Here is a 142,710-nt window from a genome sequence, read left to right on the forward strand (position 1 = left end):
ACCCACAAAACTTTATTCAGGGTATGAGGTCTTGTGGGCAGGCAGGCTTCCTCAGTGGGTTCAAGTGCTTGGGTTCTAGACCAACTCAAGCCCTGAACTCTCTCTAGAAGCGAAAATGACTCAACTGAGGCTACTGGACTTTGGTCCCATTAGGAGAAGACGGGTCCCTGGAAAGGACCACAATACTAGGAAAAACTGAAGGCAGCAAAAAAAGAGGAAGGGCCAACCAGTGTTCCCTCTAAGCTGAGTTAGTGTGAGCTAACCGCCCCCCACCCCACCCCTTAGTGGTCTCTTCTCTAAAATGAAAAGTCCCAGACTCTTCAGCCTTTCCTTTCATAGGGAAGGTGCTCCAACCCAGGGGTCATTTTGCAGAAAATAGGTGGTAGAGCTCATAACTCATTAGCATACACTGCCCTCCCCCAGCCAAAAACAACCCAACACAAGGAAGGAGAGCCCCGGGTGAGCGAGGCCTGCTTGGGCTGACTAGAGATCCAGCCAGCCTCGCTCACCTGGGGCTCTCCTGGGCCGCCACCCTCCTCCAGTCAAAAGGCCAGCGAGCCACCCACCACCCAAAATCACATAAGAAGTGGTGGCGTGGGCTTCTCCGGGGGTTAATGAGGGCTGCTGGGGGCGTGGCAAAGCCCCTGGTGGCTGGCTGGCTGGCTGCTCGCCTAATTCAGAGATTGTTATGCAGCTGCACCTCCTATTCAATGGACAAGGTGGGGAGGAGGAGGGGGAACCCTCAGAAAGGTTCAGGAGCTGCACTCCTATGAGTTGAATCGGCCTGCTCCAACCCATCGTCATTTTGGTTGCCTTCCTCTGCACTTCTTCCAGCTCTGCAATTTCCTTTTGGAGAAACCAGAACTCTCCACAATATCCAAAGGAGGCCGCTCCATCGATCTACACAGGATGTGAGGCCTGCTGCCTGCTCCTTTTATTCACCTGGAGAGGCCGGGGATTGAACCTGGGACTCTCTGCATGCTGAGCGGAGGCGCTTCCCCTGAGCTACGCCGCCTCCCTCGACCTTCTTCCTTGTGACCTCCCCTCTTTGTAGGTTGCCTTAACAGTACCTGCGCAGAATTATGTGTTCCACATGAGGTGGGGTGGGAGGGGGGGGACACATGTATTTATGAGCTTACATGGAAAGCTTCACCCCTTTTAATTAAAACGGATGTTTGCGAGGACTGATTGTTATTTGCCCGGCATGTGGCGATCATCAAACCTGATTGCTGTTTATTTATAACGTGTTCCCCATCTTTGATTAAAAACTTAGCGGGGGGAGGAAAGGGAGGCCGTCTTGCGGCAAATCCCTTCTCCCGCCAGGCGAGGAACTTAAAACAATAATTATCCTTCCAATATGAAAGTGGTGGTGGGGGGGGAATTTGCATGGAAGTATCCGTTTGTGGAAGACATAGAGTTTTCTGAACCCGCCCCTCGATTAACCTTCCGGTTTTTCTTGCGCTCAGATGTCTGCTCTTTAATTCCAGTCTTGGGTGGGTATTTGGGGGGGGTGGGGGAGTCAGCAGACTGATCAAACTGGTACAGACAGATGCGTTTTTGGCATCATTGACCAAGGAAACACCTGGAAATCAGGGGCGGAGTCCAGGGAAGGTGGGATCTGCATTGGGGTAGAATGCCCTACAGTCCATTTTCCGAAGTAGCCATTTTCTCTAGGCAGGTTTGCAGAAATTGCTGTAGATTTGGGGGGGGGTGGAGCCTAGGGAGGCGGGGGGAGGGACATCAGCCAGCTATAATGCCATCAAGACCAAATTCCTAGAATGCAGGAATGGCCAAACTTGCTTCACCTAAGAGCCACATAGAATAAGCGTCAGATGTTTGAGTGTGGTAAGACGTGAATGTCAGATATCTGAGACCCTCGACACAGAAAGGAAGGAGGAAAGGAAGCAAATAGGTGGAGGGAGAGGTGGAAAGAAAGCAACTTTGATTTTAAATGCATTCTGACAGGGTGTTGGGGGCGAGAGCCACACAAAATGTGTGAAAGCCGCATTTTGACCACCCCTGCTGTAATGTCATCAAGACCAAATTCCAAAGCAGCTATTTTCTCCAGGAGAGCTGATTTTTGTTGGCTGGAAACCAGTTGCAATTCTGGGAGGTCTCCAGCTCCCACCTGGAGGCTGGCAACCCTAACTGGGCCACCAGGCAAGACACTTGACAGTCATCGCTAAATCCTGTGGCAGTGAGTTCCATAAGTTAATGAGGGGAAGGGTGAAGAAATTTCTCTCAGTTCTCATCCTTGTTCGTTAAGCCCAATTACGAGGGAGAAAATGTTTTCCTGACCCCGGCTGTCTGGTTTTAATTGTTTTGCCTTACTATGTAAAGTACATCAGAACACACGTCACTTCCTCCAGCTTAGCAATTCTGCCTGTGATGCTTCCATGGCCGGTCCTTATACTGGCCTGTGCAAATTAGACCATCGGATGCGGATCTGGGAGTCCCAGGTTCGAATCTCCAGCTCTGTCTTGGAAGCTTGGACCAGTCACACTCTCTGAGCCCAGCCTACCTTGCAGGGGTATTGTGAGGCCAGAATGCAGGAGAGGACAATGATGGAAGCTGCCTTGTGACTCTAATTCAAGGAAAGGTCCCCTGTGCAAGCACCAGTCGTTTTCAACTCTGGGGTGACGTTGCTTTCACGTTTTCACGACAGACTTTTTACAGGGTGGTTTGCCATTGCCTTCCCCAGTCATCTACGCTTCCCCCCCAGCAAGCTGGGGACTCATTTGACCGACCTCGGAAGGATGGAAGGCTGAGTCAACCTCGAGCCGGCTACCTGAAAACCCAGCTTCCACCAGGGATCGAACTCAAGCCATGAGCAGAGCTTAGGACTGCAGTACTGCAGCTGTACCACTCTGCGCCACGGGGCTCTTTAATTCAAGTAACCTGATAGTTAAAATTTCAGAGCCTTCTCATACGGTTGCCAGCCTCCAGGGGGCAGCTGGAGATCTTCCACCATTACAACTGATCTCCAGGGGACAGAGATCAGTTCACCTGGAGAAAACGGCCACTTTAGAAGGTGGACCCCACAGAAGCCCCTGCCCCTCCCCAGACTCTACCACCCTGGCTTTCAACGGGTGCACCCCTGATACAATACTGCCTGCCAGGGCTTTTCTTTGTAGAAAAAGCTCAGCAGGAACACATTTGCATATTAAGCCACACCCCCTGATGTCACCATTCTTTCCCACAGGGCTTTTTTGTAGGAAAAGCCCAGAAGGAGCTCCTTTGCATATTAGGCCGCACCCCCTGACACCAAGCCAGCTTGAATTGCGTTCCTGCTCAAAACCCCGTTGCTGCCTGCCCGTATTTGCTGGCAGCGAAGGCATTAAACGTTCGCTTGTTGGCTAGCTTGCTGGATCTCAGAGCCCCGAGTTCGAATCACCGCTTCTGCCAGGGAATTCCACTGAGTGACCACCGGCCACGCCTTCTCCAGCCCCGCCTCCTTCCCAGGGCAGTTGTGGGGGGGAGAAAACGGAGGGCGATTTTTTCCACGTCTCTTGGGGGGGGGGAGGCCGTTTGGCACCAGCCCTCCTGCAAAGTTTGCGCCCAGCCTGCTGGGGCCAGCGGGGCGGGTTCCTCGCGAGCCGGCGGCGGCAGGCAGGGTCTCCGGGCGAGGAGGCAGACGGGCTTCCTCGGGAGGCGGCGGCGGGGCGGAGCTGATCCCGCCCTGGGCGGGGGAAGCCCACGGGGCGGCGTCAGCGAGAGCAAGAGCGGAGAGGCGAGGCTGCGTGGAGCGGAGGGGAGCGGGGCCAGGCAGCGGGATGTGCGCGGCGGCGGCTTCGGCGGGCGCTGGGCCCCCCCATGGGATGTAGCCCCGGCGGGAGCCCCCGGGGCGGGCTGCGGCGCCCCCAGCCCCGCGCCCCGCTGCTGCTCAGCATGCTGCTGCTCTGCACCTACTTCCTCTACTGCCTCACCGGGCCCTGCCAGCCCCTGCCGCTGGGGGGCGCCGCCGCCCCGGCCCCTCGACGGCCCCGGCGCCAGGAAGAGCGCCCGCTGCCCGCCCAGCCCCGCGGAGCCCTGCCCGTGGCCAGCGGCTTCGGCACCAAGAAGCTCCCGCAGGCCATCATCGTGGGCGTCAAGAAGGGCGGCACCCGCGCCCTCCTCGAGTTCCTCCGCGTCCACCCCGACGTCCGCGCCGTCGGCGCCGAGCCCCACTTCTTCGACCGCTGCTACGACAAGGGCCTCCTCTGGTACAGGTAAGGGCCGCTCGCCCGACCGCCCGCCCACCTGCGCCGCCCGGGAGGGATGCACATCAAAGGCGCCGCCGCCGCCTCGCGCGCTTCCCAGGCAGCCGTCGGGTGGGACGCTGCGCGGGGTGAGTTGTCCGGCTGGAGGAGCCTCGGGGCGGAGACCTAGCGCCTCGGATCTGCGCCCGGGCTCCGCCGCCGGCCCTCCTGGAGAGTTACGCTCGAGCATGCGGGTCTCATGACGGTTAATGACCCGTGCGTAATGATATTAAACAGGAGGCCGGCTTCCTTCCCCTCTCTCCCTGGTTTCATTGCACCCCCCCCATCTCACCCAAGTGTTTCCCCCTTCTAGTGTGACTTCCTCCCTCCCTCTTCCTTCCTTCCTTCCTTCCTTCCTTCCTTCCTTCCTTCCTTCCTTCCTTCCTTCCTTCCTTCCTTCCTTCCTTCCTTCCTTCCTTCCTTCCTTCCTTCCTTCCTTCCTTCCTTCCTTCCTTCCCAATCTCACCCATTGCACACACCCCCCCCCCCCCCAATCTCATCTTTTCCCCCTCTAGTGTGATTTCCTTCCTTCCTCCCTCTGTTTCCTGCCTCCACTCCGAAGTTCGTCTTGTGTTTTCTTTTCAAGCTTTCGGGTTTTTGCCCCGGGGCTGGGGGGGGAGTGTTAATTCAATGTTTAGCTGCCAATCTAATCCGGGGCCTGGACCGGCGAGGGTTATTTCACTATGGGGTTGTGCCTTTGTCCATAAATAAACCTGAGATGTAAATGCGGGAACAGGGAGTCCTCCCAGTTAATCTGTCCTCACCTAGTTTTAACCTTCTGGGGGTTTTTGCCAGAGCTTTGGGAGGGGAAGGGTTGGGGTAGAAATTCAGAATAACCCAGGTTTGCCTTTTCAGTTTCTGCTCTGGCTGCTTTGTATGTTGCAGTTAGAGGCGTAAACTTAATAGGGGAAGAGATCCTAACAGACACAAGATATTTCCAGCTTTTTAAGTCTGTCAGTAAGCTTTTGAATTAACATCACGCATCTAATAACTTTGATGTGCTTTAATCAATTATGTGCTCTGTTCTCTGCCTGGTTTTTAACTATTTGGGTCTCTTTCCCTGGGCTGTATTCTGATTTTTTTTTAAAAAAGCTCATTTTCCAAAGACTTCCAGCAATATGGACTCTAAAAGTTTCTTCCAAGAGATATGCGTGATCGTCGCAGCCAGCGTGCAGGCCACAGACATAACTGCGCGCTGCGTTGTCGTGAGCAGTCCTCAGGCAAAACCTTTATGCATGTTTCCTTTCCCCATTCCTCCCCACCCCCCTTCCCCTCCCTTCTTGCTCCTTTATGAAACTTTCTATTATGGGATAAGATAAGAAAGGCTCTCTTAACTTTCCCAGTTGAAAGCTGTCTTCGTTTGAAGTCAGTGGCAAAACCTTTTGGTGACTTCAAAGGAGGTCTAGATTTCACAAAGACAAGGTAACAAAAGCCCAGAGGCTCTTGAAAACTTCTTTTTTTTAAAAAAAATCCCAAAGGCTATTGATTCTAGTTCAGGTTGCGCTCCACACACCACAGAGCTCTAATGGGCCAAAGGGACTTGTCTTTTTGAAACTCTGGTTAGTGTTGCTGGCCTTCCTAGACCTCAGTTCGATCCAGGATACCCGTCCAACTCCCAAACATTACAGCGTGTCTTTAGAAACTCTCTGTGTGCTTGTCAAAAGTTGCATCTGTTTACTCTAAGCAATTTCACAATGTTGAAAGCACATTAGGTCACTGCCTTCGCACTCAGGTCCTTCGGAATATCCCCCTTCCCCCGCCCCACACACACACAAACAACACCATTTCTCTGTCTTATGTGCTTTACCTCTTCGAAGCCTTCCAGTGAAAGCTACAGTGCTGTTTGGAACCCCGGTTGAAGTGAAACTGAATTTCCTTTCCCCTTCTGAGCTAAGCGAGAGGTAATCTTTTTGAAATTTGGAAATGTGTTTCCTAATAAATTAGAAGTAGCAGTCCCGTTTCCCCTGTAACACTGCAATAGGTATCTTTGGGCAGAGGAAGATATATTGGGGTGCTACAATCTTTCATGACACCCGTCGTCTTAGACACCCCCCCCTCCCCCCTTGTGTCCAGCAACGCAGCTTGAAAATGAATGCTGTAATTCAAACACTGTAGCCTTGAAGATTGTGTGTGCTTATCTGTGTCCAAGGCCTTTGGTGTTTTGTTTAGCTGTCTGCTTGGGGAAATCGTGGGGGGGGGGGGGCAGGAGTCCAGATGGGTACATAGCACTTGTGGGTTGGAGGTCGGAGAACACAGAGACTTTAAAAGAAACACTGGAGGAATTAAAAATGTGTCGAGATCTCACTTGTGAGGCTCTAAAAGACTGCAGATTTCTCGTTTCTTTCAATACAAACAGGGCTTCTTGTCAGGAATACCTGAATGTTAGGAAGGGTGGCTTTCTCTGCGTGTCCCCGAGCCACGCAGAGTTGATTCCATATGCTCCCAGGGCTTCATATGTGGCAGATGCATGACAGACAGACGGAAGCACAGAAAAGTTAGATCCCTCTCCCTCCGAGATTGCACCCTAACGTTTGGCAAGGTTTGGCAGAAACAAGAAAAGGTGGAATGAGACCAGCGTGATGAGCGCGAGACATGAGCCGGTGCCGTGAACATCCCTTGTGCTTCGTTTCAGTTGGGAATGGCCTGATGTCAGCGATGAAGCTGATGGGGGAGGGTGCAGGTGATAGAGAGATGGAGTTTGTAGCAGCAGGGTCGCAGAAATCCTGTTTTATAGGTGAGTCAGCTTCTTACATACTGCATTTGTCGCAGAGAAAAGTACTAAAAGACGACAGAGATAAACCAGGAACCCTGTGGTTGAAGGCGATCTCTCAGATGATCTCTCAGACGATTTCTCAGATTCCAGGTTCCTTTGTGGGAGTTACTTCAAACAGGTTTTTGTCTGTTGGGAAGGAAATGGGGATTGAAGTCTTTTTGCATCAGTAACTTGGAAGGGGTTTCCCCCCCCCCCAAGTGTCTCAATTTCTGCTTCAGCTGGAGAGTGGGTAGCAGAGAACCCATGGGTTGTACTTCCCCTGTTGGCGAAAGACCCTCAGCCGTGGCTCTCTAGTCGTTTCTCCAGGGCTTTTGAAGGCAATCTTCCTGTCAGGTTTTTCCGGAGAGCTCAAGCAAAAATTGAGCAATTTGGGGTAGGAATCTGAAGTTTTAACTTCTGCCAGCTTCTAAAGACCTATTAAAAACCAACATCTTTTCAGCTTCACTGAGGGGGAAAGTTCAGAAAGCATCGCAAAGGGGGCCTCTAACATAAGACAATACCATGTTGTAGCATTTCGAAAGGCATTCATCCACCCACCAGAATGCTTTAGGCGGTCCTCTTAACGTATGCTGAAGTTCCTTGAGAGCTTGTTGGGCCTTTGCTGTTGTTCAGTCCCACAGTCGAGTCCGACTCTTTGCGACCCCGTGGACCAAGTCACGCCAGGCCCTCCTGTCTTCCACCATCCTCCGAAGTCTACTCAAATTCGTGTTAGTTACGTCAGTAACACTGCCCAGCCATCTCATCTCATGGTGGGCCTACTTGTGAGTAAAAAAAACAACCTCTGGAAGGGCAACTATCTGGGACGATTGCAAGATCTTCAGGGAATGCAGGGGACTCTGAGAGTCTTGTTAGGAAGAAATCCCAAAAGCTCCAGTAGGGGGGTGCTTTTGTGGCGACCGACCAAATCATAATGTGGGAGTCGTCAATGTGGAAGTTTTAGAAGGTTCAGTAAGTTATCTGACAAGCAAAACTATCCCTTCTTCCCCTTCCCCGGTCACAAGCATTAATATTACATCCTATGTGTTGCTCATGTTTATTGCAAATATCATTAATGTAGTGTGCATGTAATAAAAAGTGTCTAAATGCTCGTGAAAGCTTTATTTCAGGTGGCTCTCCGTGTTCGTCTGAAGCAAAAGAACGACGTTTGAGTCTAGTGGTACCTTAGAGACCAACATAGTTCAATTCTGGGTATAAGCTTTTGAGTGCGCCCACACAAAAACTTATACCCGGAATGCAACTTTGTTGGTCAGACTTTGCCGTATGAAAAGCTAACAACGCTTTGCACTTTATTTATGGTGTTTAGATGCCAACTTCAAAAGGCTCAGAGCAGCTGTCTGATTAGAAATACAGTATAGCATGCTATCAGAAAAGTCGAAAGAACAATCACAGGTTGTAAACCCAACTTTCTTTCTTTCTTGGTTTTTTCATCCCTCTTTTTTGGGGGGGGGAGGGGAGAGAAGTATTCCAGGGGCAGATTTTGAACCGACTGAACATTTTGGCGGAAAGGCGAAGGAGAGAAAAGAGTGGGAGAGGCTGGGCAAAATTGGATTTTGAGTCGAATTTTTGCTTTGTTTTTGAGATGGCGTTGCAACGAGACGGAACCAATCCAAGGGATTTTGTGTACTTCTGGTGCAAAATGCTCTTTAGGTGGGCCGGGCTACAAGAAGGTCTAGCTACTGTACATATGCTACATATTAATCCTTTGCGTATAGGCCAAATGGGGAAATGTCTGGAGCAGATTTATCGCTGCTTTAGAAGTCCATGAATGTATCCGGTACGTTAATCTTGGAAGAGGGGAAAAGGAGGGGAGGGAAGAATTCATAATGGCCATTTTCAAATGGCTTAAAACCATGAACGAGTTCCCCTCCTGTCTCCTTTCGAGCAGATCCTAACAGCGGCTCCGATCCAGAAGTAAAGTTAGCCAGAGTGAAACTTCATTGAGAAGAATTCAACAAGTTTAGGCACGCTGGACATTAAGGGCATCGCTTTCCATGGATGGGTAGCCCAGAACCCACCCACATTTTCTCAGAGGTTAATCTCACCCCATTTCACTGGGACTGGTTCCCAAATAATCATGCTTGGGGTTGCAGAAGACCTTAAACGCGTAAGAAATTCTGTGGTATTCTGGATTCATGGCTTCTTCTTTTTTGCATAGGAGCAGAGCCTTTTAGCCGGCTCAAAGTCAGTGTGTTTTTGGTGGCATGTCTCAGTTTGGGGGTGGGCAACTTGGAAGGGGGTGGCAGTTGCTTTGAGGGGCCTTTCAGGTGAATGCTGATTTAATAACTTCCACTCCGGTTGTAAAACATGCTGAAAATCAGTTGCCTTAACTAAATTTAATGTCACCCTACCGTTGGGAAGAGGCAAGTAAGGGTACCTTCGCCTTGCTCAAAATACTAAGATTATTTCATGGAAGTTCTTATTGTGATATTTTAAGACGTGTTTCTTTTTTCATTTTTTTTTAAATAAAAACAGCGGAACATCACAACTGTAATTTATAATCGCACGCCTCGGATTTGTATGTACCTGCAGTTCTTTGAAAATAGGGCTATTAAAAAAAACTATTAAGTGAACGCAACGGGCTTGCTCACTCGTCGTGATAACATTTAATTTAAAAAAATGTTGAGATGCTGGCATCCTTGCTGGACTGCTTGACGGGGCTGTAATTAAGGGGGGAAGTTTGCCTTCTTGGTGCATTTGTCTGTTCCTTGGGAATTCTGGGGCAATCTTGGCAGGCGGGTGTTCTCTTCCCCCGCGCCCCCCCCCTTAAAATATTTTTGTCCACGGCAGGTCTCCAGACATGCAAGCCGGAGAGGTGGATTGACAAGTCGTAACCAGTTGCGTTTTCTTTCTGATGTAAGAGATAAAAGTCCACCATTCGACTGCAGTTAGTTATTCCTAGGCGTCCATCTCTGGGAATAAGCCTCTTGAACCTAGTGTCCGTATACAAGGCTAGGTTGGGAATGCGAATCCTGTAATCTTGATAGCAAAGATTTCGAGCCCGTGCTGTCGACTGTCCTGCTGAAATCAGCGTAGGACACTGGCCGATTGGACTTTACGGGGATGTGTGAACAGTTAGGCCCAGGCCTTTTAAGGAAAAATAAGCAAAGATATCCATCCATATTAAACTTCTGTTTGTCTTCCTTTTTCCCTCATTTCTCTCTCCCCTTTTTTTGGCAGGAGATTGTTCTTTAATTTGGGTGTATTCAGGATCATGTGTGGTTGCAGGTGCCTGCAGTATTTAAAGAGGGGCGTGTGAGAGTATCTCGGGAGGCAAGAACAAAAGTCAAGCTCTCTTTGGCTCCCGGGGATCTTTCCAAAGTCGTGTCAACATTTCTGAAATGCTTAAATAAGCCGCACAGACCCGAATCGTGCCAAAAGCTTTTAACTGCCAACATGTCAGCCCCCCCCACCCCCGCACCTGTGCGGTTGTTGATCATCTTCAGCGCATTATTTAAAAGAGAGAAATATGTAAAGCCGTAAACTCCCTCTTTCGCAAGCGAACCCTTTTTGTATTTTCCAGGGCCGGTTTAATCCCGATCGGGAGTTCTGTAGCTACAATTGAAGAACGTCACGGGCGGTTCCTTCTCTGACTGGCATTTGGCTGCCTTTGAATTGGGAATCGCTTCCCTTTGCAAACATACAAACACAACACAAGTGAGCATCTTTTTGTGGGCTGGTTTTGGTTTTGCTTCTTTTTTCCTTCTTTTGTCGTACCTTTTCTGGAAAGGCCCTCTTTTGATAGCCACAAAAGGCCGCTGCCGTTTTGGAAAAAACCCGCTCTAATTCTTCAGGGGGCGAAACCTTCCACTCCCCAAGACGAGGAGCAGAAGAAAGAGCAGCCCGGCTTGGCATTCAAGAGGGTAACCTGAATAGCTGAACTGGGAGTCCAAGAATGAGGAGAATTTTTATCCCCGTGAAAACGACACCTCCGCTATTTGGAGCTGCGATTCTAAAGCGTTAAGTGGGCGAGCGGAGGTGGGAACTTAGGCCATTTGGATATCTGTGAACAGGATGTCTTGAGAGACATTTTTGCATGTGTTAAAACCTTCCTGCATTGACAATGTAGCTGTTTCAGTTTTGGGAAAGGTCTGAGCAGGGCTTTTTTTGTAGCAGGAACTCCGTTGCATATTAGGTCACACACCCCTGATGTAGCCAATCCCAATCCTCCAAGTTTATAGGGCTTTTAGCACAGGGCCTACTGGTACTTGCACAGGGGACTGCCTTTACCTACTGTGAGAGCACCATGGTGCAGGGTGGTAAAGCTGCAGTACTGCAGTCAGAGCCCTCTGCTCACGACCTGAGTTCGATCCCAGCGGAAGCTGGTTCAGGTAGCCAGCTCCAGGTTGACTCAGCCTTGCATCCTTCCGAGGTCGGTCAAATGAGTACCCAGCTTACTGGGGGGAAAGTGTAGATGACTGGGGAAGGCAATGGCAAACCACCCTGTAAAAAGTCTGCCATGAAAACGTGAAAAAAAGTCACCCCAGAGTCGAAAACGACTGGTGCTTGCACAAGAACCCTAACCTTTACCTTTACCTATTGTAAGCTCCAGGAGGATTGGGTACATCAGGGGCGTGGCCTAATATGCAAAAGAGTTCCTGCTGCAGAAAAAGCCCTGGGTCTGAGCATTCTAAATTGGCCCGCAAACCTCTGTGCAGATCAGAGAATCTGTTGGTACTGGAAAGGCTTCATGTGGCTTCGACTTCCATGGACCAAAGTCTGCTGCGTCGTACGTATGGAATATAATCCTTCATATGGCGGATGATAGTCTCTGATCCAGAAGAAAGGCGAAGCCATGCTAAACCAGAATCCTATCACATAGCACTGTTCTCTCAGCCACTGCACCGCACCATCCCCCAGGGACTGGCCATGTGATTCTTCTTTTTGAAGGAATCATAATTCCTGGCACTTATACAGGGCGACTCTGCCGTTCAGAGAGTTGCCTCATCGACTCTGCTAAGAATCGCATATGCCAGGCCCTGTGTTGTGCCCATTCTACAGACAGAGGAGGGGAAGGACTGAGGCACTGGGGGAGAGAGGCGTGCCCAAGGGGACATAATCATTCTGTGGCTGAAACGGAATCCAGGACATTAGGCACCATGAAGCTATGTTGCTTAACCAGATGCTTTCCAGTCTAGTTTTGGGGTCTGGAGTTTTCACTGAGGTTCTGAAACACATCGGGGAAAATCCGCTCCCTCCCCATCCTGCTTCCCGGCCTGGAAATTACAACCCCAGGTGCCCCTAGGAATGCCTGCCTCTAGGTGGGACCTGCGGACCCCCCAGAATTATAGCTCATCTCCAGACTACAGACATCAGCTCCCCTGGAGAAAATGGTTGCTTTGGAGGGGGGACATTGTGGCATTATACGCCACTGGGGAGGGATGGTGGCTCAGTGGTAGAGCATCTGCTTGATAAGCAGAAGGTCCCAGGTTCAATCCCCGGCATCTCCAACTCAAAAAGGTCCAGGCAAGTAAGTAGGCATGAAAAACCTCCGCTTGAGACCCTGGAGAGCTGCTGCCAGTCTGAATAGACAATACTGACTTTGATGGACCGAGGGGGGTCTGATTCAGTAGAAGGCAGCTTCATAAGTGTTAGGGAGGGACGGTGGCACAGTGGTAGAGCATCTGCTTGGTAAGCAGAAGGTCCCAGGTTCAATCCCCAGCATCTCCAACTAAAAAAGATCCAGGCAAGTAAGCATGAAAAACCTCCGCTTGAGTCCCTGGAGAGCTGCTGCCAGTCTGAGTAGACAATACTGACTTTGATGGACCAAAGAGGGTCTGATTCAGTAGAAGGCAGCTTCATATGTTCACTGAGGTCCATGACCACCCCAGGCTCCATCCCCAAATCTCCAGGAGTTTCCTAACCTGGATCTGGCAGCCGTACCCGTCCCGTCCTCAGCCAATGGCTGGAGGGAACATGGCCGGCCTCACCTGTCGCTGTGAGATAAATTTAGCCAGCTGGCAAACAAATGGAGGTCCCTGTTCCGGAACGGTCTCGCAGGTGTGTGTCTCTGAACCAGCTCGGAACAATCAGTTTGTGGGGCCCAAACTTGAAAGAGCAGATGAGGTGGGAGTTGGTCTTTGCTGATAGAGTCGTTGATGTACCAACCAGAAGTCTTTGGCAGACCACAAGAGGAGTTAGTATCCCCCCACACCTTTAATACATCTGAACAATCCATAACTGGGGGGCAGGGGAGAAGACTCATGCAGTTCAAAGGGAATGAGTTGCTTGATGATTTTTTTGCGTTTTTTTTATAAGTCCTCAATTAGCTTTATAGTTTGTCCCGAGCATGCCACTGTTTGCTTATTTCTCTGAAGCCCCGTGATGTCACTGTGTTTCCAACACCCTCCTTCGTTTGTGATGTTCCCCATCAAAAGCAATTAGCAGAGGATGAAAGGCGAGGACTTGTAAAGGGGTGTGTGTGTGGAAACCAAACAGGTGTCTTTTATCTGAAACAATTATACCTCCCTCACCTTTGAGTTTTGATTCGTGGGCTTGTGAAAGTGGAGCCGGGGGGGGGGCATTTTCCCTTGCCTCATTGGACATGGGATCAGACTGCTTCATGCCTGCCTTAAAGGTCTGCAGTGCAGAGAGTTGTGTGCGAGTTCTGGTCAAATAGGATCAAAGGTCAAGACCGGCACCTTGAATTGGACCCAGAAGCAGCCTGAGAGCCAGCTTGGGCGATGTGACATGCGCCATTTACTAAGCCCCACCCAGAATTCTACCTGCATAGTTCTGAACCCAGTGAAGTTTACAAACAGCCTTTGAGGGCTGCCCCATGAGGAGTACACTGTAGTAGTCTAGTCTGGCTCTCACCAAGCTATGGGACCCTTCTCAAGTCTGTTTAAATCGTGAGAATCTGTGTATCTCCTGCTGGGAAATACAGGATAGAGCTGGCTGGAACTCCCTCAACTTCTGCGGCACGGTGGGGACTTGGACAAGCAGATTTGGAACAGCTGATGCTTTGAGCAGAGCAGGGTCTTATCACAGTTTTGCAGGAGGGAAAGTTGCACCTTGGATCTGTGAAACCGTGACGGCAAAACCATATTCTTTTGTGGAATTGCCTGCCAGGCGGCTCAATCGCAAAACCCATCAGAAGCATAAAGTGTTTGATTCAACTGTTTGTTTGTTTATTTGGGGGATGTACGAAGGAAAGATGCTTTGAAACATGTAATTCGGGGCTCTCCCAATTTGGTGCCTGGGGACGCCGTGGCTCCCACTTTCTTTTCCGGTATCCACCATGTGTTTTTAGGAAGTAGGTGGGGCCAGGCAGGGTTTCTGCCCAATCAGACTTCTAATTGCCCGTTTGAGATCCGATTGGCTGTGCAGATTCAAATAATATTTGACCACTTTGGAGTCAGTTGGCAGTTTTTCTCCAGGCCAGATTGGCAACGGATCCTGGAGGTTTTTTGCCATCTTCTGGGCATGGAGCAGGGCTCACTGGGGATGTGTGTTTGTGTGGGGGGGGGAGGTATTTGTGAATTTCTTGCACTGTGCAGGGGGTTGGACTAGATGACCCTGGCGGTCCCTTCCAACTCCAGGATTCTCGGAACATTTCCGCAACAGCTGACGGTATAGTTTGCACCACAAACAAAATGTGGAAACAGCCACTCCATACACTATGGTGTATGGATGAGAGCACTGGAGTAAGATCTGGGGCACCCAGGTTCGAATCCCTGCTTTGGCCATAGAAGCTCACTGGGTGACTTTGGGCCAGTCACACACTTTCCACCTAACCTACCTCCCAGGGTTGTTGTGAGGAGAGGAGCATGACGCAAGCCACTTTGGATCCCCAGTGGAAAGGAAAGTGGGGGATAAATGAATTAATTGAATAAATCCAGCTGGCACTAGGGTGCGAAAAACATTTGAGTGGCCCGCCTCTTCAGTTTGCATTGCGTTCAAGTTTGCATTGCTGCCCTGCCTCGAAGAAGGGCTTTTTGCAGTCCCGCAATGATCTCTCTAAGCCGCAAAGTCTTGTGAGCAAAAATCCTACTTTGTGAGCTGCTGGCATTCAAGTTGTGAGCTCCTGCATAAATTAGTTTGCTCTGGGGCCAATTTTTCCTGAGCTAAGACAAAAATGTGTGAGCTGGAGGCTAAAAATCTGTGAGCTAGCTCACACTAACTCTGCTTAGAGGGACCACTGGTCCCAAGGCCCATTTTGAAGCCGCTTCTGTCCCAGCTTTTATTTGTTTGTGTTCTTTTCTGCAAAATGAAAACTCGAAAGACGATTTGTGGACGGGAGCCCAGGGACTGAGTCTCTGCGTTGGCCAGGGCGTGGGCGTCGTCCCTTTCTCGAACGCATTTCTCAAGTTAATCTGTGGCTCGTCTAACATGAGGGCTGCAGCGGTTCCCTTTGCCGCTGACAGGGTCCAAAGATCTGCTGCATTTTGTGTTTCCAAAGGAAGGATCTCCCTGACGGCTCTTCTCTGGCGTGTCTCATTTCTAACAGGATTAGCCTGCAAAAAAGTTTTCTGCGACGTTGACGCAGATCTCGGGTTGCTCTCAGCACTGCTGTTGATCAAAAACTTTGGTTTTGCCACCCAGTGCTCTTCAAGCAAACTTTCCAAGCGACTCCGAGGGGTTCTTTCTGTCCTGTTGCATTTTTATGCTTCCTCTGAGCCGTTCAGAGAGGGATCCAAGCTTTTGTGCACCCTGTACAATCACTGCAGTAATGCAGAGAGGTTACACTGGTGGAGGGGGAGTATGTGGGGTTGCCAGCCTCCAGGTGGGTCCTGGAGGCCTCCCAGTGTTAGTTGATCTCTGGACAAAGGGGATCTCTTCCTTGGAGCAAATGGTTGCTTTGGAGGCTGGACTTTGTTGCAGTATTCCCTACTGAAGTCCCCCCTTTCCCCAAATCTCACCCCCCCCCAAAAAAAATTTCCCAAGTATTTCCCAACCTAGAACTGGCCACTTTAGGAGTGAGAGACTTGCCCTAGGTCAAGCAGCCAGCTTTGTGGCTGACTGGGGATTAGAACCGCCGAGTCTTTCCGTTCGTAGCCTATATCCCACACTGACTTTCTCACCCTCTCACCGCTGGGATCTGAACTGGCTGTCCAGAATGGGGTTGAGTTAGGAACAAGCGGGGGGGGGGGGGGTTGAGCAAGAACACACAGGAATGCAGTTCCGGCTGGCTTGGTGTCAGGGGTGTGGCCTAATATGCAAAGGAGCGCCTGCTGGGCTTTGTCTACAAAAAGCCCCCGGGAAACAATGGTGACATCAGGGGGTGTGGCCTAATATGCAAATGAGCTCCTGGGCTTTTTCCACAAAAAAAGGCCCTGGGAGCAAGAATTGCAAAACCAGCAACGACCCCTGAATGGAAGAATCGTCCTGCATCTTTCTTAATCTTACACATCCCATAGGGACGTTGGGGTGTTTGCCCCCAGCGGGCATATGGTAGAAAAAGAGGTGCCGCAGCTCATTAGCACAACTCATTTGCATAGCTCATTTGCATACACCCCTGACATCGCCGGAAGGTGTGCTAAATTATATCAGCTCAGCGTCTACCTTAAAATGCTGCTCGAATTGTCACCGTCAAACCTGACTCCCATCATACTTTTTAAATTACTTTCTCCTGTGTGGTCACACTGGCATGATGAAGATTTCCATCTGTCTGCTTCAGGGGTCGCTTTGTAGAAAAAGAGGTGGTGGAGCTCATCCAGGGATCGTTCTGCAGCTGCACCTACTATTCAGTGGACAAGGTGGGGAGGAGGAGGCGGAACCCTCAGAAAGGTTCAGGAGCTGCGCTCCTGTGAACTCCTGCGGAATCCGAGGCCTGGTCTGTTTGATACGTTTTGGTTTTTTTCCCATTTTAATTTAATTTTGATGGATATCCCGCAAAAATATTACGGGGGGAAATGTTAGAAAGTTTTGTAAAATCTTAAGAGTTCAGCAAAATTCTCACAAGGCGGTTTGAACGATGGAGCCCAGAAGCAAGTACTTTTGGGGGGGATCGAGGGGGTAAGAAAGAGCACAATCAAATTTAGAGGTTCTAGAGCTCCGCTCCTGTGAGTTCAGCAAATCTGTTCTCAGAAGCTCAGTTGATTTGTATCGGGCTCTGTGCCTGGGAAGGAAAGGCCCGGTCCTCTGTGCTGCTCACACCATGTGCTTGCTCCCTGCTGAAAAACAGATGTGTCTTTTAGCACTTTACCCCCAAATGGGTGCACGATTCTCACTCCCCCCCCCCTTCCTGGCAGCTTTTAAATGATGACTGGGAAGCAAGGGCTGAGACGCTTAATGGGGTGAGCTTCAGGCATTTGTCCTTCAGCTGTTACTTAAATCTGCGTTCCAAGATTCTCTCTGTGTGTTTTCCCTTCTCTCTCTCTCTTTCTTTAAAAAAAATAATAATTACAATTGCTCAGAGCAGGAAGTGGGCAAAGGAGGAAGTTTGGAGAGGGAAGCACAAAAGTTAATTGGAGAGGGGGCTTAAAAGCTTATTACTGACCTTTTAAAAAAGGGGGTGGAGAGAAGAGAACTCTTCCCCCCCCCCTCCCTGCCGCCACTGTATTAAGCTTGGGTGGGGACAGAGGAGTTGGCTAATGAAAGGTTTGCTTTAATACTAGGATTTGCGCTCCTAAATGGCTTTTCAAAGGAGACCAGCGAGCACCTATCTGTGGTTTGCTTCCTTGGCAAAAACAGCAGCTGTTCTCCAAAGCTCATGTCTGGAAAACATCTTCCTAAAGTTGCCAGATCAGGGTTCAGAAATTCCTGGTGATTTTTTTTGGGGGGAGCGGGTGGAACCTGGGGAGGGCAAGATTTAGGGAAGGGCGGAGAGCCTCAATGGAAAATGAATTTAAAGTTTAAGTTGCTTTCTTTCAACCTTTCCCTCTCTCTTCCTTCCCCCATCTATTTCCCTTCCCTTCCCCTCCCTTCCCTCCTTCCTTCCTTCCATTTTAAGTTAAAGTTTTAAGTTGTTAAAGCATTTTAAGTTAAAGTTGCTTTCTTTCCACTTCTCTCACTTCATCTTTCTTCCTTCCTCCCTTTCCTTCCCCTCCCTCCCTCCCTCCCTCCCTCCCTTCCTTCCTTCCTTCCTTCCTTCCTTCCTTCCTTCCTTCCTTCCTTCCTTCCTTCCTTCCTTCCTTCCTTCCTTCCTTCCTTCCTTCCTTCCTTCCTTCCTTCCTTCCTTCCTTCCTTCCTTCCTTCCCTTCTCTGAAACATCTGAAGCTTATTCTATGTGGCTCTTACGTTAAGCAAGTTTGGCCACCCTTGTTATAGACTTGTTGCAGTTGTCCAGCACCTGGGCGAATAGAAATGAAGCAAGTCAATACATGTACAAGAGCTAAATACCCCTGAGAAGCTCTCAGCGGGGCACGGTCATGACTGTCCTACCCTTTGGATTGCCCCAGTCATCTTGTCCTTGCAGGTAGACTGCCTCTGCAGGTGGAAGCTCCACCATTGTAAGTTTTTTCATTGCAGCGAGAGGCCCCGTTCTCTGTGAGCCCGTCCAATCCTGTGTGAAAGCTCTCTTAATGCAGTAGTCTTTCCCAGTTAGAATCTGTAAGTGAATTGTGTACAGTGAGATCATTCATGCGACTCTTTGTGGAGCGTTGTGCACTAGTGAGTGTTCTTTTTCCTTGTTCCCAGCGTTCGATTCCCACCCCCAGAATTTCCTTCTTGCCTGAATGACAAAACAGAAGTTTTTAAAGTATACAGCACAATAGACCACAAAAACCAGTTGACGTTTAACTAAATAAAACCTATTCAGCTGTTATAACATGAATTGTCTGCTTGTGTTTTGTGTTGTTATGTTCTTCCAAAGATTTACAATATAATGTTGGGTTTTTTAAGGGGACGTATTCCCACTTGTTGGGGGGCCATAAATCTTGAAATCTTGAAAAGGGGTTGGGTTCAGACAGGTTGATGTTTCTTAGTGAGTGGTGGGGAAACCCACTCTGCACAGGTTAAAGAACTTGGCTCAGATATCGAGCACGGGAATAGCCCCCAGCTTAAAATAAGCTTTTGAGAGTTAAAGCTGCCTTTGGTTCTCGAAAGCTTATACCCACAAAATCTCGTCGGTTTGGATTGTTGTTGCTGCTAGACTCGGTCTGATTGTACTAACGTGGACCAAGACAGCTAACTTCTGAAACGAGCTCCAACGAAGACTCTGCCAAACATTTCAGAAACATCTCGTTCCACATGGAGAGCTGTGGAAGAATGCCGTGTGTGAGTTTCTCTGGCCAAATTGGACGCCTTTGGGGACAACCCCTCGCTTCCCTCCTCTATCCAGAATAGCCGTGACTCTTTTTACGAGAGCAAATTGATTACAAGCAGAAGAGAATTACGTTAATATACTCGCTTGTCACTCGGACCGTATTAGTAATCTCTTCTCATTAATCTGCGGAGAATACAGAGGTGACCTTGTTAATCATCCCTGCAGAAGGGGGAAGTCTGACCCAGCCGCTATTGATTTACTACCAGGAGACCCATAAATGCCCTCTTGGCCCGCCCGCCTGCGTTCCATCTGCAGTCGAGAACACTTGCTGTTCGAAGGAGACCGAGCCAGGTTTTAACTTGCCCGTTCTCAAGTTGGAACTCGGCAACGATTTTCATCTACAGATGTGTTTTTGGATAGGCCAGGTATCTCAGGAGAGAGCTGATCCCGAAAAGCCAATTTTTTTACGCCTTCTTCAACCCAGGCATGATTCTGGCATGCTGTTGGTGGGGCAATGATCTTGAGGCTGCCTTTGCCCACCTAGGCTGTGACGTCCGTGGGGAGAAGTGGAGTTTGGCCCAAGGGCTGGGCATGAGCCAGGGCTCGTGTAGGACTGAACTGCAGGATGGCAGAAAGTGGGAGCAGAATTCTGGTTCCTTGCGTACGTACAGTATGCCCAGCTCGGCCAGAGGCCCCGTCTGTGCTTGCCCATTGCAGGGAGCCAAAGTTAGCTCATCTTTTCTTCTCCACTTGGCAGACTGGTCTTTGCTTGGCCCCACTTCACTTTACTTACAAACCTTTTGTTGAAATGAAAACAACATGGAGGTTCCTGAGTATTGGTGATGCCAGACCGTGTCTTTGGCAAGGTCGAGTGGGCACTTTGTGTGGCATGGCTCGTTTTAAAGCGTTTGGCTTTGACCGAACAGCTCAGAACCAGAGGGCCTCAGAGAAAGGGAAGGGAAAAAGGCATGTTTGATGCCAATGGAAGAAAATGGCATGGGCACAATTTTTGGACAACATTCTGCTTTTATAAAAATATCTCCTTCCCAAACCATATTCAAATAAACTAGAGCTGGGGACGAGTAAACTTCTGGTGGTCTGAATGTTTTGCTCACTTGAGTAGAGCTTGCACATGTAAGAATATTATGGAGGCCCAGCTGGGTCAAACCAGTGGTCCGTCAACCCCCCATTTCCAATTGTGGCCAGAACAGATGCAACACGGATGCCAGCAATCAGCACCTGCTGGCTGTAGTTCTCCCCGCCGAGTGTTAGAGACATTCGTCCTCTGAATCTAGGAGAGCAGACATGGCAAATGGCAAACTCGTTCATTATAAATGTCTCCATCCCCTTTTTATATCCATCAAGGCCAGTGGCTCTCACCCCATCTTTGGGCCCTGGTTTCACAGGATGGCTACTCGTTGTGTGAAGCAGGACTTCCTTTGCTCTGCTGTTGAATCTGCTGCACAGCCACACGGGAAGTGCTGACGGGCTGTACCAGGTCTCTATTCTGCCACCTTTAAGGGTGCCCCAGATTTGCCACACCAGTTCCAACCTCTCCCTCCACCATCACCCTTCCTCATCCCCTGTCATGACCGCTGTGGATTTGTCTTGCCGCAGCCGCTCTCAGTTGTGCTGCATAGCAGGCTCAGTCTTACACGATAGGTTGAAAGTTTAGGTTTTTTTCCCCTTTAAAAATGATCTATCCAGCTCGGATTTCTAGCCTCTCTGTCTCGTTACCCTTTTGCATTTAATTTGCACTGTAACTCGGACTGACAAGTTGTCTTGGTCAGCGTCTTGACAGGGTGAACGTCAATAGCATTGAAAATGAAATGAAAACCCCCCAATTACCGCCCGGCAAGGGGCAGGGTGGAGCTCGCCATCTGGGGATATTACGAGGGCTCGATAAACGGCATTGATCCGGTAGTTGATGAGGAGGCTCTCTGGAGTGTGTCAGTGCACAAGTCCCCTCATTACTTACACTTGTCAATAGCTTGCGGCTCGGATGAGGGGCATTGGCAGCCAATTGAGTCCCATGCCGATAGCATGGCTGTTCATCGGCACAGCTCACTCGATGGGAAATGGCACGCCAGGGCCCTGTGAGTTATTGAAGGCTCGGAGTATCTGGTAGCCTGGGAGGCAAAACTCTGCATATCTTTCCTGAAGCGCTTGAAATCTTCCTTCATCTAAGATAAGTTCCCGGTTGAAATCTCTCTTAATCTAAGATCAGATCCCTGGTTGAGATCTCTCTTCATCCAAGATCAGCTCCCCGGTTGAAATCTCTCTTCATCTAAGATCGGATCCCCAAGATCAGCTGCCGCGTCGCCTTGATACAGCTTCCTCCATCAACAGACCGTTGGGTCAGGTGTGGCTTGCCCTCTTGGTTAGAGCCAGCAGGTGAGGTTGCTAACCTCCAGGTAGAGCTCAGAGATCTCCCAGAATTACAGCAGGTCTCCACAACATAGAGATCAGTTCCCCTAGAGCAGGGGTGTCAAACATGTGGCCCAGAGGGCTCCTATCAGGCCCCTGAGCAACTAGCTCTTGTCTGCTTCCTTCTGCATCTCAGCTTGCTTTGCAAGGCTTGCTCAATCGCACAGGAGCGATACAGAGCAAAACTTCAGTGTTCTCCATTGGTTGAGGCTCCTCACTTTCCTGCTCCCCTCCTTTCTTTGCCCAGTCCCCTGGATCCCATGGGAGAATTTTTTTTCTTTAAAAAAAAGCACCTTTAAGACTAACGAGTGCTAATGTTTGAAGTATATTTTAGTTGTGTTTGTCTGTGTCCTTTAAAAAGTTTATATCTTATGTTTTAAGTATACTTAAGTGCTAATGTTTTAAGTATACTTTAGTTGTGTTTGTGTTAAAAAAAAAAAGTTTATATCTCTGCTACCTAATCTTAAATAGGTACACGCCTGGCCCGGCCTGAAATGGCCCGGCCCAACAAGGTCTCATTTATGACAGATCTGGCCCTCATAACAAGTGAGTTTGACACCCTTACCCTAGAAAGAACGACTGTTTTGGAGAATGGACTCTATGATATTATACTATGCTGAGGTCCTTTTCCTCCTGGAAGCATGCTCTTCCCAGGCCCCTTTCCCAAATCTCCAGGAATTTCCCAACCCAGAGTTCAGCTTTGCAAGTAGATATGGTTTTGTGGTGGGTTGGACTAGATTCTTGGAGACCTCTGTTCACATGAGCCTTGCTGGGTGACCCTGGGACATTTGCACCCTCTTTCTTGTCTGATTACACAGGATATGGTGGAGGAAGGGAGAGCTGTGTGCCTCACCTTGAAATCTGGGATACAAAAATGTACTAGGTAGATAGGCGGGGATCACAGCAGCTGTTGTTGTTCCGAGGGCTGGGCTGGTGGCCTTTCTTGCCCACAGGGATGGAATGTGATATGGAGATTTTTGAGGCACCTGACATTTAAGGGTTGGTTCTGTAATACAGTAACCCCAGAATTCAGGGATCCTAGACCCCCTACCCTGACCACATAACCAAGTTAGAACTTGGCCGTGGGATTTAAAAACTCGTTGCAACTGAGAAATAAGAAGTTTTCCAGCTGCCAGTTCCTGAAAAGGTGATTTTTTTTTCTGAGTAGCAGTTAAAATTGGACAGAGCCAGTCCGCAGAAGACCCTCTGGTTCAGTATCGAAAGGGAAGAAATAAGAGAATTGTGGTTAAACTCGGTCTGTGAGGGTGTCTTGCTCTTGAACGTCTGGAAGACGGGGGAGCTGCTTCTGCAGAACAACACAAACAGACACTGCTTCTTTAAGCAACATGCAAAGGTGGCTGAAGGGTGGAACAAGGAGTGGTTAAGAATGGCTGGGTTTTGCTTTAACCTTTGTTTTGTACAGACGGGTAGCCTCAGTCATCTGCAGTAGAACAACTATAAATTTGAGTCCACTGATACCTTAGAGACCAACACAGTTTTGGGGGTTATAAACTTCCAAGAGTCAAAACCCGCTTCATCATAGAATCGTAGAGTTGGAAGGGACCTCCAGGGTCATCTAGTCCAAACCCCCTGCACAATGCAGGAAATTCACAAATTCCTCCCCCTAAATTCACAGGATCTTCATTGCTGTCAGATGGCCACCTAGCCTCTGTTTAAAAACTTCCAAGGAAGGAGAGCCCACCACCTCCCGAGGAAGGAAGCCTGTTCCGCTGAGGAATCGTTCTAATGGTCAGGAAGTTCTTCCTAATCTTCTTCTTCTTCTTCTTGTAGGAGTTGTCCTTGAAAGGACAACTCCTGTGAGAGCCCTCTTTGAGAGCCCTCTCAACCCCTAATGTCTTTGAGAGCCCTCTCAGCCCCACTGACCTCACAGGGTGCCTGTGTGGGGGAGGAAGGGAAAGGAGATTGTGAGCCGCTCTGAGACTCTTTGGAGTGGAGGGCGGGATATAAATCCAATATCATCATCTTCTTCTTCTTCTTCTTGTAGGAGTTGTCCTTGAAAGGACAACTCCTGTGAGAGCCCTCTTTGAGAGCCCTCTCAGCCCCACTGACCTCACAGGGTGTCTGTTGTGGGGGAGGAAGGGAAAGGAGATTGTGAGCCGCTCTGAGACTCTGAAATAAAGAGTGGAGGGCAGGATTTAAATCCAGTGTCTTCTTCCTATTATTATTATTATTATATTATTGCTACATTGTAATATATAATGAAATAATTATACAACTCATGGCCCGGTTGCTAACAGGCCACAAACCGGTACCGGTCCAGGGACCCCTGTTTTAAATGATTATCTTGCTTACAAACATTTTATCTTCAGTCATACAATGAAGACCCTTGTGCTGTGGCAGCGGCTGTTCCTGAAGCGATTAAAAAAAGAAAGAAAACTGCACGGTCCCCAGCTTGCTGGGGGTAAAGTGTAGATGACAGGGGAAGGCAATGGCAAACCACCCCGTCAAAATTCTGCCAAGAAAACCTCAGGTGGCGACATCACCTCATGGGTCGGTAACAACTCGGTGCTTGCACAGGGGATTACTTTGACCTTTCTACAGCCAATCAGAAGCCTCACCTGGCTCTGCCCACTTTCTAAAATACCTACCAGTTGGCAGGCATCGCTGCACCCACGTCGGGGACCCTCGCCTTAGTACCTTATTATCCTTCCCTTCCTCCAAGGAGCTCAGAGTTCTCTTCCCTTCTTCCATTTTTATCCTTGCAGCAAACTTACATGAGGAAGGCTTGATTGGTCGCCCAACCAACTTAGTAGTGTAGTGGGGGATTTGAACTCGCGTCTCCCAGATCCTAATCAGACATTCCAACCGACTCCCCACTCCTCCTCCACATGCAGCCAGCTGGGTGACTTTGGGCCAGCCACAGTTCTCTCAGCTCCACCTACCTCACATGGTGTCTGTTATGGGGAGAGGAAGGGGGGAGGCAATTGTAAGCCGCTTTGAGACTCCTTCGGGTAGGGAAGGGCGGGGGATAGAGCCTCTTTGGTGTAGTGGTTAAGTGTACAGACTCTTATCTGGGAGAACCGGGTTTGATTCCCCACTCCTCCACTTGCAGCTGCTGGAGTGACCTTGAATCAGTCACAAGTTCTCTCAAAGCTGTTCTGCTCAAGGGCAGTTCTGGGAGTGCTCTCTCAGTGCCACCTACCTCAAAGGGTGTCTGTTGTGGGGAGGGGAAGGGAAAAGAGACTGTAAGTCGCTCTGAGACTCCTTCGGGTAGTAAAGGGGCGTGGTATAAATCCAGTCTCTTCCACCTCCTCTCCCCTTCCTCCTCCTCTTCCTCCTCCTCTCCTCCTCATCTTCCTCCTCCTCTTCTGTGCTATTTGACTGCATGGAGCTGTTGTAAGAGTTACAAACGCATCACGTGTGTGTATGAAGTGTTTTTGAAAACTGAAAATAATCCAGGAGCACTAAAATTATTGTTCCACTAGGTACCATAAAGGAGATTCGTATTTAAAGATGGTAATCGTCCCCTTTCTTGTATCGGTGACTTCTCTTCCCCACACTCCGTCCTGTAGCACCCCATCTGGCGCGCATTAAGCGTTCGACGGAGATGGGAGTTTCCTTCTTTTTTCTCATGTGCAATCTCAGGCATGTTTTTTCCCCCAAGCCCCCCCACCAATGAGGGGACAGTCCTTTGTCCTTGCAAGCCCCACGCAGTGGCAGAGGAAAGGGAGCTCTGCACGGAAACCTCGGATAGGCAGTTCCTCCCCTCTGAGAAGCAGCGATGATTTATGGGGCGATTAAAAGGTCATGGAAAGAGAGGAGAGGAGATTTGTAACATCTGTATCTCAAACTCTGGCTCTTGTGCCTGAGGAGCTTGCGCCCCCCCCCCCTCCTGGCCGACACTTGAGCGGGGCAGATGTGGCTTCGGCAGGCTCTCCCCCGCCATGCGCTAATGTTTCTCTGACACTTCGGGCTGCCAAAGGAACACTGTTTTCTCTCAATCTGGGCTCTTTGGGGCGCTTCTCCATTTCTCTTTTTTTGCTGAATATCCTCCAGAAGGTGGAAAGATCGCCAGCTCCATCCAGATATTGAGAAACAGGCGAGGGGCCGTTTTGTTCCCGTCCAGCAAGGACTCCCTTTTACTTGGAACTTCCACCTCTGGTGAGAATATGGAGTTAGCACCAGATGGCAGTTTTCTGTTCCAACATGTGTGTGTTAACAGGGAAGGGGAGGCTGTGGCTGAGCGGCAGCCGCTTAGCATGCGGAAGGTCCCTGGTTCAGTCCTGCCCCCCCCCCCTCCCGGCATCTCTGCTGAAAACGACAGGGTGATGGGAAAGACCTCTGCGCCTGGAGAATTGCCACCAGTCAGAAGAGACGGTACAGACCAGGGGTGGCCAAACTGCGGCTCAGGAGCTACCTGTGGCTCTTTCACACATTTCACGTGGCTCTTGAAGCCCCCGTTGCACCCATCAGCCAGCTTGGAGAAAGCGTTTATCTCTTTAAATCGTTTCTCCAAGCAAGCAAGTTGGCGGCTAGGAAAATGCATTTTTTAAGTTAAAGTTGCTTTCTTTCCACCTCTCTCCCTCCCTCCCTCCCTCCCTCCCTCCCTTCCTTCCTTCCTTCCTTCCTTCCTTCCTTCCTTCCTTCCTTCCTTCCTTCCTTCCTTCCTTCCTTCCTTCCTTCCTTCCTTCCTTCCTTCCTTCCCTCCCTCAACCATCTGACGTTCCTGTCGTGTGGCTCTCAAACATCTGAAGTTTATTCTGTGTGACTCTTATATTAAGCAAGTCTGTTCACCCTTGGTACAGACCTTAGCTGACTGAGTCTTTGATTCAGCTTAAGGTAGCTCCACGTAAGGTCACTAAGGTCTATAAAGGTAGAGTTTGCAACTGGAGAGCGCCGTTGAATTGCCCCGGTGCGGGGATCCCGAACCAGCAGCGGCGACCATCTATTCCTTTTCTTCCTCTCCAGCCGCACCTAAAACTAGTTCCCCATTCTCAGCCTCGTGCCATATTCCAGACCAGACGACGCATCCCAGGACACCAGTGTGTTTTGAGGGAGGCGGTGGGTTCAAATCTTCACGTGGCCATGAAGCTCATGGGTTGGACTTGGGCCTATTGTTGGCTGCTGTTTTTGTCTTAAGACAACTGTGACTGCTACCCTGGCTTGGTGCAGTGGTTAAGTGTGCGGACTCTTATCTGGGAGAACCGGGTTGGATTCCCCACTCCTCCACTTGCAGCTGCTGGAATGGCCTTGGGTCAGCCATAGTGGTTAAGTGTGCGGACTCTTATCTGGGAGAATCAGGTTGGATTCCCCACTCCTCCACTTGCAGCTGCTGGAATGGCCTTGGGTCAGCCATAGTGGTTAAGTGTGCAAACTCTTATCTGGGAGAACCGGGTTGGATTCCCCATTCCTCCACTTGCAGCTGCTGTAATGGCCTTGGGTCAGCCATAGTGGTTAAGTGTGCGAACTCTTATCTGGGAGAACCGAGTTGGATTCCCCACTCCTCCACTTGCAGCTGCTGGAATGGCCTTGGGTCAGCCAGAGCTCTGGCAGAGGTTGTCCCTGAAAGGGCAGCTGCTCTGAGAGCCCTCTCAGCCCCACCTACCTCACAGGGTAGTTAATTGTGTGGACTCTTATCTGGGAGAACTGGGTTTGATTCCCCACTCCTCCATTTGCAGCTGCTGGAATGGCCTTGGGTCAGCCAGAGCTTTCACAGGAGTTGTCCTTGAAAGGGCAGCTGCTGTAAAAAACTCTCTCAGCCCCACCTACCTCACAGGGGGTCTGTTGTGGGGGAGGAAGATAGAGGAGATTGTGAGCTGCTCTGAGACTCTGAGATTTGGAGTGGAGGGCAGGATATAGATCCAATATCATCATAATCGTATGGAAGAAGGACGGGACAAGAACGTTAAATAACAGCAGGGTTTTGATGATGATGATGATGATGATGATGATGATGATATTGGATTTATATCCCGCCCTCCACTCCGAAGAGTCTCAGAGCGGCTCACAATCTCCTTTACCTTCATCCCCCACAACAGGCACCCTGTGAGGTAGATGAAGATATTGGATTTATATCCTGCCCACCACTCCGAAGAGTCTCAGAGCGGCTCACAATCTCCTTTATCTTCCTCCTCCGCAGAAGACACCCTGTGAGGTGGGTGGGGCTGAGAGAGCTCTCCCAGAAGCTGCCCTTTCAAGGACAGGGTCTCAGAGCAGCTCACAATCTCCTTTAGCTTCTTCCCCCACAACAGACACCCTGTGAGGTGGGTGGGGCTGAAAGGGCTCTCAGAGCAGCTGCCCTTTCAAGGACAACCTCTGCCAGAGCTATGGCTGACCCAAGGCCATGCCAGCAGGTGCAAGTGGAGGAGTGGGGGATCAAGGCAAGAGATTTTCAGAAGTGGTTTGCCATCTTCTGCAGCAGCCCTGGATGTCTCTGGTGGTTTCCCATCTAAATATTAACCAGCACCAATTTTGCTTAGCTTTTGAGATCTGACCAGAAAGGGCTAGAGTGGGTCAAGACATCTCAATTCTAGAAGTCTTTAATACAAAAAATTGCAAAGTATTCAGTGACATGCATGCATGTGTATTTTAGTTCCTTTTCTATAGAGCCACCTAAAAATACAATTTCTGCCTTGGTTCATGGAAAAGAGGAGAGAAAGACATTTTGACCCAGAGGTCCAAAACCACAAGGAGACGCCAGGGAGAGCCAACTTTGACGGAATTTATTTCATCTGGAAACGTCGACTCAGAACATACGATCCCCCTTCCAAGTCGGCAGGTCGTCGGCCACTCTGGAGGTGATGTGGTCGGGTTTCACGAGCCGTGTGGGACGTGGGCCTGGCCCCATAACTGGGCTAAGAAAACCCAGCTTAGGCAGAGAAGAAATGTCTTTGCTCCGGTGAACTTTCACTTGCTTTTAAAAGTAGGAACTTTTAACACAGTTCGTTCCAAGACGTTTCTACATCCTATGGAAAAACAGACCTAATCCAGGCAGTGAAAAAGGCTATTCTTGGGAAATGTACCCAAGCAGGAAGTAAAAATGTTTTTTAAAAAAAAAAAAAAGTTCTACCCAAACTGAGCTGTGAGTTTTCAAATTTCCATTACGGGCTTTAATAGATGTATTTTAGGCAAGGATTGTATCTTGGGTGAACTTCAGTAATATTTAATAGGCGGGTGACCAAATTTTGTGAGAACGGCGGTTCGCATCAAAAGGAACCATTACGGTTTTCTCCAAACTTATGATGCAATGGTGCCTCTTGGTTGTATGAAACAAGGCCTAATTATACAATCCCCCCCCGCCCCCCAATGCTCCAAAATGTTCTCAACTGTGTCCAAAAACTGATGGTGGAAAGTGTCTTTTAAGTTGCAGCCAACTTACGGAGACCTTGTAGGGCTTTCAAGGCAAGAGATGTTCACAGGCGGTTTGCCCTTGCCTACTCCTACATAGCGACCCTGGGAGCCAGTTTGGTGTAGTGGTTAAGTGTGTGGACTCTTATCTGGGAGAACCGGGTTTGATTCCCCACTCCTCCACTTGCACCTGCTAGCATGGCCTTGGGTCAGCCATAGCTCCCGTAGGAGTTGTCCTTGAAAGGGCAGCTTCTGGGAGAGCTCTCTCAGCCCCACCCACCTCACAGGGTGTCTTCTGCGGAGGAGGAAGATAAAGGAGATTGTGAGCCGCTCTGAGACTCTTCGGAGTGGAGGGCGGGATATAAATCCAATATCTTCATCTACCTCACAGGGTGTCTGTTGTGGGGGAGGAAGGGAAAGGAGATTGTGAGCCGCTCTGAGACTCTTTGGAGTGGAGGGCGGGATATAAATCCAATATCTTCCTCCTCCTCTTTTTTCTCCTCTTCTTCCTCCTCTTCTTCCTCCTCTTCTTCTTCCTCTTCTTTTTCTTCTTCCTCCTCCCCTTCTTCTTCCTCTCCTTCTTTTTCCTCTTCTTCCTCCTCTTCTTCCTCTTCTTCCTCCTCCTCCGTGGTTTCCCATTTCTGACCCTGCTTAGTTTCTGAGATCTGAGAAGAGCAGGGTAGCCTGAGCCATCCCGGGCAGGGTTCATCTGCAAATTAAGAGACCAGGAAAAAATACGGGGCTGCCCTAACCTTAAAGGGTGCCCCATTTTTCTCCCCAGTGTTGGGGGGGGGGGACCCAGTGTTGCTTATATCGCTCTCCTCTCCTCCATTTAATTCTCGCAACAACCCTGCAAGGCGGTTAGGCAGAGATGTGTGAGTGGCCCAAGAAGCTTCCAGTGTGGTTTATGTTGTTCTCCTTTTCCTCCATTTTATCTGCTCAATAACCCTACAAGGTAGGTTAGGCGGAGAGAGTGCGGGACGGGACCAAGGTCACCTGGCGAGCTTTCATGGCACGAGCGGTGATTCGAACTGGGTCTCCCAGACCCTGGTCCGAAACTTTAACCACCACACCACGCTGGTTCTCGTGAGAGGCTGTTTTGCTTCGCTGTGGGAAACGGTCACTTTTTGAGGTACAAGACACTGATGCACGAAACCCTTTTGGGCTGCCTTCAAAATGGAAGGCCGGGACTGCGGCAGTCTTCGCAGGAGAGGGCGCTTCTTGCGTAAGTTTGCTGAATAAGTAACTTTTATTCTGCAAATGAATGCATGCTTGTCCTATCATCAGCTCTGGGGGGGAGCCAGGGGTGTGGAAATCCACAGGCTCATCTTTTGGGAGATGGGAGGAAGGGTGTTTGTAGCAGGGCCTGGCAAAGCGGACTGGAGACCCGCAGTTCAGCAGAGCGCATGCATAGGAAGCTACAAGCCTTGGTGGCCTGCCGATAGGAGAGCTGGGAAGAGGTGGCTCGGGAAGGGAAAGCAGGCCGTGTTAGTTCTGGGTGGGAATCGGGTTAGGGTGTTCTTTTTGGTTTTCACCCCGGGGGAGATAAAAGCAAGCGAGCGGCCCACCAGTCGTGCAGGCCAGAAGGGGAGCTAGAGGAACCGGAATTTCGGCACAAACCGCAGCTGGATTCCAGATGTCGCCACAAGCGGGGGTGGCAAATTGAGGAATTCGAGAGGGGATACCAGGGCACCCGGAAGAAGGCCGGAGCCAGGATAGGCACAGATGATGGTTCTCCTGGGTTTTTGAAATCCAGCCTAGGGAGACTTTGACTTGCTTGGGGAGGGGGGGGATAAACACGCCTAGCAGACCCCCTTCCCATCTTCTTGTCCAACTGGAATGGGCGGCTAGGAGAAGCAATCAGCTTAATTTCAATTAGGCACTTCTCCATCCAAGAATATGGGTTTCCAGGGAGTTGGAAATGGAGACACTTTTCAGCGTCTGCCGGTAACAAACGTAAACCGTGGCCACTTAGACATATTCGGGAGCTGTTTCTGATTAATTTCTGTTGCTTTTGACAGTTTCCGCTTGGCCTCTCCTTCGTCTCAGAAAAGGAAAGGGTTTCTTTTCCCCCCTTGACCGCCCCCTTCTTTGGGTAATGCATCTTGGATTGCAGGGAGACTAAAATAATTTATCTTTTTTCTTTTTTCTACAAAAAGTAACACAAAAAGGAAAAAGGGGGAGGGAAAAAGCCCCCTTCGAATGAATAATAAGTCCCCGTGACCCTGAAAGATCCGATTGCCAGAAGGGATTGCAAGCGAATACTTTAAATGACTTTGGGATGAAGCTGTCAAAACTGACAGGGAGGAGAAAGTGCCTTAGCCCAGACCGTTTTGGGCTGAAATGTCCCCCCCACCCCAAACTGAATAGCTATAAAAACAGAAACCTTGAGAAGGAAAGGCGGAGAAGATGCAGAATTATTGTTTGCAAGCTGATCAAAGCTGCATCTTTCTCTGAGGTTTGCAGTCTAGTGGAAGGGGGGGGTTTTTGCTCAAACCGCACTCCCCTGGATGTGCCACTTGTGACAAAATTCAGAGAGCACCTTGACACACACACACCACTTCCCTGGGATCTTGCCCACTTTTCCTACAGCACAAGGAGTTGCTTTGCCAGCCGCGGATTCTCACTCAGGACTCTGAGAGGGAAATGAAACCAGCGCTGTTTCTCCATCCGTCAATCCAAGTAGCTTTTGAGGGAACTACTGTGAAACTGTGTGGGCCAGTTTGCTGGCAAAAATATGGAAGGCTCCATCATGGTGTTCATCGGGAAAGTGTGCAAAGCTCTTGTTTTTTAACTGTGGAGGTCTTTTGTTTGGGGGAGTCTGAATTAATTGAGGGCAGCTTCAGAAATTTGAGTTTGGGAACCAGTTTGCCACCATATCTTAATTGCCGGTGGTGGAAATTGCCATCAAGTCACAGCTTATAGCGACCCCATTCAGAGATGGTTTTGCTGTTGCCTGCCTCTGAGTCCCAGTCCTGGTATTCCTTGGAGGTCTCCCATCCAAACACTAGCCAGGGGTGACTCTGCTTAGCTTCTGAGATCTAACAAAATCGGGCTAGCCTGGGCTACCAAGGTCAAGATTGATGACTCGATTGTTAGCTGTTCTTCATTTTCTGCACTTTTATTTGGTTTGTCTGCCCTTTTTCACTGCGTAGCAACCATGAATCTTTGGAGAAAGGCAGTGCATAAATAACAGGATGAATGAAAATTGCCCTAATACTTCCTCTGCCCCCAATGATATTCCTTTTTTATTTTTATTTTTTGAAAATCCAAGATCTTTCCCTCACTTTCTGCTCTGCTTCCTTCTGTGTGCTTCTGACATTCCCATCAATATTTTTAACTCCTGGGTTTGGAGGGTGGTGCTTTAACTTACCAGGGAAGCAATTAATTGGGGGAAATTAGTTTAGCCAGAAGCGAGTGATTTTGGGAATCTCCACCTGTGTATACCAGGATTTTTCCTCGGAGAATTCTCGAATAAACTAGGCAGATGTTCAGCTGGAAGTATTTTTATTGAAAAATAATAACAGAGCTAAAGGGCAAAAATAGATGCACAAAACACACTATAAATCACACAAGCTAACTAAGAGAAAATAAAGGGAATAGCGAGGGAGATTGATTGTAGGAAGGGCGATATTTGCCAAATCTTTTAGAGGAAAGCCTACAGAGAGAGCAAAACTTGGCCTGCATTTCACAGAGAAGAGAGAATGGGCCCACCGAGTAGGTGTATATGGTAGTGCTGAACAAACACAGAGATCCATAGTTGAGTGCTACCTTTATACTTAAAAGTGGTACCTAGAGATGTGCCTTCACGTCTGGTCCTAAAAACAATGACCAAATGGCTTTTCCGGGGATACCTTTGACATGTTGGTAGGAAAGCTTTGATGTGAGGTTGGAAGCCCTTTTAGGAGTGATCTAAAAGCGGGTGAATGTTTATTGTTGACCTCTGAGTGCAGGATGAGATGTTATCATTTGGGCGAAAGGCGTTAAGATCTGCAGGTTTGCTTCCCTGGGAAACCCATTGTCCCGACGATTCGTCTCCCTTTGAAGTTGGCAGGAGGACATCAGGCGATCAGCCGGGATAATTTGCCTTCCAAAACAGCCCCCCCCCCCCTGCTTCTTGCTTGGCCGCATCCATTTTGTGTGTTTCAGAACCATTTTGATTCCATTCTCTAGGCTAGTCAATGCCTTCTACTACTGATTTTGGGGTGATGTTTAGATGAAGGGTATCTGGTCATGTTTTCTCTCTGGATACCAAATTACCCATCTGTGGGACTAATGATAGCCCCCAGGGGGAGGGTACTTCCCAGCAGTTGGCTACCAATCAGGAACAAGCTCATCCAGTTGGCAGTTTGGTGTAGTGGTGAAGTGCGTAGACTTTTATCTGGGAGAACCGGGTTTGATTCCCCACTCCTCCACTTGCAGCTACTGGAATGGCCTTGGGTCAGCCATCGCTCTCGCAGGAGTTGTCCTTGAAAGGGCAGCTTCTGCCAGAGCTCTCTGAACCCCACCCATCTCACAGCGTGTCTGTGGGGTGGGGGGAGAAGGTAAAGGAGATTGTGACCGCTCTGAGATTCAGAGTATAGGGCGGGATATAAATCCAATATCATCTTCTTCATCATCACTGAAGAAGATGCCAGGTGGATCGCTTAAGCTCCACTTTCTCCAGGATTCTTCTTTTTCTTTTTGTATTTGCGTGTGTGTCTGGTGACTCACCTCTGGTGACTGACTCCTACCGGGGGCCAAGGCTGCCTCTAAGATGTGGAGTCGTGTGAGCAAAAATTCTACTTGCTGAGCTACTGGCATTAAAGTGGTGAGCTACTGCAGAAATTAGTTTGCTCTGGGGCCATTTTTCCAGAGTTAAGACAAAAATGTGTGAGCCGGAGGCTAAAAAACAGAGGCAGCTCACACTGATTCAGCTCAGAGAGAACACAGCTGGGGACCTGGGGGGTATTCTGGTTTTCCAATGAGGTCTCCCATTCAACTGCTTGCCTTGCTTAGTTTCCGAGATCTGATGAGATCCGGCTTGCCTGGGCTATCCAAGTCTGGGTTCCCCAGGACTGTTTTCGAGCCCCTGCATTTGTCCCATGCAAATCTTCTTTTAAAAGATCTGCGATATGCAGTCTTTGACTCCTTCCCCCCAGAACATGTTGAGCTATCCCCAGGGCTGATACGATCATGCCATTGGTTTCGGGACAGGCCTCTTAAGAGGCCGCAAAGGACTTCACAAGGAAGGTTTGTGAATTTGAGCTGAACGAAATCTAGGAACGGGCCGGAAGCTGAAAGGGGGCTTTCAGAAGGGGAAACGGGGTGGTTAGGGTAATGGGAGAGGTGATCGGTTTTTGGGACAGGAGAAAGCTGAGGGGATAGAGCCGTAGCATCCAGAGAAAAGGAGGTTGTAGCACTCCGTGACTGGAGCGTTGCCGATTGGTGTGTTTATGAACGGTTGCACGGGGAGAAGCGACAGGCCCTGGCGCCAGAGAAATGCCTCAAATCTCCGGAGTTTTCTTCTCTGAAGGAAAGCAAATATATGGAAACTGTTCCGAACGGCTGAAAACATCCTGGAGGGGTTGCCGGTGGGCGGGGAGAGAAACTCCACCTTATGTGAATTGTGGGCCTATCGTATGTTTGTGGGTTGGGGGGACGACAGCTACTGGAAATCTTTCTCATCAGACTTTTGTGAGGTTCTGCCCCCTCTACCCGCCCCGCTGTCCCTGACTCTGTAAAACCTGCTTTCGACTGGCTTCGATTAGAAAAGAGGCGTTTTTAATATTTCTCTGGAACCCTTTTCTGTGAGCCGTTCTCAGACTCTGACAAAGAACAGCGGGTTTCTCTCCCCCCCCCCCCCCGTCAAAACGGTCCGGGCCACATTGAAATAATTTCCTTCGGCTGGGCCTCTGTTGCGAGCCAAGTGGAAATGCTGAACTTGTGCGCTTCTGGCTCGTGGCTCCGGCAACATCTTTTAATGACTGTGCTCTCCAAGTTGGCAGAAATATCTTCTGGACGGGGGTGGTGGGAGAAGATGGGTGGCCAAATCCAACACTGGTTCGGGAGCAGTTGCAACTGGGGGACCTGCCCAGATCAGGATGGGAGTGGGATTATGAAGATGTCTCTGGCAACATGGGCGTTGGGGTAGGGGAAATAACCTCTTAGGATCCAGAAGATAAAATCCAGTGACGTTAGATCTGCTGATAACCATTAAGGGAGGGGATGTGGAGGACTGGAAGTGAGATGTAAGAATTTGGGACAGAGTCTGCATTTCTCTCCTTCATTGCTCTGACTTCAGGTCTCCTCTCCTCAAACCCTTCCTAGGGCTCAACCTTCTTGCCATGCCTTCTAAGGTTCTCCAGAACTTTGCACCACCTACTTTTGCTTTTATTTCCTACTTATTCCACGACCATTGCTTCTCTTGCTCACCAGGAGGGCCTTCATCTCTCCGAAAGACCTCCTTCCATCCTCTGTCTGGGCCCCTGATGCTTGGCACCTTCTCAACAAACACCTGTCCATGGCATCCTTTTTCCCCTTCAAGTCCTGATGGTGGCTCAGTGGTAGAACATCTGCTTGGTAAGCAGAAGGTCCCAGGTTCAATCCCCGGCATCTCCAACTAAAAAGGGTCCAGGCAGGTAGGCGTGAAAAACCTCAGCTTGAGACCCTGGAAAGCCGCTGCCAGTCTGAGAAGACAATACTGATTTTGATGGACCGAGGGTCTGATTCAGTAGAAGGCAGCTTCATATGTTCACATGTTCAAGATTCAGTTCTTCCTTTTTTGCAACGCCTCTTCGAAATCCAACTCTTAGTCCTCATCTTCAACCAAAACTTGGTTTAAATGTTGCGAGCATTAGCTTGGCCGTTCCTCACCTCTCCGCATGTGGAGAGCTACAAAGGTTGGGCAGCGTTCCATTTATCTGTTTATTTATTTAGATTTTTATCCCTCCCCCTCCCCTGTACGTGGGGCTCAGAGTGGCTTACAACAAACGATAAGACAAATAAAACCCTTTAAAAGCGCCCTTATCGGCTAAATTATACAACAATAATAAATAAGTCAGCGTACCAGATGGCAAACAGGCCTAAGCGCATTGTGCTCCAAGAAGATCTCTACAAAGGTGTGCCCGTAATGAACCAGCTGGGCGGTGGGCAATCGCCACCAGCAATCTCTGATCAGATATCATACCGGGACACAGCAGGGTAAAGCGGGGGAAGCCAAGATAATGGGACACCTGGCGCCTCAACCAAAGGCTTGGCGAACGTCTCCATTTTACAGGCCCTGAGGAACTAAAGCAGATATGGCAGGGCACTGACCTCACTCTGGAGAATGTTCTACCAGGCCGGAGCCAGAACCGAGAAAGCTCTGGTGCGGGTCGAGGCTAAGCAGATGTCCTTTGGGCTAGGGACCGTCAGCAGATGTTGATCCGAGGGGCGCAGCCTCTTTGAGGGACAGAGCGGGAGAGGCGGTCCTGCAGATGTGTTGGACCCAGACTGCGCAAGGCCTTAAAGGTTCATACCGTTGTGTATGCCAGTTTGGTGTAGTGGTTAAGTGTGCGGACTCTTATCTGGGAGAACCGGGTTTGATTCCCCACTCCTCCACTTGCACCTGCTGGAATGGCCTTGGGTCAGCCATTGCTCTGGCAGAGGTTGTCCTTGAAAGGGCAGCTGCTGTGAGAGCCCTCTCAGCCCCACACACCTCACAGGGTGTCTGTTGTGGGGGAGGAAGGGAAAGGAGATTATGAGCCGCTCTGAGACTCTTCAGGGTGGAGGGTGGGATATAAATCGCCGCCTCTGGTCGCCGCACCTCAAAAAGGATATTATAGCTTTAGAGAAGGTGCAGAGAAGGGCAACTAGAATGATTAAAGGGCTGGAGCACTTTCCCTATGAAGAAAGGTTGAAACGCTTGGGACTCTTTAGCTTGGAGAAACGTCGACTGCGGGGTGACATGATAGAGGTTTACAAGATAATGCATGGAATGGAGAAAGTAGAGAAAGAAGTACTTTTCTCCCTTTCTCACAATACAAGAACTCGTGGGCATTCGATGAAATTGCTGAGCAGACAGGTTAAGACGGATAAAAGGAAGTACTTCTTCACCCAAAGGGTGATTAACATGTGGAATTCACTGCCACAGGAGGTGGTGGCGGCCACAAGTATAGCCACCTTCAAGAGGGGTTTAGATAAAAATATGGAGCACAGGTCCATCAGTGGCTATTAGCCACAGTGTATGGAGCACAGGTCCATCAGTGGCTATTAGCCACAGTGTATGGAGCACAGGTCCATCAGTGGCTATTAGCCACAGTGTATGTGTGTATATAACATTTTTTGCCACTGTGTGACACAGAGTGTTGGACTTGATGGGCCGTTGGCCTGATCCAACATGGCTTCTCTTATGTTCTTATAAATCCAATGTCTTCATCTACCTTACAGGGTGCCTGTTGTGGGGGAGGAAGGGAAAGGAGATTATGAGCCGCTCTGAGACTCTTCAGGGTGGAGGGTGGGATATAAATCCAATGTCTTCATCTACCTCACAGGGTGTCTATTGTGGGGGAGGAAGGGAAAGGAGATTATGAGCCGCTCTGAGACTCTTCAGGGTGGAGGGTGGGATATAAATCCAATATCTTCATCTACCTCACAGGGTGCCTGTTGTGGGGGAGGAAGGGAAAGGAGATTATGAGCCGCTCTGAGACTCTTCAGGGTGGAGGGTGGGATATAAATCCAATATCTTCATCTACCTCACAGGGTGCCTGTTGTGGGGGAGGAAGGTAAAGGAGATTGTGAGCCACTCTGAGACTCTTCAGGGTGGAGGGTGGGATATAAATCCAATATCTTCATCTACCTCACAGGGTGTCTGTTGTGGGGGAGGAAGGTAAAGGAGATTGTGAGCCGCTCTGAGACTCTTCGGAGTGGAGGGTGGGATATAAATCCAATATCTTCATCTACCTCACAGGGTGCCTGTTGTGGGGGAGGAAGGGAAAGGAGATTATGAGCCGCTCTGAGACTCTTCAGGGTGGAGGGTGGGATATAAATCCAATATCTTCATCTACCTCACAGGGTGCCTGTTGTGGGGGAGGAAGGTAAAGGAGATTGTGAGCCGCTCTGAGACTCTTCGGAGTGGAGGGTGGGATATAAATCCAATATCTTCATCTACCTCACAGGGTGTCTGTTGTGGGGGAGGAAGGTAAAGGAGATTGTGAGCCGCTCTGAAACTCTTCGGAGTGGAGGGTGGGATATAAATCCAATATCTTCATCTACCTCACGGGGTGCCTGTTGTGGGGGAGGAAGGGAAAGGAGATTGTGAGCCGCTCTGAGACTCTTCGGAGTGGAGGGCGGGATATAAATCCAATATCTTTTTCTATGCGGACCAAAGTGAAGACTGTATAGGGCAAGGGTGGCCAACGGTAGCTGTCTAGATGTTTTTTTTGCCTACAGCTCCCATCAACCCCAGCCAGCGTGGCCAATGGCTGGGGCTGATGGGAGTTGTAGGCAAAAAAACATCTGGAGAGCTACCGTTGGCCACCCCTGGTATCATTGGAGCCATAAGAACGGAGCTTGGGGGACTCGGGAACAATCGGCGGGAGGATCCAAATCCCTGCTGCCCTGCACCAATCACAGGCCCCCTGCTGGTTTGAATGACCCAATAGCATGCTTGCGTGGGAACCCTGGGTTGTATATATGAACATATGAAGCTACCCTATACTGAATCAGACCCTTGGTCCATCAAAGTCAGCACTATCCACCCAGACTGGCAGCGGCTCTCTGGGGTCCCAAGCCGAGGCCTCCCATGCCCACTCGCCCGGACCCCTCGGTTGGAGATGTCGGGGATTGAACCCGAGACCCTCTGCCCACCAAGCAGACGCTCCGCCACTGAGGCACCGTCCCTCCCTTAGTGGGAGTCTTCTAGCATGCTTCAACCACACCTGCAAGAAAGGCCTGGTGCTTCCTAGAGATGCCAGGTGCAACCCAGGAAACACCTGGGGACTTTGGGGGTGGAGCCAGGAGCAAGGCGGTGACAAGCACGACTGAACTCCAAAGGCGTGCTAGTCATCAAACTCAAAGGGACTGTGCTCCTTTTAAATGCCTTTCCTCCATTCTACTTGGCCCCGTTGGCCCAGTTCCTCAGTCTTGAAGTACAGCCTACCTCTTCAGTGCATCGAACCCACTATATTTTAAATACCATAACCTTGAACTTGATTTGGAACTCCCTTGGAAGCGGATGAAGGAGTGCTGGGTAGTGGCTCTCCAGGGTCGCACCCCAAGGTCCTTGAAAGCGACAAAGCCTTGGACCTTGCGTGGGCAAAGACCAGTTAGTGTGGGATAGCGGTTAGAGTAAAGTTGGTGTCCAGTGGCACCTTTAGGACCAACAAGGTTTTATTCAGAATGACAGCTTTCGTGTGCAGGCACACTTAATCAGGCGATGAAATGGGGTATAATGAGCAGTGCGGCATATCGCTGGGCAGTGGTTAAGCGTGCAAAGTGGTACCGAGTTAGAATCCAATAGGAAAAACGTTGAAATGAACAAATGGGAAGAGTACCATTTGCGTGGGAAAACAACATGGGCGGGAAACGGCAAAGGAACACGGCTGCCCACCTGGATCTCCCATAGTGGCCAGAGTGTCGTCTTAGGACCCAGGTTCAAATCCCCATTTGGCTTTCACCACCTCTGGGTGCTTGGACCAGTCCCTCAGCGGAAACTACTTCACGGGGTTGTGAGAACCATCCAAGGAGGACCACGTCCATCAGTGTGAGCTCAAAGTCAACCCCAATTTAATGCCAAGTGTGTTTTGTGGGTTGGAGCTCTCCATGTACCTGGTGGCTCTTGGTGATAGAAAGCGCCGTTAACACACAGCTGACTTATGGTGACTCCGCAGAGCAGGGATGTCAAATGTTTCTTATGAGGGCTGGATATGACATAAATGAGACCTTGTTGGGCCAGGCTACGTCGAGCCAGGCCATGTGTGTACCTATTTAAGATTAGGTAGCAGAGATATAAACTTTATAAAAGACACAAACACAATTAAAGACTTTTAAAAAACTTAAAACATGCTTAAAACATTTATCACTTTTTGGTCTTAAAGGTGCTTTCTTCGTATTTCTCCCATGGGATCCAGGGGAATGGGGCAAAGGAAGCTGTGGCTCTTTCCTTCCTTCCCTAGGGGATGGAGGAGCCTCAGCCAATAGAAGGAAGAGAGACTTGGCTTAGTTACTCTGTGCGGTTGAGAGAGCCTGGAAAAAACAAGTTCTGCCTTTCCCCCTTCCTCCCCAAGGGAGGAGCCTCAGCCAATTGAGAAAATAGAGGTTTGCTCTGTAGCCGTGTGACTGAGCAAGCCTTGCAAAGCAAGCTGTGACGCAGAAGGAAGCGAGAGAGAGGGAGAAGGAAGCAGATGACAGGCAGTTGCTCGGGGGCCTGATAGGAGCCCCCTGCGGGCCTGATTTGGCCCCCGGGCCACGTGTTTGACATCCCTGCATAGGATTTTTAAGGGATGATGGATGTTCATTATCTGCCAAGGTATTCCTTGGAGGTCTCTGATCCAAATACTAGCCAGGGTTGACCCTGTTTAACTTCTGAGATCTGACAAGATTGGGCTTGCCTGGGCTATCCAAGTAAGGGTGTTGATGGCTTGTAGTGAATTAGTAGTAACTTTTGTATAGATGGTATGAACTCAGGCAATGTGTCAGAGTTTCCTTTCCCCCTGGATATCATTGGCCCAGGATGAAGTGCTCTTTTGGGGTGCGCTCACTGATCCGCCTCCTCTCCCCTCCGGCTGCAGTTTTGGTTCCGCATATCACGCAGTAGGCTAAGAACCATTTCAAACGGGATTGGCCACGCTCTGCCCTGCATGCCAGGGAAGTTGGCAGCGGGCCCAACGGTTGATTTAATTCTCTTTTCATTTTGTCTCCCAAGTTTTCTGCGCTACTCTAATGGAAGCGACTCTCCAACTATAATCGCTTCACGTTCTTGGTCTCTTGCCACGGTTCTCTTTGGTCACGATCCAGGGTCAAGATTAGGATGGTTAAAGCTGAGGAAATGGGGAGAAGTATACGTGCTGCCAGCGGGATTGTCCCGTCTGCAAACATCTGTGCTGAAATCGGCCTCCCCTGTGCGAAATGGGCCTCTTTAGAGTGGCTGTTTCCTTATGCATGCTGATCTCTGTGGCAAAATGTGTATGCGTTAATTAAAACGCCACAGAAGGCAGCCTGGAGGGGGTTGTATCTACAAAGATCCTTGCATGGAGAGCCTTTTTATCTTGCATATTATCACACAGGAATCCGTATGCGCATCGGACGCTGCACAGAATGAACCTTTTCTGCCGTTGCATGTTCAATCACATCCATTTGTTAGCAGGGTTTTATCGAGATGCACAAGGGCAGAAGAAGCAAAGAAATAATGGAAAGGGACTAAAAACTCTGGGGAAAGGTGGATGCTCTAAACCCAGAACTAATTTTTGAAATTTTTCCCAGGGAGTCTGGAAATAAAAGACAAAGATGTTGATAAGGTTCAATTGGGTGGTTTTGTTGCTCTGCAGCAGAACAGACAGATTTGAGTCCAAAGCAGGAGTCAAGTTGCACCTTTAAGACCAACCAGGTTTTATTGAGAACGTAAGCTTTCATGTTCTCTCTAAGCGCACTTCATCTGACGAGGGGATCAGGTATTGTGGGCTGAAATACATGCAGTTTGTTGATTAAGAGGGCAAATTGGCTGATCACGTGGTAAAACAGTGTGGCTCGGCCATTTGGCCTGGGTAGCCATAAAAGGTAATAAATTTTTCAGCCCACAATACCTGATCCCCTCGTCTGATGAAGAGCACACGAGAGCTTACGTTCTAAATAAAACTTGGTTGGTCTTAAAGGTGAAACTTGACTCCTGCTTTGTTCAGCTGCTTCAGACCAACACGGCTGCCCACTCAGATTTGAGTCCAGTAGACTCTAAAGACCAACAAAGTTTTTTCCAAGGTATAAGCTTTCTTTTTCTAACTTTTTTTTTGTATTTTTATGTGCGTGCGCGCGTGAACATGTGCACCTGGAAGTCATGGCAACCTCTGGTGATTGACTCCTACTTGGGTACCTGGAGGATATTCAGGGAGGTGGTTGAATAAAGCCTGCCCCTGCCTCCCAGCTCTGGTATTCCAAGGAGGTCTCCCCATTCAAGTACTTGCCAGAGTCGACCCGAGATTGGCTGAGATCGGCCTTGCCTGGGTTTATATACGGGTCAGGGCTCAGGGTGTAAACTTTCGAGAGCCGAAGTTCCCTATGTAAGGATATGTTGAAGAGATACAAGAGTCGAAGATAAATGTTTTGAAGAAACACAAGCGTTGAACCAAGGCTGAAAAAAACTGTGGAGGGAGAGAGGGAGTTGGTGACGTTGCGGGTGCTAGCCAACTAGGTTGAATCCTAGGTTGAATCCTAACAAGTTTACTACCATTGAAAAAGGGAGGGGGAGCCCCTTTTGGCCACAGACCAGTGGCGTGCTGGGACTCTCACGGGCAAGTGCCATGTGCTAGTTTGGGGGGCTCCAGTGCAGAGGAGAACAAGATGAGACGAAGTGGAGAAACCCTGTAGGATCCAATGGGAAGTGGCTACACCTGAACTGTCCACCCAAATTTGGATGCAGGACAGTGAGAGGGAGCGGGATATGCTGATGTTAAATATTGCATGAACGTTGAAAAGAACACCAGAACCTACAGCGTGAAGCCTTTTGCAGCTGATTTCAGAACCGGTGGGGTGGTGGTGTTGGAGATTCCCGAGAGTACAATTTCCCTTCTTCTCTTCTGATGTGGGGGGCTGGTTTTGGCCTCTTTGCCCCCGTTGCTAATTTGAGTGGCGGAGGATTGGCAGAGAGCTGTTTCAGGTTGTGCCGTTCCAGACGGCACGTCCAAGATTGTGGGCCTGGAAGCGCTTTTCCTGCCTTGAGAGCTATCATTAAGCTTGTTCGTAGGGAAGCCACTGACCGCTGGGGCTTCTCTGCCAGAAGGAAAGTTCAGACCCTCCAGAGGTCGGAGCACTGTGACATAAGCCGGGGGAGATTCCCCTGCTCCCTCTTTTGGGGGAGAAGGAATGTTTGCTTTGAAAAGCGAAGTGAAGTTTTCATGCTGGTCTATGTTATACGCTATAGAACACAGGAACATCAAACCAACTCTGATCAATCATACCAGTGGTCCATGCGTTTTTGGATGGGAGGTATAGGGCCAACTAGGAGATTTTGTGAAGCTCAGTTCTCATAGGAACATCAGAAGAGCCCTGATGGGTCAGACCGATGAGGGTCCATCCAATCCAGCCTCCTGTCTCACATAGTGGCCAACCAGTTCCTCTGGAGGGCCAGAAACAGGTCAGAGAGGCCGAGGCCTTCCCCTGAGAAGAACCTCAGAAGAGCCCTGCTGGGTCAGACCAGGGAGGGTCCATCTAGTCCAGCCTCCTCTCTCACATAGTGACCAAGCAGTTCTTCTGGAGGGCCAACAACAGGGCAGAGAGGCCGAGGCCTTCCCCTGAGAAGAACCTCAGAAGAGCCCTGCTGGATCAGACCAGGGAGGGTCCATCCAGTCCAGCCTCCTGTCCCACATAGTGGCCAGCCAGTTCCTCTGGAGGGCCAGCAACAGGGCAGAGAGGCTGAGGCCTTCCCCTGAGAAGAACCTCAGAAGAGCCCTGTTGGATCAGGCCAGTGGTCCATCCAGTGCAGCCTCCTGTCTCACACAGTGGCCAGCCTGGAGGCCAAGAGGGCTCAGAGGCTGAGTCTATTCCCTGTTGTCACTCCCTGGCAGTGGGATTCCCTGTGTCTGAATGTGGAAGTTCCGAAAGAAGGCTGCTGAGAGAGCATGTGGGCAGCATTTGAACTTGGAGCTCTCTGGTTCACTCTTTCTCTCTCTAATGCTCTGCTTGTCTGCGCTGGCAGTCAGCTAGGACATTTGCTCCCCCCCCCCCCCGGGTTGCAGATCGTGGGCGAGGTGGCACCATTAATCGGAGTTTAGCATCTGAGCCTGAGGTAAACAGTCAAATATTGAATTTGATGATACGTTGGATATAATATATCCCCAAAGAAACCTGGGGGGGGCAGCTCTTGACGGACTGAACTGGCTCATCTAGGCGGGTGTTGCCTCTCAAGGTCAAGAACGATTCCCACCCCTGCGTGCTGGGAGCTAGTCTGGAACGTTCTATGTACTTTTAGCTGCACTGACATACTCAAATGATATTGGCTGTTTATCTCGTTACATACGCTAAACCCATCTTCCACTATGTTGTAATGTATTTTTTTCTTCTAATGGCAAACCATGTCACATGTTAACAAGTATATTCATTTGGATGGGAAAAACTGAGAAAGAAACGCCCCCATTTTGGCCTAGGCTCATAAGCAATAGGGTGATTAGTGGACATTCTCATATGTTGGCTGGTTACTGTTTGATTGGTTTCTCACGCTCGTTCTACTCAGCTCAAAGGCTTGCTCAGTTTGTTAATTTTACTGTTCTGTCGCTGGATTTTAAATTTGCACCACTGCCTACCAGCTCGATGTAGCTCTGCTCACTGTGCCTGATTCCTCGTCTGAAGAAGTGTCCTTAGAGCACACGAAAGCTTGCATTCTGAATAAAACTTTGTTGGTCTTTAAGGTGCCACTTGACTCCTCCTTTGTTTCTATGTACGAAGCAGGCGTTCTGCCACAGCTTGTTCAGCCGGCGGCTCTCCCTAGTCGCCCCACGCTCTAGATTGGGGATCCCCAATATGGTGGCCAGGTACCCCAGGGTTCCTTCAGCACCTTCTTGGTGCCCACCAAGTATTTTGGAAATTGGGTGGGGTTTTTACCCAGCAAGGCTTCGAATTGGCCATTGGAAATTTGACTATTACTGCAGATTTTTAAAAACGTTGCTTCGGCAGCCAACTGTCCATGTAGCACAAGGTTCTTTACTGGGTATTTGAAGGTAAGCTGGAGCGTCTGTTTTGCGGCTGGCTCTGCCTACTGGGGCAGCCATTTTACGACTGGACCGCCACTCTGGGCCAGAATTCCAAAGGTGGCTGCAGGCTCAAAAATTACAAGGACCCCTCTGGTCTAGACGAAACCTAGCTAAACCTGAGCCCTGGTGCGTGCAAATAAAGTGACCCATCGCTGAGCTATAACCCTCCTCTGGAAGACTGGGGAATGCCACCTTGCCAAGATACCCCAGATGTTTGCAGTGGTAGATTTAAAAAAAAGGTAAAGGTAGTCCCCCGTGCAAGCACCAGTCGTTTCTGACTCTGGGGTGACGTGGCAACATTTTCACGGCAGACTTTTTACAGGGTGGTTTGCCCTTGCCTTCCCCAGTCGTCTACACTTTCCCTGCAGCAAGCTGGGCCCTCATTTGACCAACCTCGGAAGGATGGAAGGCTGAGTCAACCTTGAGCCGGCTACCTGAACCCAGCTTCCGCCGGGATTGAACTCAGGTTGTGAGCAGAAGGCTTAAACTGCAGCTTTACCACTCTGGGCCACGGGGCAGGGACTAAATCTGGGTGGGCCATGCCAGCCAAGGATTCCAACACCACCTCTTCCCTTTTTCAGTTATCAGATGTCAAGTACTTAAATATGAAATGACACATTTGGGAACGAAGTCCATCCGACCCAGTTCTTGAATATTCCACTCGTGCTTGGCAGCTTTTTGAGTATTCAAAACCAGCTCTAGGTTTGCAGAGAGGAGGCGGGGAGCTGTTGAGAGAAGCTCCGGCCTACATCTAGGGTTGCCAATCCCCAGGTGGGGGCAGGGGATCCCCCAGTTTGGAGGCCCTCCCCCTGCTTCAGGGTCGTCAGAAAGCGGGGGGAGGGGAGGGAAATGTCTGCTGTGAACTCTTTTATTCCCTAGGGAGATTTATTCCCATAGAAAATAATAGAGAATTGATCCGCGGGTATCTGAGGCTCTGGGGGGCTGTTTTTTTGAGATAGAGGTACCAAATTTTCAGTATACCATCTAGTGCCTCTCCCCAAAATACCCCCCATGTTTCAAAAAGATTGGACGAGGGGGTCCAATTCTATGAGCCCCGAAAGAAGGTGCCCCTATCCTTGGTTATTTCCTATGTAAGGGAGGCATTGAAAAGGTGTGCTGTCCCTTTAAATGTGATGGCCAGAACTCCCTTTGGAGGTCAATTATGCTTGTCACAGCCTTGATCTTGGCTCCACCCCCAAAGTCTCCTGGCTCCACCCCCAAAGTCTCCTGGCTCCACCCCCAAAGTCCCCAGATATTTCTTAAATTGGACTTGGCAACCCTACCGACATCTTTTAATGTTTGTTTGTTTGTTTGTGTGGAAGGGAGACACAGTCTGACATGGAGGTTGCAGGGATGCATCGCTCGGACTTGCAGGGCTGTGGCTCGGTGGCAGAGCCTCTGCTCGGCATTCAGAAGGTCCCAGGTTCAATCCCCACATCTCCGGCTAAAAGGACCAGGCGGTACGTGAAGTGAAAGAGCTCTGCCTTCATCTGCTAAAGAGCGGCTGCCTGTCTGAGTAGACAATACTGACCTCAGCGGACTGACGGTCTGAGTCAGGTATGAGGCAGTGCGGTGTCTCCATGGGCGAGAGACTGCCCTACGTGCAGCAGCTGCTTTTCGGCTGGGGATCTCCTCCAAGCCACAGACGTGCCCGGCCAGCCACAGTGACCTGCCTGTTCTCTCCAGGCCTTGTGACGCATCTGTGCTCCCCGCAAGCCCTCGTGCTGAGGCTGTAGGTGTGGCGTTGCGGCTGCCGGGCCCAGACAAGACGCGACCTGTTGCCGTACAGTTCTGGCATCCAGCAGTGCAGCCTGAACTCCACCTTGGCATGCTTCCACCCCCCCCCCCTCCGCACACAAACCAGAACTGGATGTACCCATCCTAAATTGAAAGAACAGATTCTTGTATTCTGTGGAGGCTCCGTTCAATCATTCGTAGGTGACTGCGTCTGAAAATCTTTGCGTTGGAGACCAAGTCAGATCTTGGCTTTACATGCCAGAGTTCTTCTTGGCACAGCGAGTGATTGAAATGTGGAATTCGCTTGCAGGGGATGTAGTGATGGACACAGACATAAACAGCTTTAAAAAGCAATTAGATAGACTCATGGAGAAGTCTGCCGGTGGCTACTAGCCCCGGCAACTAAATGGGAATCAGTCAGTCTCTGAATCCCAGAGCCAGGAGGCAACATCAGGGGAAGGCCTCAGCCTCTGTGCCGTTGCTGGAGGAACTGGGTGGCCACTGTGTGAGATTGGATGGATCCTCACTGGTCTGATCCAGCAGGGCTCTTCTGATGCTCTTAGGGTGGCCCCAGACTCTCTGCCCTGTTCTTGGCCCTTCAGAGGAACTGGTTGGCCACTGTGTGAGACAGGAGACTGGACTAGATGGACCCTCACTGGTCTGACCCAGCAGGGCTCTTCTGACGTTCTTCTCAGGGGAAGGCCTCAACCTCTCTGCCCTGTTGTTGGTCCTCCAGAGGAACTGGTTGCCCACTGTGCGAGACAGGAGGCTGGACTCAATGGACCCTCACTGGTCTGACCCAGCAGGGCTCTTCTGATGTTCTTCTCAGGGGAAGGCCTCAGCCTCTCTGCCCTGTTGTTGGCCCTCCAGAGGAACTGGTTGGCCTCTGTGTGAGAAGACAGGATGATGGACTAGGTGGACCCTCACTGGTCTGATCCAGCAGGGCTCTTCTGATGTTCTTCTCAGGGGAAAGCCTCTGCATTTCTCTGCCCTCTTGTTGGCCCTCCAGAGGAACTGGCTGGCCTCTGTGTGAGACAGGAGGCTGGACTCAATGGACCCTCACTGGTCTGACCTGGCAGGGCTCTTCTAATGTTCTTCTCAGGGGAAGGCCTCAGCCTCTATGCCCTGTTCTTGGACCTCCAGAGGAACTGGTTGGTCCCTGTGTGAGACAGGAGGCTGGACTAGATGGACCCTCACTGGTCTCATCCGGCTGGACTCTTCTGATATTTTACAGGAGCTGTAAGATGTCGAGAGCAGCTTCTTATGGAACTTTGCTGTCATTTTGGAAGGAAAAAAGGATCGAGTCTGTGGTCCTTATGGTTCAGAAGATGTGCTTGAAAGTGAGGGAATGACGCCCGCTTTAAATCCTAGAAGCCAGAGGACTATTCCTAGTGGACTGTGGGGTGGTGGTGGTATGACTTGCATAGTTATAACCCCCTCACACACAAGCAAGAAAAAAAACACCCTTGGGTAAATAGCGAAATCGCTTAAACAGGAGAAATTGTGCAGGTGGGCTTTGATCTGCGTCTTCGTTTGGGCTGCAAAAATCGTTCTTTCTTCCTGCAGGGACTGGGATCACTCAGTGCTGAAAGTCCCCCCCTCCCTGCAGAAACCTCGAGTGTGGTCTAGTAGACGGTGCCTTCTCTCTGCATTTTGGATTCCTTGCTTCAAGGCTCTCTTGGGCCAGTGGCTCCTCTGTGTCTCTGTCTTAGGGCGTAATGTCTCGCTTCAAAATTTTAAAGTAGCCGGAGGGAGCCAGATTTGGGTTTGGCTGTGGCAGGATGGGTGTGGAACATTTTTTTTTTTCTTGCAGAGTATCCTTGCTGAGTTGCTGTTTGCCCCGCTAGGGAAGGAGACGGTTCTAATGTGCTACCGGTAGATCAGTCAGTGGGCTGGGGTACGAGCCAGGGGTTCTGGGTTCAAATAACTGCTCTGCTTTGAAGCTTTATTGGGTGACTTTGTGCCAGTCACGCATGCCCGACTGAGCCTGCCTCGCAGGGGTGGCGTGAGGATGAAATCGGCGAAACGAGGGGAATGGAGATCTGTGTGTGCTAACTGGAACTTCTTGGAAGAGTAAAAATGTACTGGGCATTGAGGCCTACATTTTTCCATGAGAGGCATGGGAGGCTGGCACTGCAAAAATGTCTTTTTTTCTTTTCTTTTTTTTGGGGGGACTGAGCAAAGTCTGTTCTAATTCTGGATCTCTCTTTGGCTCCTGCCGTTTCTGCCTGCTCCTTTGGTGTGCTCGGAGGAATGGCGGCAGGGCCTTTCCCGCTCTCTCTTGGCCGCCCCGTCTGTCTGGAGTGATGTTTCTTCCTGAGCCCGGCCCGCAGTCTGGAACTCTGAGCGGGGTCCAAACCGCAAAACAGCATCCCCGAATCACCAGCTCTAATTTACTCGCTGAGGTTTTTAATTCTCCCTCCTCCCCTCCCCCTGTCCATGCCATACTTGCGAGACAGAGCACGGCTGCCAACACATGGAAGCGTTTTGGATGCTGACAAATTTAGGACAGTGAATGACATTTTGCAACTGCTCAGAGAGGCTGCAGAAGGGGGGAAAATGACCTGTTTGTTTCCCCCACCCCCTGGGAATGAGGAAACGTTTCTTTACACCGAGCTAAGCTTTCTGGGGTTGTCTTTGCCGGACGTTTGACGGTGGAAGTCGTTAATGTTATTGAGGGGAGCTGCGGGCCTCTGGAGCCCAAGAGCTGGCTGGCTGCTTTGGAATTGCTGACTTTCCCTTTGCATCCCTTTCTGCAAACACTTTGGGGGCAGAGACCCATCTCCAGACACTGTGGGGGGGAGCTTTTCATTTGTTTTTCCTGCCAAAGGGGCCCTTCATCCTCCTCCGGTTCTCCCAGCTTCCACCTGGTTTTCAGCCAACCTCGGCAGTTAGGATACTTGGGAACATTCAGGGGGTTCCTGTGCCAGTGGGTGGAATGCATTATGGGAATTGCAGGGACTAGCTGGCCAGATTCTTTGGCTAACCTGTATTATGCTTTCGGTGCTTCTGCGCAGCCTCGAAGTCTGCAGACCTCATGGACTTTGAGCAACATGCAGGGTTGAAGTCCCAACATTTTGTGGATTGTTGTTCTTCGAAGGCCGCATGCCCTATAAACCTTGTGGGTTATACCCGCTGGTTTTTTGCGTTTGGAGGGCAAGCAAATATTCCCCTTCTGGCTCGTCCGGGGTGGTCTTGGCAAAAGCAATGTGGTCTCCCATGAGCTCCTTCCGGAACAAAAAATAAGGCGATGGTTTTTACAAGGAGTAAGGATTGACAGATTTCTAAGTGTTGGAGCAGTTGCATGAACAAATCCAAATTTCTCGTTCTGCATCGAAATAGGGATGAAACTGGAAGTGAGGGAGAAGGACTGGGACAATAGTTTAGAGCTAGCAAAAGGAATTCTTTGCATCAGTTAGGGAATATGTTGTCGACGGCTTTCACGTCCAGAGTCCATTGGTTGTTGTAGATTTTCCAGGCTGTGTGGCTGTGGTCTTGGCATTGTGAGACCTGACCTTTTGCCAGCAACTGTGACTGGCATCCTCAGAGGTGTAACCCAGAATACTGAAGTTCTCTCTGAGTCAAAGTGAGAAGAAAATGGTAGGCAGGTAATTTCTATCTACGCAGGCAGGTGGGGTGGGGCTGAGTCATTATCTTGTGGGAGCTTCTTGGACTGTGACATGCTAATAGAGGAGCTTACCTGAGGGGGTTCTTTTGTGTTTTTTAGGACTAAAATGTCCTACAGCTTACAACAGCACTACAGATAAGATTAGAATTTCTGTAGCCAATCCATATACAAAAGAACCCCCTCAGGTAAACTCATCCATTAGCATTTCACAGCCCAGGAAGCTCCCACAAGATAATGACTCAGCCCTACCCCACCTGCCTCAGTAGATATAAATTACCTGCCTACCGACTTCTTTTCAATTTGACCCAGAGGGAATTCCAGTTTTCTGGGTTGCATCTATGAGAATGCCAGTCACAGTTGCTGGCAAAACGTCAGGTCTCACAATGCCAAGACCACAGCCACACAGCCCGGAAAATCTACAACAACCATTTAGGGAATGTCCAAAATGATTAGATACAAATCCAGACTAATGAGAATTTTGGGGTATAAGCTTGCGAGAGTAAAAGCTTTCTTCATCAGTTATCCTTTAGGGAGTTATCCCTTTATCAGTTTTCTGCCTTGGTCAATTATCAAGAGTCAACACTTCCTTTGTCATAGAGATTGTTGGCTCTCGAAAGCTTATATCCCAAAACTCTTGTGATATAAGATATCTGGCAAAGGAAGCCTTGTCTCTTGAAGGTTTGTTTCTAAGGTGCTGTTGTTTTCAAATCTAGCTCTTCCACAGCAGAAGGTAGTTTCTGTCCTCTGAAACTATCACGAATGACTATTTTTCTAGCCTCGTCAGTGAACCTGAAGAACTTAAGCCAAATGTTGGGACTCTTCCCTGAAGAGCGTAGAATTTAAATAGCAAAGGCAGCAAGAGTATGCCAACTTGGGAGGAGAAGATGGAAGTTGGTGAAATATGGTTACGGTTGACTGGTCTTTCTTTCAGTTGGAATTGAGGACAAAGGGGGGAGACCCAGTTTGGTGTAGTGGTTAAGAGCAACAGAGTCTAATCTGGACAACTGGGTCTCCTCCTCCACATTCAGCCAGCTGGGTGACCTTGGGTCAGTCATAGTTCTCTCTGAGCCCTCACAGCCCCACTGACCTCACAGGGTGTCTGTTGTGGGCAGAGATAGGGGAGGCGATTTTAAGCCATTCTGAGACTCTGAGCAAAGGGTGGGATATAAATCCAGTTTCTTCTTCTTTGTCCATCTCTCTCCTTTTTAGCTCACTGTTCCGTAAATGGTTCCCAGTTTACTGTCACAACGACCCTGCGAAGAAGGTTAAGTTAGGAGAAAGTGACTAGCCCAAGCTCAACAAGTGAGTTTCATCACCGAGCAGAGATATGAACCTGGATCACCGAGATCCTAGCCTGACGGTATAACCACTGCACATCACCGTTAGTTGCCCAGATTGTGGTCACTACAGACCTGGTGACTTTTAAATTCAAGGATTAGCTGTGCTGGCTACAATGGAACCTCCATGTTCAGAGGCAGTAAACTTCTGTTTACTGCACCGTTGGCGCACACAGTTGTGAGGAAAAGCAATGCCCATTGAATCTTGCCTACATACGTTGAATGGTGCTGTCAGAGATGGTGCTGGGCCAGACATACCTCTTGTGTGATCACAGAGAAGCGCTTTTTTTGTAGCAGGAACTCCTTCGCATATTAGGCTATACCCCCCTGATGTAGCCAGTCTTCGAAGAGCTTACAGTAGGTCCTGTAAGAAGAGCCCTGTAAGCTCTTGGAGGATTGGCTACATAAGGGGGGGTGTAGCCTAATATGCAAAGGAGTTCCTGCTACAAAAAAAGCCCTTCACAGAGCCATCCAGACAGCACTGACCTAAATCAGATGTTATTGGGCAGGTGCTGCGGCAGCCCGCCAGAGGTGAAATGCTAGTGCGGGCGTCTTTGACTGCAGCATTTTAAAATAAAATCTTTCTTCTGAGTGGGCTGCAAAATTGATGGCTGGAAACGGAAAGGTAAATGGAGGGATGGTTTTTATTCGTGCTCGGTTAGCCAGAGAATGCTGAACTGCATTAAACCCTGTGCCTTTATTCCATGCTTTGGATCAGCGGAAACCAAAGTCACTTTGTGGGCCTGATGGTGTGAAAAGCTCTCGCTTCAGAATCTCTGCCAGGCTGCAACTTTGGGAAGTTCAGAGTCTACCTGGAGTGTTGCGGGAACAGCTCAGGGTAAAGGTCAGCTAAGAATTAGTTTCTCTTTCCTTCGAGAGCCAGTTTGGTGTAGTGGTTAAGTGCACGAACTGTTATCCAGGAGAACTGGGTTTGATTCCCCAATCCTCCACTTGCAGCTGCTGGAATGGCCTTGGGTCAGCCATAGCTCTTGCAGAGTTGCCCTTGAAAGGGCAGCTGCTGGGAGAGCTCTCTCACCCACCTAACAGGGTGTCTGTTGTCAGGGAGGAAGGTAAAGAAGATTGTAAGGCATGCCGATTTTGCACTAGGGCTTGTTCCGAGTGGAGAGTCCTTTTGATCCCGGCGCTTCTCTCTGTTTTCGCACAAGTTGCACAGAGTTGCGAGTTGGCGCGCCATTCTCTCACGGCAAGCACAAACTGCTTGGAAGAGGATCCTGCTTGCTGCGGAAGAGCACCGTGCCAATTCGCAGCTCCAGGGCAATTTGTGCGAAAATGGAGAGAAGCCCCGGGAGCAAAAGGGCTCTCCACCTGGAACAAGCCTCATGCAAAATCGGTCCCACTCTGAGACTGAGATTCAGAGTGAAGGGCAGGCTATAGATCCAATTTCTTCTTCTTCTTCTTCAGCTTCAAGGGCTGAAATGCCCACTGGTGGTTTTTCCAGTTTACTGGAGAAGGAGGAAGAAACGGGGATTAAACTTTTCATAGGTTTGGGAATGAAGTTTTATTTTTGTTTAATCCAGGCAAAGTTCGATTCTCCCAGATCCACAGGCAGCTGAAAGTTTTTCAGTTTCCATTAATAGTCTACCTGTGATCCAGTCAAGAAACCTCCCCTTTAAGAAGGCGGAGCTCAAAGACTTAAAGGGGAAGCATGGGATGAAATCAGGCTTTGTTCCTGGTGTGTTCCTTCCCCTGTGCTTCACACTTGTGACAAAGCAAAATCAATACAAAGCTCGAGACAATGCAAGGAAACAGCAGCGCTAGATATTAAAAGGTAAAGGTAGTCCCCTGTGCAAGCACCGAGTCATTACCGATAAATATTAGCAGTAAAAGAAATTTAGGAAATATCTGCAGTGACCTCCAGACTCATAGCTGCACAGATGGATGAGCCTGACATCCATTAAGAACTTTTTTATCATGTGGAAAATGGAGAAAGCCTTCCTCAGCCCCGTAACAAAAATATCAGAATCACCAGCAATAGATAACAGGGCTCTTTTTATAGCAGAAGCAACTCTGCATATTAGGCCACGCCCCCTGATGTAGCCAATCCTCCTGGAGCTTACAGTAGGCTCTATACTAAGAGCCCTCTAAACTCTTGGAGGATTGGCTACATCAGGGGGCATGGCCTAATATGCCGAGGAGCTCCTGCTAGAAAGAACACACTGAAAACTACATTTAGCTGTTTGGCAATGTGTGGATCATATGGAACCAGTCCAGCCCCAGTATGGTCGAGGTTCAAGAGGGGAGATTTGGGCAGAACACTAGCAGAGAACTCCTAGGGATGGGGAAAACTCAGCAGCGTAAGCAGATACAATGGGAGATGGATGTGATAGTGTTCCTTCTAAGCTGAGTTAGCGTAAGCTAGCTCACCGTTTTTTTAGCATCCAGCGCACATGTTTTTTGTCTTAGCTCCGGAAGGATGGCCCCAGAGCAAACTAATTAATGCAGTAGCTCATAACTTTAATGTCAGTAGCTCACAAAGTAGAATTTTTGCTCACAAGACTCCACGACTTCGGGGGAGTGCGGGATGTGAACCGTCCCTCTGGAGAAGTGTTCAAGCAGAGGCTGGACAAGAGTGATCCAGCTCGGGAAGAAGGTGGACCCAACAGCCCCAAAGGGCGCATTCCAATTCTATCACTCTCCGTGAGACGGAAGTTCTACCTGTGATGTGAAGACCTGCAGTGGCTCATTCACAGAGAGGCAAATGGCCAGGTGTGACTGGACATCCCTCCTCTAATTCCAGCAGCTCTTTGGCAGCCTGTTCAATTAGGCGCCTGGTTGCTCGGTTGCCGGATCTCTTCCCTGAATGCCGAACTCTGCACGCGTACATTCCGTTGATGCGCTGAGGGCAGCAATTTGGCGGGACCCACTTCAAACGGATGAAAAGGACGCCAAGCAGAAAAAACCCACAGGGCTCCCGTCGTCCGTTTGCAAGCCCAGATGAGAGAGCCCTAGCACTGTGACTTCAGAAAGGGGAGCCCTTTGAACTGGGCACTGATTCATCCCCTGGCACTCAGGGTGGGGTCTGGAGCCGCACGGGGGTTCAAAGAAGAAGCAGAGCAGGAGACGCAGCTGTTGCCAGGGATGGTGACGCCGGTGGGCGATTGAAGTGGCTGGGTACATGGGGGGCAGAAGGAATGGGGGGGGGGGTGCCTTGTTTGAACTGCTGACTAAGTGACACATTGTCAAAAATAGAATCCTTGCCCTGACCTGGATAGCTCAGGCAAGCCTGATCTCCTCAGATCTCGGAAGCGAAACAGGGTCGACTCTGGCAAGTGCTTGAACGGGAGGCCTCCTTGGAATACCAGGAGTTGGGAGGCAGGGGCAGGCTTTATTCAGCCCCCTCCTTGAATATCCTCCAGGCCCCCAGTAGGGGTCAGTCACCAGACGTCATGACATCCAGGTGCACACACACAAAAATAGAACATACATAAAATAAAATCCTTGAATTCTGGGACCAGGGGTGATTTTGTATTGCTTGAAAGGATTGAGTAACATTCTGGACTTAGTTTCAGAGGGCAGCCATGTTGTTCTGCAGTAGAAGAGCAGGATTCAAATCCGGAAGCATCTAAGAGACCAACGAGATTTTGGGAGTATAAGCTTTTACCCTTACACTGTTGTTGATCTCTAAGGTGCTACGGGATTTGAATCTACCTGTTCTGGACCTAGAATGAATTTGTATCCAGGGGCACCTTTGACGTTTCCACCTGAGTATAAGGAAGCTTATATCCAGAATTAAACTTCATTGGTCTTAAAGGAGGCACTGGATTCAAATCTTATTGTTTCAGACCTACCTGTCTGCCAACCCGACTCTGTGTTCTGGACCTAGATCAAGATAAGTAGCTATGTTAGTCTCTCTGTAGAAGCAAAAAAGAGACCAATTCCGCACGAGCCTTGATCCGGGTGGAGAGCCCTTTTGCTCCTGGGGCTTCTCTCCGTTTCCACACAAGTTGCCCAGGAGATGCGAGTTGGCACAGCGCTCTTCTGCAGCAAATAGAATCCTCTTCCAAGCGGTTTCTGCTTGCCACAGGAGAACGGCACGCCAACTCGCAGCTCTGGGGCAACTTGTTCGAAAACGGAGAGAAGTGCCGAGATCAAAAGGGCTTTCCACTCGAAACAAGCCCTAGTGCAAAATCGCTGTAAGATTCCAGAAGTACTTTAAGGACTAACAAAATTGTTTCAGGGGAGGAGCTTTCACTGCTCACCGGCTGGGGAATCCCTTCCAGGTGAGCTAAGCCAAGGATCCGGCATTTGGCCCCCGCTCCATTTAAAATTCCTCAAAAAACTATTCAGCTCGGAGCTTTGAGTTCCCCATTTAAGTTTTAGCAAAACAACCCCACAGTTGTCCCTCGTCAACAACTTGTATTCCGAGGTACATTGCCCCGAACATGGGAGTTCCATTCAGGCTCATGGATGGTCCTGTCATGCGTAAATTTGTCTTCAGGAACTCTGCCTGACACCCCATGATAGCTCCTCATAACAATTTTGGGCTTGCTTTTGATTCAGTTCATGCTGTGCCTACCGCCGCAGGTGGTTATTACGGGATATTAAAGAGGGAATCCACCAAATTTTTGCTTTTGGAGAGTGATTTTTTTTGTATTTGCTGCCTTCGTCAACTGTTGGAAAAGCCAAATGTGCTCTGATCCACAGGCTCAAGGGGCATCCCCTTTCAGACATTTGCTGCCAAATATCAACTCCGCCGCGGTTCTTGTTTTCCTCTCATGGGGGACTGATAGAAGGCAGATGGGGGCTTCTCTTGTCTGTCTTGAATTACGGGCTGTTTCCTTCAAAGGCGGGGGAGAGCGCTCTTCTCCCTCCCCCCCCCCCAGTCTTTTTGCTTCTGAAGCCGTCTGGTTGCAGAGACCGTTTAATGTGGCACAGAAGTGCAGAACAATAAAAAATGGTCAAGGGGTGTGCTTAAAACGATCACCAGTTCTTTTAATATGTTCCATATCCTTAGCGCCAAGGGGAGACGCTGGTTACCTCTTCTAGAGGAAGGCTTCCTCAGAGCGAGTCAGAGGGCATACCGATTCACAAGACGGTTGTTCTGTCTGCTTTAAAAATCTTCTTCCAGTTGCAAGTTAACACGGGCATGTGCAGAGAGTGCCGTGGAGAGACCACAGGAATTTTTTCTTTTAAACTTAGATCAAAATATTTAAGATCGCATGTCATGTGCCATTCCCCTCTAGCAGGAAGCCGCCTCAGAGAAGGAAGGTCACGACAGCGTGCGAGTAAAGTAGTCAAGCTGAATGTACTTTTTTTTCCCCTTCCTGGTTTTGTCTCTTCCTGTTCTTACCATTGTTCACCATAGGTTAACCTTACGGAGCTGTCCTCCTTTCTGGTTTCAGCTGATCTAGATTTCACCTTTAAAGCCCTTTATGGCCGAGGACCTGCCTACCTTAGGGACCGCCTCTCCCCATATGTTCCCCAGAGAGCACTGAGATCTAGTTCTCAAAATCTTTTAAAAATCCCTGGTCCAAGGGAGGCTAGATTGAAAACAACGAGGGAGCAAGCCTTCTCAGTAATGGCCCCCCGATGGTGGAATCAACTTCCAGAGGTGGTGCGAGCCCTGCAGGACCTGAACCAGTTCCGCAGGGCTTGCAAATCCACCCTCTTTCAGCTCGCTTTCAAGATAGAACCCGACTAAACTGACCTCTAGCCATCTAACCATCTTATATATGACTGTGAATTGTAGCACCTTAATTATTAATTATTAACATATAACAGCTGTTTTATCTAATTTTATCCTAACTTATAATGGTAATTTAATTGTATTTTAATTTGTCTTATTGTATTGTATTGATTGTATTTTATAGAAATCATGGTTGTTCCATGTCTGTGAGCCGCCCTGAGCCTGCCTTTGGCGGGGGAGGGCGGGATACAAAAATAAATTTACCTTACCTTACCTTACCTTAGATGGAAACACATTTCGGTAATTGCTTGGTTGGGCTACTGCCGTATGTGAGGCTGCCCTTGAAGATACAGAACCTACGGTTAATGCAAAACACCACAGCCCATTTACTCACTGGGGTGGGCCTCGGTGAGTGCATCTTGCCCGTTATGAAATCACTTTCTTAACTTCCTGTAGTCAAGGTGCCAGTTCTTCCCTGCAAAGACCTTTTCAACCCAGGGTGCATGACACTAGAAAGGCTGCCTCCTCTTGTGTAAGTCCACACATCTCTTTAGGACCTTGAAACAACTTCTGAATGTGCCCAGCAGGTGCCGGCTTGAGAATACTTTTTGTTGTAGCCTCTGGTCTTAAGAAACGGCGTTTTAGAGCAGATATCCTTTTTGCTGTGTCTTTGGAAGATTCTCCTTCTTTCAAGGCCATTTGAGTCTAATCCGTAAAGTACATGCAAGGTCATGCAGTTTCCATTAACTACATTTTAACCTTGTCCTTCCTCCAAGGAGTACATTATTCGCCTCGCCTCCATTTTACCTTAACAACAATCCTGCAAGGTAGGTTTGACTGCGAGAGCATCGAGTGCCCCAAAATCGCGCCGCAAGCTCCATGGCAGAGGAGGGGTTTGAACCGGAGATCTCCAGTTCCTCGTCAAGCACCCCCAACTGCTACCCCTGCTTTCTGAAGTGTGAGAAGTTCTGGCTATGTTGTATTTAATTACTTAAGTCCTTCTGTTTCACTACAGCATTTGTTGGCTGCCTCAAATCAACATGTGGAGAGGCGAACTATAAGTTTTATATAGATCATGTAAGATAGGCCAAGAAGATAGCATTCTAGTCAGGTGGCTTCCAAATGTGTGGTTGGTGTGAGGGAATGTTGAGGGGTGGGAATGTTGTGGGATGGGAATGTTGAGGGATGGGAATCAGCCCCTGGCCTGTGGAGGAGGAACCCAACATTGAAGCGCTGTGGCAGCTGAGGGGATGTGTATCTGGACACAGGGACCCTGGAAACTTCGACAAACAAAAGCTGGGGAGTACCAGATGAACAAATGCATTGATTAAATGAAATGTTTTGGAATTGGCATGTACCATCACGGCAGGCCATCCACAGAACACCAGGTGATTCTTATTTTCCACGGGGCTGGTGGAAGTCACCCTATGTGGGTGACAACTTTTGCGTTCTACAGATTATCCCAGGCAAGCACAATGGATTCTGTCCCTCTTGGGCTGGGGACTACAGTTCTCCATCTGCCCCTTTTGAAAGTTGTTAACAGAGGCGGGGATCGACGGTTGCATTTCACCAGCATGGCAGTCCCCCAGCCTCTTCCCAAAGACCAAGATATTGTAAAGATTTCTTCTGATGAAGCTCCCACCACCGCTAGGTCAAAAACTCTTGCATCTCAGTCCTGAAATTTCACCTGTGGCTGATAATGCATTACTGTCTCGATTGTCTGTTGACCCTTTCTCTTGGTGTAATATTTTGAGTTTAAGGTTCTGTTTATGCCATTGGTTGCTGGGATTGTTGTCACAGAGTTCTGGAAGTCAGACCTCCAGGGTATGTGAGCTGGCTAAAGGCCCATTTGATTCCAACTTCCTGGAGGGTTGATGTTAAAGCCCACCCCCGCCCACCTCCGACAGTGGCTGTGCTCTGTTCTTGCTAGACAAAATGGCTGTTCTGTACAGATTTGATGACACCATAAACAATATACCAGAGTCATATTCTGGTTCGAAAACCAGACAAGGGCTGATGAGAACTGATCGGCGGCGATGAGGAGATGCTGGCGGACACGAGAGAGAGTCCAAGTTGGCAGGTTGTAAAGGCCCCAAACACTATGTGGACCTCAGCCTAGCGTGCCTTAACATCCAGTCCTCAAACAGAGTTCTTGTGTGGGCTGACCACTGAATAACTGTTCTCGAGGCCTCGGTAGGAAGTAGCGTGTGACTGGTGTTGCTGTATCCGGAATTTGTATTCTGTATCCGGAATGCTGTATTTATCAAGTATATTTTTAAAAACACGACTGAATGAAGTTTTGAACCCCAGTCTGCCAGAATCTGATTAGAAACTCCTAACGACTCCAGTGTGCCCGGCAAGACGAGAAAAATGTTTTCATTTAATCTGGCCCCCAGCATTCTATAAATTCTTTTGTAACATCATGCCCTCGTTTTTAATTTCATTTAAGTGTCATTTGTTTCTTTTCATCTTGCTGATTGTGATTCTCAACATGCCTTTTTGTGCGCTGGTTTGTGCATCTGGTATCTTTTATCCTGGTCTGTTTTTATTCTTCGGGATGGGGTGGTGTGGGGGGTTGTGGCTTTAGTAAATTGGGGGGTATTGTGTCACTGCTCTTTGGTATTCTGGAACCTCTCTGGGTTTATAGTTTGCAGGGGAAGAAGCGAGCGAGGTTGTGGATATTGCAAGTGACAGGGATGTTATCCAACCAGCAGTGTTATGCCAGTCACATCACCAAAAGGATGGTGTTCATAGGTCTCCATGCAGGGTTTCTTCTGGATATTACAGGAAGATTCTGGATACTTCTGAGCAGGCCTGGAACAGCTTTTTGGATTCTTTGCAAGTACCAACAATATCCACCTCTGTTGTGTGCTTTTGCGAGCGCTACTTTTATATATTATTGAGGGGTTTGCTTCCCTGCTGAAGCTCACAGTTTTGTGTTGGCAGGTTCCTGCTTTGGAGATCCCAGGTGTCTTTGCCTTTCTGGAAGGGTGTGTGTAAAACGCCATTCATTTCTCACTCAGTAATGCTACCTTTTGGAATTGCAGTGAGTCTCCCGGCCTCCATTAGCATCCGGTTCGTTTTCTCTGATTTGCATGAAATTTCGGCAAGGAGCAAAACCTTTGTGAATTTTTGGCAAGGAGCAAAAACCGTCCAAGTTAAAAAGGGATGTTTCCCCGTTGAAGCTGTTAATGAAAATAAAGCAAGCTGGGGAGGGGTGGGGTTGTTTAAAAAAGGAAAGAGATGGGAATCCAATACGGTTTATTGTGCACTCCCTTGAGGACGAGTTCTGCTTTTAGAAGCTGATTTTGCAAGACTTTCAGAAAGGGCCCTGAGGGTTTTGGACAAGACTGTGTGTGTGTGTGTTTGCTATTGTTTTCCTGGGGGTAGGGGCAAACAAGCTGGCCTCCCCCAGCCGCGAGCAGTCCCTTTTAATTGTGTGCAACGAAGTCGGCCAGTGGCCGGTCGCTGGGCCTTTAAAAGGGGGCTCCTGAACCTTTAATTCCCGAATACATCATTCTCAGGCGGCTGCGCCTTCATCTGCAAGCTGTTTCAGATGCTCTGCAGAGCCTTTGATGGAAAGGGTCACCGGGAGATCACAGCCCTCGATTGACCCAGGTCACAGGCATGACACCTGTCACTGAGCTGCCCCCCCTACATTTTCTCCCTTCCCTTCCCCCCCCCCTCCATGCAAGGACAACACGGACTTGTGAATCAAAGGGGCTCCGGGGAGGAGGTATCAATAAAAGCATTTCTAATTGCTGCCTTTTGCAGACACATTTCAAGGGGGGGGGGAGGCGTGGAGGGGAAGGAGAAGAGGGTACAGGGTTGGGGTTGTCCCTATTCTTCCTTCCTCCTCTCCCTACCCCCCGGTATAAATAATTCTTTTCAGCATCTGGGGCTTGGAACCGTCCTTATTAAAAGATAGAAACCCCGGGTGGGGTGGGAGGTTGATAGAAAGGCACTGCCTTTGTTTGGAGAGGTCAGGCTCTTTGGTGGAAAAGAATCCAGGGGCTGGAAAAGCGTGGATTTGCAAAGCATGTATTCCACCAATGCACCCCCACGTAACCCCCATATCAGAGAAAGGAATACTGTAGGGATCTGTGCAAAAATAGAGATGGAGCACAGGATTATTGGATATGAGTGCCCCATTGGAAGAAGATGATCATATTGGATTTATATCCCACCCTCCATGCTGAATCACAAAGTCTCAGAGCAGCTCACAATCTCCTTTACTTTCCTCCCCCACAACAGACACCCTGTGAGGTAGGTGGGGCTGAGAGAGCTCTGACAGAAGCTGCCCTTTCAAGGACAACTCTGCAAGAGCTATTGCTGACCCAAGGCCATTCCAGCAGCTGCAAGTGGAGGAGTGGGGGAATCAAACCCAGTTCTCCCAGATAAGAGTCGGCACACTTCACCACTACACCAAACTGACTTTCATATGTATCTGAATGAGTTGGCTATGCCAACTATGGGTTGGAAAATTCTTGGAGACTTTGGGGGCAGAGCCTGAGGAGGTTAGGATTTGAGGAAGCGTGGGACCTCAGGAGGGTACAATGTTGTAGAGACTACCCTCCCAAGAAGTCATTATCTCCAGGGGAACTTACCTTAGTCATTTGGAGATCAGTTGTACCAGCAGGAGTTCTCCAGGTGCCGCATGGAAGTTGGGAACCGTAATGCATGAGGGGTTAAGCGCTGGAAGCTTGAAAAGACCCAGTTTCATTTTCTTCCCCGCAACAAATTCTCCATGCGGCCTTAGGCAACCGCTTCTCTCTCTGTGCTCATCAACATGGGAGAAAGAGCGTCCATCCTACCTTGCAGGGCTGTTGTGTGGTCTGCTGGGGGAATGGAGGTCACACGCTTTAAGGGAAACAACATCTCCCTGTTAGGGACTTCCTCTGCTCAGTCTAATCTGTAAAGCATGATCCTTCCCCCATTCTGAGAATAGCTCTTTGGAGATTTAACATAAAAATGTTCAAAATAAAGGCACACATCTGGGAACTTTAGGGGATTCCTGGTGCAAGATACAGAGCTGCCCACTCTAGGTTGGGAAATAACTGGAAAATTGGGGGGTGGAACCTGGGGAAGGTGTGGTTTGGGGAAGGGAGGGGGCCTCAGCAGGACATAAAGCCATAGAGTCAATCTTCCAAAGCAGCCATTTTCCTCAGGGGAACTGAGTTCTCTAGTTTGGAGATTGGTTGTAATATTGGGAGATCTCCAGGTGCCACCTGGAGGCTTAGGCAACCAACAGAGAATCACTGAAAAATGGAGCGGGAAATAGGCACAAATCTCTGTGAAAAACCAGCCTCAAAAGTAGTTACAAATAGTACAAGTGATTTATAAATAAATATAAAGTAACAATATAGAGTGAAATCAATCATACAATGACCACAACCGCACTCAAGTTTCTCAGTAAACGAACCGACGCTGTGATCATGTGATCTGTTCATAGCTTACATCGTTGCTTAAGAATTCTGAAGCTCTACACCTTTGTAAAATGTATTAACGTTCTTAGGAACTTGTAGAAGCTTTGTTGTGAAACAGGGGATCAAGTACAGCCCTGTGGCGTTCTGTGTGCCTTGCTGCACTGAATTATCTTACTGAAATATTGTTGACGAGACCTTGGAGCGCTGGATTCCTTAGAAGAACCTACCTTCAGCACAACCTGAACTGTATTTCTGGACCTCTCACCGCCACCTTGAGGCTGGCAACCCTGCCAACATAGCCCAGGGGTTCTGAGTTGGTAGGGAAGGACTCTTCAATCGGTTTGTTCATTGTGCCATTTTTCCAGACCATTTAGTTAGTTTGTACAATAAGGCTTTTATTCTCCGGGCTTCTATCCTTTGGGGTTTTCAGAGCGGCTTAACAACCCGTTTTCTCTTCCCGGGGGAGGTGGGGGGAAGGCTGTGTAAAATCCCAATAAAATTTAAAAATGCAGAAACCACCCAAAAACTGACCTTCTGCTCAACCTCATAAGAGCACTGTTTAAAAAAAAATCACTTCCCCAAGGAAACCAGAATATAAACAAGAGAAGATGAAGAAGTCAGAAGCCAGTGGCTTTGAATTGAGTCCAGAAACTCATTAGCAGCTGGGGCAGATGAGACAGAAGAAGTACGATATACTTATTGTGACCGCCCCGCTAGCTGTCTGCAATGCTTCCAAAAGTCAGGTTCCAAAGAGTCTTCAAGGGGAAGCCCCATTCAGAGCACATTGCAGTAGTCTAGTTGGGACACCATTGTGGCATGATTAAGTGTGGCCAGATTCTTCGTGGTCCAGGGAGGGATGCGTCGAAGTCTGGCTACAGTTTAGGCCCAACAATCTCATGCATGACTTTGCTCAGCCGTCTTGGGGTAGTCGGATATCTGGCGGTATGCCCAAGTTGCAGATGGGAAAACTTTAACGACTTTAGAAAGTTCATAATGAAGCATTTGTGACCATTTGTAGATTTCCCAATCAGACTTGGTGGCTGTTTTTTTTTTTTTTTAAGGCACTGAATTTCAGTTCTGGACGGGTCTGGGTTCCTTCTGTCTTGGCCTCACTGTTCCAGGCAGGAACTTGCTAGTACCGTTTTAACTAATGTGCCTATTACCTTAATTATTTGAGCATTAGCACACTGTGCTCCAGTCAGAGACGACGAGTCAGAAGCTGGCTTTGCGTCCTCCCAGTCTGTCTTTCTGCACGAAGCGCTCCTTCCTCTGTGAACGATATATCTCCGAAATTATGGTTTTATAATCTGTTCGCCGCTCGGTCGATCCTGCTGACAAAGAGTTAATTGCCGACACTTCCTGAAGCTCGGCTTTTGGGAGGGTGAAGCTATCAAAGAGCCCCTTTGCGTGGGACCGGCCCCGGCTCCAAAGCCGGGAAGCCAATTAACTCCTAACCTTTCTTGAACAGATGCCTTCATTTTTTAAAATAACTGTTTCCACTAATGGGGGAACCCACAGCCTCCCGCGAGTCCCCTAGCCATTTCCTTTGCTTGCCCAAATATTTTTACGTGCCTTTAAAAAAAAAAAAAAGTATTTATTAACCCCCCAAATTTTGCTCCGCTGGGATAATTAAAGGCGATCCTTTTGTGGTTCGTCAGAATAACATCTGCTTCGTATGTCATTGACAAGCAGCAAGGGGGCCTTAGAGTAAACTACATTTTTAAAAAAATTCAAGGGGGGCCTTTTGCCATCTGTTACGGCTATTCGGCACACCACATTTTCGTTTTTTCACCAAACATGGGTGGGTGAGTTTTTAAAGTTTAGGCCTAACAATCTCATGCACGACTTTGTGTATCGGGCAAGTAGACGCTTGAACGAGCCAAGGCATCTCCGCATTTAAGAATTTTCTGCATTGCGAGCCTGCAATTGATGTTACAGACAGGCCCTTTAATCGTGGCTCCAGCCAGGGGAAATTATGCAGAAGCAGTGATAAGATAAGCGGGAAGTTAAAGCTGGAAGCTGAAAGGAAGGGGAAATAAAACAGGACAGGGGGTTTCCGAGTTAGGAGCATCCTCCATTCTGGTACCAGCAACCGGATGGGAAAATCTGGTTGATGTGGGACAGGATCCAGTCGCAAAGCTGCAGGATAGTATAAGCAGATGGGTTTCACTGAATCCCCATAGGGCAGCCAGATCTCTGCGCAAGAAATCACTGAGGGCATGCTTTTCTACCGCTGCGGTAGGGTAATAATGATGCATTGAGCCCCAGTTGCAGATTAGTGGAGTGCTTGGGAAATCCTTCTCTTCTCTCAGGTCGAACTTGGGGGATGGGAGGGAATGCTGTGATTTTAGAAGCAGAAGCCAGTGGGGTGTGGCGTCGATTGGCTAGTGCCCGTCTAGTCATCGAGAAGCCATTCCTGCTGTCCATGCCAATACCACTTTTTAAGTTTTCTTTCAGTAAAAATGTTTAACAGGGGATGAAGGAATGTATAAGTTCTTGAACTGAATAAAACTGGAAAGGCAAGCAAGAGAGCTGATGCTGGGGCTGCCAACCTCCAGGTGGGACCTGGGGATCCCCCGGAAATACAGAGCTGAGGTCCCCTAGAGGAAATGGCTGCTTTGGGGTGCTGAACTCAATGGCATTGTAGCCCACTGAGTCTTCCCCAGTCTCCATCCCCAAATCTCCAGGAGTTTCCCAACCTGGAGCTGGCAACTTTACCCCCCACCAGTGACCAAGGGGGACCTGGGAACTCTAGCTGAAGCGGGGAAGTGAGAGAATTAATGGCTGATCCTGTTTCTCTGTGGCTGGTTTCAAATTCCGCTTTGGCACTGCCACTCCTCTCTAGGCATGAATCGAGAGCCAGTTTGGTGTAGTGGCTAAGTGCGCAGACTCTTATCTGGGAGAACCGGGTTTGATTCCCCACTCCTCTACTTGCAGCTGCTGGAATGGCCGTGGGTCAGCCATAGCTCTCTTATCTGGGAGAACCAGGTTTGATTCCCCACTCCTCCACTTGCACCTGCTGGAATGCCCTTGGGTCAGCCATAGCTCTTGCAGGAGTTGTCCTTGAAAGGGCAGCTTCTGGGAGAACTCTCTCAGCCCCACTCACCTCACAGGGTGTCTGTTGGGGGGGGGAGATAAAGGAGATTGTGAGCCACTCTGAGATTCAGAGTATAGGGCGGGATATAAATCCAATATATCCTTCTTCCTCCTCCTCCTTCTTCCTCTTCTTCTTCCTCTCCTTCTTTCTCTTCTTCTTCTTCCTCATCTTCTTCCTCCTCTTCTTCTTCCTCCTCCTCCACTTGCCAGGTTCTCGGGGATCCTTATGCCATCTCTTCTTTCAAGTCTCTCTCTCTCTCCATATACTCTCTGCAATGGCCTCTGCTCTTGATGATGCCACAGAGATCCAGCATGCATAATTTGGAGCTCTAGAAAGAAAAAACATCCTAATTTGCCCCGAAGGACCACTGCCATTGCCTCAATCGACCTGGGGCCAGAGCCCCCTGGGACCACTTGGTGAGATTTCATGCCCCGCATTGGGGACGGCTGCGCTTTTCTTGTTTGCAGGAGCGGAGATTAAGAGAGAGCACCCGGAGGGCTTCAGCGCAAAGGCTCGGGGCACTCAGAGCAAAAGGAAATCAATGTCTTCGATCGGGGGGAGAGGGATTTTGCATTTTTTGAAAATTTATTTCTGCAAAGCCTCTGGTTCGATAAGGGAAGCCGTGTGTGAGTCAAGTCTCAAGCGAACGTTCGGCTTTGCAATTCGGCTCATAGACATTTCTGAACTGAAAGTTCTGGAGCAATACTGTTTCTCTGAAATTTTGGTACAGATGCCCATCCGTTCTTAGTAGGGTTGCCAGCTCCAGTTAGGGAAATACCTGGAGATTTGGGGGGGGGGTGGATCCTGAGGAGGGAAGGATTTGGCAAGGGGAAGGCCTTTAGTGGGATATAATGTCTTTCCAAAGTGGCTATTTTCACCAAGTGAAAAGTGGGAGGGCTTCTAGAATTCTGGTCCCGCTGGTGGATTTCCTGATGGCCCCTGGGTTTTGGCCACTGTGTGACACAGAGTGTTGGACTGGATGGGCCATTGGCCTGACCCAGGAGGGCTTCTCTTATGTCTGGAGCAATGTTGCTCCATCTTCTTGGTGCTTGGGAGGCCACAGTGGGAGGACTTCTGGAATTCTGGTCCCACTGGTGGACCTCCTGATGGCCCCTGAGTTTGGGCCACTGTATGACACAAGTGTTGGACTGAATGGCCATTAGCCTGACACAACAGAGCTTCTCTTATGGTTGGAGCAGTGATGCTCTGACTTCTTGGTGCTTGGGGGGCCAACAGTGGGGGGGGGGCTTCTGGAGTTCAGTCACTGCTGGTGGACCTCCCGATGGCACCTGGTTTTTGGCCACTGTGTGACACAGACTGGATGGGCCATGGACCTGATCCAAGTTGGCTTCTCTTATGTTCAGATCTCTCCAGCATGCCAGCATTTGATGCCCATTAACTTTTCTGTTCCCCTCCCCCAACATGCGGGAATTTGACTCCCTTCTTATCTTGGGTTAATGACCCTTTGGTGACCAAAACAATTGAAGGGACTCCAAGCTGAAAATTGTGGTAGCTACGAGTCAGGATGGGGGGGGGGGGCGCTCGTCTGTCTGCGGCTCCAAATCCCTCCAGATCTTTAAAGCAAATAGATGGGAGAGAATTTCCAATTTTTCCGGCCTGGCCCGTGGGCTTCACCTCTGCTGACGGCCTCTTGCAGTTGTGATTAGCTGTTTCCAGGTTGTGACCTCTGCCACCGGAGATCATCGACTCTCAGGGATTTCAGATTGTTTTAACTTGGTTGGCTTTGATTGGCGCTGATGTAAGCGAACGCCGGCTCTTTGGGAGTTGCGCCTGTGCCACGTTTCAGAGTGCCTGTGCTAGAATTTGCACACGAGGTTGCCAGCCTCCAGGTAAGACCTGGAGATCCCCCACTATGACAGTGCATCTCAAGAGAATACAGATCAGTCCCCCTGGAGGAAATGGCTGCTTTGGAGGATGGACTGTATGGCATTAGACCCAACTGAGGTCCCGTCCCTCCCCAAACCCCGCCCTCCCTGGCTCCACCTCTTCCAAGTCTCCAGATGTTAGGGTTGCCACCTCTGGGTTGGGAAAAACCTGGAGAGTTGGGGGTGGAGCCTGAGGAGGGTGTGGTTTGGGAAAAGGAGGGGCTTCAGGGGCAGGGGTGGCATTCTAACAGGAGCTCCTTTGCATATTAGGCCACACCCCCTTGATGTAACCAATCTTCCAAGAGCATACAAGACTCTTTTTTGTAAGCTCTTGGAGGATTGGCTACATCAGGGGTGTGTGGCCTAATATCCAAAAGAGCTCCTGCTAGAATTCTGCCCCTGTTCCTGGGTGGACAAATAATGGACAAATGAGGCTGCCTCCTCCTGAAACCATCACAGTCAGTGCTGTCTGCGTAGATTGGAAGTGGATCTCATGGGTCTCAGGTTGAGATCTTTCACATTTCCTGGTCTTTTTAAACTGGAGATGCCGGGGATTGAACCTGGGACCTTCTGCATGCCAAGCAGAGACTCCACCACTGAGCCACAGTCCCTCCCCTAAGAAAGGAGGAGGATTGTAGGACTTTGAAGCTCCAGCCATCAAAAGTCTTCTGACCAGCTCTGACCTGGTAGCCCCAGACAATGATGATATTGAATTTATATCCCGCCCTCCACTCCGAATCTCAGAGTCTCTGGAGCGGCTCACATTCTCCTTTCTCTTCCTCCCCCACAACAGACACCCTGTGAGGTGGGTGGGGCTGAGAGGGCTTTCCCAGAAGATGCCCTTTCAAGGACAACCTCTGCCACTGCTATGGCTGACCCCAGGCCATTCCAGTAGGTGCAAGTGGAGGAGTGGGGAATCAAACCCGGTTCTCCCAGATAAGAGAGCTCTGGCTGACGCAAGGCCATTCCAGCAGCTGCAAGTGGAGGAGGGGGGAATCAAACCCGGTTCTCCCAGATAAGAGAGCTCTGGCTGACCCAAGGCCATTCCAGCAGGTGCAAGTGGAGGAGTGGGGAATCAAACCCGGTTCTCCCAGATAAGAGAGCTATGGCTGACCCAAGGCCATTCCAGCAGCTGCAAGTGGAGGAGGGGGGAATCAAACCCGGTTCTCCCAGATAAGAGAGCTCTGGCTGAGCCAAGGCCATTCCAGCAACTGCAAATGGAGGAGTGGGGAATCAAACCCGGTTCTCCCAGATAAGAGAGCTCTGGCTGACCCAAGGCCATTCCAGCAACTGCAAATGGAGGAGTGGGGAATCCAACCCGGTTCTCCCAGATAAGAAAGCTCTGGCTGACCCAAGACCATTCCAGCAGCTGCAAGTGGAGGAGGGGGGAATCAAACCCGGTTCTCCCAGATAAGAGAGCTCTGGCTGACCCAAGGCCGTTCCAGCAGGTGCGAGTGGAGGAGTGGGGAATCAAACCTGGTTCTCCCAGATAAGAGAGCTCTGGCTGACCCAAGGCCGTTCCAGCAGGTGCGAGTGGAGGAGGGGGGAATCCAACCCGGTTCTCCCAGATAAGAGAGCTCTGGCTGACCCAAGGCCATTCCAGCAGGTGCGAGTGGAGGAGGGGGGAATCAAACCCGGTTCTCCCAGATAAGAGAGCTCTGGCTGACCCAAGGCCATTCCAGCAGCTGCAAGTGGAGGAGTGGGGAATCAAACCCGGTTCTCCCAGATAAGCATCTGCACACTTCACCACTACACCAAAATGGGTCTCACTACACCAGACTACACCCCAGGATCCTGACCTTGTCGGATCTCAGAAGCTAAGCAGAGGTCGACAGTGGTTAGTATTTGGATGGGAGATTGTCGCTGAAATACCCAGTCAGGGGGTCTTTCAGGTGGAAATCCAGGGCCTCGGCTTTTTTTGTGTGTTTTGAATTTTCTCCCGCTGCACCAATGAGAGGACACTGCCTTGTTGCAGGATAAGTGGGGTGGCCGCCTCCTCGTTAGGAAACTCCTGGCAGTTTGGGGGAGAGGCCGTGCCAGATTAAACCCTGCGGAGGCTAGGGTTGCCAAGTCCAACTCAAAAAATATCTGGAGACTTCGGGGGTGGAGCCAGGGACAAGAGTGTAACAAGCATGACCGAGCTCCAAAGGGAGTTCTGTGCATCGCATTGAAAGGGACCACACACCTTTTAAATGCCTTCCTTCCATAGGAAATAATGAAGGATAGGGGCACCTTCTTTTGGGGCTCATAGAATTGGACCCCCTGCTCAAATCCTTTGAGTATTCTGGGGAGAGGCACTGGATGCTATACTGAAAATGTGGTGCCTCTACCTCAACCCCCCCCCCCGAGCCCCAGATACCCGCAAATCAATTCTCCATTATTACCTATGGGAATAAGTCTCCATAAGGAATAATAGAGTTCCCAGCAGACATTTCCCTCCTCCTCCCCGCTTTCTGATGACCCTGAATTGGGGGGAGAGCCTCCAAACCGGGGGATCCCCTGCCCCCACCTGGGGATTGGCAACCCTAGTGGAGGCCCCTAGGCAGTCGATATCTCAGCCCCCCCCCTCCCCCGCAAATTATCTCCTAATATCTTCTTCAGGCACCTTCTCAAAGGCCCCTTTGACAAAGCTGCAAGGGAAAGGCAGAGAGAGGCAAACCGGCCCAAGGCCCCTAAAGGTGTAGGGGCTCCTAGGCCGGTGCCTGCTTTGCCTATTTGTTAATCCAGCCCTGAACAGGGGAGGAACTCAGGAGGGTATAATGCTGTAGAACTCACTCTCCAAAACAGCCATTTGTCTCCAGGGGAACTGACCTTCCCTGCCTGGAAGTTGGCAACCCTCAGATTAAGGGAGCTTTGGTTCAATTAATTTAAGAATTGATTCAGCTCTCTGGGGACCTATCAGGAAAACTTGGGACAAATAGAAACCGGGGGAAATGCAATTGTTTTTCCCAGAGGGGCAGGACGTTCTCCGGACAGCTGTTAAGGGGTCAGTTCCCTTGAAGGGAAATAATAGGGAAGATCTATAGTCTGTGTTTGCTTTTGGGGGAGGGAGAGATCTGTAGCAGCCCCCCCCCCGCCCCACAGCCGAGTGAGATGAGGGCTGAGTTTGGGCCTCCCTTCCTGTTCCAGATTTTTAAGCCTGGTCGTGGTGAGCGGCACGAGCCATTTGCCCTGTGCCAAAGGGAGAGAGGCGAAGCACGTTTGGTCCTTCAGCTACAGCTGTTGAGTGAGCACCACCAGTTTGTCTAGGGCGGGAGTGGCCGAGCTTGCTTAATGTAAGAGCCACAAAGAATAAACGCCAGGTGTTTGAGAACTGCAAGACATGAACATCAGATGTTTGAGAGCCGCAAGACAGGGAGGGAGAGAGGAAGGAAGGGAGGAAAATTGATGGAGGAGGAGGAGGGCAGAGGGAGGAAGAGGTGGAAAGAAAGCAACTTTAACTTCGGTGGGGTAGGGCGCTTTGGTGGGGTAGGGCGGGATATAAATCGAATGAAATAAATAAATAAAATAAACTTTAAATGCATTCTCCAAGCCACCAGCTGGCTTGACTTGGAGAAATGATTTAAAGACACAAATGCCTTCTCCAAGCTGGCTGACAGGGTGGTGGGGGCTTCAAGAGCCACACAAGATGTGTGAAAGAGCCACATGTGGCTTCCAAGCCACAGTTTGGCCAGCCCAGAAGTTGGAGTTAAGTTGTACATTTCTCCCCACTTTGAGTGTGGGGGAATATTGCGATCAATTGATTTCTGATATCTGGGATTTTTTACATTTATTTTAAAAATAATCATATATTACCTAAATATATAAACAACAATAATTGTGTATGGAACAATTAATATGCTACCCTGACAAATACAATTTTAAGCCAAAACTGCTAACATAATACTAAGCACTACAAACAACTGAAGTATACTTGCGCAGTTGTCCATAACGGAACATATGCATTAATGGTAACTGTAGTTCAATAAAATACATAGATAAAGTTCCAGTGAACACCGGAGTCAATCTTACTGAATTCATGGTCTAATCAAAATATGCTGCCTTATAAAGCAGACGTAGCTTCTTTACTTTTAACAGCTGCCTAGATCCTAATAGCGTGAAACTAGAAATCTGCAAAAACTCCTAGAATACAAAAATGTTTCTTAAAAATCTGGGACATAATCGTAATGGATAAGATTGCTACGCAAATTGTACATTCAGAGGTACTGTCGATACCAAATAATTTCTTAGAAAAAAAGAGACCCTTTTTTTGAGCATGTACAATCCGATAATAAGGAACACTGTAAACGGCCTCGAAACTGTATGTTTCTGATAACTGTTTATCAGAGTAGATAGATCCAAGCGGGCAACCGTGTTGGTCTGAAGTAGTAGAACAGAATAGGAGTCAATTGCACCTTTAAGACCAACTTAAGTTTTATTCAGAACGTAAGCTTTCATGTGCTCTTAAGCACGCTTCATCAGACGAGGAATCCCGCACAGTGAGCAGAGCCACACATAGCTGATAGGCAATGGCTCAGAACATAAAGTGGTACCACATTTTACATACATTTGTACATACGTTTTATGTACCGAGCCATTGTCTTAAGTTGGCCTTAAAGGTGCAATTGACTCCTATTTTATCAGAGTTTTCTTCCACTTTGCTGGCTCCAGTCCGGCTCCCAAACCAAATTCCTCCTCTCCCCGCCCCAACCAGATGGGGCCGCCGTTGCCAGATCCCAGAACTTGTAGCTGCCATCCATCGAGGCCATTGATAGTCACTTAAGGGAACGCATTCTAGCCACTGGTGCCAATTAGAGCATCTTTGCGGAGCTGTTAGCGAGACAAAAGACCAGAGATCCTTATCGCTTGGCAAGAGGGCCGCGGAATAGCTTTCCTGTTAGGGAAGTGCATTCGGATAGGGTCAGGTCAGATAACAGGAAGTGTTCCATCTCGGCCGAGCCGCAGAGAAGGAGCGCCCCTTATCTCCCCAGATTTTAAGATGTGATGCAAACGAAATCCTCAGCTGGCCTCTCAGGGCTTGCAAAGCGTGATGAGAAATTATTAGGGTTTGTAGAATCTTTCGGGCTCAAGTGCCGTGTTCTACTGGAGAAAGTTTTCCTTCCAGACGTTTCGTTCTCAGCTGCGGAGAACATCCTCAGTGGCGTTGCAGCCGGAGCAGGCACTCTGACCTTCTTGGCTGCTGTGCATTGAGTGGGGGCGTGATGCGAAACTCGGTCGGTCTGGATTTTCTGTGAACTTGATAACGCAGGCCGGTGATAAGGCGGAATGTTTGTTTCCCCCTACGTGGTGTAGGATTCCGTTCGCTGGTCCCTCTGGGACTTGAGCCACAATCTTGCACTGGCTCTTGGTACATTCACACGGTGCTGGCCTGTGTTCAAATCATGCACTACTGATGAAACAGTTCTGTGGCTCAATTATCGGGCGCTGGACAGAGTGTGCATAGAACTCATTCTGCAGTTGCTTCTCTGGCTGGTCCATCAGTTACCAGACTCGATTTAAGGTATTAGCCATTATATACAAGGCCCTTCATGGCCTCGTGTCCTACCAGATCACCTCTCACACTGTTCTCTGCCACAACAGCTTCAATGATCTGAGCAGAGCCTTCTGCAAGTGCCAGCCTTACATATGGGCAGAGTAACAAGTGCCCATGCAGGAACCTTCTCCTTGGTGGCCCCCACCTTGTCTTACAGGCTGCCTGAGGAGGTCAGGATGGCTTCCGTTCTTCTGGTTTTCTGCAAACTATGCAAAATGGAATTCTTCAAGTGGTTTTTCTATGCAGGCAGTAGAATTGTGCTTACTAAATGGTCCACAAAGTTCCTTGGATAAAATGATTAGGGACTGGGGTTTATACTACCGTGAGCTTGCCAAAACTAGGATCCTATGATGTAATTTTTGCATTATTTAATGTGTCACATTAAAACAGATGCTTTGCTTCAGTTCTGGTTTTTAGACTTCCTGTTTGATTCAGCAGCCCTATTTTATTGGATCATGTGGGTTGCTGTGTTGGTCTGAAGCAACAGAACGAAGTTTGGGTCCAGTGGCACCTTGAGAAGAAGAGAAGAGATTGGATTTATATCCTGACCTTCACGATCCGAAGGAGTCTCAGAGCGGCTTACAACCTCCTTTCCCTTCCCCTCAACACAACAGACACCCTGTGAGGCAGCTGGGACTGAGAGAGCTCTCTGAGACTGCTCTTGAGGAACAGTTCTGAGAGTTATGACTGACCCAAGGTCACTCCAGCAGCTGCAAGTGAAGGAGTGGGGAAATCAAACCCAGTTCTCCCAGAATAGAGCCTGTGCACTTAAACACCACACCAAACTGGCTCTCAACATGCAGAGTATAAGCTTTTTTGTGCATGTACACTAATTCAGATACATGCCTGATATACCCCACCCTTTTCAGTGTCCACCCTCAAAAACTCCAGGTATTTCCCAAGTACCCCAAATACTTATAGTTGGTCTGGTTTTCACTTCTATTTAGTGGATGATCTGTTTTGCAGAAAGTTAGAGGGGCGATAAAGAGTCAAATAAACAAATAATGGCCTTTGTTGAGACACGCTCAGTCTTGTGGGAGCTGGCCTGGCCCTTAGTGTGCAGGGAAAGCACTCTGCGCATGCTCAGAGGCACTCTGTGTGAATCAGTTTGGAAATGCAGAGCCTCTCTCCATTCTGGGGCTGGGCTTAACCTCCCTGACTTCCACTGCTAGCTGGCCTGTGTCCAACACAGGAAGCGGCAGGCGTGGCTGGTCCGGGTTCCCTCCTACCTCCGGGGTGTTTTCTTCTTGTATCAAACTCTAATTAGCTGCAAAGGGCCCAGTACGGACTTGGCAAAGGGGAGGGCCGGGGACATTAATAAATTATTCCCCTTGTTGTTAATTGACATGTCTCAAAAGGAGGTTGAGGAACCAGGCGGAGCCAAGAGGGGGGGGGGGATCATGGCCTCATTTTGGCCCTATTAGCGTATTCCGGTTCAGCCTCTTCCAGCCAATTAGCCCAGAGGCTGCACTCAATTTGAAAGGCCAGCGGCTTCATCTCCCAGTTTGAGTCCTTGGGAAGAATTCCCCTGCAGGGGCTTGAGGGCTGCCGTTCGAGCAGCTCACGGGGGCCTTAATCTGCTCACGGGGACCTTGCTGCTTTTGCGAGTGGCTAAGGGGAGGAGGAGGAGTGGAGCCAGTGAGGGATGGAGACAACCTGAAGGGGAAATAATGAGGAGGGAAATTTCCTGCAGCGCAAACGTTGAAGTGGGTGGCGTACGTCCCGGCAGGGGCACGGAGCAGGGATCCCCGCCCTTTTTGGGCCTGCAGGCAGGTGTGGAGCCCTGACACAGCGCGGTGGGCACAGCTACAAAATGGCTGCCACTGGAGGCAGAGCCAGCCCCAAAATGGTTGCTGTGGCTTCCCTTCAGCCACACAGTAAAGATCTTTGAGCTGTGCTGCCAAAGAAATCTGCACAGCTAGTTAAACTTCTGGGAGCCAATCAGAAGCCTTGTTTAACAAAGGCCCCACTCACTTTCTGAAAGCACTTGGCAGGCACCCGGAAAGGTGTCAGTAGACACCAGTGCCTGTGGGCACCACGTAGCGGACCCCGGGTATACCGGCTCCATCACCTGCACGCCCCTGACTTGACCTCCCTGCTGCTGAAGGCATCTGCTCCCACCTCGGGAGATGGTCCAGGACAAGCTGGGGCAATTTTGACATTCTCGGAGAAAAAGGGGGATAGGAGCCCCCTTTGCAGAAACATCATTACTTGGGTCCGTATCTGAAGAAGTGAGCAGCGACTCACGAAAACTCCTGCCCTGCCACAGATTTTGTTAGTCTTTGGGGTGCTCCTGGACTCCAGCTCTTTTCTACAGCTTTTGTTGTTGTTGTTCAGTCGCACAGTCGAGTCCGACTCTTTGCGACCCCATGGACTGAGTCACGCCAGGCCCTCCTGTCTTCCACCATCCTCCGAAGTCTGCTCAAATTCATGTTTGTTCCATCAGTAACGCTGTCCAGCCGTCTCATCTTTTGCCGTCCCCTTCTTCTTTTGCCTTCTGTCTTTTCCAGCATCAGAATCTTCTCCAGGGAGTGCTCCCTTCTCATTGGGTGGCCAAAGTATTTGAGCTTCAGCTTCAGCATCTGGCCTTCCAGGGAACAGTCTGGGTTGATCTCCCTTCGGACTGACTGGATTTTCTTGCAGTCCAAGGAACTCTCAAGATTCCTCTCCATCACCACATATCAAAAGCATCTATTCTTCTGCGCTCGGCCTTCCTTATGGTCCAGCTCTCACAGCCATACATCACTACTGGGAATACCATCGCTTTGACAATTATACGGACTTTTGTTGGCAGGGTGATATTTGATTCCCCACTTCTCCACTTGCACCTGCTAGCATGGCCTTGGGTCATCATAGCCCTGGCAGAGGTTGTCCTTGAAAGGGCAGCTGCTGTGAGAGCCCTCTCCAGCCTCACCCTCCTCACAGGGTGTCTGTTGTGGGGGAGGAAGGTAAAGGAGATTGTGAGCCGCTCTGAGACTTTTTGGAGTGGAGGGCGGGATATAAATCCAATATCTTCATTTACCTCACAGGTTGTCTGTTGTGGGGGAGGAAGGTAAAGGGGATTGTGAGGCGCTCTGAGACTCTTCAAAGTGGAGGGCGGGATATAAATCCAATTTCTTCTTCTTCTTTTTATTATTTTAAACACGGTGACCCTGCTTAAAGACAGCCAGTGAAGAGGAGTTCACCATTTCCAGAGATAGCTGATTCCACTGCTGGACAACTCTTACTGTAAAAAGGGTTTTCCTAATATCGAGCCGGTACCTTCCCGCCCTTAATTTAAACCCATTCTTGTGAGTCCTCTCCTCTGCTGCCAACAGAAACAGATTTCTGCCCTCCTCTAAGGGACAGCCCTTCAAAGACTTCAAGAGGGCAGTCCTGTCCCCCCTCCCCCTCCTTTTCTCCAGACTGAACCTTCCCAAGTCCCTCAGCCTTTCTTCCTAGGGCTGCTTGGTCTCCAGGCCTCTGATCATCCTCATCGCTCTCCTCTACACCCGCTCCATTCTGCCCACATCCTTTTTGAAGTGAGGCCTCCAGAACTGCACACAAGGCTCCAGGTGTGACCTGACCAAGGCAGTGTACAGCAGGACTAGGACCTCTTGTAATTTGGATGTTATGCCTCTGTGGATACACCCCAAGGTGGCATTACCCATTTTGATCTATCTATTTGGGTCAGGTGCTTATTCCATCTTTCCTGGCAGGTTAGGGGGTCGGGGTTCTAAATCAATGGGACTGTGAGAGAAAGGGGAGGAGGCCGCAAGCCCATTCCCCAGGGAACATTTATATTGAATTGGAATGGCCTTTGGCTTTATTCCTGTGATCTGCATTGGAAGCCAATTTTGGCCAAAAAGGAAGATGAAAGTTACAAGGAATAAATATATCTCTAACCCTGCTCTCCTTCCTACACAACTGATTGCGATAACTATTGCTGATCCTATGCTATTTTCACACGTTATTTGCCCCCGTTTCAATGCTAGACCCACCCACATGATGCCCATTTCCCCTTCCTCTTTACTTGTGCTGTCAGTTCTTCTCGCCTTTAGCCACCATGACAAGTTTTCTGTTTTATTTAAAAAATCAGCTAATGGATATCATTATATTGATCCAATATTATAATCATCTGTGTTACCATTTTCTGTGAATTCCCGGCTTCCATTTTTCAAAGTAAGTTTCTGTCCCTTTTCATCGCCTTTCCCCTTCTATCTCTGCAAGAAAAAGGGCAAGCCACTTCCATTTTTAAAGAAAACAAATGAGAGCTGGGAATTCACAGATAATGGTACCCAGATTGGTATTTATTTTTTTTTATTCGATTTATATCCCGCCCTACCCCACCGAGGCGGGCTCATATGTTATATCGATATAATTATCTTCATTTGTCAGCTTTAAAAAAAAAACCTGGAAAAGGCCTTCTGGCAGGGGGGCAGGAATTGGTTGCTGGCGGGCGGCTGGAACAGGGAAACTATGGAGAAACCAGCCATGGGGAGGACTCAGTGCCATGTTGGCACCAGAGAATCTGCTAAAGCTCTTCCCTATGTGGAAAACACCAAGCGAGCGAGCCAACAGCACTGTTTTTGGTACAGTGCGATTCCATGTGTCATCAGTGGTTTCGAGCAGCCTCGTGCATCTGTTCGCTGCCATTAAATTGTTTATACAAAAATAACATTGAAAAAATCGTTCATGTTAACAGAGGAAATTGGCCCGAGAAGAACGTGAAAAACGTGCTGATTTGTGTCTAGCAAAGGGAGGAGCAAAATTGACATCTGCCTGGAGTTGGCAAGCTGGTGGAACTCGTCTGATCTCACAGTCCGCGTGTGCGTGCGAGGCCTGAATTGTGCTCCGAGCTGGGTACCCGTGCGTGCCTGCGAGTCGCCCATTTGCAAGGCCGGAGTGCTCGTGGGGCCCCGTAAACGGAAACTGCGGTGTTAACGGAAACTGCGGTGTTCATGGCTAGCTGAACTATATAAGGCATGAAACAGCAGTTTGAGGGCAGGTAGGGGAAAATGCACTTTCCCTGCCTTAGCCACGGCAGCAGGGGTGGGGACAGGCTTTTGCAGTCTCTCCCACCACCACCACCACCACCGCTAAGCCATGCAGCCATCTGGAAAAGAGGCAGTGGAAACGGCTTTGGCGTGCTGGCTTGCCCCTTCCACAAAGGGATCCTTGTTCCATCGTGGGGGCTTTTACACTTCAGATAGGCCCGTATCTTGCAATTGATATGTAGATCCAGGAGGTTCTATATTTTCAAGGCGAGGGGATAAATCTACATGCATCTCTGGAGTCTCCCCCCCCCCACTCAATAAAACCCTGCTTCTCTTCCTTTCCGCCCCCCACCCTCCCACCTTGGTCCTAGTCTGTTTTACATTTTTAGACAAAAAAGAGTCTGTCCCCTTTAATCTGCGTTCCGGGGGCAGCCTGTCACGCTCCTTTTTGAAAAGAGGGCCGCGTCCGGACTTCATTCATGGCGTAACCCTGGCCTCCGAAAGGGCTGACCGTGTGAATTGCCGAGGGTGAGGATGAGAGAGACCCCCAAAAAGGAGACAGAAGTTAATCTACGTTTCCTTGCTGTGGGTTCGCCCCTTCCTTCTCTGAAGTTATCCAAGCTTTCAGGGGTGACTCTTGAGTACTCCAAGATAGTTCTTTTGTCAAGATCAGCGTCTGCAGATTTGCGTGTTCTTTAAGAAAAAAACAAGCTTTTCTTGTAGGAATTTCAAGATAAGGTGGGTCTAGCCGAAGGTTTCTCATGAAGTTTTGCCGAAGGGTAAGAATATCTTTTGCACGCCTGATGATAACTTCTCTGATTTCCAGCCCTCAGATTTCATTGAGCGTCATGCTCTTTGCAAACGGTTTGGAAAGCTGAAACTGGATAGACTCGGTTGGGGAAAACGGTCTCATTTGTTTCTAATTAGGTCGCTTACCAAATTTTTTTATCTGCAAGTTGAGCGCAGAAAAGAATGAAGCAATTCCACATTCACAGAATCCAAACAGCGGTCTTTTTGGGGGGGGGAACGTTTTTATTCCAGTTAGCAAAATGTCTCCCTATGGCTTGCTTGCCCGAGCTATCCTAAGCAGAGAGCCAGTGGGGTGGAGTGGATAGTGTGTTGGACCAGGGAGACATGAGTTCAGATTTCCATTCTTGGCCTAATGTGATCTTGGCCTAATGACCTTTTCAGCCTAGCCTACCTTGCAGGGTTGTTTTGATAGCATTGCCAGTCTCCAGGTGGGGGCAGGGGATCCCCGGGTATGGAGGAGAAAGGTGGGATATTGATAAAGCAAATATATAGATTATTGATTTCATTTGTAATCCACCATTGATTGTTTAATTGATTTCATCTGTATCCTCTTGTTTCCTTCTGCATCACAGCTTGCTTGCCAGGCTTGCTCAATCAAACAGGAGCTACAGATCGAAGCCTCTATTTTCTCCATTGGCTGAGGCTCCTCGCTTGGGGAGGAAGGGGGGAGAGAGCTTGCTTAGTCAGGCTTTCCAAATGGCACAGCAGAGCTCGTGAGCCAAGCCTCTTTTCCTTCTATTGGCTGAGGCTCCATCCCATCCCTGCCCTGGGGAGGGAGGGAAAGAGCCAGAGCTTCCTTTGCCCAGTTCCCTGGATCACACTGGAGATAGACAAAATCTTTCATTGTGTTTGTCTGTCCTTTATAAAGTTTATATCTCTGTTACCTGGCGTTACATTTTAACGCATATGGCCCGGCCCAACGAGGTCTCATTTTTGTCAGATCCGGCCCTCATAACGAATGAGTTTGACACACCTACACTACCCCATTCTGGCTTTCCTGCTGAGATGAGTAAAAGTAAAAGAAAAGAATAATATAGAGGAAACCGATGAAATTGCAGATTGAGGTGCCCTGGGGGAAGATAAAGCAGCCATGTATGATTGTAGAACAATGCAGCGAAGTGTTTTACATCCAGGGAAAACAGAGTTATAAAGCTGAATGACAAAATTAAAGGACTTTAAAGCACGCACACACACAAAACCCCAGCGTAACCTACACAGTGGAGATGGATTTATATTTGCACCACGCTTTTTTGGTTTTCATTCCCTGATTTGTTTGGGTTCTTTCAAAGGCCATTCATAAACATGAGGAATAAATACATCGTAAGGCAGTGGGAATAAATAGATCGTAAGGCAAGTGGGGAATTTTACAGCAAGCGTCATCCAGTTTATTCAGAACCACCTGGCCCAAGGGGGAAGAAGAGGACATGAAGCCACCCAGTCTTTCTTGGCCTCCTTTGCCCAGTTTGGGAAACGAATAGGCGCGGGAGCTTAGTCTTGCTCAGAAGCCAGGCCTCAGTCATGGCGATGGGCAGGGCTTTTTTTGTAGCAAGAACTCCTTTGCATACTAGGCCACACACCCCTGATGTAGCCAATCCTCCAAGAGCTTACAGGGCTTTTCGTACAGGGTCTAGTGTAAGCTCCAGGAGGATTGGCTGGGGGGTGTGTGGCCTAATATGCAAAGGAGTTCCTGCTACAAAAAAAAGCCCTGGTCATGGGATTTAGAATGGAGGGCCAAGGCTAGCTCGATCTCACCAGAACTTGGTAGATATACAAGGTTAGCCCTGGTTAGTTTTGGGCTGGGAGGCCTGATCAGATTAGATCAGATCTCGGAAGCTAAACAGGATTGGCCCCGGTTAGTACTTGAGAGAGAGACCGCCAAGGGAATCCAGGGTCGCTGCGCAGAGGGAGGCAAGGGCAAACCGCCTCTGAACACCACTTGCCTTGACTTGCATGGCCCAGGATAGCCTTTTTCTTGCTATCAACTTGGGGATGACTTAGAGTAACCTCATTGGGTTTTTCAAGGCAAGAGACATTCATAGGTGATTCGGCATTGCCTTCCTCTGGACTTCCTGGGTGGTCTCCCATCCAAGTAGAAGCCAAGGCTGACCCTGCTAGCTTCTGAGATCTGGAGATAGGTTGAAGGAGCTGCAGATGTTTAGCCTGGAGAGGAGGCGGCTGAGAGGTGAAAGGATCACCATCTTCAAGTACTTCAAGGGCTGTCCTATAGAGCATGGTGTGGAATTGTTTTCTGTGGCCCCAGAAGGTAGGACCAGAACCAAGGGGTTGAAATTAAATCAATGGAGTTTCTGGATCAACATTAGGAAGAACTTCCTGACCGTTAGAGCGGTTCCTCAGTGGAACAGGCTTCCTCCTGGGAGGTGGTGGGCTCTCCTTCCTTGGAGGTTTTTAAACAGAGGCTAGATGGCCACCTGACAGCGATGAAGATCCTGTCAATTTAGGGGGAGAGGTTTGTGAGTTTAGAGTGGTTCTTCAGTGGAACAGGCTTCCTCCTCAGGAGGTGGTGGGCTCTCCTTCCTTGGAGGTTTCGAAACAGAGGCTAGATGGCCCTCTGACAGCAATGAAGATCCTGTGAATTTAGTTGGGAGGTATTTGTGAGTTTAGAGCGGTTCCTCAGTGGAACAGGCTTCCTCCTGGGAGGTGGTGGGCTCTCCTTCCTTGGAAGTTTTTAAACAGAGGCTAGATGGCCACCTGACAGCGATGAAGATCCTGTCAATTTAGTGGGAGGGGTTTGTGAGTTTAGAGCAGTTCCTCAATGGAACAGGCTTCCTTGGGAGGTGGTGGGCTCTCCTTCCTTGGAGGTTTTGAAACAGAGGCTAGATGGCCATCTGATGGCAATGAAGATCCTGTGAATTTAGGGGGAGGGATTTGTGAGTTTAGAGTGGTTCCTCAGTGGAACAGGCTTCCTCCTTGGGAGGTGGTGGGCTCTCCTTCCTTGGAGGTTTTTCAACAGAGGCTAGATGGCCATCTGATGGCAATGAAGATCCTGTGAATTTAGGGGGAGGGGTTTGTGAATTTAGAGCAGTTCCTCAGTGGAACAGGCTTCCTCCTCGGGAGGTCGTGGGCTCTCCTTCCTTGGAGGTTTTTCAACAGAGGCTAGATGGCCATCTGACAGCAATGAAGATCCTGTGAATTTAGGGGGAGGTGTTTGTGAGTTTCCTGCATTGTGCAGGGGGTTGGACTAGATGACCCTGGAGGTCCCTTCCAACTCTATGATTCTTACACTGAGGTGATAGCCTCAGGCTAGCCTGATATCTCCAGATCTCAGAAGCTAAGCAGGGTCAGCCTTGGCTTGTACTTGGATGGGAGACCACCGAGGAAGTCCAGAGGCAGAGTCAGGCAATGCCGAATCACCTATGAACGTCTCTTGCCTTGAAAAATCCAATGAGGTTACTCTAAGTCATCCCCAAGTTAATAGCAAAAAAAAAAAGATTGGGACGGCACTCTGTGCATGCTCAGAAATCACTGCTGTAGGTAAAACAGAGTAGGTCAGCGTGGATCTGGAAAGGTTGCAGAATGGTAACAGGTGTGAGGAAAGTACTTTCTAAGCGCTGAAGGGGCTGGTGATGAGAAGAAATTTATCGGTGGGATGCGAAACAGAGTTGTGTCCCAAGTCCGCTCCACTTCGGGGTTTGCACCTTAAGCATGCAAAATAGGTTTGTCTTATCTAAGCAGTAACTCATCCCTAGGAAAGATCAGAAGTCGAAGTGTAAAAATGTGGCGCGGAGGGTAACCGTCTGGAAAACTTTTCAAAGAGGGATAAACACAGCGATGGCAAGAAGAATTATGCAGGCAATAAAAGGAGGCTTAACTTGGACAACATTAATTAAGAGAAAATTCAGGCGGAATATATACATACATAAACCCATTCTGACTCTGATGGCTGTTAATCTTCTGAAGAGGGGAGTGGGGCAAAGGGGTGTGTACTGAAGCACTTAAACCGATAAGTTGGACCGACTTCTTACTGATTTCCCCCAACTTAATTTTACTGCAGTTTCAAGACTTTGTTTTAGGGGCTTCCTATCTCCTGGCGTGAACTGGCAATCAAAAAAGTCATTGGATATTGTGTTCTTGCAATCAACATCATGTCCAGAAGGTGAACGATCACGGCAGCGCAATATCCACAACCTGTGGATCGTGAGGACCTCACAAGGTGCCCACGAAACATTTCCTAGTATCCACTGAGATTTTTTGGAAATTGGGCAGGGTGACATGGGGCTGTTGCCTAGCAGGGATTCTGACTGGCCTTTGGAGATTTGATTGACTGTGTAGGTCTAAGTGAGAGGCAGTTTGGTGTAGTGGTTAAGTGCTCTAATCTGGGAGGACCGGGTTTGATTCTCCACTCTTCCACTTGCAGCTGCTGGAGTGATCTTGGGTCAATCATAACTCTTTCAGAGCTGTTCTCTCAAGAGCAGTTTCTGTCAGAGCTCTCTCAGCCCCACCTACCGCACAGGGTGTCTGTCGTGTGGAGGGAAAGGAAAGGAGATTGTAAGCCACTTTGAGACTCTGAGTGAAGGGTGGGGTATAAATCCAAACTCCTCCTCCTCCTCTTAAAAAAAAGATTTCTATGGGAGCAGTCACTGTCACAGCAATTACTGAGATCTCTTGATTTCAGGCATAAGAAGGTTCAGGAATGCCTGAACATAGCGCATAGTGGTGCTGATTTGTGTAGCCGTTCACAATATCTTTGGAGAGGAAATAAATATCCTGTATATGCATGCTATCCAGTTTTGCTTTTCACATTATCCCTCCCCCCACCCCAAAAAAAAACCCTCACTTCAGTTGTCCAAGTTGTTTCCATTCTCTGAGCATTTTTGGTGCCAAAGTTTCACCAGTGACCCTTCCAGAATTAGTCCCAGTCAGAGAGAAGGAAGGGTCTCAAGGCCAGAGAGCCGATCGGATTTGTCAATGTGGTGACCAGGAGTCATTTTGTAGAAAAATAGGTGGTGGAGCTCATTAGCATATGCCACCACCCCCACCAGCCAAAAACAACCCGATGCAAGAAAGAAGAGCCCCAGGCGAGTGAGGCCTGCTTGGGCTGGCTAGAAATCCTGCCCACTCAAGCAGGCCTCGCTTACCTGAGGCCCTCCTTGGCCGTCCTCCTCCACGGTCAAAAGGCCAGCAAATTGCCCGCCGCCCAAAATCACATAAGAAGTGGAGAAAGGATGGCATGGGCTTCTCCGGGGGTTAATGAGGGCTGCTGGGGTGTGGCTGCCAGCTCTCCTAATCCAGAGATTGTTATGCAGCTGCACCTACCATTCGATGGACAAGGTAGGTGAGGAGGAAGAGGGGGAACCCTCAGAAAGGTTCAGGAGCTGTGCTCCTGTGAGCTCCTGCCGAATTCAAGGCCCGGTGATGACTATTTATTATTTAATTTATATCCCACCTTTCACCCCAATGAGGTCCCAAAGCAGCTCACCTCCTTCTCCTCTCCTTCATATTATCTTCGCAACAACCCTGTGAGGTAGGTTAAGCTGAGAGACTGTGACCGGCCCAAAGTCACCCAGCAGGGTTCCACAGCACAAGTGGAAATTCGAACCTGCGTCTCCCGGATCCTAATATGACGCTTTAAATACAGTTGGCAACAGAAGGCTAATAGCATCACTTTCTTTCCATCAGGGCATAAAAAAGGTGGACGTTTTGCGAGGATTGCTATACAGAATGGTTGGAAAGAAAGGTGTTTTTCTGTCCTGGGAGGGGGGGGGGGAGAAAAGATTTTGCTCTGTTGCTTTTTTCCCGCCCCGGATTGTTGGTTCTTGGGTTATCCGTGATGATCAACTGTTCCTTCCCCAGAGATGGCCCAATTCCCCACCACCGCTTTAAACAGATTATTTCATCTCAGGGGGTGCTTTCGGAGGAGAGGGTGGGGGAGAAGGACGGACCATTTATCTTCCATAATGAAGCGTTTTCCTCGATGTGCCTTTAGAGGCCGTTCGAAGTGGCTCTCCAGCACCCGACCTGTAATGAGGGCGCTGGATGGGAAATCGATTGTGGCGCTGTAATCAACCCAGACCTCTGGCCCCCTCCGAAAGTCCGGGCTACAGAAAGAGCCCTCCCGAACTGGCTACAGTCCGGTTTCCAGGCTGGCTGGATCGAAAGAGGCCTTGAGAGAGCATTGCCTGGTGAGGCTTTGCTAAGCCCTCGGAAAGAGCAGCCTTACTCCTGGAGCAGAGAATGCTCAAAGCGCTGTGGATGGGGCTGAAAGCCAGGATCGGGCAACGAGGGCAGATTCCAGTTCCAAATCTTGTGCCCTCACTGGCCCAAGAACTTGGAGACTTCCTTGTTTTGGCCTCCTTACTAATGCTCTCTCGAAGCTGTGGAGTCTTGTAAGCAACAATTCCACTTTGTGAGCTGCTGGCCTTAAAGTTGTGAGCAAGTGATTTTGCTGTGGCATAAATTAGTTTGCTCAGAGGGCATCCTTCGTAAGCTAATACAAAAATGTGTGAGCCAGAGGCTAAAAATCTGTGAGCCGGCTCACACTAACTCAGTTTAGCGGGAATACTGCTCCTCACCAGTGTTCCCTCTAAGATGAGTTAGCGTGAGCTAGCTCACAGATTTTTAGCTCACCGATGAGCCTCCGGCTCATACATTTTTGTCTTGGCTCAGGAAGGATGACCCCAGAGCACACTAATTTATGCCGTAGCTCACAACTTTAATTAATTTAATGGCGCAGAGTGGTAAAGCTGCAGTACAGCAATCTGAGACCTCTGCTCACGACCTGAGTTCGATCCCAGCGGAAGCTGGTTCAGGTAACCGGCTCCAGGTTGACTCAGCCTTCCCTCCTTCCGAGGTGGGTCAAACGAGTCCCCAGCTTGCTGGGGGGAAAGCGGAGATGATTGGGGAAGGCAATGGCAAACCACGCCGTAAAAAGTCTACCGTGAAAACGTTGTGAAGGCAACGTCACCCCAGAGTCGAAAACGGGACTGCTTTTATCTTTCCCCACAACTTTAATACCAGTAGCTCACAAAGTAGAATTTTTGCTCACAAGACTCATCACCTTCCAGTGATGTCAGAGGTGTGGGGCATATGCAAATTAGTTGTGCTAACGAGCTCCAGCACAAAATGGCCCCTGGTATTAATTGTTCAGGAGTAGACTGGTCCTGTCGCTTACCGGTAGAGTTCCTGGATGACCAACAGTGAACTGATCCCTAGCCGCAGTGACACCTGCTTGGCATAGGTGGATTTCTCTCGCTTCCCTGAGCTGAGTTGGCACTGCCCCGTGGGCGATTCTTACCTCAGCAGGGAGGACAACGGGCCTGGACTTGACCGCGGCCATCTCCCGCACAACCCGGCTTCCTCCTGGACCGTTTGAACTTCCTGAGCGGCTCTGTGTGGATGACCTTCAACTTCTCTGGCCTAAAGAAGATTCCGGTTTCTTCCGGAAAGCTAATGTCCCTCCTCCTTCGCGGCAGTGGCTCTCTTTCTTTCTTGTTCCTCTCGTCTTCCTGCAGGCGACGCTTAGCATTCAAAAGACATTCTCTTAAGGTCAATACAAATTAACGGCAGATTTAATTAGACTTTCCAGTGCTTTTGCTTCAAGTGGGGTGGAATGGGAAGATGGCCTTTCTCTCTTTCTTGCATTCCCCCCCCCTCGAAAAATGTAGAGCTCGAGGGGGGTTATTAATAACGAGCAGAGCTAATTTCTGGGGAAGAATCAGCAAGTGGATGAAAATGGAGTGGCAGAAATCGGTGAGTTGCTTGGAAGCGTGGATGGGGCAGTGGCGCCTCCCGTTGATGTGAGGAAAGGAGTGTGAGGAGGGTGGTAAAGAGACCTTGTAGGGCTGAAGCTTTCTGGATCATAGAGTTGGAAGGGCTCCCAGAGTCATCTAGTCCAACCCCCTGCACCATGCAGGAAACTCACAAACCCCTCCCCCTAAATTCACAGGATCTTCATTGCTACCAGATGGCCATCCAGCCTCTGTTGAAAAACCTCCAAGGAAGGAGAGCCCACCACCTCCTGAGGAAGCCTATTCCACTAAGGAACTGCTCTAACTGTCAGGAAGTTCTGATTGAATTTCAACCCACTAGTTCTGGTCCTACCTTCTGGGCTACGGAAAAAAAGTTCTGCACCACCCTCTGTATGACAGTCTTTCAAGTAGTGATCATATCACCCTTCAGTCATCTCCTCTCCCGGCTAAACATACCCAGCTCCCTCAATCTTTCTTCATAGGTCTCAGTCTCCAGACCCCTCACCATCTTTGTCGCCATCCTCTGGGCCCCTTCCAGCTTGTCTATATTCTTCTTAAAATGTGGTGCACCAAAACTGAACACAAGACTCCAGGTGAGGTCTTACCACAGCATAGTAAAGCGATACCATCACTTCATGTGACCTGGACACTAGACTTCTGTTAATGCAGGCCAAAATTGCATTTGCCTTTTTAGCCACTGCGTCACACCGTTGAACTTCGGGGTCTTGCAGTGTCCAGCTGTTTGAGGAGAAAGCCAAACCATGGGGCTGTGGCTCAGCGGTAGAGTATCTGCTTGGCAGGCAGAAGGTCCCAGGTTCAGTCCCCGGCATCTCCACTTAAAAAGACCAGGCAGTCTCTGATGAGGAAGACCTCCACTTGAGACCCTGGAAAGCAGCTGCCGGTCTGAGTGGACAACGCTGACTGTGACAGATGGAGGGTCTGATTTAGTATTGGGCAGCTTTGGATTTGTTCAGTTTGCTGCTGGCTTCTAAGAGTGAATTGTTACCTGCTTAGGAAGATCTTCTGAAAATGGATCTGTGGAGCTCGAGCCGATGTTTGTTCCCTGTTTATCCACACAACAACCTGGTGAGGTGGTGGGCCCAAGCACCATTGCTGAGCGGGGATTAGAACCCTGGCCTCCAGTGGAGAGTCAGCATGGTGTCATGATTAAGAGCGGCAGACTCTAATCTGAAGAACCGGATTTGGTTTCCCTGCTCCTTCTCCACAGGCAGCCAGCTGGGTGAGCTTGGGCCAGTCACAGTTCTCTCAAGAGCAGTTCTCTCAGAGCTCTTAGCTGGAAATGCCGGGGATTGAACCTGGGTTCTTCTGCATGCCAAGCAGATGCTTTATGACTGAGCCATGGACCCTTCCCAGTTAAATAGCAGGCCATGTACCTCCAGTGGCATCTCCTGTCAGGGCTGTGTCCTCGCTAGAAGAATCGCCATCTCACGCATGTGGAATCTTTCCTTTCCGCCTGCGTTCTCTGTCCACCCAGTGTTGGCTGATGCAAGAAGAGATTCCAGCTGTCCAGTTCACAAAGCTCTCCCCTCCCCTCTGGGTTGCAAGCAATCCAGTTCTGTCTTCCCTGGTTTCTTTAAGCAAAGGTGTGCAAATCCCTCGGTCGAAGGGATTTCGCGTCCCCAGAAGACTTTGCAGTTTTTTAACCTGACACAGATCCAGGCGGCAGGGCCGGTGCATGGGAGTAAGCAAACCAGGCAACTGCCCAAGGCACCAACTCCCAGCAGGTGGCTAAACTTCCCCTCCCCGCGCGCAATGTCCCCGAGCCTCGGGCTGGCTTCCCGTCCGCAGCACCCTCCAAATTCGACGAGCACTGGGGAGGGGAAGTGCCGGGAGTGTTCTTTCTCGGCACTTCCACTCCGCAGTGCCTGCCCAACTCGGTGGGGGGTGCACGTTGGGGGTTCTGCCTTGGGCGGCAGAACACGCATCGGGCCTGCCAAGCGGGCAGCCACATTGGTCTAAAGCAGTAGAACAAAGTTCGAATCCAGCAGCGCCTTTAAGACCAACAAAGTTTTTTCAAGGATCTGAGCTTTGATGTGCAGGAACACGTCCTCAGATACATTGAAGTGGAAGTTAATAGTCTATACATATAAGCAGAGGGTGAACGGCACATTGGCATACAACATAATGAAGATGTTTTAACAGAGCAAAGACCGAGTAAGAATAACAAGTTAGGTCTATACGGTCACTATTTGTTTGGATTTAATTATGGGGGAAACACAGCGTGCATTCAGACGTACCATTAGTGGCGACACAGCTCCGTCTCGCTGACGGATTAAATATGTTCGTCCAGACATCCGCATCTTGCAGTCGAGCGTCATCTGGGGTCATCCCGGCTTGCTGTGGATCAATGCCACGTTAATTTGATAGCGCAGAAAGTCCGGCCCTTTTCCACAGAAGCGGCACACGATCGGTTTTTTCCTGTTTGGTCAGCTCACGCGCGGATACTGTCCCTTGGAATGTTTGCTGCCCCTCCCACCTTTTTTTTAAAAAAAATAAAGCCCCAGCAGACATGCGCATTGCCAGATCATCCGGGAATCTGAGGTGACACTTCTGCTTCTCCAGTCAACATAGGATCAGAGGGGGTGGGGGGGACGTTATCCCACTATTCAGAACAGGAAAAAAAATCTTGTTTTTCAACGTGGAGGATTTCCAGATATCATTGTCACTGCCAATTTCCAGGAAACAAAGCAGGAGTCAAGTGGCGCCTTTAAGACCAACCAATTTTTATTTAGAACATAAGCTTTCTTGTGCTCTTAAGCACACTTCCATCAGACGAGGAATCCAGCACAGTGAGCAAAGCCATACATAGCTGAGCAGAGCCATCCAGAGCTGGTAGGCAGTGGCCCAGAATGCAACACGGTACAGATTTAAGAACCAATGACAGTGAAGTAAAATTATCTGGTAGGCAGTGGTTTAGAATGTGAAATGGTACAATGACAGAATAGTAAAATTAACAAATTGAGCAAATTTCCAGAAAAGTAATTCCTGGCAGTCCCCAGTCCGTTAATTCCGGAAACTCCCCCCCCCCCCCCCCGCCTCTGAAGCAACGTTTGAATCTTCTTCGTGGTCTCTGTGCATCACACCGATGGGCAGAGAAGCCGAAGAAAAGAGCATGATAGTATTGGATGTCTGATCGCTCAACAACAGGATGAGTCGCTCGTCTGATCAGCCCTGCATTGAATCAATATTCAGCAGTTCAGATTTGAGCGCTACACACCCGCTTTTAATGTGACGTGTGACCACACCCACAGTGAAGCAAATAAATGTGACAGCGCTAATAGTTTTAAATTGATAAGTAAATTATGGTTTTATATGTTTTATTGAATTGATTGTTTTTATGATGTTGTGAGCCGCCCTGAGTCCGCTTGCGGAGAGGGCGGGATATAAATGTAAAGTAATAAATAAATAAATAATAAAATTGGAGACCAACGTGTAAATGTATCTGTGCTAATTGCGGAATGCTAAGAGTAATTAACTGAGACCCTTTCCATTCGTCTTTCCATTCGTCTCCCCTCAAGCGTGATTGCAGGAAATTCTCAAAATAAGATTTAACCTTTTGAACAAGGGAGAGAAACCCCCTCTCTGCAGGAACTCTACAAGGTGCCATTCCATCGGCAAAATAACATTTCCCCACGAAATGTTTTTCCTTATTAGGGACAGTGATGACTTTTCCTCCAGAGTTTATTTGAAGGCCAGAAGTTATGGTGCATAAAATAAATCTGAAGTGCTGTATTCTATTATTGCAAAAAAAAGGGCCAGCTTTTGCGGCCGCACGCTTTGGAACCGAATGAATGCTGTCGTGTGTTCCCAGAGAGGCTCGAAGGATTTAGCCTCGTCTTCTGAGTTAATGTAGTCCTTTCCAGTATCTCAAATGTCATCGGGGCCCTGTTTTCCACCCCCACCTTCCCACTTGATAATGAACACTTTATTGCACGTTAAAGCAAAAAATGATTGATTGAGTTCCTAAGCTTGCGTTTGCCGCGCGAGAGATGTATTTGACGTCGGGCAGGAAGGAACACATGGAAAGAATCATTTCCCTGTATCCAAAAAAAAAGTCAACGAGAAACCCAGAAAAGCATTTGGAAAAGTAATAAATTCTTCATTGAGTCGGCACACGGTAGCTGCTTCTAATCTCATGTATTAGGCTTCTGGCTGCAGAACCGTGGACTTATGGTTTTCTGGGGCCGGATGAGGTACAGAAGCCCAGAGTGGGGGGCGCATGGTCGGTCCAGGGGAACGATCTTGATTCTCTGGTCTGGGCGTCATCAGAGCACTGTGAACCAGATCCTGTGAGTAAGTGGGTTGCCAACTCCAGGTGGGGAAATTCCTGGAGATTTTTTTTGGGGGGGGGAGTTGGGGAAGGAGGGAACTCAGTGAGTTATAATGCCATCGTACACCCCACCCCCTCCCAAGCAGCCCTTTTCTTCAGGGGAACTAATCTCTGTTGTCTGGAGGTCAGTTTTGGGGGTAGCTGGGCTGGTAACACATATTGTGTGGCTCTCCAAGCCAACTGGTAGCTTGGAGAATGCATTTGAAGCTAAAGTTGCTTTCTTTCCACCTCTCCCTCTCTCCTCCCTTCCCCACCTTCCTCCCTCCCTCCCTTGCGGCTCTCAAACATCTGACATTTATTCTACGCGGCTCCCAGGTTAAGCAAGTTTAGCCACCCCAGGAATAGGTCTTCAAGAGTCAAAGTTTCCTTTGTCAGACACCAGTTCAGTCATAATTTTAGGAGATCTCCAGGCCCCTCCTGGTAGATGGCGACCCTGTAAGTGCACTTGGTTTCTCGTTGCTCAGTGAGTGACCTCAGGCTGGCAACTGTGTCCTGGCTTCACCTACTTCGCAGTGTCGTTGTGAAAGCCAAATGAAAGAAGGAAGCACCGTGTGCAACTCTGCAGAGGGGAAGGCAGTATGAATGTGAAATAAATATGAACAGAACAGGCAACGAAGTCTTGCACAAGTTTATGAAACTGAATCGGCCACACTGTTAAAAAATCAAGTGATCAGTTAACATTTCCGGCTGTCGGGAGAAGGAAACTCTTAACACAACTTGGTGCCGTAAAGGCGAGGAGATTGTATAACTCCCAGCAAATTTTTGACTTTGGGTGAGTTCTTTGCTTGTTCTGGTCTTTCCGGAGGCTCCATCTGTCGTCTGGGAAGGTGCAAGATTAAAGCCAGAGCCGAGTCACTAGATATGTCTCCAGGACATCTAACCGGTCACTTGATTTTCTTGTGCTCCTTTCTGTAGCCGAGGGGTGTCAAACTCATTTGTTGTGAGGGCTAGATCTGACACAAATGAGACTTTGCTAGGCTGGGCCATGTCAGGCTGGGCCATGTGTGTATGTGTTTAAGATTAGGTAGCAGAGATATAAACTTTATAAAGGACTCGAACACAATTAAATATTTTTTTGAAAAAGAAACAAAACATTAGCACTCGTTGGTCTTAAAGGTGCTTTCTTTGTATCTCTCCCATGGGATCCAAGGAAGTGGGCAAAGGAAGCCCTGGCTCTTTCCTTCCTTCCCCAGGGGACCAGGAGGAAGAGGAGCCTCAGCCAATAGAAGGAAGAGAGGCTTGGCTCAGTAGCTCTGCTGTGCTATTGAGAGAACCTGGCAAAGTAAGCTCTGCCTCCCCCCCCCTTCCTTCCCAAGGGAGGAGCCTCAGCAAATGGAGAAAAATAAAGGCTTTGCTCTGTAGCTCCTGTGCAATTGAGCAAGCCTTGCAAAGCGAGCTGTGATGCAGAAGGAAGTGAGAGAGAGGGAGAAGGAAGCAGATGACTGCCAGGTGCTCAGGGGCCCGATTTGGCCCCCGGGCTGCATGTTTGACAACCCTGCTGTAGCCCATTTTCTGCCCTCGACTGAAGTCCAAAGACCATAAAAACAAAGCAGAAGACAAGTGCACCTTTGAGACCAGCTGAGTTTTATTCTGAATGGAAGCTTTCGTATGCTCTTAAGCAGACTTCATCAGACGTATGGGAATGGATGCAGCAATTCTTAATATAAGTTTGCAGTGTGGAATCATGGGAATGTTTTTAGCGGATAAAAAGAATCACAAATAGGATCTGTGTTTGTTAGTGTAGGGCAAAACGGCTGAAAAAACACTAGGTGATAAAAAGCAGACTGCTGTCGTAGGAGTGCCATAAATCTAGGTAACATTCTGGCTTTGTTAGTTTAAATAGAGAGTGTGTTTCACTTCCTTCATCCCGGGCCGTCCTTGTAGGGGCTGTCAAATCACAAAGGACTTCCTTTTATCCATTCTAACCTGACTGTTTAACCTGCTGTTTTTATTATTTTGTTTAAATGGTGCAATGGGTTCAAATGGAAGTAAATGCATAATGCATAACTCTTAAAAATACACGTGGACACATGCTCAAACTGAAGGAGACCTTTTGGTCCCTCAAGGGCCGCATTGTCTGCTCAGACTGGCAGCTGCTCTCCAGGGCCTTAGGCAGAAGTCTTCTGTATTACCTAAAACCTGAATTCTCCTTCCAGATGGAGATATTGGGGATTGAACTTGAGACCTTCTATGTGCCAAGCAGACGTTCTGCCACTGAGTCGTGGCCCCTAAGTGAACGTACAAAGCTGCCTTATACCTTTGCTCCATCGAGGCTCGTGTTGTCTGCTCAGGCAGGCAGCCGCTTTCCAGCGTCTGAGGGCTGACCAAAAGGTTGAATCTGTTCCATCCTGTATATTTGGTTGTTGTTGTTATACCCCGCCCTCCCCAACCGGCTCAGGATGGCTAACAACAGTTAAAATAACAGTGTTAAAATCCAAGTACACTAAAATCATTAAAACAGTTCATACAATTTTAAATACGTAGTACGGTTCCAGGTTCACTCACCAGGTTCCAGATGGCGGGTCTTAATTCTTTTTGAGCGCCTCACTTAATGATATTATAAGATGTTGTCCAGCACTCTGGATTTGTACTGGGATGGCTCAGGCGTCAATGCTGTGGGATGGTGGAATAGTGGTCACCTCCCCGTTATTTGTTAAGCGCTAGTTTAAACAATTCTGTCTTACAGGCCCTGTGAAATTGTGGCAAGTCCCGCAGGGCCCTGATGTTTTCGGGGAGGGCGTTCCACATAGTCCCACAGGGCTCTGGTGTTTTCGGGGTGGGGTGGGGGGCTGCCACTGAAAAAGCTCTTGCTTGTTTTGGCCCGGGGATCGTGAGGAGATTTTGTGTACTTGATCGAAGTGCTCTCTGAGGCTCGTATGGGGAGAGGCGGTCCTGGAGGTAGACAGGTCCCAGGCCGTCCTGTATCCCGCGCTGTCTCTCAGTTGGGAGTCCCGCATTCCATTTTGGGCACTCCATTTAAAAGTGGTAGGTTGAACAGATGGTAAAGAGGATGCCAGATCCAACGGAGAATCTCACGAGGGGCAGGAGATGTTTTCTCCAGACTAGAGCTGCCAGTAATCTGAGAGAGGCATTTTTGATGATTCTTGTTGTTGTTGCATGGGTACAAAAACCATCCTGAGGAGGAATTTCAAAGGGAGTGTGTGTGTGTGTGTGTGTGTGAGAGAGAGAGAGAGATCCTCAAAGGCTAAAGTGCCCCTCCAAAGAGTTATGCTGCACACTGCTTGCCATAAATTCTGCCTCCTGCAAATTTGGAATGACTCCTTTGGCAAAACTTCTGAGAAACTTTAAAAGAAGTTAGAGGATATTTGAATGGGCCAGTGAAGTTTCTCGTGGGAGAGTCACGCACCGCAGATGCCAGGCAACTTGCTGGCAGATGGGGGGCCTGATCCGATGCATCCACCTACACTGTGGGGTTTTTTTTTTTAAGAAATCTTTTCCCTCAGTGGTGTGCCTGGACTTCACTCTTTTCATGACTCCCTCTCCACCCACTCATTTCACTCCTGATTTTTTGCACGACAACCCCTGAGAAAGTGATTCTCCAAGAATCTGTCCTCGCAGGGTTTGAGAGTCTGACTAGGACTGGATGGGGTCTGGGTTCAAATTCCTTGCCCAGAAACTGGCTTAAGGCCACTATTGAATCTCGTAGCTGAGTGGGGATTTGAACTCAAACCCTAAATGGACGCTTTAACTCAGGGGTGTCAGACATGCAGCCGGGAGGCCAAATCAGGCCCCTGGATGACTCCCATCAGGCCCCTGAGCAACTGACAGTCATCTGCTTCCTTCTCCCTCTCTCTTCCTTCTGCATAGCAGCTCGCTTTGTAAGGCTTGCTCAATTGCTCAGGAGCTACAAAGCAAAGCCTTTATTTTTCTCCGTTTGCTGAGGCTCCTCCCTTGGGAAGGAAGGGGAGAAGCAGAGCTTGTTTTGCCAGGCTCTTTCAACAGCACAGCAGAGCTACTGAGCCAAGCCTTTCTTCCTTCTATTGGCTGAGGCTCCTCTTCCTCCTGGTCTCCTGGAGAGGGAGGGAAAGAGCCAGGGCTTCCTTTGCCCAGTTCCCTGGATCCCATGGGAGAAATACAAAGGAAGCACCTTTAAGACCAACGAGTTCTAATGTTTTTAACCATGTTTTAAGGGGGTTTTTTTTTAATTAATTGTGTTTGTGTCCTTTATGAAGTTTATATCTCTGCTACCTAATCTTAAACACGTACACACACGGCCCAGCCCGACACGGCCCGGCCCAGCGAAGTCCCATTTGTGTCAGATCCGGCCCTCATAACAAATGAGTTTAACACCCGTGCTGTAACTGCTGCCATCTCTGCTGGACACTGTTCTCTTTGCCTGGCCTACCTCACAGAGTCGTTGTGAGGCTAAAATGAGGGGCAAGATAAAAATGTGGCCCTCGTATGAAAACGTGATCACTGCTGCTAGTCCAGAGGAAGAAGAAAGGCTGGTCTGAAGTGCTATACTAAGTTCAAGGGTCTCTGTCCACTTGCAAATAACTCAAACGAAGGCCAGGCTCTGGCCTTATATAGCATTCAAGGGCCCTTTCCCCTGTACTACCACTCCTTTCATTGTCCACTTTCACCCTTGATGGCATCAATGCATCCAGAATATCATCGTTATTCTGTAAATATTACTTAGCAGAAATTGTTGGAATTGAGCTTTTTCAAATGCACAATTCCAGCTTAGCCAGTTTGAAGAGAAGAGAGTTGTTTTGGCTTTTGCCCTGTAACTTTTGCCCCAGTGTTCTGGCCTCTTTGAAAGCGAGCATTGATTAAGCTGTTAACCCGGAGAGATTCACCTATCCATCACTTAGACAGGTGCTCTTACTGGAGGGCTAGAAATGCCCAGCCAGAGAAAGAGAGAGAGAGCCCTTCAGAGTTACAACTTGTATCTTGCTAAATGAGGAACAGAAAAGCCATTGACTGCTCGGTAGCTATTTATTGATACTTTGGTAAGTTAGTTGATGGGGGAAGGTTTGTATTGGACCCTGGGGACAAGGAAGGGGGATTGAATCTCTAGGCAGTCTGAGCCTAGAGAACGAAATCCATCCAAGCCAGTGGCCACCTTGTGGCATTGAGTTCCTCAGGCCAACTAACCATTTGAGAGCCATCAAAGATTTCAGGTTTTCACGGCTGGTAACATCATTAGGGTTTGTAGAATCTTTCGGGCTCAAGTGCCGTGTTCTACTGGAGAAAGTTTTCTTTCCAGGCGTTTCGTTCTCAGCTGCGGAGAACATCCTCAGTGGCGTTGCAGCCGGAGCAGGCGCTCTGACCTTCTTGGCTGCTGTGCATTGAGATTTGTGCATTGAGATCTGTGCATTTGAGAGCCAGTTTGGTGTAGTGGTTAAGTGTGCGGATTCTTATCTGGAAGAACCGGGTTTGATTCCCCACTCCTCCACTTGCAGCTGCTGGAATGGCCTCGGGACAGCCATAACTCTCGCAGGAGTTGTCCTTGAAAGGGCAGCTTCTGTCAGAGCTCTCTCAGCCCCACCCACTTCATAGGGTGTCTGTTGTGGGGGGAGAAGATACAGGAGATGGTAAGCCACTCTGAGTCTCTGATGCAGAGAGAGGGAAGGCGGGGTATAAATCTGCAGTCTTCTTCATGCCCAGCGGTTGGCTGTTTCTGACAACCCTGTTGTGTTTGCCAGAGTCAGCTGTCTCAGAGCTGACTTCCTGAAGCTCTTCTCCTGAGGAGACCTCAAGGAGTCCCACTGTTGTAAGGTTCTGGTTGACCCACAACACCTTCTGGCATGAGAAGCCCCCTCCGGTAATTCAAGCTTCCGCCGCGACCGGGCGTCACCTGGACCCAGATGCCGTCTGGACAGAAACTGCATTGCAGAAGCAACCTGTATCTCGGGGCTCAGAAAGGCTGCCTTGGTTAGGGTCAGCAGTGGAATCCTGGCCTTTCTTGCATGTGTGCCTTTTAAGAAACCGGTAGGTGAGGTTTTCTTTGGTGGCAGCCAGCGTGATTCCCTGATAGCGTCTCCTGATGAAGGCATAGCTGCAGGGGACAACTGAATAACAGAATCATAGAGTTGGAAGGGACCTCCAGTGTCATCTAGTCCCAACCCCCCTGCACAATGCAGGAAACTCACAAACACCTCCCCCTAAATTCACAGGGTCTTCATTGCTGTCAGATGGCCATCTAGCCTCTGTTGAAAAACCTCCAAGGAAGGAGAGCCCACCACCTCCTGAGGAAGCCTGTTCCACTAGGAACTGCTCTAACGGTCAGGAAGTTCTTCCTAATGTCAAGCCAGGAACTCTTTTGATTTAATTTCAACCCGTTGGTTCTGGTCCTACCTTCTGGGGTTGAAAAGTTTACAAACCTCTCTTGAATGCCCCCTTCGTGAATTCCTTGGGTGGGGATCGAGACTGAATGAGTTCACGAGAAGATTTTGGATATTTCCAGAAATGGGAGGACACACACAGAGACACTGTGCAGAAATCCAAAACCTGCAAGCAAACCTGTCTCTGGGGAAGGAAGATGGAGGGGTCACTTCTCAAGCGTTTCTGTTCTTTCTCTCCCCCTCTTCCCTCCCGCCCATCATTCCTAATTTCTGACATATGATTGCCATTAAAATAATTGACATGAAACTATTCCGGGTGCTTTTTAAAAAGGCTTCTTTGGCAGCGTTTCTGACTGGGTTGTCGCAATAAAGTTCATGACCATCTCCACCCACCCGGAAACGTCCTGTGACCAAAGTCCGGATCTGAAAACACCACCGCCTTAATATTTGACATGTGGGACCACTGGGTGAGGAGGAGGACTGGAGTTTTGATAAGGTTCCAGACCTGTGTGGGAAGTCGAATTGTCAATGGTTATTAAATAAAAGAGATGCAGGAGAGAAAGATGCTCTGTATTTTTGGTGCTTGGTGGGGGGAACAGTAGGAGGGCTTCTAGTATTCCTGGTCCCATTGATGGACCTCCTGATGACACCTGGGGAGGTTTTGGCCACTCTGTGACACAGTGTTGGACTGGATGGGCCATTGGCCTGATCCAACATGGCTTCTCTTATGTTCTTATGTGACACAGAGTGTTGGACTGGAGGGGCCATTGGCCTGATCCAACATGGCTTCTCTTATGTTCTTCTGTGACACAGAGTGCTGGACTGGAGGGGCCATTGGCCTGATCCAACATGGCTTCTCTTATGTGACACAGAGTGTTGGACTAGATGGGCCATTGGCCTGATCCAACAAGGCTTCTCTTCTGTTCTTATGTGACACATAGTGTTGGACTGGATGGGCCATTGGCCTGATCCAACAGGGCTTCTCTTATGTTCTTAAAGAGAAATCCGTGTCCAGGTTCTAGTCTGCCAGATATGGACGATAATTGTACTGCTCTGTCTCTGGGTCTCCAAACTTCTTGAAGCTGCAGACACCTTTGGAGTTCTGGGAAAGTGTGGTGTGTGCAGCCACAAAATGACTGCCATTGGAGGTGGAGCCAGCCACAAAATGGCAGCAGCATCTTATTGAGTTAACACAGAGGAAATTCTTGTGCTGTGGTGGCAACTGCTGCCAAAGCAGAATTTTTAAACACCTGCAGAGCCAATAAAATTTCCAATGGCCAATCAGATGCCTGGCTGGCAGAAGCCCCACCCACTTTCTGAAAACACTTTGCAGGCGCCAGGCAAGGTATCAGCAGGCACCACTTTGGGGACCTCTACTCTGTATCTTGTCTGTTGCTGTGTAGTCTGTGATAGTCACTTCTTCACTAACGCTTCTTCTTTTTCTGCCATTGGTTGAGCTACTGTGAGGTCATGGTATGTTTCTGAGCATCCTGGTTGCTTAAAGGTGGCTGTGTCACCAGGAGAGCCAGTTTGGTGTAGTGGTGAAGTGTGCAGACTCTTATCTGGGAGAACCTGGTTTGATTCCCCACTCCTCCGCATGCAGCTGCTGGAAAGGCCTTGGGTCAGCCATAGCTCTGGCAGAGGTTGTCCTTGAAAGGGCAGCTGCTGTGAGAGCCCTCTCCAGCCCCACCCACCTCACAGGGTGTCTGTTGTGGGGAAGGAAGGGAAAGGAGATTGTGAGCCGATCTGAGACTCTTCGGAGTGGAGGGCGGGATATAAATCCATTATCTTCTTCCTCTTCTAGAACGTTGACAAACCGTTGAGTTTCTGGGAGGGAGGCAAAATATTTTCATGGTGGAGGTTTGTTGTGACAGGCCATCTTCTGTGAGGAAAGCAGGCAGATTACAGGGACACTGTGAGAATCTGAAATGTGAGGTAGAGGTGGATGACTGAGTAAGAAGGGAGAGAGAGGCCTAAAGAAAAGAGGAATGAAGGAAGCATGAAGTTGAGGGAAGGAGAAACCCCGTGGACTTTCCTTTGTTACCGGCCTTGAGGAAGTTAGAAATGCTTTGAAGGGAATCTGTTTTGCCATGAAATCTTGGACTGGAGAGGAGGGCAGCGTGGCTGTCTGTCCAAAATATATCAGAACAGTTTGTTGCAGGTACCCATACTGCTTTGCAGGAGGATTGTTATTAAAGCAGAACAGGGAATCCTTCAGATCTGCTTGCCCCCTCTGCAGTTTCGTGTCTCGTCCTCAACGATTCAACCGTAGCACCTTTGCAGCTTGATGATACGGATTCATCTGCGCCCGATAACAGACGCAGATTCGTACCTCAAATGCCAGCCGTGTTTAAAAAAAAAAAAAAAAAAATTACCGTCTCCCTACAAGGAAAAGAAATGCATATAATTTTGATATCTTTGCTATGCCATGAGAGGTTACTGGAACAGGATATCTTTGACTTGGCCAGGCTCACAAGGGTGCAATCTCTTGTCAAACAGAATATTATTTTAGCTCGTTTTTACTGCCGGCTCTGTGGTCTGGGGCCAGAACGTATAACAAGTTCTCTGGAGCTCTTATGTTTCAAAGATAAGTTGCCCGATTAAGGCTGCTGTGTTTGAAAATGAGATTTTAAAATGCTTTTTTAAAAAAGAAAAGTTGCCTTGACATGGAAAAGGGGACAACCAGAACAAAACTGGTGTTGGGAGACACCGCACAAGGCCCTGAACAAAAGTGCTTTTCTTCGAGGGAGGATGTGTTATGCTGGGAACCAGAGCGATTTGGCCGAGGTGCCAGTGTTTGCCCATTGCTTGCGGAGAAGGGCGGTTTGTCTTTGTAGTTTTGAGATTAGGATGTGGCATTTTTCTCCTCTTTCTGTCCCCCCTCTTTCCATGGCGCCCGATTGTGAGGTCTGGATTGTAAACTCCTGGCTCAGTGTGAAGTGTTATCTTTATAACTCCTGCGAGTATTATTAAACTCTGAGGAGGTGGCAGGAATCCAGGGAGCTAGTTTTCAAGTTTTACCGAAAATACAAGGAGGGCATCTCGCTTTTCAAAGTGGGATAGAGGGTTTTTTTTATCGTTTCTTTTGGGAAGAATCAGAGAGAGAGAAAACCACACACACCCCCTAAAGCAGACTTGCCTCTTCTCTAGTCAAACGATATCTGAAGAGTTTATGGTTTCTCTGTAGATATAAAGAATATCCCAGGGGCAGGGGTACATCCTGTCTTCTACAGCCAGGATTTGGGATTCAGAGGGGAGATGACCACACAATTATTAAACTCCTGGGAGGGTTTCGAATTGAGGTTGAAGGATTAAACCCATCTCCCCTGCATGGCCCGTGGCAAATTGAGGCCACGTGAACCTCAGGTTTGCATTTGATCTTTCTGACGCGGCTTCCACGAACAGCAATTAAAATCATAAAAAGTCACAAATTGCACCAATGAGACCAGCAACGGTTAGCAGTAAAATGAGAGTAACAGATAACAGGTTTGTGGTTTTGGCTTAGCGGGGGCGGTCTAACCCCTGCTGCCCTTTCATTGTGGCCCCGATCCTAATTGGCTGTTATTTGCCTTCAAAAGGCTTGAAGAAATTTTAAAAAGCCAAAGGGAATTTAAAAAAAAAATTGACTAGCACTTAAATCTCAGCATTCCTGAGGCCAGATGGACAGATGCTTGAACATTTCGTTCTAAGGAAGATGCTCCAACCCTTGAATCATTTTAGTTGCCCTTCTCTGCCCTTTTTCCAATCCTGCAGTGCCCTTTCTTGAGATATGAAGAAGACGATGATGATGATATTGGATTTATATCCTGCCCTATACTCTGAATCTCAGAGTGACCTACAATCTCCTTTACCTTCCCCACACACACACACACACAAAGCAGACACCCTGTGAGGTGGGTGGGGCTGAGAGAGCTCTCCCAGAAGCCGCCCTTTCAAGGACAGCTCCTGCGAGAGCTATGGCTGACCGAAGGCCATTCCAGCCGCTGCGAGTGCAGGAGTGGGGAATCAAACCCGGTTCTCCCAGATAAGAAGAAGATGAAGAAGAAGATATTGGATTTATATCCCGCCCTCCACTCCAAAGAGTCTCAGAGCGGCTTACAATCTCCTTTACCTTCCTCCCCCACAACAGACACCCTGTGAGGTGGGTGGGGCTGGAGAGGGCTCTCACAGCAGCTGCCCTTTCAAGGACAACCTCTGCCAGAGCTATGGCTGACCCAAGGCCATTCCAGCAGGTGCAAGTGGAGGAGTGGGGAATCAAACCCGGTTCTCCCAGATAAGAGTCCGCACACTTAACCGCTACACCAAACTGGCTCTCCAGTTTGGTGTAGTGGTTAAGAGTCTGCACACTTAACCACTGCACCAAACTGGCTCTCAACCAGAACTGTCCACAGTATCCCAAAGGAGGTTACACAATAGATCTAGTCAGGGGCATTATAGTATTGTCCTTTTTATTCTCAGTCCCTTTCCTAATTCCTTAATGTAGAGTCAGCCTTTATTACAGCTGCACTCCGCTGGGCTGACACTTTCATTGAGCTGTCTACTACAACCCTGAGATCTTTTCCCCTCTCAGCCTCAGCAAGTTCAGACTCGATTACCCTATACTTAAAGTTGGGTTGTTGTTTTTTTTGTCCCAATGTGCTTCACCCTGCACTTACCAACATAGAACTTCATTTGCCACACTGTCGCTCACTCACCCAGTTTGTGGAGGCCCCCTTGGAAGCTTTTCACAGTTAGTTTTTGGTTTTCCTTGGAGGTTTTTAAACAAAGGCTAGATGGCCATCTGATGGCAATGCAGATCCCGTGAATTTAGGAGGAGGCATTTGTGAATTTCCTGCATTGTGCAAAGGGGTTGGACTCGATGATCCTGGAAGTCCTTTCCAACTAGGACTCTATGATTCACCATGCTGAATAATTTTGTGTCATCTTCAAACTTCGCCACGATACTACTCTAAAAGGGTAAAGGTAGTCCCCTAAGCAAGCACCAGTCGTTTCCGGCTCTGGGGTGACGTCGCATCACTACATTTTTACGGCAGACTTTTTACGGGGTGACTTGCCATTGCCTTCCCCAGTCATCTACACTTTCCCCCCAGCAAGGATGGGGACTCATTTTACCCACCTCGGAAGGATGGAAGGCTGAGTCAACCTTGAGCTGGCTACCTGAACCCAGCTTCCACTGGGATCGAACTCCGGTCATGAGCAGAGAACTCGAACTGCAGTACTGAAGCTTTACCACTCTGCGCTACACTACTCACCCCCAGGTGTCCATCCTAGTCTCCCATTCAAGCTTCCGAGCTCTGACAAGATTACGACAGTCAGGACTAGTCAGTCCTCAGAGATAGCCAAACTCAACTCATGCCAGCAGGAACCTTCTTTGATGGAGTCCAAACTTCCATGATCCTTGATGTGAGAGTCTGTTTCATAAAGCTTGTGTGTGAGAGATGGCAAACTAGGTGGGCAGGGGTGGAATTCTAGCAAGAGCTCCTTTGCATATTAGGCCACGCCCCCCTGATATAGCTAATCCTCCAGGAGCTTACAAGGCTCTTTTTTGTAAGATCTTGGAAGATTGGATACATCAGGGGTGTGTGGCCTAATATGCAAAGGAGCTCTTGCTAGAATTCCAAGCTCTTGGAAGATTGGGTACATCAGGGGTGTGTGGCCTAATATGCAAAGGAGCTCCTTCTAGAATTCCACCCCTTAGATTGGGTCTCTAATGCAGTGAAAAAGCAACTACTCATTTTTTTCCTGACCAGTATCCCTTTTTTTCCCCACAGAAACCTGATGCCGAGGACATTGGAAGGGCAGATCACCATGGAGAAGACTCCGAGCTACTTTGTGACGAAGGAAGCTCCCCGGCGCATCTACAATATGTCCAAGGACACCAAGCTTATCGTGGTGGTGCGCAATCCAGTGACACGGGCTATCTCAGATTACACACAGACTTTGTCCAAAAACCCCACTATCCCCACCTTCCAAGCTTTGGCCTTCAAGAACCTCAGCACGGGCCTCATTGACACCACCTGGAGTGCCGTGAGGATTGGCATTTACGCCAAGCACCTTGACAATTGGCTGAGGTACTTCCCACTCTCGAAATTCCTCTTTGTCAGCGGGGAGAGACTGGTAAGCGACCCGGCCGGGGAGATGGGCCGCGTCCAGGACTTCCTGGGTCTCAAGAGGGTGGTGACAGACAAGCATTTCTACTTCAACGAGACCAAGGGCTTTCCGTGCCTGAAGAAGCCGGAGGGGAGCAGCCGGCCGCGGTGCCTGGGGAAATCCAAGGGGCGGCCGCATCCCAAAATCGACCCGCAGGTCGTCCAACGCCTTCAGGAGTTCTACCGGCCCTTCAACATGAAGTTCTATCAGATGACAGGGCAGGACTTTGGGTGGGACTGATCGCAAGACTGCTTCACCAAAGGTGAAGATGGAGTCTGCTGAGGGGGGGGGGACTGGTGGGGGCAGGGCAGCTGGTCCTCTTAGACCCCCAGAAAAGCCCCTTCCTTCCCTCTTGGAGGCTGCGGCATTCGCAGCTCTATGGCAGGGCTGCCCAATCTCCATGGAGCATTTCTTTCTCTTTTTAATTTATATTACCTCTTCCCAGTAAGAGAAAAAAAAAATGTACGCTTATGGAGTAGAGAAAAAATATTTAAGATTAAAAAAAAAACAAAAACATCTAATGGAAAGCAAAAAACTGAGTTTTGATGTAACGGCATTCAGAAGAAACCTGGCTAATATAGATGAAGCAGGAAAGTTTCTGAATGAGCATGTGCAAAAAAGACGCACTTGGCGGCAAAGAATCCATTCCAATCCCCTGAGTCCTTCTCTCGCGGGTGCCCTCCTGATTTCCGATCGGAACAGCCAGTCCCAAGCTCTGCATAGATACTTGGCTCAGGATGAGGAAGAATGGGGGGGGGGGGGTTGGAATGGGGCCCTTGTGCAAAGCAGACCTTAATCCATTGGGGTTCTGAGCCCCAAACCCAGAGGTCGTTTTTCGGCAAATGCTGCATCGGAACCTTTCCTTGCAGAGGGAATTTTCGGGTGCGTGACGAAATGATGCAGGCATGGCAAAGACCAAGCCTGCACCTCTTTTGTGATCTGCGCATAGCCAGGAGGTGTGTGGCTAGTGCCGTGCATGTAGTAACATGGAAAGCCACCTTCTGTATGCACTGAGTCTAAGTGCGTTCTGGAAGGCTGAGATCTGGCCAGTCTTTCAAGACTGGCGGAGATCGGCAGGCTTGTGGGAGGACGAACTGTGGTCCCTTCGTGACCACCACTGCCCCAGCAGGAGCAGGGTTATGTGTATTTTGCGATTGTGCACTAAAAAAAAATGGAGGGAGGGAGCACAGAATTAGTTTGGGCTGCAGAACTGAGCTTCCGGGGGAAATTTTTATTCCACCTTTGCTTCAAGCAAGCTTCTAGCCCTCATGGTAATGGAAATCAGAATAAGGTCACCAAAGCTGAGTGGGGCAGGGCCTACTCGGCTCCTAGCTCTTGTCCCTTCGAGAGCCAGTTTGGTGTAGTGGTTAAGCGTGTGGACTCTTATCTGGGAGAATCGGGCTTGATTCCCCACTCCTCCACTTGCACCTGCTGGAATGGCCTTGGGTCAGCCATAGCTCTGGCAGAGGTTGTCCTTGAAAGGGCAGCTGCTGTGAGAGCCCTCTCCAGCCCCACCCACCTCACAGGGTGTCCGTTGTGGGGGAGGAAGGGAAAGGAGATTGTGAGCCACTCTGATTCGGAGTGGAGGGCAGGATATAAATCCAATATCACCTTCTTCTAATGGGAGAAGGATAATTGTATGCAATATAGTAAAAATGCAGCGTCAGTCACAGAACCTGTGCAGGTCCCAGAATTCAATGCGGGATTCTGATGGTGCGGAAAATACACACAGTCCAAAAAGAAGAGCCCCTATGGCCTATTGTGCGTCAAGTGCACATTGCAATTGTAGATTGAGCATTGCTTGTGGTTGAAGTGAATGGGGATGCTCTCGTATGCTCCGTTGGTGCCGTGCAGCCCACCCCATGTTTCGAGCAGTCTCTCTTGTCCTAGGAGGGCAAAGATGTTTGGCGTCTTTCCATTTCAATCTATGGGGTCTGCCACCGAAAAGAACATCCCGTAGAGAATCTTCGGGGAAGAGGCAAGAGGTCCTGTTGTTATTTTTGCAATAAATCAGGCAAACACGCTAACCCATATTTTTTACGAATCTGTTTGTTTTTTTTTTAAGAAAAAGTTTCTGCGAAAACTTCTAGCAGCTAATAAAATGAAAGATATCAAAAGCCAGCCTGAAACGTTCCAGATTTTTTAATATATGTTTGTCTGCTTTTATCGTCAGAAACTGAATTGCTTCTGCATGCATGCCATGCAGATCTGTGGTTCGCAAAGGGGGGGGGGGGCTTCTCAAAACAGTCTTGGAAAGGGGCACTTTTCTATCCGAGAACACAGAAGAAGCAACAAGTTCCCCGGTGTAAAATCCAGGGGGAAGGGAGGCGTGTTCCCCCAACAAGAGGCTTAAGCGGTCTTTGTCTTCCGAGTCTCTCCATGGGGTTGTAATTTTGTACAGGTAACACTTTAAGGGCTCTTAAGCTTTAGACACACTCGGGGGCCTCTTCAGAGGTTTGGTTAATCTGTTTGCTGAAAAAACAAAAGGCTGCATCGGCAGGCTCAGATGTGTGTTTGACTCCACTGGCCTTGACGGAGGGCCTGATTTCCTGCCGGAAAAGCGAGAGGCTCGAAAGATCACACACACAAACACATCCTGGTTTTGCTCTCTTGCGCAGCAAGTGCCTGCACCGTGCCTCCGTTCTCACGGTGCTGCCAAGGTAGTTGGCAAGTGTGAAGCAGGTACAGTCGGAGGTCTCTCGTGACAAAAACTCATGTCCCGAAAATCTTATTTGTCTCTTAAGGACCTTCTGTGTTCTACTGCAGACCAACAAGGGTCCCTTCTGAAACCATCAGAGGTGGAGAGTTGCGAAAAAGAGGGAATGATTCTCTTCTGAAACCACCAGGTTTTCTTTTAAATTATTATTATTATGATTATTATTATTAATTAAGTTCAATTTATTGACCACCCTTCCCTAAGAATAGGGCAGGGATGGCCAAACTTGCTTAACATAGGAGCCACATAGAATAAGCGTCAGATGTTTGAGAGAAGGAAGGAAAATAGATCCTTCCTTGTGCTAATTTGTATCATACATGCTACCGTTCAGCCTGTTTGTAGCATACATGTGCCCTCAGTGACTACTATAACAGTCAACAAAATGGGCCTATGTTCTGTGTTCAGATAGTTGCTATAGTAATTAAAATAACCGTGGTGCTTTGGGAGGTGGGTGGGAATTTTGTCTTGAATATCAACAAGAGCAGGCCTTTTGCTGTCTAAATTTTATATATTGGCTTCCTCCCTGAAACCTCTAGTGAGCCGAGCTTGTATGCTCTATGACCTGGGTTCAATTCCATGCATAATCACATCAAAATACATGGAACTACTAGAAGATGTGAATGCTGGCTTCAGCAAGAATTTCACAGGGATGCTTCTGTCCATGCAGGTGATAATCTTGAAATTCAAACGATGATCGGGTTGATCTGTGTATTTTGTTTTGAGTCCATCACTCTCTACTCTTGTACTACAAATCTATTCATGGTATAAAACAGCAGTATGTCAAGGGTGCATAGATATATATGTTTCATTGCAATTGGCATTCATGATTACAGAGGGAGCTACAGTTAGCAAGTAATAATAATAATAAATTTTATTTATATCCCGCCCTCCCCACCTCGGCAGGCTCAGGGCGGCTAACAACATTTTATAAAAACATACAGTAGTTAAAAGCCTTTAGATTTAACAATATAAAACAATAAACACTAAACTTAACAACATTAAAACCAGTCCAATGAGTGCCTTGATTTTTGCAAAATCCCAGAGGTTGATGGGAATGAGACTGGGAAAACTACAATTCCCATCAATCCCAGCAGGAAGTCATCCTGGGGGAAGAGCAATTTACCGGAAAGTTAGCTCCTGATTGAGGCCTACCCTCTGAACCCCGCCTCCTTTTCAGAAGAAGTTTTGTCATTTGAGGAACGGTGCAGAAAGTCATCTCTTCTTTTTTTTGCATTTTGCGGACAACCCACCCAATGCTCCAACAAGCATTGTCCAAGATATGGAATGCTCGCAAAAGTGCGAGTGGTTTGAGGGTCAAGCATGCGGACCATTCCTCCGCAACTAGTCCAGCTACAGAACAATGCCCACCTCCAGCAAAGGTCTTCCACCTCTCTGCCACAACAAGTGCCCCCCCCCGCCCCAGTGTGGGTGGAAGTGCCGAATCGGTCAGGCCCACTATGAGTTGGAAGTCAGCACCAATGGCGGGGGGCGGGATGAGGGGGGGGGAGCTGTGTTGTCATTTCTGCTGGCATCCCCACATGATAGACTGCACCCTGCTTGTGTAGGTTTTGTTTCGAGTCGTGACATTCGACCAAATTATTCTCCGCCGAGGGCTTTAAAGATTCCCAAGGGGCCGGTGAATGCCGGGAAGTTCCGATAGTGATCCTATTTCTCAGTTGAGTGCTCACATTCAGGCTGAAATCCATTGAAATGCAAAGCTCTGAAAGGGCCCCCGGTTTTGAAAGCTGGTTTGTGTCTGCTTTGTGAAAAAAAAAAGGGGGAGGGAGTTGGGGTGGAGGGTCTCTTTTCCCTCCCCTCCCACTTTTACAAAAAAAAAAGAGAGGCCTGAATCGCTGAAGCCGCACAATGGCCACATAGACTGAAGCTTTTCAAGCCTCTGACATGACCCCAAAAACTGCATTCAAAGCCTTGGCTCGCAGACTCATTAAAGGGGCTCTTGGCAAAAACCTGGGCTGAGGCTGGCCGCCCGGATTAAGACTTTTTTGAAGTGTTACACGAACCCCCTGCTTCAGCTAATTGCTGCCCCATGGCTCACGGGGTCAAGTATTTGCATTCATGGCGCTGAACAGCGGCCACTTGTGGGGCTGACCAGGTGAAGCCCCCCACTTCATTAGACCAGGACAATAAAAACAAACCCCTCCTGGAGGGAAGGGGGGGGGAAGACAACTGAAAGGGGAAACTGTTGAATTTTTCCAGCACAATCCCCCTGCATTCAAACAAGCCCCCTTGTTACCGCTGTGAGCTTCTCGGAGTTAAGAGTTGCGAAATGGGGCAAGTCTTTTTTTAAAAAAAAGATGTGAAGGGGGGCCCACATTGCCAGTGGCTTTGTGAGAGATCTGTTGAGCTATTTGGTAGTCACCAGCTGGGTCCATTTCAAAGGGAATGTCTTTTTAATAGCGCGACATCTCTTTGGGCCTTTTCCGTTGTTCCGGGCCCCAAAACAGCTAACAGCAGGCCCACGTTTTGTGGGAGTAAGAAGTAAAACAGAATTGAGCTTCCAAAAACAACAGCTTTTTTTAAACTCAGGTTTCTAGACCTCATGATTGCAGTGCTTTATGCGTAGCCAGTGCCCTGTTACATTCCCCCCCTTCGGGCTGTGTCTTCAATACCATTGACTCTCGTTATCTCATTGCGGGACACTGTGCAAGTTTCGTATTATTTGTCTGTTCCTGCCTTTTGTAATGGCCTGGATTTTTTTTTTTTTATCCTTGCCCAAGATGTTGAAAACATTTGCAAGGTCAGAGAAAGCTCTGGAAAGGTCCCTTCCCCAATTTCTCATCTTCTCCCTATCAATATTTGGATTGCGAGGGTGGCTTCTCTGCTTCCTCTCGGCTTCCTAAATCCAAATTGATCCTGGCTTAATTGTTCATCTAATTTCATTCCAAATATGTCTTTGCATTTTTCCTCCCCTTTTTGAAGCGCAGCTTAATAGGCTTATAATTCTATGCTGCTTGCGTTTGACTGTGTTTGCCTTCCTGGAGGAAGGGACTATTATAGCCTGCTTGAAATCGAGTGGCATAATTTTCGCTCACGTACTGCCCTTTGGGTTTAAGCAGATGTGTTTTGAAGCCGTCACCTTGTCTGCTTTGAAAGTTCGGCTGAGATTCTGTCTGTTCCTCCTGATTTTCTTTTTTCACTTCCATTTTAATGGTGCTCCACAGAGTTCACAATGGCATGCTTCGTTATCCTCTCCTCCCCAATTCTGTCTTCCAGAAAACCCCTCATTAGGCTAAAGGAAGACGTGACTGGTCCAAAGTTGACCAAAGAAATCCTGGTTGGGTTGCGATACAACCCTGGATCTGTTTCAGAGGGTACCTGTGTTGTTCCGCAGTTGAAGAGCTCGATTCGAGTCCAGTAGCACCGTAGAGACCCACAAGATTTTGAGATATGCGCTTTCATAAGAACATAAGAGAAGCCATGTTGGATCAGGCCAGTGGCCCATCCAGTTCAACACTCTGTGTCACACAGTAGCCAAAAAACCCCAGGTGCCATCAGGAGGTCCATCAGTGGGGTCAGGACGCTAGAAGTCCTCCCACTGTTGCCCCCCCCCCAAGCACCTAGAATACAGAGCATCACTGCCCCAGACAGAGAGTTCCATCAATACCCTGTGGCTAATAGCCACTGAAGGACCTCTGCTCTCTTTCGAGAGTCAAAGCTCTCTTTATCAGATACAAGTAGGAATGGGGATCCCTTTTTCCTTATATCTCAGTCTGAAGATGGAGGGGTGTCACAAAGAAGTGTCAGGATGCAAGAAGAAGATATTGGATTTATATCCCGCCCTCCTCTCAGAGTGGCCCACAATCTCCCTTTACCTTCCTCCCCCACAACAGACACCCTGTGAGGTAGGTGAGGCTGAAAGAGCTCTCCCAGAAGCTGCCCTTTCAAGGACAGCTCTGCAAGAGCTATGGCTGACCCAAGGCCATTCCAGCAGCTGCAAGCGGAGGAGTGGGGAATCAAACCCGGTTCTCCCAGATAAAAGTCTGCACACTTAATCACTACACCAAACTCGCACTACACCAAACTGGCAAAGGTGCAATGCAAAATAGAACCCACATGACTAAAGCAGGAGAGAAATGCTTATGGAAAGAAAACAGGTTCTTGCATTGCATCTCTGCACTATGACTTCCTTCTTTGCAACGTCCCCTCCCATTTTCCGACTGGGATAAAAGGATTCTGGGGATTGCCATTCATTCCTCTTTGCATCTGACGAAGTGAGATTTGACCTTTGAAAGCTTTATACTGCAAAAGTCTTTTTCATCTCTTAAGAGAGCCAGTTTGGTGTAGTGGTTAGGTGTGCGGACTCTTATCTGGGAGAACCGGGTTTGATTCCCCACTCCTCCACTTGCACCTGCTAGCATGGCCTTGGGTCAGCCATAGCTCTGGCAGAGGTTGTCCTTGAAAGGGCAGCTGCTGTGAGAGCCCTCTCCAGCCCCACCCACCTCACAGGGTGTCTGTTGTGGGGGAGGAAGGGAAAGGAGATTGTGAGCCGCTCTGAGACTCTTTGGAGTGGAGGGCGGGATATAAATCCAATATCTTCATCTACCTCACAGGGTGTCTGTTGTGGGGGAGGAAGGTAAAGGAGATTGTGAGCCGCTCTGAGACTCTTCAGAGTGGAGGGCGGGATATAAATCCAATATCTTCCAATATCTTCTAAGCACTACTGTACTCGAACCTGGATCTCTAAGACTTCTCCTTTGGGCTTATTCTGCATCCCTGGTTCTTCTCTTCATGTTTTTCTGCTCTTGCAAGTTTCTAAAAACTTTCTCCTTTGTTTGCCTTGAGTTAATTATTTCCTCTCTTTGTCTTGCCTTTCTTTAGCCTCTCCTTCTTGCTCGTTCCTGTTCCCTCCAGCCTTGATAAATGTTACTTTTAAGGCGTGCTCGGTCTTACCTCCATCTGTATTATCATCCCTCCTGAATGTGGCTCTGCTCTTTTTTTAATTGTTCTATATTTGGACCTGTCTTTATGTTGCACGGAGTGGAAACCATCCTTTGAAGTGTGTCAAGGCGAAGTAGGGAGTGCAGCATCTCCCTCTATTTTTCATCCTGACCAATTAGACAGTTAACCTGTGGGGTTCACTGCTAGGGGGTGGAGTGCTGAGCAATTGCAAATGGAATGGAGACGCATTCAGCCAAGAGATCAGTGGTCCAGCTGAGTAACAGTAGATGTGTAACAGTCTTATGGAGGGATTTCGATAGTAACATATGCTTCCACCGTGAAACTAAAACCTGCATTTAGGTTCTAGTCCAGTAGCTCTACAGAGAACAAGATTTCCAGGGCATAAGCTTTCAAGAGTCAAAACCTCACTTCAAAGCTTATAGCCCCAAAATTGTGTTGGTCAGCTGCTCTGCAGACCAACGTGACTTCACTCTGAAACAACTTGCATTTAGGGTCCAGCTTCTGAACTTGCAAGTCAAAGCCTGGAATTTCTGCCCCCAGATCTATCCCAGATGGCCCACAGGGATGCAGCACTATCTAGGGCAGGGGTGGGGAACCTCCGTCCCGAGGGCCGTATACGGCCCTTGAGGTCACTTGGTGTGGCCCTCGGGATTGCTGGGCCGAACCGAGCCATGTGGCAGCCTCCCTGGGGCCTGGCGGACTAGCGAGGATCGTGGGCCCCAGCCGCGCTGTGCAGCAGCCTCCCCAGGGCCAGGCAGGGATCACAGGGCCCGGATGTACTGTGTGGCAGCCTCCCTGGGGCCTGGCCGGCCGGCCAGAATTGCTGCAGGGCCTGGAAAAGTTACTGTCCCGGTTCAGTTTGCACTTGATTATCCCAGAGGGTGTGGCCTAATATGTTAATGAGTGTGTGACCTAATATGCTAATATTAGGGATGTGGTCTAATATGCTACTGAGTTCCTATTTATTTGCCTAGGGCGGCGGGCCATATGTGTGTGTGTGCCAGATTAGGCTCTCCCCACATGACTTCAAATAGAAAAACAATTATTTGCATTAATTTTGCTGGCATGAATCATTCTCCCTTGGCGGAGCACTTTTTTAAGTTGATGATTTTTTATGGCCCGCAAATGATGTTATAAATATCCATATGGCACTTAGCAGAAAGAAGGTTCCCCACCCCTGATCTAGGGGCATCAAGAGCCTGTGGCTGGCCCTGACTTGGATATCCTCCAGGGGTCTGTCACCACAGGTCACCATGACTTCCAGGTGCGCGCGTGCACACATGCACATACATATAAAAGTACAAAAAATATTCCATGGCTGAACCAGATGGCCAGTCCCAGGCAATTCTCCCAAGCAGTGGAATCTTGCAAGCAAAAATTCGACTTTGTGAGCGACTGGCGTTAAAGTTCTGAGCTGCTACATGAATTAGTTTGCTCTGGGGCCATTTTTTCCTGAGCTAAGACAAAAAGGTGTGAGCTGGAGGCTAAAAAACTGTGAGCTAGCTCACACTAAACTCAGCTTAGAGGGAACGCTGGTCCCAGCTGCTGACCATTCACTCCTGTCACACAGCAGGGGACCAGGAACGACCTTCTACTGGCTGCCACCACCCTGGCAAGGCTCTGCAAGGAAGTGCCCAGAGCACCCGACCACCCATCTTCCTGTCTACCAAAACCTTTTAACCGTGACCAAGGAGACCTGAAGGCCCAGGCAGTTAAACAAGATGATAGACAGTGCTCAAGCAATAGCTGGGTAATAAAAACTTTTTGTGCAACAGTGAAATATCTAAACGGTAAAGGTTGGTGCAAAACAAAAAGAAAAGCCCCAACATGACTTGCTAAACGTTCCCTTCCTGCGTCCTCTGTTACCAACATCTCTCTCCTTGAGTGAGGGATCTCTCTCGAGCTGCCTTCTCTCCAGAGAGAACCTTTCTCCCTGCAGCCTTTTCCAGAGAGAACACACCCTGTCTGTAGCTTCGCCTTTTTATGCTTTCCTTCCAAGTCCCTCCCCTCCTTGACCAGTTTTCCCTCCAAAACTGCTTTTCACCCAATCAGAGGGACAGAAGGGAACCTGGGCGATGTAGACCCTCCAGCAACTCCTAGGCAGGCTTCTCCCTGCCCTCTAGGCTGCACTGGGCCTCGGATCATGACAACTCCAAACACACTCAAGTGATCCTAGGGCAGGATGAAGTCCTAGAAGCGACATCCAGTTACAAACAGCTCGCTTTCGGATCCAGCAAGAGCAGGGGTAGGGAACATTGGCTCTCCAGATGTTTTTTGCCTACAACTCCCATCAGCCCCAGCCAGCATGGCCAATGGCTCGGGCTGATGGGAGTTGTAGGCAAAAAAACATCTGGAGAGCCAACGTTCCTTACCCCTGAGCTACAGGGTGTTGGGCTTTCTCTAAAGAATTGCTTGGAGTGGTGGGGTCTGATGCTTTCCAAGGGTGAGGGACCAACTTCAGATGTGGGGACGTTCAGCAAGGTGTTTCGGGGCCTGCGAACCGAAGCTCGCAATAGTCGCAGCTATTTTCAGGCTCCGCTCAAGTGTTCTTCTGCATCACTACCGAGCCCAATGGCCCTTTCCTCGAGAGACCGATGCAAGCGTTTGCCTAAAAAGAAAGGATCCAGGAAGGGTCAAATCCTCCACAGCTCGGCTGGCCTCTTGCCTCTCCCAAAACTCCCAGCATTTTCAGCTGGGATTCCCGCCACGTAAACATTTGGGGGTTTAAAGTGTCAGTTCCCGTCACCCTTCCTAGCAGGGTCAGCAACTGATCATGTGACCTTGTCACTCACCCATTGCCAATTCCCTCTCCCTGGCTTCCTTGTCATGTGACCCTGTCAAGGGTTTGGACAGAGGCCATCTCTTGCTGTCAACGGGGATTAACTTGCTCGGGGAAAGTTACTGGCATTGCGAGAAGGGACAAGCTCGGTGACTTCAGCTAAAGTCCATTTCCTTACGGCGGTGATAAAGATGTTGAAAGCGTGTTTTATTTTCTTGGAACAGAGCTCCCGTCCCCTGTCCAAGATGAGGGAACAGTAGCGATCTCTAGCTGTTGTTTTGGGATTGCGTAGAAAAAAATCTTCTCAAGTCACAAATATATGAAGCTGTCTGGAACACAGGCTTATACAAAATCAGACCATTGGTCTGGCCAGCGTGGTGTAGTGGTTAAGAGCAATGGAGTGTAATCTGGTGAATCTGGAATGACTCCTCACTCCTCCTTCACATGCAGCCAGCTGGGTGACCTTGGGGCAATCACCGTTCTCTCTAAACCAGGGGTGTCGAGCTTATTTGTTATGAGGGTCGGATCAGACATAAATGAGACCTTGTCAGGCCGGGCCATGTCAGCTGGGCCATGTGTGAACCTATTTAAGATTAGGAAGAAGAGATATAAACTTTATAAAGGACACAGATAAACACAATTTTTAAAAATAAAATAAAATAAAATATGTTTAAAACAGTAGCACTCATTGGTCTTAAAAGTGCTTTCTTTGTCTCTCTCCCATGGGATCCAGGGAAGGGGGCAAAGGAAGCTCTGGATCTTTCCTTCCTTCCCCAGAGGACCAGGAGGGAGAGGAGCCTCAGCCAATAGAAGGAAGAGAGGCTTGGCTCAGTAGCTCTGCTGTGCAATTGAGAGAGCCTGACAAAGAAAACTATACCTCTCCCCCCATCCTCCCTAAGGGAGGAGCCTCAGCCAATGGAGAAAATAGAGCCTTTGCTCTGTAGCTCCTGCGCAATTGAGCAAGCCTTGCAAAGCAAGCTGTTATGCAGAAGGAAGCGAGAGAGAGGTAATGTAATGTAAAATTTTATTTATATCCCGCCCTCCCCCGCCGAAGCAGGCTCAGGGCGGCTAGGGAGGGCGGCAGAGGGAGAAGGAAGCAGTGGCAGCCAATTGCTCAAGGGCCTGATAGGAGCCATTCAGGTAGAGAAGAGCAGAGTATAAAAAACAATTATTATTATTATTATTCCAAGGCCAGTATTGTCTTATCTATTTTAGGCAGAAGTCTTTCCTCTCACCTGTTGCCTCATTTGAAGAACATACTTACCCCCAGGATGTGCCCGTTTTCCACTTAAACTGCCCTTCTAGTTCAGTTTGTGCTCTTTCGCCTCTTTCGCATGGACATGCTCTTATTTATCAAAAACGTCTACATGCCGCCTTTCCCTGGTGGCCAAAGCGACTTCTTTTTCCAAGTTTAAAACCGCACAGAGACTCCAGTAAAACTCCATGAACATGCCAGCAATTGAAACCTCTCTTTAAAAACCCCACAAATAAAACAGCCATGCAGCACCTCCTAAAGCATCTATGTATTTACTGGTTTACTCAATAGTCCACTAGTATCTGGTAATTAATTGGTAGCCAAGAAAATAACCGCATAACTTCTGTAACAGGCGTATTCCTGCACCTAGTTCTTGATAATAACCAAGCTGTAGTGTTCTACCATCTGGAGATTCTAGGTTACTGTTGAGGTCCGACCCCTGGAGATGTCTTAAGGTGGCACCCCCTTCTCACCTCCTCATGAAGTCTTTTACCAAAATCATGCGCTCTGGTAGATGCCAGGCGGGCTACCTTAATGGGGGACAGGCAAGACATGGCATCCAGACAACTGCAGTTGGAGCATGGAGACGTAGAGAAGAGACGGTCCCATAGATGTGCAGGTCTGAAGTTACAGAGATCTTGAACGGTCATGACTAGCGTCTTGCATTGAACTCAAATGCAAACTGGCAGCCAATGTCGCTCTTGTGACGGTGACATAATTACAATTCAAGCCAACAACCTCCGGTCTAGATTCCCCCCCCCCCCCCAATGCGTACACAGAGCGAGGAATCATCAGACCGTATTCTGTTCCAGTTAAACAAGCGTGGACTTCCCATTTTCCAGCACACTGAAACATGTATCTCTCCGTCTTGATCCAAACCCTACCCAAGACTCCAGTCCAAGCTGCAATGTGGTATTAATTCTAAACGTTGCAAAAAGAAAGCCAGTTCCTGAAGATCATTTTTTTAAAACTTTTTTTTTCACTTAAAAAAAAAACAAAGAACGCTAAATGAAGTGGCAATTGCATTTAAATTGTGTTTATTTGAGGGGCATACATTCCTGTCTACTTTTCAAAGGGGGGGGGAGATCCCCTGGCAGGACCCCAGATGTTCAGACACAGCTGGAAGGAGCTGGGGCTAACTAGCAGAGTACATGTTTTGCACGCAGAAAATCTCAGGTTCAGTCTCTGGCATCTCCTTTTTAAAAGATCTCTGGGTATTGGGAAAGACTTTTCCCTGCCAGAGACCTTGGAGAACTGTGGCCCCTCTGGTTGAAACAAAGGTTCTCTGTGCATGCTCAGAGGCATTTTCCTACCTGCCTTTAAAGAAGAAGTGAGCTCCCAGGTGGGAAGGGTGGTGCTGGGTGGGCGTGGTCACAGGAGGAGGGGCTAAAGACAAGATTGAGTACAAAAAGGAGTCTGAAAGCAATTCTAACAGGGCGAAAAGGTGCGAAAGATGGGGCACTCCCTGGCCCCACTCTGCCAAGGAAGGGTTGGAGGATAAAACCCCAAGCGGGGGGTGGGGGGGCTTGCTGAAGGAATACCAGAAACAGAAGCAGTGAAAGCCAGGTGTGGACCAAGAGGCAGGTCAAACACTCCATAGAGAAGCAACCTGGACAGGTAAGGGCACACAGCGTGGGAAGCTATAGAGAAAGAAAGAAACAAAAACTTAACCCTCCCCCCCCAAAAAAAAACAAATTAAGAACCTGAAAGGTTAAATTGATACAAATTAGGGGGCCCAATGTAAAATCTATAAATATACAACATAAACATTACAAATGATTAATTTTTACAATATAATATAGGCCCAAGTGAAAATTATGTTCTTAAAATAAATATGGAGCCAGTGTAATAATTAGTGTATCATACTCTTGGGATTGAATCCCCTGGTCCAAAATAGGAGGGTACACAACTGATATATCATTTTGGTTATATTTAATTTAATTTAATTCGCGATTTATGCCCCGCCCTATCCCACAAAGCGGGCTCAGGGCGGCTTACAACATTAAAACATTACAATAATAATAAATAAGGCCTCAAGTAAACATATCAAAACATATCAGTAAATAAGGCATCAATTAAACATATTGAGAGTAAATTATCTCACAAATATAATACATACAAATTGAATTAAAAAGACCGTATGTACCTAATTTGCGCACAAGGTGGTGGTGGGGCTTATATAGTACATCTTTGCCTTCTGTCACTGATATTTATCAGAACATAATTTTCACTTGGTCCTATATTATCAGTATTGCAATCATTGGGCCTATGTGCAGCATTTATGTTTGAGCACTGAAGAAAGCCAGTAATGCATCTTTTTTAGGGTCACGTAAGGTCCTAATTGGGCATTTTGTACGATTTGCAATTCTCACTGAGGCTGCATTTGAGCCTATAATTGTTTTTAATCTGATTTTTAATAAATGCAGGGGGTTTTTGATCATTTGTAATATTTGTGTTGCATATTTATTGGTTTTACATTGGGGCCCCCTAATTTATGTCCGCTTAAGCTAACAGGGTGGGAAGCTGGCAGGAAGAACCTGCCACTGCAGGGGGCACCATGGAATAGAGGCTGAGAGGGTATTGCTGATCCAGAGTCACCCAGTGAACTCAGTGGCAAAGGAGGAATTTGAACTCAGGCCACCCAAACCAGCACTCCTTAGTCACAACAAAAGGCAGGCCAAAACACACAAGTGGCAGATAGAATAAACAGGGGGACACCACCTAGGTACACCAGCTGTGGTGCATCTAGGGTTGCCAATTCTAGGTTAAGAAATTCCTGGAGATCTGGGGGTGGAGCTCAGGAAGGAAGGGGTGCCAGAGAGTTCTCCTTTCAAAGCTGCCATTTTCTCAAGGGGAACTGGACTTTTCTTATACAGGAGGTGGTGGCAGTTACAAGCTCAGCCAGCTTCAAGAGGGGATTGGATAAAAATATGGAGTAGAGGTCCATCAGTGGCTATTAGCCACAGGGTATTGATGGAACTCTCTGTCTGGGGCAGCGATGCTCTGTATTCTTGGTGCTTGGGGGGGCACAGTGGGAGGGCTTCTAGTATCCTGACCCCACTGATGGACCTCCTGATGGCGCCTGGGGTTTTTTGCCACTGTGTGACACAGAATGTTGGACAGCATGGGCCATTGGCCTGATCCAATGTGGCTTCTCTTATGTCTTATGTTCTATCTGGGGCAGTGATGCTCTGTCTTCTTGGTGCTTGGGGGGGGGGGCAGCAGTGGGAGGGCTTCTAGTGTCCTGGGCGCACTGATAGACTTCCTGATAGCACCTGGGTTTTTTGGCCACTGTGTGACAGGACAGGATGGGCCATAGGCCTGATCCAGTGTGGCTTCTCTTATGTTCTTATGTCTAGGGTTGCCAGTCCCCAATTGAGAGCAGGGACCTCCTGGTTTGGTGGCCCTCGTCCTGCTTCAGGGTTATCAGAAAGCAAGGGTTGGGAAATGTCCACTGAGCACTCCAATATACCTTATGGGGACTGGTCCCCATACGGTATAATGAAGAATTGGTGTGTGGGTTTATGGAACTCCAGAGAGGCTGTTTCTTTTGAGGTAAAGGCACCAAATTTTCAGCATAGCACCCGGTGTCTCTCCTCAAAAAACACCCCGACTTTCAAAAATATTGGACCAGGGGGTCCTATTCTATGAGCCCCAAATAAGGTGCTCCCATCTTCCATTATTTCCAGCAACGGGATTTTAAAGGAGTGTGGTCCTTTTAAATGTGATGACCAGAATTCCCTTCAGGGTTCAATTATGCTTCTCACAGCCTTGCTCCTGGGCCCATCCCCAAAGTCTCCTGGGTCCACCTCCAAAGTCTCCAGATATTTCCTGAGTCAGACTTGGCAACCCTAAACTGGTCTCCAGAGATCAATTATAATTCCAGAAGTTCCCACCAGGAAGCTAGGAATGTAAAGAACTTTGATTCCCCTAAAAATTCTGTTTTGATTCAAAGCTTGGTTCAGGCTTCAGAGGCAGCCTGCTGGCGAGTTAAAAGTTCCCAACAGCCTGGCTGAGAAAGAACAAGCTGACCTTGTAGAGATGCAGATAACACAGCTGCCGGGCGGGGAGTGTGGCTGCCAGCCCCAAAGAAGCACATTCCATCTAGTTCAGCACCTGGGGGAACAGGGACGGATCTCGCTGCAGAGAGAGGTTTCGTTTATCTCTCCCAGTTCAGACCCCTGCTTAAATCAGCTGAGAGCTAGTTTGGTGGTTCCTCCTTCTCCTCCTTGTTTTCTTCTTCTTCTGTCAAAAAAAAAAAAAAGAAGCCATGTTGGATCAAGACAATGACCCATCCAGTGCAACACTCTGTGTCACATAAGAACATAAGAGAAGCCCTGTTGGGTCAGGCCAATGGCCCCTCCAGTCCAACACTCTGTGTCACATAAGAACATAAGAGAAGCCATGTTGGATCAGGCCAATGGCCCCTCCAGTCCAACACTCTGTGTCACATAAGAACAGAAGAGAAGCCATGTTGGATCAGGCCAGTGGCCCCTCCAGTCCACACTCTATGTCACATAAGAACAGAAGAGAAGCCATGTTGGATCAGGCCAGTGGCCCCTCCAGTCCACACTCTGTGTCAGATAAGAACATAAGAGAAGCCATGTTGGATCAAGCCAATGGTCCATCCAGTCCAACACTCTATGTCACATAAGAACAGAAGAGAAGCCATGTTGGATCAGGCCAGTGGCCCCTCCAGTCCACACTCTGTGTCAGATAAGAACAGAAGAGAAGCCCTGTTGGATCAAGCCAATGGTCCCTCCAGTCCAACACTCTATGTCACATAAGAACAGAAGAGAAGCCATGTTGGTTCAGGCCAGTGGCCCCTCCAGTCCACACTCTGTGTCAGATAAGAACATAAGAGAAGCCATGTTGGATCAAGCCAATGGTCCATCCAGTCCAACACTCTATGTCACATAAGAACAGAAGAGAAGCCATGTTGGATCAGGCCAGTGGCCCCTCCAGTCCACACTCTGTGTCAGATAAGAACATAAGAGAAGCCATGTTGGATCAAGCCAATGGTCCATCCAGTCCAACACTCTATGTCACATAAGAACAGAAGAGAAGCCATGTTGGATCAGGCCAGTGGCCCCTCCAGTCCACACTCTGTGTCAGATAAGAACATAAGAGAAGCCATGTTGGATCAAGCCAATGGCCCCTCCAGTCCAACACTCTATGTCACATAAGAACAGAAGAGAAGCCATGTTGGTTCAGGCCAGTGGCCCCTCCAGTCCACACTCTGTGTCAGATAAGAACATAAGAGAAGCCATGTTGGATCAAGCCAATGGTCCATCCAGTCCAACACTCTATGTCACATAAGAACAGAAGAGAAGCCATGTTGGATCAGGCCAGTGGCCCCTCCAGTCCACACTCTGTGTCACAAGAACATAAGAGAAGCTATGTTGGATCAAGCCAATGGCCCCTCCAGTCCAACACTGTGTCCACATACCAGGTGCCATCAGGAGGTCCACCAGGGGCCAAAAAACCCAGGGGCTATTAGGAGGTCCATCACTGGGGCCAGAACAGTAGAAGCACTCACATTGTTGCCCCTCCCAAAAATAGAGAGCATCACTTGCCCCAGACAGAGAGTTCCAACAATATGCTGTGACTAATAGCCACTGATGGAGCTCTGCTCCAGATGTTTATCCAATCCCTTCTTGAAACTTGCTATGCTTGCAGCCGCCACTACCTCCTGTGGCAGTGAATTCATGTGTTAATCACCCTTTGGGTGAAGAAATACTTCCTTTTACCCTTCTAACCTGACTGCTCAGCAATTTCATTGAGTGCCCACAAGTTCTTGTATTGTGAGAAAGGGAGAAAAGGACTTCTTTCTCTGCCTTCTCTATCAAAGACAAAAGATTGTCTTTTGAGACAAACTCCATCTGTGAGCCTACCTCACAGGGTAGAATTTCTGTTAGACCCAGGAGGGTTAGAAGTTTTGCCCCTGTAGCTTCTGACTGTTGGGTTAGTAATAAGGCCCTAGTTGCAGATGACCGTTCGGGAGTCTGAACAGTCACACCCCAGAATTTTGTAATTTTGTGTCTTCCCCCTTGTTCCAGAAGGCACTTAGCCTGAGCTGGGCAAGGTGACCTTGGACAGGGAATGCTGTCTTTCTTCTCCCCCTTGTTATCATCCATTTAATTCAGGTTTGTCATAGTAATCCAAAAAGGAGTCTGTGTGTTCCCAGCAAAAGGAGAAAAGCAAAATGGCGCAGCTAGGGGGTGGGGGTGTTCTCATTCATCCAAACTATTAAAAGAATCTAATGCAAAGTTAGAGTTGCCAGGTCTGTGCAGGAAAATATCTGAAGACTTTGGGGGTGGAGCCAGGAGAAGGAGGGGTTTGGGGAGGGGAGGGGCCTCAGCATGGTACAATGCCACAGATCCCACCCTTCCAAGCTGCCGCTTCCTCCAGGGGAGCTGATCTCTTTTTTTTTTTTTTTTTTGAAAAATTTGTCATTTATTGAGGTTCAAGAAAAAACAATACAAACAAACAAGAAAACCAAAAAAAAAACACCAACAAAAAATACAAGAAAGGGAAACAGAAGAACATATATCCCATACCCACCCATCTTCCACCACCACCTGTGAAAGGAGCTTTAGGAGCATATAAGGATATTAAGTCTACTGTCTCATATCATATCCCATACTTTTCGCCCATATATACACTGGTTCCCAAGTTTTTATACATTCTTGCCAGTTTCCATCTCTCAACCTTATAGTTAAAACATCCATTTCGGCAGACTCCAGTAATTTAAACAAAAATTCTTCTTTACACGGGGTTTGGGGGGATTTCCAATATTTTGCAAAGAGGATTCTGGCTGTTGTAATCATATATATTACCAGTTTTTTCTCACCCTGTGTTAAGTTTTCTCTACATACACTTAACAAATACAGTTCGGGTGAGTGCTTCAACCTTTTCTTTAAAATCTTTTGGATCCATATACTTATTTGTATCCAAAATTTTCTAGCAATCTCACAGTTCCACCAAATGTGGTAAAGTGTCCCTCTAGCTTTTTTACATTTCCAACATTTGTCGTTATAGGTTGGGTTCATTCTGGCTAATCTCGCTGGAGTCAGGTACCACCTATACATCATTTTATATAGGTTTTCTTTGAAAACTACTGATTTGGTCAATTTAATATTATATTTCCAAATCTTTTCCCATTCTTCTAATTCGATCGAATAGCCAAAGTCCTGTAACCACTTTATCCAGCTCTCTTTAACCGTTTCCGACTGCATTTCCATCTCCAATAACCAACTATAGATTTTTGAAATAAGATTTTTGGGTTCATGTATCATTGTGTCAAATTCATTTACTTTGGCATCTTTAGGAAAGCCCACGCTTTTATCAGATTGATATCTTGACTTAATTTGGCATCTGACCCACCAGTCCGGGATTATGTTTGTTTCCAGATTTAAATTGTTTTTACTGTCTAATAGGATTGAATAGTTTTGAGGATTTTCCCAGTCATATAAATTAGGGTGGGTAGTTGCTTCCACTGGTGAGACCCACAATGGAGTATATGTATAAATTTTCTTTTTAATCTCAAGCCAAGTCTTGTAAATTGCTTTTCGAACTTCATGTGCCTGGAAATTGGTGTTTTTTGGGGAGGTCTGATACCAAATGTATGCATGCCAGCCTTTAGTTAATCCTGCTCCCTCTAAAACTAGTAACCTTTTGTTTTCTAGCAGACACCAATCTCTGACCCAGGCTAAACAAGAGGCTTTATAATATAAATACCAGTTTGGTAAGGCCATGCCCCCTCTTAATTTGCTCTCTTGGAGAATTTTTAACTTAATCCTTGGCTTCTTGTTTTGCCATATAAAAGTCAAGATCATTTTATTGAGTTTTTGAAAGAACGAGTTGGGTAGTTGGACAGGAATCATCTGGAATAGGAATAGGATTCTGGGCAGAATGTTCATTTTTATTGTGGCTATTCTTCCCAAAAGGGAAATTTGCAAGTCTCGCCATTTCTCCAGATCTGTTTCAATTTCCTTTAAAATCTTTTCGTAATTGTCACAATAGAGAGATTTCACATCATTTGTTAAATAAATTCCCAAATATCTAATTTTCTTCTCTTTTTTAAAGCCCGATTTATCTTCTAATTGTTTAATTTGTTCTTTAGTCATATTTTTAGTTAGAAATTTGGTTTTCTGTGTATTCACCTTGAATCCAGAAACTTCTCCAAAGTGTTGCAAATTCATTTTTAGTTTATCAATCGAAGAGATAGGATCCTCCAGAAAAAACAGCAGGTCGTCTGCAAATGCTTGAATCTTAAATTCTTCGTTCTTTACCTTCAGGCCTCTAATTTCAGTATCCTCTCTTATTTTTTGAATCAAAAATTCTATTGTAGTTACAAAAAGGAGAGGGGAGAGAGGACACCCTTGTCTGGTCCCCTGTTCTATTTCCACAAATCCAGAATTGTTTCCGTTTATGTTAATTCTTGCATTTTGCTTAGTGTATATAGCCTCAATCAGCTTCTTAAAATTTTTGCCACAACCAACAGCTTCCAATACTTTGCTCATGAAATTCCAGTTCACGTTATCGAACGCTTTTTCAGCATCCAATGAAATTCCTGCAAATTGTTTGTCCGGATGCTCTTTATAGTATTCTAAGATGTTCAAAAAATATCTTAAGTTCTGCCGCATCATTCTTCCGGGTATGAAACCCGTTTGATCTTCTTGCACTATGTTGGTTACTGCTTTCTTGAATCTATTTGTCAATATCGTAGCGAAAATTTTATAGTCTGCATTTAGGAGAGAAATTGGCCTATAATTCTTGATTTCCTTAGACTCTGTTCCTTCTTTATGAATTAATGTAATCAACGCCTCTCTCCAGGATGTTGGAATTATTGCTGACTCCTGAATTTTCTCCAGCAATTTTTTGTAGGGAATTAAGAGTATATCTTCAAAGGTTTTGTATACTTCCACCGGAAGACCATCCAGACCAGGCGTTTTATTGGATTTCTGCTGCTTAATTGCTTCAATTATCTCGTGGATTGTGATAGAACTATCCAATGCATTCTGTTGTTCTTTCGTAATTTGTTTCACATTAATACTTTGAATATATTCATCTTGCCGTTGTTCTTCAATTTCCTGTTTTTTGTATAGATTTTGGTAAAAACTTTTGACTATTTGTTCCATTTGATCTTCCTTTGTAGTTTCTTCACCTTCTTGATTTATAAGTGATCTTATGATTTTTTTTTCCTTTTCCTTTTTGAGTTTGTATGCTAGCCATCTGCTTGTTTTATTTGCATTTTCAAAAAGGTTTTGCTTGGTCCATTTCATTTTTCTTTCCAGTTCTTCTGTTAGCCATAAATTAATTCTGTGTTGCGTAGCTTGTATTTTTGCTTTTATCTCTTTCGTATTCTTAATTTTCTGTTGTCTCTCTTGCTCTTTTAAGTCTTTCACTAACTCATTAAATAATTTCATCCGTTCCCGATTTCTTTTTGCCGTGAAGCTAATAGCCATCCCCCTAAAAAAGGCCTTGAAAGTATCCCAAATATTTTGGATGCTGGTATCTTCTTCCACATTACGCTGAAAAAATTCTTTTATTTCTTTTTTCACCTCTTCCAAGAAAGTTGTCTCTTTTAAAATTTGGGTGTTCAAAGTCCAGCGACTATTCCTTGATGGGCAATGTATCATCACTTGCAATGGATTATGGTCGGCAAATGTTTTCGGGAGAATGTTGGCTTGCGTGACTTGCGGAATCAGGCCTATCATCATCCAGCACATGTCGATTCTGGACCAGCACCTGTGAGCTTGTGAAAAGTGTGTAAAATCTTCTGCTTGTGGGTTCTTAACCCTCCAGATATCAATAAGACTTAACTCCTCAACCATCTTGAAAAAAGCCTTTGGCAAGACACTACGTGATGGATTTTTCTTTAACTTTTCAAATTTTTTATCTTTATGAGCGTCAAATACAGCATTAAAATCTCCTATAATGCAACAGGAAAGATGGCATGGTGAGACACAGGGCATCGCTGAGCTCCAGCGTGCACTGTGATTTGGAGCGCTCCAGAGAGGTCCCTCTTCGCAGGGGGTCTCTTAAGAAGCGTCTGAAAGACGCATCGAAGCTTGGGGGAGCTGGTTGGGGGCTTAGGAGGAACGCGGAGGCGTCCCTTTTACCCCAGCCTGTCCCTCGCCTGGAGCTCTCTAATGCGTTGCGCAACAACCAGGCCTCCGGAACAGGAGCGGAGGGGGCGACCGAACTCAGACGAACTGCCCTAAGCTAAGACTAAATTGGAAAATTGCTAATTATCAACATAAACAAAACATCAAAAGAGAGTCTACTGAAGAATATAAAAAGTACCGTCCGGCGGAGAAGTGGGGAAGCGAAGGACGGATCGGAAGCGGCTGGCGGCGCGGTGCGGCAGCGGAGAGGCGGAAGGGGCCGTACGAGAGGTCTGACCGGGCGAGAGCGGCGGTGGCGGTGGCGGCTGAATAGCTCTGGCTGAGCGGATCAGACATTTACTAGAGTCCGAGGCATCGGCGGCCTGACGCAGGCGGAGACGGCGGAGCAGAGTTTGGAGAAGGTGCCGGGGCGTCGGGGCGAGTGGACGGGAGGAGATACGAGAGCGGGCAGCGAAATGATGAAGCGGTGAAGCGGAGGAACAGCAACGGGTTTGTTGAACAGATGTGGTGAACGGAGAGTCGGGGAGTAACAGCCTGGTGTATGGTGTGGAGCGAGACGGCATGGTGGAAGATGGCGCAGAGTGGTGAGTGAAAGAGAGAGCGGTGGATGAGAGCGGGCTAAGAGTTAAAGACTAGAGATGAGAATATAGAAGGTGTCTGGAAAGTGAAGAACGGCTAATAAGACCGAAAGAGAAAGAGAAGGAGAGAAAGAGAGAAAGAGAAGGAGAGATAGAATCAAGGTTTAATCAAGTGAGGGAGAGACAGTTTTTAGCAGGGAATTCTGCGGCTGTCCCTCCCTTGAAGAAAGGGTGAGAAATAAAAGGATATAAGAACCGGAGAAACTGAGACAGAGACTAAGGCTAAGACTATATATAATAACTCTCCTGAAGTAGACTGTAAGCAGTTGAATAAAAGGGGAGAAAGAAGACAGAAGAAAGGAAGAGGAAGATAAGAAGACAATAAGAAGAAAGAAGAAAGAAAATAAAGTAAAACTAATAAGACTGGACCTTAAATTAACAGTGGTTCTTAGCTGTAATGTTCATACTGCTTAGCTGCTGAATTGTGAGTTGTGTTTGATGAATTTTGAATATTATATTAATGCCAAATAATGAATTGTTAAAGTGAAGAAAGGCTGGGGGAAGAGATACTGATTTACAATTTATTACTTGTTTAGGTATTGATGAAGGGTGGAATTGATTTACCAATGAAATTGATTTATTGATTTTGGGGGAGACACAACAAAATGAAATGGTGTGGGTTTGATTTAAGTAATTATTAGTAGCAGTCAAAATGGCACATAATTTCTGAATGGCCAATATATGCTAATATCCTGAAGTAATTGCTTTGGGCTGTGATTAATAATTGTAACAGAAGATTGGTGCTTTGTGCGGTGAATAATAACAATTGAACAGAAGCAATATAAAGACAGGAGAAAGTTACTCTACGTTGTTTAAGTGACCAGAAAGACTAAGGATATGGGAGATAAAGAAAAAAAAGAAAGACAGATGGAGGCCAAAATTAAAAAAGTGGGCCAGGGTACCTCACCAGGAGGTCAAAGAACTTTACCATCAACAGATAATCAGGAAGCTATAGAGAAGCTGCAAGCAATAATGGTGGCAAGCTTTAAGCAAAGCCAAGAAGCTCTGGAAGCGATGAAAATGGACCTGATGGGGGAGATCAAAAAAACAAATGACAAAATGGATGATTTTCAAAAACAGCTATTAGCTAACACACAGCAAGTGCATAGCTTGGTTGCTAAAGTGGAAAGACTGGAAGATCAAAATAAAGCCACTACAGTGACGGTGCGAGAGAATCAAAATGAATTAGTAGAGTTGGAAGACAAAGTAGCGAAATTAGAAATGGAGAAGGCGGCATATGTACTAAGATTCCAGAATATCCCAGAAGCTAGGGGAGAGAACTTGGAGGACAAAATTCTGGAGATACTAAATACAGAGGAAGAGAAATTATTGGAGGGAGGAAAGAGTGAGATTGACTGGGTAAGGAGAATATCTTCCTCCTATTCCAGAAGACATAACTTACCAAGAGAAGTTTTAGTAAGGTTTGTTCGAAGAGCGACCTGTGAAAAGATCCAAAAAAAGGCAAGAGACGAAGGCTTATCCTGGCAAAATATTAATATCAAAGCTTTGAAAGATGTTCCATGGACAATTCGCCAAAGAAGACAAGGATATAAGAAGTTGACCAGCTGGCTATTGAAGCAGGCAATTCAATTTAGATGGCTGGTGCCAGAAGGAATCTTTTTTACGTACCAGGCCAAGAGACATAACATTACTACTCTGGAAAAAATGGAAGACTTCTGGAGCAGTTTTGTAGCTTCAAGTAACCAGAGTTCTGATATAGAGGAAGATCAAGAAGAAGAAACAGATCTGTGTGGAAAGGAAGCAGAAGATAGCTGCAAGTTCAGAAGAGAAGGAGTCAGAACAAGACAATTTACTAAAAGAGACCAAAGAGCAACAGAAGGAAGTAAAACGATATTAGGATGAATAAAAAGGCGGGACTACAGATCGTATCGGTAAATGTGAACGGCTTAAATGAACCAAAGAAGAGAAGGAAAACCTTTTTACAACTTCAGAAAACCAAAGCCCAAATAATTTGCCTTCAGGAAACGCATATAAAAGAAAGTGATAAGAAGTTTCTACAAAATAAAAGATTGGGACAGTTATATTATTCGTGTGATGAAGGAAAGAGGAGAGGAGTAGCCATATATGTTCATCAAAATATAGATTCCAAACTGATTTATAAAGATGAAATGGGAAGGATCCTGATAATAGAAACAACAATTAACAAAAAAAAGATATTGCTTGTAAACATATATGCACCGAACGACAAGCAAGAAAATTTCTATAAAAATGTGCATGAGAAACTAGTGGAATTACAAACAGGGGAGCTGATCTCTGCCAGCTGGCGATCAGTTGTAAAAGCAGGAGATCTCCAGGCCCCACCTGGAGGCTGGCAACCCTACGCAAAGTCAGAGCCCGAAAGGACCCTGCTTTTAAAACCCGTCAACTTCGGCAGCTCTGCTTCTGGTTTGAGTCGTGGTGTAATCCTCCAGCACAGAGTAAACATGTGCCACATTTTCCAAACAGGATTACGCCCAGACCTTGGGAAGAGGGCCTAACCATAGCCACATGTGGGGAGGGGGGGGGCAGTTGCCTTCCAAATCTCATCAAGTTGAAATACGAGAAATTAACAGCTATCGCTTGGTGCCATCTTAATCCGAGCATGGAAAAGGAGGCCTCCAAACTGGGGAGAGCCTCGCCAAGATGCCTCTTCTAATTCTCACATAAATCAGGGCTTCTTGTCTGCCTAATTATTGCACAGAGTGGCCCAGGAGCTGGTGTGTGGGGGGGAACCGTCTTTCCTCCGGAGCCGGGATTGCATTTTGCTCATTTGCCTTCCTCCCCCCCTTCCCCACAACCCTGGATTTCCGTTCTTGTTCTTTGCATGCATTGATGACACATCATTATTTGCAGAATAAACAATGGGGATTGATTTATTCCCCACCCCGCCATCCATCCAGCCATCCATCCAGGCACGATCTCTTCTTCAGACTGAACATTCCCAAATCCCTCAGCCTTTCCTCCTAGCCCTTTTTCATCCTCGCCGCTTGGTCTCCAGGCCCTTAGTCATCCTCGCCGCTCTCCCCTGCACCCTCTCCATTCTCCCCATCTCCTTCTTGAAGTGAGGCCGCCAGAACTGTGCACAGGACTCCAGGTGTGGCCTGAACAACACAGTGTACAGCAAGACTAGGACATCCTGCGATTTGGATGCTCTGCCTTTGCTGCTACACCCTAAGATTACGGAGCTAGGTCAATCCACAGACTGACTGAGCGTACAGTGGCTCTGTGTGGGTGCAGGAAAAGCCAAATGGCCCAGACGTGGATGGCCCACGTCAGCCCAGTCTCATCAGATCTCAGAAGCATACAAGGTTAGCTCTGGTGGGAGAGCACTGAGGAAGCCCAGGTCGCTACACAGAGGCAGACACCTCTGAACCTCTCTTGCATATTTGGAAAGGCTAGCCTGATCTCATCAGATCTTGGAAGCTAAGCAGGGTGGTCCTGGTGAGGACTTGGATGGAAGACCACCTAGGAAATCCAGGGTTGCTACGCAGAGGCAGACAACAGCCAACCACCTCTGAACATCCCTTGCCTTGAAACCCGAACGGCACAGACTAGCAGGATCTCATCAGATCTCAGAAGCTAAGAAGATCTGGTTAGTGCTTGGGTGGGAGATCTCCAAGGAAGTCCAGGGTTGCTACGCAGAGGCAGGAAACGGCCAACCACCTCTGAACATCCCTTGTCTTGAAACCTTACGGGGTCACAATAAGTCAACTGAAACTTGACGGTCCTTTCCGTCATCATCACAGAGCCAAATTAATTCTGTCAAACATTTCCTGGTAGGGAAAATAGAAATGGAGACGAAGCAGAGAGGGAAAAGCATGATGATATCGGATTTATATCCCGCCCTATCCTCTGAATCGCAGAGTCTCAGAGCGGTCACAATCTCCTCTACCTTCCTCCCCCACGACAGACACCCTGTGAGGGAGGTGGGGCTGAGAGGGCTCTCACAGCAGCTGCCCTTTCAAGGACAACTCTTACAAGAGCTATGGCTGACCCAAGGCCATTCCAGCAGCTGCAAGTGAAGGAGTGGGGAATCAAACCCGGTTCTCCCAGATAAGAGTCTGCTCACTTAATTATTACACCAGACTGGCTCTCAGGAGACGGACACCCTGTGAGGTGGTGGGGCTGAGAGAGCTCTCCCAGAAGCTGCCCTTTCAAGGACAACTCGTGCAACAGCTATGGCTGACCCAAGGCCATTCCAGCAGGTTCAAGTGGAGGAGTGGGGAATCAAACCTGGTTCTCCCAGATAAGAGTTCGCGCACTTCACCACTACACCAAACTGGCTCTCCAACATGGCAGTTGTGGGAACAGGGAGGGAGAACGTGTGCTTGAAGCCTGAAATGTACAGTATTTACTCCAACACTAAGTCCCCCCTCTCCAGATACGCTGTCCAAAAAATATGAATAGGGGGATCATCTTGCATTTGCATACCTTACAGTTGCATCCAGTTAAAAAAAAATGATTTATAACATTTCTTTAGGTGAGGGGTTAAATTCAGGGGTCCCTCCACTTCCAGTAAATACAGTAACAGTTGGCATGTGCAGGGCCAATCCGTCACAACGCATCCCTTTGCTCAAACATGAAAGGCAGCCCATCCCAGATGGGCAAAGGGGAAACAAAGTGGGTGTATCGCTGTGTAAAATCCTTGCGGCGTACAGACTGAGCATGTCTCTTAAATTAACCAAAGGGCCTTGGAATTCCATCTGATTAGAAACAGACACATGTGGTGGAACAGAATACTCCAATTTAGCTTGGATTTTTTTTTTTAAAGAAAAGAAAAGGGCCTCTTCTCTGGTTATGGTAGGGTGGAGGAGATAGGGGAAAAAATGTCCTTGAACCCATTTCCTGAAACTTAGCTCAGCGTAAAAGAAGATCCTTGCATCGGCCAAAAAAGCAGAGAGTGAATCAAAGGTTGGTGCTGAATACAGATTAGTCAAAACTGTTTGTTCTTTTTTTTTTCTCCCAGGTGGAGTTGAAAAATAAGCCCCTACAGATTAATGGCCCCTCTAACATTTATTATAAAAATGCCCCTCCTACTCACTTCCATTGCCTTCTTTTGGTCTGTTCTCTCATCGGACTTCATTTGCCCTCAGTGAACTTGACTTTGCTTGCCTTCACTGACCCTGGCTTCGTTTGCCCTCACTGCTTTCCTCATTGCGGCCAATCTGATTTGGCAGTGGGACATCATCCTGTTTATTTGTCTGTTTCCTGTTGGGACGCAAGAACTCAAGTGACCCATCCATGAATGCAGGAAAGAGGCCTTTTGTGGGGTGGGGGCAGAGTTTCAAAGGATGGCCTCTCGGGGAACAAGTAGTGCTGTAAGGGACAGAAAAACAGAGCCAAAGTTGTGATGAGCGTTTGGGGAAACTTTTGCAGAAAAGCACCAAAAACTGAAACGTATTTTATGCACAGATACATGAAGCTGCCTCATACTGATAGATCGGACTTCATTTGCCCTCAGTGATCTTGACTTTGCTTGCCCTCACTGACTTCGTTTGCCCTCACTGCTTTCCTCATTGCGGCCAATCTGATTTGGCATTGGGACTTCATCCTGTTTATTTGTCTGTTTCCTGTTGGGATGCAACAGGAAAGAATGCAGGAAAGAGGCCTAATTGGTGGTGGGGGGGGCAGAGTTTCAAAGGACAGCCCCTCGGGGAACAAGTAGTGCTGTACAGGGCAGAAAAACAGAGCAAAAGTTGTAATGAGCATTTGGGGAAACGTTTGCAAAAAAGCACCGAAACTGAAGCATATTTTATGCACAGATGCATGAATACATGACGCTGCCTCATACTGATCGATCCAAGCGGGCAGCCGTGTTGGTCTGAAGCAGTAGAACAAAGTAGGAGTCAAGCTGTACCTTTAAGACCAACAAAGTTTTATTCAGAATGTCAGCTTTTGTATGTATGCAGACTTCTTCAGACAAGGGGATAGGGTACAGTGGGCTGAAATACATGTAGTTGGTGGGTTAAGAGTGTAAGCCGATACAAAGGATCAAAAGATCACTATTTTGCCATTTGATCCTTTGTATCAGCTAGGGTTGCCAATCCCCAGGTGGGGGCAGGGGATCCCCCGGTTTGGAGACCCTCCCCCCACTTCAGGGTCATCAGAAAGCTGGGGGAGGGGAGGGAAATGTCTGCTGGGAACTCTTATTATTCCCTATGGAGATTTATTCCCATAGAAAATAATGGAGAATTGATCCGCGGGTATCTGGGGCTCTGGGGGGGCTGTTTTTTGGGGTAGAGGCACCAAAGTTTCAGTATAGCATCTAGTGCCTCTCCCCAAAATATCCCCCAAGTTTCAAAAAGATTGGACCAGGGGGTCCAATTCTATGAGTCCCAAAAGAATGTGCCCCTATCCTTCATTATTTCCTATGGAAGGAAGGAATTGAAAAGGTGTGCCGTCCCTTTAAATGTGATGGCCAGAACTCCCTTTGGAGTTCAATTATGCTTGTCACAGCCTTGATCTTGGCTCCACCCCTAATGCCTCCTGGCTCCACTCCCAAAGTCCCCAGATATTTCTTGAATTGGACTTGGCAACCCTAGTATCAGCTTACACTCTTAACCCACCAACTACATGTATTTCAGCCCACTGTACTGTATCCCCTTGTCTGAAGAAGTCTGCATGCATACAAAAGCTTACATTCTGAATACAACTTTGTTGGTCTTATAGGTACTACTGGACTCCTAACTTTGTTCTACTGCCTCATACTGAATCACAGGGGTCATTTTGTAGAAAAAGAGACTCCGGAGCTCAGCACAACTCCTTCGCATCTGCCACACACCTTTGAAGAGCGCGGAAAAATTGGCCTGGCTCCGAATGGAAAATTCTGTAGAAGCGCAAAGCTTTTTATTGGGGGGGGGAGGGGTGTACACCTTGCACTTTTCTCACATGCTGGGTACAGATGCCAGGAAGAGGAAGAAGAAGAAGAAAGCGCCGGGAACGAAACTGAGGGATTTGCAAGACTGTTCTGGTTAAGAGGGTGAAGAATTGGGATGGGGTGGAGAGGCGGCACGGAGCCCATGGGCCTTTAATGCAGGCTCTTGGAATCCCTGCCCAGATGGTTAGCATTGCTGTCCCATATTGGAATCGTTTGAGGGGTAATGCGTTCCTGAAACGATCCTGGGTCTCTTTCATCCTGTGCGCACTGTCTCTCCATCGCAGCCCTGCCACCCAGTCTAACTGCCCCATCATATCTGGCTTACATCTCAGATCACGGTCTCCTTGGGAGCTGATGCTTCTGCAGAAGCAGGGAGGGGGGCGGGGTCAGGAGTGGTAGCCCCCACATTCCCCGGATACATAGGGCATTGGCAGTAGACTCTAAAAGGTTTTTGCATTCAGTAGAAGAAGAAGATATTGGATTTATATCCCGCCCTCCACTCCGAAGAGTCTCAGAGCGGCTCACAATCTCCTTTACCTTCCTCCCCCACAACAGACACCCTGTGAGGTGGGTGGGGCTGGAGAGGGCTCTCCCAGCAGCTGCCCTTTCAAGGACAACCTCTGCCAGAGCAATGGCTGACCCAAGGCCATGCTAGCAGGTTCAAGTGGAGGAGTGGGGAATCAAACCTGGTTCTCCCAGATAAGAGTCCGCACACATAACCACTACACCAAACTGGCCCTTCAGTAGAGGCCCAGGACTGGCCTGCTTAAAATCATACACTTAAGTGGCTTTGAGCTAATTTGCTGTCAAAAGAATGGCTTGCTCGAAATTAAAATTAAAAATAAATAAATAATCATAGAGAGTAGAAGAGCAATTGGCCATCTAAAAGAACAGCTTGCTTCTAATTAAAATATTGTTTAAAAGGTTAAGGTCGTCCCCTGTGCGAGCACTAGTCGTTTCCAACTCTAGGGTGACTCACAATGTTTTCATGGCAGACTTTTTACTGGGTGGTTTGCCATTGCCTTCCCCGGTCTTCTACGCTTTCCCCCCAGCAACCTGGGTACTCATTTGACTGCCCTCGGAAGGATGGAAGGCTGAGTCAACCTCAAGCAGGCTACCTGAAAACCCAGCTTCCTCTGGGATCGAACTCAGGTCGTGAGCAGAGAGTTCAGACTGCAGTACTGCAGCTTTACCACTCTGAGCCACGGGGCAGAGTATGGAGTAGAGAGCTATATAGGCCAGCAAACTCCAGAAGGCTCGTGCATCTGGTTAAAAGAATGCGTTTGGACTGGCTTAAGCTCCAAATATAAATATATGCACTTAAGTGTCATTGAGTGGATGAGAGAATTGTACCTAGAAGATGTTGCAGGAGAGCATTTATATTGAGTTGATACAAGAGGCTGGCAACCCCGGGAGAATTTTAGGAAGGATTACTCCTGAGGAAGTCCATTGATGAAATGATCCTACATCTGGGTGCTCATAGGACTTTCCTTGTTATGTTGAAATATGAGAATGGACCTCTGTTATAATATGAAGTATAAAAAGATAATTTACAAAGGTTTTTAAATGGTTTTTTAAAATATTGTTAGCCTGCACGTCACAGTGCTTGATTCTTCCGCTGCCCGTCTTATTAACTGTGATCCCTTTTTGTTGATTATAATCCCCAGGAGGGGGCAGGGGATCCCCCAGCTTGGAGACCCTCCCCTCGCTTCAGGGTCATCAGAAAGCGGGGGCGGGGAGATATCTGCTAGGCACTCCATTATTCCCTATGGAGATTGATTCCCATAGGGTACAATGGAAAATTGGTCCATGGGTATCTGGGGCTCCAGAGGGGCTGTTTTTTGAGGTAGAGACACCAAAATTTCAGCATAGCATCCAGTGCCTCTCTTCAAAACACTCCCCAAGTTTCAAAAAGTCCAATTCTATGAGCCCCCAAAGAAGATGCCGTGTCCTCCATTAGACCACTTTGGTGTAGTGGTTAAGTGTGCAGACTCCTATCCGGGAGAACTGGGTTTGATTCCCCACTACTTCACTTGCAGCTGCTGGGATGGCCTTGGGTCAGCCATAGCTCTCTTATCTGGGAGAACCAGGTTGGATTTCCCCCTCCTCCACTTGCAGCTGCTGGAATGGCCTTAGGTCAGCCAGAGCTCTCTTATCTGGGAGAACCGGGTTTGATTCCCCCCTCCTCCACTTGCAGCTGCTGGAATGGCCTTGGGTCAGCCATACCTCTCTTATCTGGGAGAACCAGGTTGGATTCCCCCCTCCTCCACTTGCAGCTGCTGGAATGGCCTTAGGTCAGCCAGAGCTCTCTTATCTGGGAGAACCGGGTTGGATTCCCCCCTCCTCCACTTGCAGCTGCTGGAATGGCCTTGGGTCAGCCAGAGCTCTCTTATCTGGGAGAACCGGGTTTAATTCCCCCCTCCTCCACTTGCAGCTGCTGGAATGGCCTTGGGTCAGCCAGAGCTCTCTTATCTGGGAGAACCGGGTTTGATTCCCCCCTCCTCCACTTGCAGCTGCTGGAATGACCTTGGGTCAGCCGTAGCTCTCTTATCTGGGAGAACCGGGTTTGATTCCCCACTCCTCCACTTGCAGCTGCTGGAATGGCCTTGGGTCAGCCAGAGCTTTCTTATCTGGAAGAACCGGGTTTGATTCCCCACTCCTCCACCTGCAGCTGCTAGTATGGCCTTGGGTCAGCCATAGCTCTGGCAGAGGTTGTCCTTGAAAGAGCAGCTGCTGTGAGAGCCCTCTCAGCCCCACCTACCTCACAGGGTGTCTGTTGTGGGGGGAGAAGATATAGGAGATTGTAAGCTGCTGAGGCTCTGATTCAGGGAGAAGGGTGGGGTATAAATCTGCAGTTCTTCTTATTTCCTATGGAAGGAAAGCATTTAAAAGGAGCAGGATCCCTTTCGATGTGATTGTCGGAAGAACTCCTTTTGGAGTTCAATTGTGCTAGTCACACTTTGCTCATGGCTCCACCCCCAACGTCCCCAGATATTTCTTGAGCTGGACTTGGCAACCCTAGATGTCCTACTGCAGTAGGAAGTATCCAAGAGAGGCACTCTCTAAACCACAATGGGTTGAGATTTTGGAGCTCGCCTAAGTCCATCTTTAGAACGTGCTGGGAATGACACGGATTCCAAGTGCTTTCTGTTTCAGGTGAAGTTTCCGATGTTTGGATGATTCAGCCCTTGAACCCAAAGATCTGCCCCTCCAAGGGCTTTGTGTGTTCCCCACACCTGTCCCTGCGTAGACTTTCAAGAGACAAAGCCCAGATTTTTCTCCGGGTCAAATGCACAACTCAGAACCAGCCCAGGAAGCGGCTCCTGGATTATCTTAGATTAAAACCAACACATTATCTTAATTGATAGCAGAAAGTGGAAGGTCTGTGCTGTTACGAGGGTGACTTCCATTCTTCAATACTCGCTAAGATTTGAAACACTTTTTGAAGGAGGGGTGGACGTATTCCGTGTTGCAATTAAACACAGAGGTTTCTCTCTGCCCCCTCCCTTTCCAAAGGAAAGCTGAAAGAGCCAAAAAAGGGAGAGGATCCGTTAGGTGAGAGGGCAGGGTGGGAAAATTTGTGCTGCCAGGATTCAAATAACTTTGGCTCCGTTTCAGTTTGGGCTCATTTCTAACATTGATCCATTCCTTTTGCTAATAGAATCATAGAGTTGGAAGGGAAGAAGAAGAAGAAGAAGAAGAAGAAGAAGAAGAAGAAGAAGAAGAAGAAGAAGAAGAAGAAGAAGAAGAAGAAGAAGAAGAAGAAGAAGAAGAAGAAGAAGAAGAAGAAGAAGAAGAAGAAGACGACGACGACGACGACGACGACGACGACATTGGATTTATATTTTGCTCTCCACCCTGAATCTCAGAGTCTCAGATCGGCTCGCAATCTCCTTTATCTTCCTCCCCTACAACAGACACCCTGTGAGGTGGGTGGGGCTAAGAGGGCTCTCACACAGCAGCTGCCCTTTCAAGGACAACCTCTGCCAGGGCTATGGCTGACCAAAGGCTATTCCAGCAGGTGCAAGTGGAGGAGTGCAGAATCAAACACAGTTCTCCCAGATAAGAGTCCACGCACTTAACCAAACTGCCTCTCTCCAGGGTCATCTCTCGGCCAACCCCCTGCACAATGCAGGGAATTCACAAATCCTTCCCCCATGCCCCCAGTTATCTCTGCTCCATGAAGATGGGGATCAAAAAACCCTTAGCGCCAATGTGACCCTTCCTGCCCTCCTTCTCACGATCTGCCTAAATTCACAGAATCAGCATTACTGTCAGATGGCCATCTAGCCTCTGTTCGAAAACCTCCAAAGAAGGAGAGCCCACCGCCTCTTGACAAAGCCTCTTCCACTGAGGAACCACTCTAACAGTCAGGAAGTTCTTCTTACAGTTTAGCCAAAAACTCTTTTGTTTTAATGAATAAAAACCTACCCAGAACTGCTGGTATTCTGTTTCGGGGGAAGAAAAAAATGTTATAACTAAGAGTCAAGGCGGTCATTAATCATTAATCCTTCAAAGTACATATGAAATAATAATGTTTTAATTTCTGTTGTTTAATGAAGGAAAGAGCGGGCCAGATGCAGGCGGGCAGAGGGCAGGTTTCATCCCTCACTGGACGTCTAGGGGCAGTCTGGAGATCCGGTCTGGGCTGTATCAGCTGGAGATGTCAGGCTGATCTAGACAAAAACCATCCAGGATCTCGAACCCAGGTCTGACTATCAAGGCAGGCTGCAGGAAGGACACATCCACCAGGGTAAGGATGGAGAGAAGCACTGGTGTTGGTACAATTCTGAAATCACAGAATCATAGAGTTGGGAGGGACCTCCAGGGTCATCTAGTCCAACCCCCTGCACAATGCAGGAAACTCACAAATACCTCCCCCTAAATTCACAGGATCCGCATTACTGTCAGGTGGCCATCTAGCCTCTGCTTAAAAACCTCCAAGGAAGGAGAGCCCACCACTTCCCGAGGAAGCCTGTTCCACTGAGGAACCGCTCTAACAATCAGGAAGTTCTTCCTAATGTTGAGCTAGAAACGCTTCTGATTTAATTTCATTCCATTTGTTCTGGTCCAATTTTCTAGGGCCACAGAAAACATTCCACACCATCCTCTAGATGACAGCCCTTCAAGTCCTTGAAGATGGTAATCATATCACCTTCTCAGCCGCCTCCTCTCCAGGCTAAACATGCCCAGCTCCTCCAATCTTTCTTCATAGAACTTGGTCTCCAGACCCCTCACCATCTTCGTCGCCCTCCTCTGGACCCTTTCCAGCTGGTCTATATCCTTCTTAAAATGTGGTGCCCAAAACTGAACACAAGACTCCAGGTGAGGTCTTACCAGAGCAGAGTAAAGCGATACCATCACTTCATGTGATCTGGACACGATACTTCTGTTGATAGAGCCCAAAATCGTATTTGCCTTTTTAGCCACTGCATCACACTGTTGACTCATTTTCTCCTGCAGTCTTACGAGGGGAGGGAAGATTACACAGACACAATTTTGAAATGTGCAGAAGGTGAGGAGGGAGGGACGCAGGAGAGGGACGAGTTGCATGCCCTGCTGGCAGCAACAGGACATCGAACTGAATGGGGACCTATTGTCTCATCCAGAAGGGCTGCGCTTCTGTTCTTATATTCTTAGCCATGAGAGCTAAGTGGAGCCTCCATGTTCAGATACAGCCTATCTTTGAATGAAAAGAATGAAGGATAGGGGCACCTTCTTCTGGGGCTCATAGAATTGGACATCCTGGTCCAATCTTTTTGAAACTTGGAGGGTATTTTGGGGAGAAGCACTGGATGCTATGCTGCAAATTTGGTGCCTCTACCTCAGAAAACAGTCCCCCCCCCGCAAAGCTCCAGATACCCGCTGGTCAATTCTCCATTATACCCTATGGGAATCGGTCTCCATGGAGTGCCCAGCAGACATTTTCCTCCCCTCCCCACTGAACATATGAACATATATATGAACATATGAAGCTGCCTTATACTGAATCAGACCTTTGGTCCATCAAAGTCAGTATTGTCTTCTCAGACTGGCAGCGGCTCTCCAGGGTCTCAAGCTGAGGTTTTTCACACCTATTTGCCTGGACCCTTTTTTTGGAGATGCCAGGGACTGAACCTGGGACCTCCTTCTTCCCAAGCAGATGCTCTGCCACTGAGCCACCATCCCTCCCCAACATATGAAGCTGCCTTGTACTGAATCAGACCCACTTTGGTCCATCAAAGTCAGTCTTGTCTACTCAGACTGGCAGCGGCTCTCCAGGGTCTCAAGCTGAGGTTTTCCACGCCTACTTGCCTGGGCTCTTTTTAGTTGGAAATGCAGGGGATTGAACCTGGGACCTTCTGCTTACCAAGCAGATGCTCTACCACTGAGCCACTGTCCCTCCCCTTTTTGATGGCCCTGAAGTGGGGGGAGGGCCTCCAAACCGGGGGATCTCCTTCCCCCACCTGGGGATTGGCAACCATATGGTACTGTCGGAGGCCTGCTCCCCTACTGTTTTTCGGAAACGTGTGTCATTTTCTTTCCAAAAAAGAAAAGAAAGGCAGAACCGCATTCTATTTATATCCATTCCTTTTGTCGGAAGAAGAAAGAAGAAGGCCTCTGCGCCTCCACTGATCCCTTCAAAGGCTTTCATCCATTCGCCTCTTGCAAAGGCAGAGGGGTTTTTTTTTTGGTGTCTGGGGGGGGGGGATTTGTTCCCAAGGAACTCAGAAATGTGCTGAGCCAGCAGACAAGAAAAGGCCAACAGTCAGGGGGAAATGGGCCACAACCCCACAGCGGGATGAGGGAAGGAGCAGTGAGTAGAGAAGTTACGCCACCCCCTAAATGTAGGCCTGTTGTGTACTGCATTTTGGTCCCTGACTTTCCAAGGCAACATGGCTTAGCGTGCACAGGGAAACCGTGGGTCACCTGACTAGGGAAGGATTTAACTGACTGCCTATTAAGAACTGTGGCGTGAACTTTAACCGTTCAGGATTGGACTGGACTTTGGAGGGTGTTGTTCAGGATGCTCCTCCATTGTTGTGCATTTACTAATAAAGTACGATTGCTGTGGAACATCTCCGAACCCAGTGCTTTACAAGGCCAATCCATCTTCAGCGTTGGCAGGAGGAAAGGCAACGTGAGCTTTAAGGAGAGTTGGGAAGGGAATGGTCAGGCAGAGTAGGGTTGCCAATCTCCAGGTGGGTAGCAGAAAAAAAGCACAAGGCTTCCGTGATTACCGGCCTCAATCAATAACAAGAGTCAAAGAAACGATCAAAACTAATACAATAGGTAGTGAAAATAAGCATAGGATCAATGCAATCAATTATACAAAAGGGAACACTTCAGAAAGCCACCAGAAATCAAAGTCCAAGTCATAAACAATCCAATGTTGCCTTCTTGCCAAAGAATCCAGTGGTGAAGTGAAGAAGGAAGATGTCCCAGCAGTCCAAATTTGACGTATACAGCAGCCAGCAGCCCAGTTATTGCAACAAGGCTGTGCTAATGTCCTTGTTTCACAGTTGCTTCGTAAAGCTCACTGTACCCTATCCTCTCTTCTTCCCGGCTCTCTCTGAAGCGGGAGAGGGCCAGGCACGGGGCAGGCCGAGTCGCACCCAGAAGGCAGTAAGTGCGCTCAGAGCCGGGCATGCTGAATATTTTAAAACCACTTTGCCGAGGCTCAGGAAGTCTCAGCGAGGTCGGGAAGGCAGTGGGTGCGGTGCGTGAGGAGGGGGGCGCCACCTGGCACCCCTAGGCCAGGTGGTATCCCAGGCCGTCATCTATTTGGCCTACTCCCACACGCCAGCCCTGGGTGGAACAACAAAATCTTATCATGTACCTCAGGGAGATGACTTCTCTAACCATCTTAGATGTGCTAAATTTCTCCATGAATGGCATTTTTGTGTGGGTATTACAGAATTGCCAGTCTCCAGGTGGTAAACAGTACAAAGCACACAGCTTACCGTGCCACCAGCTTCCGTTTCAAAATTGATGGATGCAGCCAATAATCAATAGACATTGATCATTTTCATTATTGCACCGGGATTTCAAGGAATGAACTGAGCGACTTGCCACAGAAAAAGAGTGAACTCTTGGTGTATACGTTTGCTTTTTGTATCAAGGATTAACTTTATGGTTGTTTATGAAGTGAATACATGTTATTGTTTTTCAAGGTTGTTGAATTGGTTTCTTTTGAAACGGAAGCTGGTGTCGCGGGAAGCTCTGTGCTTTGTGCTGTTTATCTATTTTTACCGTGATTCTCTTTTTGTGTTGTACAGTCTCCAGGTGATGGCTGTGGATCTCCTGGGATTACAGCAGCTCTCCTGGCGACAGAAATCAGCTCACCTGGAGGGAAATAGCCGCTTTTGGAAGGTGGACTCTATGGCATTATACCTCATTGAAGCCCCTCCCCTCCCCAAGTCCCACCTTCCTCAGGTTCCACCCCCAGAAATCAGTTATTTCCCAATAGAATTAGCGACTCTAGTCCAGCAACATTCACCCCTTGCGAACCTCCCCTTGTGAAGTGGTAGAGTCCAGACCCAGTTTTTCATGTGAACGGTTAGCGACTCTAGTCCAGCAACATTCACCCCTTGCGAACCTCTCCTTGTGAAGTGGTAGAGTCCAGACCCAGTTTTTCATGTGAACGGTTAGCGACTCTAGTCCAGCAACATTCACCCCTTGCGAACCTCCCCTTGTGAAGTGGTAGAGTCCAGACCCAGTCTTTTATATGTGAACGGTTAGCGACTCTAGTCCAGCAACATTCACCCCTTGCGAACCTCCCCTTGTGAAGTGGTAGAGTCCAGACCCAGTTTTTCATGTGAACGGTTAGCGACTCTAGTCCAAGAACATTCACCCCTTGTGAACCTCCCCTTGTGAAGTGGTAGAGTCCAGACCCAGTCTTTTATATGTGAACGGTTAGCAACTCTAGTCCAAGAACATTCACCCCTTGCGAACCTCCCCTTGTGAAGTGGTAGAGTCCAGACCCAGTTTTTCATATGTGAACAGTTAGCGACTCTAGTCCATGAACATTCACCCCTTGTGAACCTCCCCGTGTGAAGTGGTAGAGTCCAAACCCAGTCTTTTATATGTGAATTGTGCCCAAGGATTCCCTGCAAAGGCTAGATTTGAACTCGGGGCTCACTGGCTGTGTGACATGGCCTTCGTAGGCTCTTCTGGCCTTTGCCCTGTCGAAGCGTTGTGAGAAGGCTGCGGTCGGTCGCTGAACAGACTATTCCAGTTCCTGCCTTCCTTGGTGACTCCCAGAACTAGACTGGGCTGTTAATCATTTTTAGTGCCCAATTTCTGGTAGACATTATGTGGGGCCGTAAAAGTTTATTAGGCTGGGGCCACCTGAAAAACCAGGCAATTCCTGAGGAGGGTCAGAGAACAGGAAAGTGTTTTCTTCCCAGCACTGTTGACAGTTGTGAAGAAGCAATTAGTTCTGTGGGGTGACAACCCATGTTCTTGGCAGACTTCGATGGAAGGAGGCAGGCTCTGTGAGAAGGTTCTGGACAGAGCAGCTGGTGCATAGCAGCCTGACTTGCGTGATGAATATTTTAAAACCCTTCAAACTCTCCCCCTTCCCCCCCCCCCAAAAAAACAAACCAATTCCCCAAAACATGGTTCCTGGACTAGAGTCGCTAACCCTGTAGATTTATAAATCGCTCAGATCCAGTGTTCCCTCTAAGCTGAGTTAGCGTGACCTAGCTCACAGATTTTTAGCCTCCAGCTAACACATTGTGGTCTTAGCTCAGGAAAAATGGCCCCAGAGCACAATAATGTACGGAGGGTGTTTTGAGGAGAGGCACCAGATGCTATGCTGCAAATATGCTGCTGGAGAGCCAGTTTGGTGTAGTGGTAAAGTGTGCGGACTCTTATCTGGGAGAACCGGGTTTGATTCCCCATCCCTCCACTTGCAGCTGCTGGAATGGCCTTGGGTCAGCCAGAGCTCTCTTATCTGGGAGAACCGGGTTTGATTCCCCACTCCTCCACTTGCACCTGCTGGAATGGCC

The 142,710-nt window shown here is 48.4% G+C and overlaps 1 protein-coding gene across 1 annotated transcript; it reads left to right on the top strand.

Moving 5' to 3' along the window:
* The first annotated feature begins 3,785 nt into the window (after positions 1-3,785).
* On the top strand, positions 3,786-105,521 carry HS3ST6 (heparan sulfate-glucosamine 3-sulfotransferase 6). Its single transcript, XM_060260594.1, has 2 exons — positions 3,786-4,208; positions 103,022-105,521. The coding sequence occupies exons 1-2, from the start codon at positions 3,814-3,816 to the stop codon at positions 103,638-103,640; spliced, it is 1,014 nt and encodes a 337-aa protein (XP_060116577.1). The 5' UTR covers positions 3,786-3,813; the 3' UTR covers positions 103,641-105,521.
* The last annotated feature ends 37,189 nt before the right edge of the window (positions 105,522-142,710 follow it).

The sequence above is a fragment of the Heteronotia binoei genome, chromosome 20, assembly GCF_032191835.1.
Source record: "Heteronotia binoei isolate CCM8104 ecotype False Entrance Well chromosome 20, APGP_CSIRO_Hbin_v1, whole genome shotgun sequence".
Taxonomy (NCBI): domain Eukaryota; kingdom Metazoa; phylum Chordata; class Lepidosauria; order Squamata; family Gekkonidae; genus Heteronotia; species Heteronotia binoei.

What these genes read in the sequence shown, in the direction of transcription:
- HS3ST6 (XM_060260594.1), top strand. Translation starts at nt 3,814, where the DNA reads ATGGGATGTAGCCCCGGCGGGAGCCCCCGGGGCGGGCTGCGGCGCCCC. An exon ending in AAGGGCCTCCTCTGGTACAG is followed by an intron (nt 4,209 to 103,021) that starts GTAAGGGCCGCT and finishes TTTTCCCCACAG; the next exon opens with AAACCTGATGCCGAGGACAT.